Below are 121,896 nucleotides of genomic sequence, written 5' to 3'. Positions count from 1 at the left end.
TTATAAGACTAATGAATAAAAAGGAATTAAGGACAAATAAATGTAATACAAAGTGTATCAGCACACTGCAAATATGTACACAGTTCATTTGGTGTCAGAGAAAAATGTAATGTATTCTGTATGGTGACCTACATTTCCCAAGAAAAGCACTTCAAAACAAGTTTAATAAATTCTAAATGTAATATATTTCAAATTTATGCCTTGGAAGTATTCCTGGAGATACGGAAATCAGCTGCAGCTAAACATAGCAGTTCATTTGCCATAGCAGAACTCCTCAACACAGTGATGTTCATGATGCTGATTGAAATTGCTTGGCAAATTGATCATGCATGGGCTGTCAAGGCAAGAAACTGATTACAGGCACATCACATTAGATGGAGTGCTGCGATTCATTGCTCATTTGTGGAGCCCTTAACAAGTCACAGGAAAATATTGTGAATGGCGGTTTGAGAACCGTTACTTTCAAAGTAAATTTCCTTGACATGGAATAAATTATGTTACATGTGAAAATGTGCAATGGTTTTCGTAAGTAATGAGCATTTGACTCTCATTCAAAACTTAACACTGAGAGCCAGTCACATAGAAAAGTTTTGGACACAGAAGACCTGCTATTCATGCCATTATTTAAATTTTACTGGCACATTTGTGTTTGATATATCTGAAAGGGTAACACACTCTAAAAAAGGCCAATATAATATGTGAAGGCTTATCTTTTCTTTTAGTTATACTATGGACACACACACACACACACACACACTCTGACAGACTTAAAAACTTCAGCATGAGAAAGGAAAAGGAATGTAAAGGAGAAATGAATTAAGTTTCAAAAGTGTATTTACAATATAAAATGAGATACAGTGGCATTGAGAATCTGTTTTATAACTGTAAATTCATACAAATATGTAATACAAAAAATCATTATTGGACATATATTTGACAAATTTGGGTGTGTTTGAAGTTAAGTTGCAGGAACACTGAACCTTGAATTAGGTGAATTTTAACTGCAAATGGTATACACACATCAAAATTTGAACACAAACAGTTCAGTACTAAACTGCTGTTTTACCAGTTCACAATGCAGCCTCAGTCTTGCAAAATACAGAAACAATTTTTGGTAGAAGTGTGACATGCACCGGTCTCACTTCATAATCTTCATTGTCAATGGACAGCATCTGATCCTTACCCTGGAAGAAAAAAGGGGGTTAAAAGAAAAGTCATTGTCCAGGACAGCATGACAAGCTCAAAAATAATTATTTTGTAACTCAAATGGATAAGTGCAATGATCAAACTCCTTGAACTTTTTTTTGTTTTTAATATAGAAATGTTGACAATTTAAACAAGACAAAGTGTATACCTATTCAAAACAATAATCTCAAATATACTACTTCACACATCTCTTGAGCCAACTGTATACTCCAATGGTTTGGTCCACCAGTATTCATCTTCAGGAGGTGAAGTACCAAGTATTACCAATACACATACATTCTCTCTCTCTCTCTCTCTCTCTCTCTCTCTCTCTCTCTCTCATGCTTCCCTCCCCCCATGCTTGCAACATACCTGTCAACCTGTGGACCAAATGATTCAGCCTGCCTTTCCAACATTCCTCAACCTCCCAGAGGAAGGAAGTAACAGGAAAGTGGATAGCTCCCCTTACTCCTTATATGTCTCCCACCATTGCCTGAAACTTTAGCTTGTGAACTTTAGGACTAGCCAGCTGTTCTACATTGACATTGATACTCCCCAAATCCGTCTTATGGTGCTTGGCAGAGGGTACTCTGTACCACTACTAGTCACTGCATTCCTTTTCCACTCACAAACAGAACATGGGAAAAATGACTGTCTATACATCGCCACAAGAGCTCTAATTCTCGTATCTAGCTCATGGTCCTTACACACATTGTATTTTTGAGCCAACAGAATCATTCTGCAGTCAGCTTCAAATGATGATTCTCTAAATTTTCACAACAGTGTTTCTTGAAAAGAATGTCGCTCTCCCTCCAGGGATTTTGATTTCAATTCCCGAAGCATCTCCGTAACACTTGTGTGTTGTTCAAACCTACCAATTACAAATATAGCAGCCCGTCTGTGAATTGCTTCAAATCTTCCTGTAATCCCACCTGGTATGGACACCAAACACTCGAGCAGTACTCAAGAATAGGTCGCACTAGCATCCTACACCAGGTCTCCTTTACAGATGAACCACACTTTCCTAGAATTCGATGAACCACACTTTCCTAGAATTCTCCAAATAAACCAAAGTACCGTTCGCCTTTCCAACCACAATCCTCATGTGCTTAGCAACATTAGGCCCAGATATTTAAACGATGTGACTGTATCAAGCAGGATACTACTAATGCTGCATCTGAACATTACAGATTTGGCTGGCTGGCACACTCACCAGTATTTTCATTGACAACCTTGAACGTATGTTCTTCCAGACCTGGTGTGGAAGGCGGTATACACTGACGTGACAAAAGTAATATGATACTGATGTTCACAAATATAGATGGTAGTAGTATCGCATGCACCAAGTAGAAAAGGGCAGGGCATTGGCATAGCTCTCATTTGTACAAGCAATACTGCATGAAATAACTGCAGAAATCAATGTGGGATGTACGACAAATGTATCCATTAGGATAGTGCAGTGAAATTTGATGCTAATGGGCTATGGCAGTAGGTGACTGATGTGAGTGTCTAAGCTAATAGCACAACATTGCCTGCAGCACCTCTCCTGGACTCTTGATCACATTGGTTGGACTCTAAATGACTGAAAAACTGCAGCCTGGTTAGGTGCTTCCTGATTTCAGCTTATACGAGATGATGGTATGATTTGAGTGTTGCGCAGACCTCATGAAGCCATGGACCCAAGTTATCAACAAGGCACTGTGCAAGCTGGTGGTGGCTCCGTACTGATTTGGACTGTGTTTACATGGAATGGACAGGATCCTCCGATCTAACTGAACTGATGGTTATGTCCGGCTACTTGAAGACTATTTTCAGCCATTCACGGACTTCACATTCCCAAACAATGACAGAATTTTTATGGATGACAATGGACCGTGTCACCAGCCCACAATTGTTCAAAATTGATTTGAAGAACATTCTGGACAATTTGAGCAAATGACTTGTGGCACAAAATTCAGGACCGGCAACACTTCAGCAGTTATGGACAGCTATAAACATAGCATGGCTCAATATTTCTGCAAGGGACTTAAAATGGCTTGTTCAGTGTATGCCACATCGAGTTGCCGCACTAAACCGAGCAAAAGGTGGTCCAACATGATACTGGGAGGTACCTCATGACTTTTGACACCTCAATGTACTAAAAACAGTATTACACACTAAGATACATGATTCATCCCAGTGATGGAATAAACAGGAAACATTAATTATCTAGGTTGTATTATTACACAATCCGGCAGTACGTCTTTGGTCTCCCCTACCCTACTTCCTCACCTCCTGTAAAACAACCAATGCATACAGATGTAATTATGAATACATATTTCTACAACATATCACACTGCAAGAGATATTTTCATTTCTGCATTTCGCTGGTTAATATGGTTGCAATTATACCTTTCAAAACAACAAAGGATATTAATATTCTTAAACAAAACATCATCACTAAAATGGCAACAGGATGAAAATTGATACAGGCATAACAAACGCCACAAACCTTGGACCTTGCTGTGGGTGGTTGCTTACAGACTTGAAGATACGGGTAGCTGTCCATTTCATATGGTGGGTTAGAGCACTTGAAGAAAGAATTGGGTAGGTTAAAGTTAAGACATAGTGGGACTGCTGGAGTAGGTCTAATGAAAACCATGAAATAGGAATGAGGGTGAACTTTTATAAATAACATACTGAATGGATTACTATAGCCAGAGTTCATACAAAGCAACAATCCATCACAGTGGTTCAAATATATAAGGCTCATTGCTCTGCAAATGATGAAGAGACTGAAATAAATGACGAGATATAAGACATTTGTCAGTCAATTAAGGGATGTGTGAATTGGAAATCAGTAGTGACAAAGAGAAGAAAGGAGAGTGGGACAAAATGGACTGTGGGAAATGAATGAAATGGGAAGCTGTCTTTTGGAATTTTTACAGTGCATAATTTAACTATTGCAAGATGAAGACACTTGGAGACACCAGAAGGGTTCAGATAAATTACATAGTGGTAAAAGAGAGATTTATAAAACTGATTTTAAATTGGAAATCATTTCCAGGAGCAGATGTGTACTAAGATCATAATTTATTAGTTGCAGAATATATATGACGAGATTGCAAGAAGTTGGTTAACAATCTGAAGTAGCTGGATGTTCCACAGGAAGTGCTAAGTAATAGGCAGAAGAAATACAAAAGGAAATAAATGGGTAGCATTGAGAGATGAAGAGAAGTAGCTATAAGAACATAAAGAGCTCAGATGGCAAGCCACTACTAACCATTGAGGCTGAGAGGTGGGAGGGCTATGTAAAGAAAAGAAAGGGCAATATTATAGAAAGGAAAGAGGAAGAGGGTGAAGACATGTAAGTGACGTGGTAATGTCAAAAGAAGTTGGCAGAGCACTGATAGGGCTAAGTAGAAACAAGACACATGGAGTAGGTAACATTCCTGCAGGATCAGGAGGACTAACAATGACAAATTATTCCACTTTATATGCAGGCTGTATGAGACAAGAAAAATAACCCAAGCTCCGAGTAGTATGTAACAACAACAAAGAAGGCAGAAGATGACATGTGAGTATTAGCAAACCATCATTTTAATAAGTCAGGATTGCAGAGTACTAGTGCAGATAATCAACAGAAGAATGGAATGACTAAAGTGTAAAGTGGTGTACACATTAGAAGTCAGCTGCACTGTGCAGAGAGAGAGGCTGAGAGAGAGAGAGAGAGAGAGAGAGAGAGAGAGAGAGAGAGAGAGAGAGAGAGAGAGAGATATGAGAGGGGGGGGGGGGGGAGAGAATGTTTTGCAGCATTGCTAGTATGCACTCTGTCTGTCCCCTACACCTCATGCTGCTCCAACTGTTGACTACACTGGTGATTGGCAACAATGCTGGAATGAGCACCACACTGGACCACTGTTTCTGCTTCTGACTTCTCTTAGTAGAATTTATATGCTTGGAAAACTTTCTCTTTTACTTCTTATTCTAATAATTGTGTTTACTTTATGCCATTCCCAATTAATACTACAAAAGAATGACACTACTGGCCGGTGGAATATTGCACGATACAACGCTCCTTGCCACTGCGCACCATCCGACTTCATAAGAGCACACCGATATTGTGAAATATAATCTTTGGGAAGATCAGTTTGAATTCTGGAGACATGCAAAAACATGTAACTGTACAACTTATTTTAGAAGCTACACTGAAGGAACACAAATCGACATTTATTGTAGGTATAGAATTAGAAAAAGCACATGACAGCATTAAATGGAATACACTCTTCGATTACTGAACTTATCAGGGATAAAATACAGGGAATAAAAGATTATCTACAACTTTATGGAAACCAGGTTGCATTTGGAGGATGTGAAGGGAAGGCAGTAGTTGTTGAGAAGGAAGTGAATCAGAGTTATAGCCTATACTCAATGTTATTCAGTTTGTGCACAGAGGAGAAATCTGTGAAGAGAATTCAAGTTCAGGGTGAAAAAATAAAAACTTTGAAGTTTGTTGATGTCACCGTTATTCTGCCAGAAATGGCAAAGGACTTGGACAATAAGCTGAACATAATAGATTGTATCTTGTAGAGAGCTTACACAAGGAACATAAACAATAGTAAATCAAGAGTAAAGGAGTGTAGTTAAGTTAAATCTAGTGACACTGAGGGAATTAGATCAGGAAATGAGTTTTGCTATCTCGGCATCAAAATAAAAGCCGGTGGCTGAAGTAAAAAGGATATCAAGTGCTCTCTGAAAACACGTAAAAAATTGCAAAGGACACTGAAAGTATGTCTCATTCGTGTTTTTCATACTGATACTTTATTGCCAAAAACAAACACAATGGCATCATGAACAATACATCTAGCAAAATTTCTGACATAGTCGCCACTGACATTGAGAGATTTGTTGTAGCATACAGTCAGTTTGAAGAAACCAGTCTGGTAAAATTCGGTACATTGTGAGACAAGAAACTGTCGCACAGCCTGCTTCACCTCAGCATTGGTTTGGAAGTGACGTACTAAAAGCGTGGCTTTCAGTGCAGGGAACAGGTGAAAATATGATGAGCAAAGATCGGGGCTGTAGGCATGATGATCCAATCTGTCCTATCTAATGTGACAAATATGATCCTATGTGAGCCTTGCCGTGTTTGGTTTTGCAGTGTTGTCTGAGAGTAAAACAACTTCACTCACAAGCCCTGGTCTCTTTCATCAAATGGCAGACCTGAGTTTGTTGAGGGTGTTGCAGTAACAGGCCACACTGATGGTCCCTTGCTGGAAGAAATCAAGGAGAATCACATCTTTTGTGTCCAAGAACACTGTGGCCATAACCTTTCCTGCATAGGGTGACACTTTGAATATTTTCTTCACTGGTGAACTAAGATGCTTCCACATCACTGAGTTGGTCCCAGTTCAGGGCTAAAGTGGTGCATCCATGTCTCATCAACTGTGATGATTCTGAACAGGAACTCATTTCCCTCTCGCACATGCTGCATCAAGTGATCAAGGCTGGCTCCCATTTTTGCACTCTTGTGATCTGGGGTCAGGGTTCTTGGCACTCATCTTGCAGACACTTTCTGGTAACCCATCACATCATGGAGCATGTGACAGACCTGAGCATGGTTAATTCACAGTGTAGATGTCACATCTAACACCACCGTGTGCCTGTCCCTTAAAACAATATCCTGTACTTTAGCAATGTTGTTTTTACTTGTGAATGTGGAGGGATGTCCTCTTCGACCTTCATCCTCCCCACACTAACTACTTTCTCTGAATATGCAACCTAACGACCAACCATTTGCCGAGACATGACCTCTTCACCATACAGGGCCTGTAGGAGTTCATGGATGGTGGACATACTAGTTCCACATGCCGGTTCATACTGGATGACAGCAAGCACTTCTGCTGGTGACCACACTGTCAGTATAAGTCTGTCTGTTATTGTGTACTCAAATAACCTTGGGCATGCCGGTTTGCTGGTACTCTCTTTCTTCTTTGGCACTGTGTGCATATGTCATTCCTCCTCTGCTGATGCCCCTTCAGTCACTGAACCGGCAATGGGTGTGCATTCATATATTGTTTGTTTGTATCACCTAGTGTACCATCTTCTCTTTCAAAAACAATGACAAAACTTATTTTTGGAACATCCCACATATTCTTGAAAAAGACAGTTGTTATATATCTGGACAGTAGTATTATATGGAAGTGAAATGTGGATGATAAATGGTACAGACAAGAAGGGTATACAGGCTAAAAACTTGTCAAAGTGGGGATAGGAAACTTTATTGCATTAATTAACTAAAGACAGAGATACACTGATAGAGGACATTCTTAGGCATTAAAAATCAATTGTTTGGAAATGGAAGCAAGTAGGGAGGAAGATAGGCAATATATTACTGGGAAATGCTTAAATGTATTAAGCAGGTCCAAATGGATAAAGGTAACAGTAGTTATGCAGAGATGAAAAGCCTTGCACAGGATGGACTAGCACGGAAATATGCATCAAACCACATTTCAGAATGAAGACATAACATCGTGAAAACAACAAGGAAAAAATAAAACCTGGGGGCCACATACAGATAGCAACAAAGAGAAGCAGCTTGACAAAATAATTAAGCATGTTAACATGACATACCACAGAAGTAATCCATAAAAAAATCTACAATTAAATCTTAAAATAATTTTCTTGTCTAATCACATTTTGTGGTTGCTGTGAGGCACAAATTATAGATTATAAGAATAAGTTTTCGAAATCTGGCATACATAAAATAAAATTTATATATTGTAAGAGTATAGACCAGACATCCCACAGCTAAGAAGCCACATTTTGGGAACACAAGTCAGCTTTGCAGATCCAGTTGTCCATTTACTATTTCAAATATAGAAAGACTTCTCACAATTCTGAATTTTTTGAGTGTAGACGACTGTTGCTTCTAAATATTCCAAACACACAATCTTAGTCCAATCTGTCTGTTTTCCTCTGTGTGTGAGCCTAACACAACAGCTCCATTTTCATCATCAATATGTTCTAAAGGCTAGGCCTTTTTACTGCAGACATATCTCTCTCTCCTCTGTTGAGCAGTTATAGTCAGTGTACTGTTTGAATTTAAGTGAATTCATATTATTCTTCCACAACCTTCCTCTTCTTTCTTCTCTAAAACCGTTCCTTACAATGTGGTGGTCAAGAATTTGTTGTGACATATGATGTGGACAATGAATTTTGTTTTCTTATTCAAGCATAGGATTACAGATCATGAGCTTCAGAACTCCAGGTCTGGCAGGGGAAGACAGATTTGCAATATTTATCAGATTATCAGTTAACTCCATTTTATATCTATGAAACTTGAGTGTATATTGTTGCTCCTGCTGCCCAGTACTTCATGTTCATATCACCAACCTACTCATTTCACACTCAGCTCATGCTTAGATATTCCATCAACTTGTTTCATAGCTTACTGCTTCCTGGTGATTACAAGGACATTACACTACCTCTTTAGTTATCACCTTGACACTGCTCCTTTCCTTCACATTTTATATTTCTTTGTGAACTTTTTGTGATGTTCTCCTTTCTAGAGTAACTGTTATTTCTGAACTTCATTGGTAGTCTCATGTTTATGCCAAGTAGGCATATGGTTTAGTATTAATTATATTTGCATAACATCTGACTTCTCATTCATCACATGTAATATTTTGTCATGCTAATTATTTTTCTATCTGTGCTTTTGTACACTTGTTTTATGTACATTTTTAATATTATTATTAGCAATCTAAATATTTCAAGAAAGCATATAATTTGTCATATATGAAAATTTGTTTAATGAAAACAATTTTGTACTTTATTTTATAAAGATAAAGAGCTTCATATTACGCATTGACCTGATTCTCATGTTTCTTTACACAGTGTGTAAAAACACTATGTACACATAATCTTTTGTCTTTAGAAGAGATAAAAAGAAAAAAAAATGCCACAAGTGCATAGTTTCTCTGTTAGGGGAGTGGTGTTCAGAGATGATGTCCAAACTGCCACGTGATGAATATTGTTTTACAGTTAGAGATGTTGAAAATGTTGTCCATTAACATTAATGCACAATGAGCATCTGCATTTCAAATGGGCAACCAACTCTCGTGGAGTGTCTATCAGCGTCCCGTACAACAAACCTTCATTTCTCCCTCATAAAGAGTCAACATCTCTAAAGCAATATTCACCACACAGCAGTTTGAACACTGTCTTTCAGCTTCACAAGTGTCAAAATTGTTGAAACCTAGCAGAGAAATGGGGCACCTGTCACATTTCTGTCATATAAAAAAATTTCTAGCAATCTTCTGGAATTATATTTTTGTATATGTTCGTTTTTCTATAACCTGTGTATGCACAACTATATGTGATTATCTCTCCAAGTCTCCACAGTTGCAGTTTGTAAATGCAGAAGATTTGTTACATTCAGCATCCACTTCAACCCCATCTACCTGTGTCATATTTAACCTCTCTGCATGTTAGTCTACATTCATACAATTTTGGCACAGTCCTCACATTTACACTTTATTGTATTTAACTTAAGGGTTACTAGCTTTGTTCTGTCTTTGCTTGATCTGATGATGGTATTCCTGTGATTATGATGGCTGTTGAATTTTTGTTACTTGCTTATCACTCTTCTTACTGATATACTCAGCACTAAGTGAACACGTGCAGTACTGCAAATAATTTATTTGAATTATAAAATGTAAATCTCAATAAATATGAGAGTGGTTCAATAAGAAAAGCAAAAGAGAGTATGTAAATACCACATGTGAATTAATTTACTTGTCTAGGTAGAAGAAACAATCAAAGTTTCCAGACAATGCTGGGGATCACTGTGCAGCAGCAATTTGTAATACGTCTTCAAGATACAGGTCTTGATGACTATATGGTTGGCGACTGAAGTGTGGAATGTAATGTAATTACTGCATTTAAAGAAAATTTTATCTTTCACTGCCAACTAGTGGAAGTTTATGAAACATGTGGAATTTCATGAAAACAAGTGTGGTTTCCTTGCCAAGAATTTGATAGAGGTGAACAGAAGTGAGAGGTGAGCAAAGGTAAGGGCAGCCAAGCACTTCCACCTCAGATGACAACATGTACTGTACTGAAGGGTTAATTCAAGCTGATCAATGCACTCGTGTGAGGCATATGGTACATAAAGTCAGCGTCTGTATTGGAAGTTAAATGGATACTGTGCACAACACATTGGACCACCAGAAAACATGTCCTCACTGAGCTCCTCAGCAATTTTCAGTCGAGAATATAGCCAAGCAAGTGGGGTTGTCTCTCCAGCACTTACTGCAGCATCAGTTGGATGATGTTCCATTATTGCACCATATCATCACATGGAATGAAACAATGCTGCATCATGTGACACCTGGCATAAAGCAAATGTCAATGTCAAGGAGGCACCCAGTGTCTGCCCCAATAAGTTCAAAACAAGGGTATCCAAGTGGAAAGTCTTGGTCGTGGATTGTGTGCTGGTGATTTATTTCCTCACCTGTGGAGAGACCCATGAATGCTGCCAGTGAGTCTCATGGCTAGTATTTATTATTACACAGTTTTCTTGTTTGTGTTCCTGGTTGTGCAACTTGGGGGAACAGCTAGCTGTCATGGAATTTTTGTCTCTTTACCATTTTGATTCGGAACCTTTGCACCTGGCATAAAGCAAATGTCAATGTCAAGGAGGCACCCACTGTCTGCCCCAATAAGTTCTAAACAATGGTATCCATGTGAAAAGTCTTGGTCGTGGATTGTGTGCTGGTGATTTATTTCCTCACCTGTGGAGAGACCCATGAATGCTGCCAGTGAGTCTCATGGCTAATATTTATTATTACACAGTTTTCTTGTTTGTGTTCCTGGTTGTGCAACTTGGGGGAACAGCTAGCTGTCATGGAATTTTTGTCTCTTTACCATTTTGATTCGGAACCTTTGCTTCATTACAACAAAGGGGTGAGGATGACCTCAGATGGTTAAGTGATTTTATTGTTTTACACCAGATGATGGAACTTTAAGTGTTCAAAACCAGTTGTGTACACAATAAAGGAGTGTGGATTAAGCAGCCATCCTGTTGTTTCTTCATTTTTCAGAATGGATTTGTACAGTTGCTGTTGCCCCATAAGAACAACTCTTTGTTAATTTATTTTCCTTTTCTTTGGACCGTTAAAGAAATTCCTCGCTGGTTGTCATTTCAAAATTGATGCCAACACCCAAGAGGCTGTTGTTAAGTGACTCCTAGACCTGAACCTTGATTTCTATTGGCTTACTTTCATCAGCCTGGTTTACTAATCGAACAAGCACTTAGATAACCATTATGACTATGTGAAATTATACTAGTGCCTACATTATTTTTGGCATATCTTTGTTTTTATGAGTAAACCTTATCTTGCAGAGGACTTATTACCTTACTTTTTGACCCATCCACATAACCTGAAACAGAAGGTGTCACAGATTCTATGAAGAGCCCCTCTTAGAAATGAGAAGAAGTTCACACAACTGGTGTATGATTTAATGGTTTCCTAAAATCTGCACTAAGATGGATAAAATACTTATCACTGCATCATGATAGCACTCCCTTTTTAAGATAAAAATATGCTAAGTGACAAAAAGTTTCATAGTGATGGAGAAACACATGTATATCTTTCAACAAAAGAAAGTATTAGTTTCCTAAATAACACTCAGAACACATTTACATTCTAGAAGTTTTACTACCTATACATTTTGCTAAATTGTTTCAATACTTTATTTTAGGGAGGAAATACTTCAGATTAATTACTAGAAATGGCCTTGAGATAAGGGATTTCCTATTTAAAATCCTACCCACATCACCCAAAGTTGTGTTCTGCTGCACACCCAACCTACAGAGTATCTTTGTATATCCCTATTCCAATCGTGGTTGCAATCATGCACCTCATGGGCCATTCCCTTCGGTCAACCCAGGTGCAAGATCTACTCCTTACACCCACCCACCATCTCCTACCGCAGTGAATTCACAGTCATTTCCTACCCTATAAAAGGGCATATGTGAAAACACCCATGTTATTTATCAGCTATACTACAAATACTGTACAGCATCCCATGTGGACATGATGAGTAACCAACTTTCTACTCACATGACTGATCACTGCCAAATGGTGGCAAGCCACAAGCTTGACCACCCGGCTACCAAACATGCTGCGCGCTAGAACACTAATTACGTCAACAGCTGCTTTACTATCGAGCCATTTGTTACTCCCTTCCAACACTAGCTTCTATGAACTATGGGTGGGAATTGTCTTTCCAACATATTCTGAGCTCTTGCAGCCCCCCAGGCCTAAACCTCTGCTAATCCGTTTCCCCACTACCTCACCTTACCTTTTCCCATCTCTCTTCTATCCATAACACCACTTCCCCTTCTAGATTGTACATTGCCTTCTCCCACTACTCTTCCTCACTCCTGATGCATTCATATTCTCTCTCCTCTCCCCATTTCTCCCTCTTCATCTACACCTTCCTCTTCTCTCCCCCCTTTCCCCCATCTCTTCCTTTTCCTATACCCTCTAAACTCCTTTTATCTTACTGTGTGGCCGCCAAGTCATCAGTAGTAGTTCCTGCTTCACACTATCCGACTATCCTCACCCTGTGCATCTTTCAGTATCCACTCTCAAACTCCATCTGAGCAGGCAGCCATTATCGATAATGACAGTCAGTCTTGTCATGGCTACGGGCATGTGTGTTTGGCTGCAAATTTATCAATCAGGTACATCATTGGGACAAGGTTAGATGAAAACAATGATCTTGAATTCATGGAAAAAAAAGGCCTGGGTGTAACCAGGCAACCTAAAGAAAACCACCACTTCAGAAAACGTTAGAAGTTATCTAGATAGGAATCTGGCCACAAGGAGTAAGAGGAAGCAGATTTTGTTTTCAGACAACCTGACACTCAAAGGAGAAGAACTGCATTAATCATGCAAATATCCTCTTATGGAACATCAAAACCTTGAAAAATGCAATATCATTCATACCAACAGAGATACTAACTATGTATGACAATATAATCCTCATAGAAACTTGTGTGGTTTCTGTTGCCTGAGACTGCAGTCGTGTGTGAGTTGCTTTGTGTGTGTGTGTGTGTGTGTGTGTGTGTGTGTGTGTGTGTGTTTGTGTATTGTTGATGAAGATCTTTATGGCTGAAAGCTTTAATTGTGAGAGTATTTTTGTTGTGCCCATCTGCGACTCAGTATCTCTGCTATATGGTGAGTAGCAACTTTCCTTCTCTTAATACTGTTACATTCCATCCTGGATTTTCCATTGTTTGATCACAGAAACTATTTTAATACAAGAGTATACTATAAAAGAATACTATGGGATTCACTCTTTCACATGCCAAACCACAGGTAGAGCAGCATCTAGAGTTTCCATCTCCCTCAAACCATGTCTAAGAATAATAAGGGAAATAATAAGAAGTGAAAACACAGTTATTGCAAAACAAGTCACACCACAATGGTAAGCATATATGCTGAATCACAGATTATGGCAGAAGATGAAATTGAAAGACTAACAAAAGAACTAACATAAATGAAGGTCGAACCAAATGCTAAAAAGGGACTGATCCTGGAAATGTTGGGGGGGGGGGGGGGGGGGGGGGGACACATAGTGCCCAAAGGAACTAGCCACACAGATTTCATATTATTATGAGGCAAAGTCATAAATCCAATGAACCAGAAAATACTTTGTATATCAATGGCAACATCAATCGGAAAACATATACCAATTACAACAACTTTTGAATTCAGTCGGCCATAACCAACAACCAAGCCTGTGTCAAACAGTATGTCCAGGAAATTGACAGAGAGAAATTAAAAGAAAGCCTTGGAAAAATAGAAGAAGCAACATATTTAATACAGCGAGATCAGGCTACAGAAACAGTACAACTAAGTACAAAGACTCTGCAATGATTTCAAATGCAAATAAAAAATAGGAAATAACAAGTGTGGTTTGTCACGAAGGGTAATGAAGAACAAAAGATGATGCTGTCAGCACTACACCAAGCCAAAACCACAATGCAACAATATGACCTGTTACTATACACCAAACTGAGAAAGTTACACAATACACTAATAAAGAAGAAGGCAGACCACATAGAAGGAGATGCTAGATGGTGAGTAGAACTTGCTCAGAGACCTGCCCATAGCACTCAGGAAACCAAGATCACCAGCAATAAATGGAATCTCTGTGAAAACCATTTTGATGCCACCCTAAACCTTTGACCCAAGGAAACAGTCAGCAACTACAGTACTACGAAGATAATCATCTCAACATAACAAAACAAGAAATACGAGAAACAATAACAAAGGCAAAAAAAAAAAAAAAATTCTTCAAGACCAGATGGCATATACACAGAATACCAGTACCTCAAAGTATGCTAGCACGTGATCGTAGAATACTGGACACGCTTTTAAACAACTGCTTGAGCACAGAAAAAATACTATAGCAATGAAGAACATCGATGATGAAAGTACTTTTCAAAGGGAAAGGAGAAACCTGCAACTCTGACTCATACAGAGAGGCACAGGCATCGAAAACACATCTTTCAAAATTCTCATGAAAATATTAAGTTTCAGGTTTGCTGCTGAAGCAGATGCCCAAATATCCCAAAGCCTATGTGGTTTCAGAAAGGGAAGATGCAACCTACTTGTGGTGAACTGTTCAATTGAGCAAGCTCCAGACACACTCCAACATCTGGGGAAATAATATATTTTAGTCTTTACCAACTATAGCAAAGCCTTCAACACTATTAATAGAAAAACACTCATCCAAAATCTCAGCCTATAAACTGATGACACGCACCATTACTTTGCAAGGGAAAACGTAGGAGAATTGCCCCAATTTCATCCTCATATCACTGAAAAGATGAATGACATAAGTATTAGTGTCAGTGGTGACAAGAAACAGTTGAAATCATTAAAACTGAGCAAAGCTCCAGGATCTGATAGAACCCCTGCCAGATTCCTTAAAGAATTTGTGGCTGATTTAGCCCCCCTTCTCAGTATAATCTATCACAGATCCCTCGAACAAAAAAACATGCCCACTTGCTGGAGAAAGGCACAAATCACATCTGTCTACAGGAAGGTAGTAGAATTGATCCACAAAACTATCATCCAACATCCTTGACATTGTTTTGTTGTAGAATCTTAGAATATATTCTGAGCTCAAACATAATGACATATCTTGAACAGAATGACCTTCTCACTGCCAACCAGACTGGTTTTTGAAAACCTCGATCACATCAAACCCAACTCACACTTTTCACCCATGACATACTAAAGCTTTGGATCAAGGCAAACATGTAGATGCAGTGTTTCTTGATTTCCGAAAAGCATTTGACACAGTACCGCACCTACGCTTAGTGTTAAAAGTACGATTATATGGGGTATCAAGTGAAATTAGTGACTGGATTGAGGACTCTTTGTTAGAGAGGACACAGCATGTTATCTTGGGTGGATAGCCATAGTTAGATGTAGAAGTAACTTTGGGTGTGCTGCAGGGAAGTGTGTTGGGATGCTTGTTGTTCATGTTGTACATTAATGAACTTGCAGACAATATTAATAATAAAATCAGTTGTTTTGCAAATGATGCTGTTATCTATAATTAAATACTATATGAGAGAAGTTGCATAAACATTCAGTCAGATCTTGATAAGATTACAATGTGGTGCAGTGATTGGAAACTTGCTCTAAATGTTTAGAAATGCAAAATTGTGCACTTCACTAAATAAAAAACATAGTATCCTATGACTATAATATCAATGAGTCACTGTTGGAATTGGACAACTCATACAAATACCTGGGTGTAAGATTTTGTAGAGATATGAAATGGAATGATCACATAGATTCAGCTGTGAGTAAAGCAGGTGATACTCTCTAATTTATTGGCACAATATTGAGGAAGTGCAATCAGTCTACAAAGGAGATTACTTACAAATCACTTGTGATAGCGGGTCTAGAATATTGCTCAAGTGTGTGGGACCCATACCACACAGGACTAACATGGGATATTGAACATATACAGAGAAGGGCAGCACAAATGGCCACAGGTTTGTGTAATTCAGGGGAGAGTGTCACAGAGATGCTGAAGGAACTGAGAGGCACTCTTCACGACAGATGTAAACTACCAGAGAAAGTCTATTAACAAAGTTTCAAGAACAGGCTTTTAAATAATTGCTCTAGGGATTGCTCTATGGATATACTACAATCCCCTATGTATTGTTCACACAGGTATCATGAGGATAAGATTAGAATAATTACTGCACACATGAAGGCATTCAATAAATCATTCTTCCTGTGCTCCACCATATATGTAACAGGGAGAAATCCTAATAACTGATACAATGGGGCATACCTCACAGTGGTTTGTAGAGTATAGAGGTAGATGTAGATAACAAAACTACTTTGAGACAGAGAAAACCACATCCAAACATCTGATGTTATTCACCTATCCGAGAATTTAATGCAGACAATGATGTACTACAACGAGACCTGTCACTGTTCAACATCATCACAGCAGACATAATGAAGATCATTATGGATGGCCGAGCAACACTCATACTTTACGCAGAAAATACGGCAATAGGTTTAAAAGACAAAGAAACTACAAAGTACACTAAACAGGCCCACAATGGCCCTGTAAAATGACCTATGAATAAACCACACACAGGAAAGAAGAGATGGTAATCTTATACCAAAGAGTACAAAGGCCCTTCAAAATAAAACACTACAGAGGGAACCAAAACATAAATATCTTGGAGTTACCCTGCAAGATTTAGGTTTTCCGTGATTTCCCTAAATCACTTCAGGCAAATGCCGGGATGGTTCATTTGAAAGGGCACGGCCGATTTCCTTTCCCGTCCTTCCCTCACCCGAGCTTGTGCTCCGTCTCTAATGACCTTGTTGTCGACGGGACATTAAACACTAATCTCCTCCTCCTCCTCCTCCTCCTCCATCAACAGCAACAATAAAATTAATTTACAATATCCAACAGACTCAAAGACTTGCAATAAAAACAGCAATGACACTATTTAAAATGCCCTTAGCACCAGTACCAGCTTAAAGGGATCCAAGTAATCTAAGGGAAACTAAAAACCAGTGACCTCACAACATTAGAGACTGTCAAATCTTGCTATATGAAACGAATCCTGGGCATCAGGAAAACAGTGTCTTCAAGTCTGACCTACATCTTAAAGGAAAGAAACCATCTTCACAGAAGGCATCAGAACACAGATACACCTGCCAAACATCATGGCCTACAAAAGCACAAGCCAAATACTCATAGAAACACAGAACTTTTTTTGGAACAACTTCTACTCAACTGATGCCATAATAAAGGAGGAATGGAAACAGGCAAACTGCAAACTCCAATATGTAGTGACAGGATATGCAAAACATGGTTCTTCACCATAATTTATGTCAAAACAAGATAGTCCACCAGACAAATGAAGATTGCCAATGTGTGAGGTGTAATGAAAACTGCAAAAGATACCATGCCAAAAACTGTGGAAAAAGATGACTGTCAACAATAAAACTAAACTAGAATAATGTAACTTAGTTTTGTATTTGCACATCATCTGCATTTTCATTGTTGTTGTTGTTGTTGTTGTTGTTGTCTTCAGTCCTGAGACTGGTTGGATGCAGCTCTCCGTGCTACTCTATCCTGTGCAAGCTGCTTCATCTCCCAGTACTTACTGCAACCTACATCCTCCTGAATCTGCTTAGTGTATTCATCTCTTGGTCTCCCTCTACGATTTTTACCCTCCATGTTGCCCTCCAATGCTAAATTTGTGATCCCTCAATGCCTCAGAACATGTCCTACCAACCGGTCCTGTCTTCTTGTCAAGTTATGCCACAAACTCCTCTTCTCCCCAATCCTATTCAATACCTCCTCATTAGTTACGTGATCTACCCATCTAACCTTCAGCATTCTTCTGTAGCACCACATTTCGAAAGCTTCTATTCTTTTCTTGTCCAAACTATTTATCGTCCATGTTTCACTTCCATACATGGCTACACTCCATACAAATACTTTCAGAAACGACTTCCTGACACTTACATCAATACTCAATTTTAACAAATTTCTCTTCTTCAGAAACGCTTTCCTTGCCATTGCCAGTCTACATTTTATATCTTCTCTACTTCGACCATCATCAGTTATTTTGCTCACCAAATAGCAAAACTCCTTTACTACTGTTAGTGTCTCATTTCCTACACTAATTCCCTCAGCATCACCCGACTTAATTTGACCACATTCCATTATCCTCATTTTGCTTTGACAAGAAGAAGGGACTGGTTGGTAGGACATGTTCTGAGGCATCAAGGGATCACAAATTTAGCATTGGAGGGCAGTGTGGAGGGTAAAAATCGTAGAGGGCGACCAAGAGATGAATACTCTAAACAGATTCAGAAGGATGTAGGTTGCAGTAAGTACTGGGAGATGAAGAAGCTTGCACAGGATAGAGTAGCATGGAGAGCTGTATCAAACCAGTGTCAAGACTGAAGACCACAACAACAACAACAACAACAACAACAACAACATGTTTTACAATTCACTGTGAGATATACGTACATACATTAATGCTTGTTCCATAGATCATGAATACGACATTTCATAATGCTGTGGAACGTGTCACTTTAACATAAGTTTTCTTTCCACAAAATAATTAATGAATGAAGGAAATTCTTTTAATTTGCTTTTAAATGTTGGTTGGCCATCTGTCAGACTTTTATTGGTATTTGGTAAATGATCAAAATATTTGTGGCAGCATAATTCACCCCTTTCTGTACCAACGTAGGATTTAATCCAGTATAGTGAAGATAATCCTTTCTTCTAGTGTTGTAGCTATGCACTTTGCTGTTATTTTTGAATTGCGATGGGTTATTAATGACAAATTTCGTAAGTGAATATATGTATTGTGAAGGTACTGTGAATATTCAGAGTTCCTTAAATAAATGTCTGCAAGGTAATCCTGGGCGGGCTCTAGCTATTATTCTAATTACATGCTTTTGTGAAATGAATAATTTCTATCTTAATGATGAATTGCCCCAAAATATGATGCCATACGGAAAGCAGTGAATGAAAATAGGCATAGTAGGCTAATTTACTGATATGTTTATCATTAAAATTTGCAATAACACTAATAGCACAAGTAGCTGAACCTAACCGTTTTAGCAGATAATCGATGTGTTTCTTCCAATTCAATTTCTCTTCAATACACACACCCAGAAAGAAACTTTGAATATTCTGCCTTAGCAACAGACTTCTCTTCATAGTTTATATTTATCAATGATGTTACACCATTTACTGTACAGAGTTGTATAAACTGTGTTTTCTCACAATTTAGTGAGAGTCCATTTGCAGAGAACCACTTAATAATTTTCTGAAAGACATTATTTACACTTTCCTCAACTGATTCTTGCTTGATGGGTGTGGTTACTATAATTGTATCATCAGCAAAAAGAACTAGCTTTGCATCTTCATGAATATATAGGGTGTTTCAAAAGTGATGTTCAATATTCAGGGATATGACAGAAATGATCATTCGGAACAAAAAAGTCAAGTAAACATGGGATCTAAAACGCAAACCTTAAGAACTATCAGTAATTCTTGATCTTCGATACTGTGAAACAAATATCTCTTGCTGCAAGCTCTTTGCTTTCCATACTTTGGGAAGTGGTAGTATGGACCAAAACAAGAAAAACATGCCCAGTTAACATGTGCTCTAAAATGCATACCTTAAGAGCTATGAGCACTTGTTCATTTTCACTACTTTGAAATACAACTCTCTAAAGAACAAGTGCTCATAACTTTTGAGGTATGCATTTTAGAGCAGATGTTTACGTACACATTTTTTCTTGTTTTGGTCCATACTACCACTTCACAAAATATGGGATGCAAAGAGCATGCAGTAGAAGGGTTTGTTTCACAGTATCAAAGATCAAGAATTGCTCGTAGCTCTTATGGTATGCATTTTAGAGCCCATGTATACATGTCTTTTTTGTTCTTAACTATCATTCCTGTCATGGTCCTGAATATTGACCGTCACTTTTGAAACACTTTGTAGAGTGTCAAGTCATTAATACACAGAGTCCACCAGAGAAATGTATACACTCTTTGTCAGGCTCTATCAAGGTATTGATTTGAGTTATGAGTGTGTTGTAGTATGGTCTTTGGCTCAACAGATATTAGTACTTTTATCTCGCTACTGAGAAAACAATATGACTGGAGCATGCTTGACATTCGAGCAACAAAAATGTATTTTGAAGTGGTTTTTCAAGAAGTGCAACGTCAGTGGAGGTGGGAGTTTGAAACAGAACCGCCAACCCGCCTAACAATTAAATGCATCATTGACAAGTTTGAATTGTGTGGAACGATTTGTGATATTCACAAAGGAAGATCAGGAAGACAGTGCACAGCTGCAAGTCTAGGTTTGTCGGCTTTCGTGTTGGAAATGTTTGTTAATTCTCCACAGAAGTCTGCTATGCCATGTGTGTGTGAAGCGGAGGTTAGCAGTACAAGTGTACGAAGAATTCTGAAAGCTGCAAAGTGGAAAGTTTACATTCCATGATTATTGCATGCAATAATGAAGATGATCCTGATCGCTGAATGCAATTTCGCAAATGGTAACTGATAACAAACAATTTGTGACAAACATAGGGTGGAGTGGCGAGGCACAATTTAAAGTGAATGGAACTGTGAATTGGCATAATAGTGTGTACCGGGCACCAGAAAATCCGCTTGTTTATGTGGTTAAAGTGGTCAGACTATCATGGGTTCATGTGTAGCGTGGATTATCATCTAGAGGCTTAGTAGGACCCTTTTTCTTTGATGCTACTGTCACTGGAGAAGCGTACCTGGAAATGTTATGCACATCAATTTTGCCAGGCATATGTGTGCTTTATGGAGATGATAATGAGGTCATCTACCAACGGGATGGGGCGCCACCACACTACCACCTAGCCGTACATGCTTTCCTGGATGACAATTTTCCGGGGCAGTGGATTGAGTTCCCTCCGCAGTCGCCAGATCTAATACCTATGGACTTTTACTTGTGGGGAACTGTGAAAGATAACATCTATTGACTCAAGCCATGCATGCTGGAGGAACTTTGCCAGAAGATTAGAGCAACATGTGTAGTGATCTCCATTGTAACACTGACTGACATAGTTGCGGCGACCGTTCTTTGTTCTGTTATGTATATAGCCACTAACAGTGAATATTCTGAACATTTAAAGTAACCATGTGTTAAACTGAAGGTTGTACAACATGTGTGATTAATTATTAAATGTAAATTAAACACATAAGTAATACTTTTCATTCCTTAAAGTGTGTATACATTTTTTGTGGCAGACTCTAAGGGACCCAAGACTGGACCCAATGGGACACCATTTTTGATACCTCCCCAGTTAGAAGACTCCGCTGATTTTTGCAGACTATCTGTACTGTTAATTTCAACCTTCTGCATTCTTCCAGTTAAATATGAATTAAACCATTTGTGCACTGTCCCACTCATGCCGAAATACTTAAGCTTCTCTAGAAGAATTTAATGATTCACACAATCAAAAGCCTTGAGAGATCACAAAATATCCCAATGGGTGATGTTCAGTTATTCAATGCATTTAATATTTGATCAGTGAAAGTATATATAGTGTTTTCTGTTGAAAAGCCTTTCTGAAAAACAAACTGACATTTTGTTAGTACTTCATTTTTACAAATATGTGATGCCACTCTTGAATATATTACTTCTTCAAGAACTTTGGATAAAGCCATCAGAAGTGAGATTGGGCGGTAGTTGTTAGCATCAGACCTATCCCCTTTTTTATGCAATGGTTCAACAACAGCATATTTCAGTCTATCTAGAAAAATGCCCCGTTTCAGTGAGCTACGACATACGTGGCCGAGTATCCTACTTATTTGTTGGGAACAAGCTTTTAGTACTCTGTTGGAAATGACAGCAATTCCATGTGAGCTTTTACTTTTGAGTGAATCTATTATTTTCCTAATTTCAGCAGGAGAGATGGGCTGAACTTCAATTTTATCAAATTGGATGGGTATTGCCTCTTCCATATACTGCCTTAAATTTTCTAATGAATAGCTGGATTCTATATTCTCTACAACACTTCAAAATGATTATTAAAAATGTTTTCTGCTTCTAACTTCTTGTTAACAAACTGTTCATTGAATTTGATAAAAATAAAGTCTTCCTGTGTTCTCAGCTGCCCTGTTTCCCTTTTAACAATATTCCAAATTGTTTTAATTTTATTATCAGATGCGTTAATCTCAGACATAATGCACACACTTCTGTACTCTTTAGTAACTTTTCTGAATACAGTGCAGTAGTTTTTATAATGTTTCACTGTTTGGGGATCATTACTCCTCCAAGCAATAAGATACATTTCCCTTTTCTGTTTACACACTATTTTTATCCCTTTAGTAGGCCATGGCTTTTTACATGGTTTCTTACAATTACATTTCACTGTTTTCTTAGGGAAACTGATTTCAAATATACTCACAAAAGTATCATGAAATTGGTTAAATTTTAAATTAGCATAAGGTTCCCCGTACACCTTATCCAAGTCTAACTGTTGCAAGCTTCCCTAAAATTTTCAATTGTTAAATCGTTAATTGAACACACTACTTTGGAGGGCTGTTTTGCATTACTGTATGGAGCCATACCATATACTGTATCTAGCTGTGCATCATGATCAGACAGACCATCAGAAAGCTTTGTGTCAGCTGGGTGCTGCATTTCTTGAATGTTGACCAAAAGAAAATGCTAAAACCAAAACATCAATAATGTTTGAACCATTTGATAAAGAAGGCACTTGATTTTATGTCCCAATTCATTTCTCCAAATGAGATGTGGGACCATCATTTCACACATAAAAAAAGCTCAAAGCTGATTTCATCTGCCAAAAAGGCAGACTTTTTCCTGGGATTCTTTTTTCTTGGACTGCTTTTGGGTATTCAGCCAGTTTGTGGTGTCCAGATTGTGGCAGACTGACTTATTGTCATACTTCACATTGTAGGCAGGTCACCCACATCAAATGGTCCCTTCCCTACAGCATAGGTCTTCGTGGCAAACGAATCTGCTCCAGTCCGGAATCCCGGAACCATTACACCAACAACCTGTAAACAGCTTTTGCATCCCGCAACTACCCTCCTGACCTGGTACAGAAGCTGTGAAGCTTTCTATGTGGGAATGACCAGCAACAAACTGTCCATTCGCATGAATGGACACAGGCAGACAGTGTTTGTTGGTAATGAGGATCACCCTGTGGCTAAACATGCCTTGGTGCATGACCAGCACATCTTTGCACAATGTTACAATGTCCGGGTTATCTGGATACTTCCCACTAACACCAACCTGTCAGAACTCCGGAGATGGGAACTTGCCCTTCAGTATATCCTCTCTTCTCGTTATCCGCCAGGCCTCAACCTCTGCTAATTTCATGTTGCCGCCGCTCATACCTCACCTGTCTTTCAACAACATCTTTGCCTCTGTACTTCCGCCTCGACTGACATCTCTGCCCAAATTCTTTGCCTTTACAAATGTCTGCTTGTGTCTGTGTATGTGCGGATGGATATATATATGTGTGTGTGTGTGTGTGTGTGTGTGTGTGTGTGTGTGTGTGTGTGTGTGTGTGTGTGTGTGTGTGTGTGTGTGTGTGTATACCTGTCCTTTTTCCCCTCTAAGGTGTGTCTTTCTGCTCCTGGGATTGGAATGACTCCTTACCCTCTCCCTTGAAACCCGCATCCTTCCGTCTTTCCCTCTCCTTCCCTCTTTCCTGAAGAAACAACTGTTGGTTGCGAAAGCTTGAATTTTGTGTATATGTTTGTGTGTCTATCGACCTGCCAGCACTTTTGTTTGGTAAGTCACATCATCTTTGTTTTTATAGCGCTGGCAGGTCGACAGATACACAAACAAACACAAACATACATACAAAATTCAATCTTTCGCAATCAACGGTTGCTTCTTCAGGAAAGAGGGAAGTAATATGTAGCTCCAACAAAAGTTCGCAGGTGTCCACAAAAGGGAAACGGAATACATGTAGAGAATTATGTTCTTTTTGGTTTTTAGTTGATCAGATCAACAGCACATGGTCTGTTTCATAAATGATACTTAACAGGAAAATTATACTCTATTTGGCAAAAAATGTTGAAATCTGGTTACAAATACTGTGCTAAAAATAACATTTTTATACATGCTTGTTCACAATGTCAAAATAACATGTGAGGGAACACTAAAGGTAGGAAAAGGGAATAAGAATCAGTAGCAGAGAACTGAGACTAGTGAATGTTCAAGCCAAGAGAATGTTGTAATAGTGGCTATTTCTGAGGAATGGCTACCACGCAAGCGGTCCAGTGGAGGTGGTACTGAGAAGCCGTCTCCAGATGGCAGCTGTTGAAGTCACTATTCTGGTGTGCATTTTCAGCAACCAAGAGGTCATGTTCACAATTTGCCACATTTTGGCAGTAGCAGTAGGTGCTTAGTGGCTCTGGCAATGTAAAAGGCGGTGTAAATACTTCAGTACTGAAGTACACCACTCACCAGAGCAGGTGCATTGACACACAAAAGCAAAAAGCATTGCTAGCTTTCAGAGTTATTCTTCTACAAGCTAGAGTAATAACTCCAAAAGCTAGCAAGTTTTCTTTCTTTTGTGTACCTATGGGCAACTCAATGCTTCTTTTTTTCTGGTAAGTGGTCTCCTTTAATCCCTAAGTATTTACAGTCTACAAGAGCTTTCCTATGACACTAATGTTTGTGTAGTAATTCAATTCAAATTAAGTGGACTGATATGTAATGAAGTGATTCTCAACAGAATTGGTGATGGACGAGATATGTAGAAAATAAAAGATAGAAGATGGAACAGGTTGATATGACATATTTAACACGTCAGGGAAGACTTCAATGATCCTAAACACAGCTATAGAGTACGGAAATTGTAAGCAAAGACAGACACTGGAGTATATTCAATAAATAATTGTGTATGTGGGGGGTAAATGATACTCTGAGAGGAAGAGATTGGCACAGCAGAGCAAATTCTGGTATGTCACACCACATCAGTCAGAAAGCTGTTTGCCTGTCTACCCTGTTCCCAACCTCCCCTCCCCCTCCCCACAAACACAAAACTGAAGGTAATTCCTGTACAATGTGAAGATGATGTGGCTGCTTTCACAAGGGGTGCTACTTTTCATCACATAAAAATGGTGATGAGGACAAACACTCCTGTAACATTTGAATACAGTATCTGTGGTGTGCAGTTTGACGCAGACACAGAGATTGAATATCTAGGCATGATATTCCAAAGTGACATGAAATGGAATGAGCACTTGAGGTCGATTGTAGTGAAAGCAATTGGTTGGTTTTAGTTTACTGGGAAAATTCTTGGAAAGTGTAGCTCATCTATAAAGAAGACCACACACAGAACAATTTTGTGACCCATTCTTGAGTACTGCTTGAATGTTTGGGATACCCAACAGATTGTATTAATGAAAGAAATCGAAGCAATTGAGAGGTGTCCTGCTAGATTTACTTCCAGTAGATTCAATCAACATGCAAATAGCATGGAAATACTCCGTGAATTCAAATGGGAAACACTGGAGGAAAGAAGACATTCTTACTGAGAAAGTTTACAGAAGTGGTCATTATGACACACTGCAGAATGATTCTACTGCCATTAATGTACTTCTTGCATAAGAACTACAAAGACAAGATAAGAGAAATAAGAGCTTGTACATACAGAGAGTCATTTTTTCTGCACTTCATTTGCAAGTGCAACAGGAATGGGAATGACTAGCAGCGATACAGTGTACCCTCCACCATCTACCATATGGTGGCTCGCAGTGTATGTGTATAGATCTAAATAGGAAACACCTGCAACAAGACTTCAACAAGAAATGATGTGTGGGTATATAGCAGCTTCTGCATCTGGGTTATAGGCAGTACAGTTAATTGTGATATCCAAGACTGGTATCAAGACTAGTATTGGCAGCGAGTAGAATACTGTACATGTTGACTTAGTGACAGAACATTGCTTTGGCTCAGCAGGGTTTGTTTTTGTAAGGTATCCCTCATTTCAATGCATGACAAGAGGTAGTCAAAGCCCAGAAAAGCAATATTGTTGGTTTGATAAGAAGAGTAAATGGACTAATAGTTGATGTTGGTTAGTTGAGACAAGGATTTTTGGGCTTACAGAAGCACAGATGACTATGAACTACCTTTGAAGAATATAAATTGTGTAAAGGGTCTGGCATGGTTACCAGCCTACTTCCCATTACAGATACGCCACCCACATGTACCACGACAGGTACTTCTTGACGTTTACACGTGTGTGTGTGTGTGTGTGTGTGTGTGTGTGTGTGTGTGTGTGTGTGTGTGTTCTAATCATCAGAATTAAATGGATGATTTTATACTGTAAAAACTAATATACCAACAAAAATAATCAATTTTTAAAATATAACTGAACAGAAAAAAAATCTACTCACCAAGCAGTAGGAAGAGAAAGTACATTTAAAGTTATGGAAATGTACAAGCTTTTGCAAACCCCAACAATCAGTCTTTTCTTCTCATGTTGTCCTATAAGTCTCAGGATTCGGGTTGACTTTCTCATAACTTTCCCCATTTCCTTCATCTCTCTTCCTTTCCTTTCAACTCTTCTGCCAGAAGAAGAAGCCACTGGCTCCACAAACATGCACATTTCCATAACTTTAATATGTATTTTCTCCTGCCACCACTGGGTAAGTAGATTATTTTTACCTATCCATTTTTGTGCTGTAGAGCATGTAAAACACAATTTTCACATTAAAAATATAAAATAGATTAGTATGATATAATTGTGTGATATTATGTGTAATTTATAAATTTTATAACTTACTTCAGGCATGTCCACAACTTTCAGAGGATTAATATTAATTTCTCGTACGCTGAGCTCATTCTGAATTGTCCTGTCATTTCCTTGCTCTGAGCTCCAGCCTTCAGTTAAAAAGGAAAAGTATCCCACATTTGGAGGTCCTACAAAAAAGTGATACAGTTAAAAATTTAATGCATGTGGTATGTGGGAGAGAGGAACATGCACAGACAGACAGAGAGAGAGAGAGAGAGAGAGAGAGAGAGAGAGAGAGAGAGAGAGAGAGAGAGGTGCTAGTGATAAACACATAACATGTATAGAGCCATTTTGTGTCTTACCAACTTTAACTTTCATATGTGGCTCTCCTTCCTGCTCACAGTTGGGATAAACATTCGATGTTGTCACAGACAAATCAACTGTTGATATTTGGAGGTTGTGAGCATTTCCACATTCTTCATTAACAACTTGACTGTAGTCAATTTTCTTTTTAAATTCTGAAAACATAAACAAAGAATTCTTTTATATTCAAAATACATTGATAATTAGCATATCTATAATTTTCCAATAACTTCATTGAAATACTGACACAACTTTTCTTTGGCCAGTTCTAATTATTAGACTGCTAGAGATACATCGGTCTCTTTCTGCCTTCCTACCAGTATTTGCCATTTAATATTTGCAGATTCTGGGAAAATCCTAGAACTATCTTGTTAAACTAATCCTTGGAAGATTCCAGGAAATTTTATGTTGGTATTAATAGTAGGCAGTTCTGTGCCATTTTCACTTTCTCTTAAGTTTATTAGGCAAATCTTATTTTGCCTTTAAGCATTTTTTGTGTGAATCCTTAACATCCTGCCTACCATGGATGTAGATATATCAACCAAGGAGTCAGTCAACTGTATCAATTTTGCGTCTCTTCAATGTACGAGAACTGAAGAGGGCATGTTGCACTGCAGTTTGGATCTAGCAGCCTTATCGAGGTTCCATGTGTACCAGGAATGTTGACAACAACATCAAGTTGTCATTTTCATCTGTGAAACTGTGTTCTGTGGCAGCACCAAGCCCTGCTGTGTGTGATTGTCAGGAACTTAAGTCACTGCCCCCTCAAAGTGCACTTGCAGGTAATATCCTCAGTACCATTCCATAAACTTAAACTAAGACCAAATATAAAGATGTTTACATTTTATATATAACACAAGTGTCTCGAAAAATTTTTTTTTAGTAAATCAAGTATTATGTCCGAATTAGTTGGTTTACGACATAGCATGACTCTAACATTCAGTACATGGTTCAAATGGCTCTCAGCGCTATGGGACTTAACTGCTGTAATCAGCAGTCCCCTAGAACTTAGAACTACTTAAACCTAACTAACCTAAGGACATCACACACATCCATGCCCGAGGCAGGATTCAAACCTGCGACCGTAGCGGTCGTGCGGTTCCAGACTGTAGCGCCTAGAACCGCTCGGCCACTCCGGCCTGCTCAGTACATGGTTCTTATAATATTGTGCCCTGCCTGCAATGTAATAACATACTATTTTCTTTTTCTATCAAATTATTAAGATTTAATGATACAATTTAAGCACTACGTCAATGAACTGCGCTGTAAGTCAGTGAATGTGTACACCCAGAATATTGTGCGTGGTGTATCATTATTATCTGTGTTTTTTTCTATATAAGAATGCACGCCCATCTTTTTTCTCTTCTCTTCTTCTTCTTCTTCTTTAATCGTGTGATTTTCCTACAGCATCTTACACTATCAAGGTCCTATTTTCTTTCATTTTGTTCAAATGAACTAAATATGTACTCCTGTTAGGAATTTATTTACTCACTCCATTATTATCGACAAATACGAATACTGATAGGATATTATTATGAAAACTTTATTCTTTCGTTCCAGAGTTGAGCTAAGATTACTGTAATACTCTGCCACTGTTGTGGGTCACCACTTAAAATGATTAACTTTTTGACTTGCTCTGCATTATTCCGCAAATGCAGAGTATGTGTTTAATCACAGTTGAATGACTTTCCTATGGTTCTATAGACATGTTTACTCACCGCACTAAATGGCCATGTATATTACAGATTTTTCAAAAGCACTGCCACTCAGTTACCTGGGTATTGCATACACACTGACACATACAGCCACATTTCTATCTAAATATCCTAGTACTTGAATCCAGAATGAGATTTTCATTCTGCAGCGGAGTGTGCGCTGATATGAAACTTCCTGGCAGATTAAAACTGTGTGCTGGACCAAGACTCGAACTCGGGACCTTTGCCTTTTGCGGGCAAGTGCTCTACCAACTGAGCTACCCAAGCATGATTCATGCACCATCCTCACAGCTTTGCTTCTGCCAGTACCTCGTCTCCTACCTTCCAAACTTTACAAAAGCTCTCCTGCGAACCTTGCAGAACTTGCACTCCTGAAAGAAAGGATATTGCGGAGACATGGCTTAGCCACAGCCTGGGGATACATGGTGAGAACAGCCCAATCTAGATAGTCCCACAGATTCTCAACTGGGTTTAAATCTGGGGAGTTTGGTGGCCAGAAAAGTATGGTAAACTCATTCTGGTACACTTTAAGCTGTGTGACATGTTGCATTGTACTGTTGGTAGATGCCATCCTGCCAAGGTGGCCCCTAAGGACAAGCACATACTTATGTTGATCCAATGTGTCTTCTAGAATGACAAGCTAACCCAGGCAATGCCACGAAAACATTCCTTGGACCATAACACTCCCTCCTCTGGCCTAGACTCTTCTGATGATCCAACAGCCATCTGTCCGATGGAGCATGAAATGTGACGCATCTGAAAAGGCCACCTGTCACCACTCAGTGGACTCCCACTGCAGTACTGACAAGCAAATTCCAGCCTTCATCACTGATGAAAAGCAGTCAGCGTGGGTTCACAATCAGGTGCCTCCTGTAGAGGCTCATAATCAGCAACATTTGCTGAAGGGTCATTGAGGAGAGACACTGTTGGTAGTCCCTTGATTCATCTGGGCAAATCTTCATCTGGCAAATCTGGCAGTTTCATTTCTATTCACCCGTACACATCTCTGCAGGCACTGTTTGCCCCTGTCATATAAGGTTCATGATGCACCACAGTTGCTTCAGCACCAGTTTCGGATAGTGCATTATGACAACGGCTGCACTGTTTTCTGCAACCCCACACAGCACACTTTATATACCTTCCACTGCTACTGCTGCCATATGCCATCTGTGATTGGTTATTGCATGCTGACATCTAACATAGGTGGCATCACATTAATGTGACTGGTCTGTTTATCTTTTACAGGCGGTTAATGGTGTAATATGCACCATTTCAAACACCATAGCATGTTGTGTGATCTAAAAATATCAGATTATCTACTGGCAGATTTATTCACTTCTTGAGATAGCACAGCAAGAACTGAAGGAATTATGGATGAATATCTAAAAAGGAAGACTGAATTGCCGAGGTTAACTGGGCAACTCATAGGCAGCTAAAATCATGTCAGAAACTGCTGGAAAGGCCTAATGTTTTGTTTCAAAAGTGGGTTTAAGATCTCTCTATACTTTTCAGTGTGATACCTTGAGAGAAACCTGGAGGTTGGCAACTTCAAGTGCAAAATTCACGAAGTACTCTTTCATTTGCTATAATCAACTGTCCTTCAAACTCAGCAGCGTAACTATGTGGCTAGGTTTCTAGCATAAGACATTAGGACATGGTATCTAATATCAGGGTAACTTCATTTTGCTACCCTGGTAGCTGATTTCAGACTCATATTTATCTAAGTGGTTTGACAATGTAATGTCCCCACAGCAAACACCCTCTACCACGCACCAATTAATCATTGTCAATCAAACCTTCCACATTCATTCACTTTGGAAAAGTTATCTGATCTGATTTTCTCGTAATATATGTGGCGACAGCTCGTCTACACCAAAGTATTTTCTAATGCATTTATTCTTTGAAATAACAGTGATGCATATATGCTTTCTCCATGATTGTTAGAGTGGTAACTGTGACAGCTTCTGGAGTATCTGTGGAGGGATTGACGTGTTTCTGAGAGATACATATTCTGCTTTTCTTCTTGCTAAAGCAAGCCAATTAACATTTGTGCCGCTAGCGGTTTATTTTGAAGAGAAAGAGATTTTAAAAGGAAAATAATTAAGGCATGGAATTGCCGGAGATCTGGATATGTAATGGAGATGGATTTAATACACGATTTCCTCCTTAAATAAGGTTTGTTACTTTTTTGTTCTGGAGTGAATGAACGAATGAGTTTTTTCTGAATCATTTGTTGATTACATTGGCCCTGTAATTAGTGGGGAAGTTTCAGCTGTGTCGAAGAGAGCCTGCAATCACTGACTGTGTTAAATCATCCAATAAGGCTTTGTACACATCTGGAATTCGCAATCTTTCGTAAAAGGAACAAATTGTCCAAACCATTGATTCTCCCGACTGACTGCATTGTTTAACAGTAATAATAAATGTAAAGATCTCTTACAGCAAGCCAGCTGCTGATTACCAAGATGAAGGACTCCACCAAAGATTCTATTTGGCTGATTCTTTTTATCACTATATCACGTAATGAAATCTTATATTAAAAACTATACATAGATGAAGGAGAGAAGGAGAGAGAGTGAATGAAAATAGAGATAATACTAAGAATCCTCCATTAGTCTAATTTTTCGCCTGTCGTATCACGGATCAGGCAGGGCCTTACTTTACTGTAAAGACTTATGTGTGAAGGTGAAGGGATCTTAAAGACAACAGAGACACATCTATACAGACAAGACATTACACAGAGATAGTGGCTAGCTGTATTGATTATCTACTCTTAGATTAAATAGACGGCAACATGTTATTCGATCTTTAAAATGTTAAAATGGCCAATTCGTGACAGGACACGTTTTTGGATGTTGCTAAAATAATTTTGTTCTCTGTTTCATGTCAACTACGATGAGCTAACCTAACTGATGCTTGGAAAAGAGAGGAAAGACTCGCAGGTGATATAATTGGATCCATAAATAAAGCTGAAAGACAGCATGCTGGGCGCAAAGAAAAGGCCAGATCTATATTTTATTATTAAAGCTTGCTAGTACAGTTAAAGTATACACTTTTTTAATTAGTGTTATTTGATATTTGAACATTGATTATTTGTGTTTGTGTTAGATATAGGAAGTGTTTTGATTGACCTGTCCCAGTTGCATTTATCTGTATGTGTACATTAAGAAATTAGACACAGAAGTACTCTCGTGTGAAGGAAGTTACATTTAGTGACAGTAGAACATTTATATGGTTTTACCTAGGGCAATGTTTAGGATGAGTCAAGCAGAGCAAAGCAGCACGCATCAGCCTTCAGCTGTTAGCACTGATAATAACGAAGTAGTAATAAGTGTTGTAGGACCAATGGCTACAGATAGCGCAACAGAACACGGCTGCAGGTGTAACAGCGAGTACGCAGCAGGGATTAGGTTCATTGACAATTATCATGAGACAGATGCAGATGATAACTGAGAGCATGAATACTTTCAAAAGTGACATTAATGTGAAATTAGCCTCAGTTACTGAAGGGCAGGAAAATCTGAAAATCGATATTAAAGCACAATTAGTGACAGTCACCCAAACTCAAGAAGAGATGAAATTAGTCCAGACTGAGATTAAGCAGCAGTTACAAGGCAGTTTTTCAGAATTAGAGCAACGGATAGAGACGAAGACCAAGAAACTCAAAAGATCAACCCGAAGAGATGGAACGAAAATTAACTGCACAAATAGAATTGGTGAAAGCACAATGTGAGGAATCTATTCAGGGTGTACGTGTTGAAATGAAGGAGTATGTGGCTATTAAGATAGATACTGTACAGGAACAAATAGAAATGGTTCCACAATTATTACAAAAGCAAGACACCATGTTGTTGTTGTTGTTGTTGTCTTCAGTCCTGAGACTGGTTTGATGCAGCTCTCCACGCTACTCTATCCTGTGCAAGGTTCTTCATCTCCCAGTACCTACTGCAACCTGCATCCTTCTGAATCTGCTTAGTGTATTCATCTCTTGGTCACCTTCTACAATTTTTACCCTCCACGCTGCCTTCCAATACTAAATTGGTGATCCCTCGATGTCTCAGAACATGTCCTACCAACCGATCCCTTCTTCTAGTCAAGTTGTGCCACAAACTCCTCTTCTCCCCAATTCTATTCAATAACTCCTCATTAGTTATGTGATCAACCCATCTAATCTTCAGCATTCTTCTGTAGCACCACATTTTGATAGCTTCTATTCACTTCTTGTCTAAGCTATTTATCGTCCACGTTTCACTTCCATACATGGCTACACTCCATACAAATACTTTCAGAAACGACTTCCTGACACTTACATCAATACTCAATTTTAACAAATTTCTCTTCTTCAGAAACGCTTTCCTTGCCTTTGCCAGTCCACATTTTATATCCTCTCTACTTTGACCATCATCAGTTATTTTGCTCCCCAAATACCAAAACTCCTTTACTGCTTTAAGTGTCTCATTTCCTAATCTAATTCCCTCAGCATCACCCTACTTAATTCGTCTACATTCCATTATTCTCGTTTTGCTTTTGTTGATGTTCATCTTATATCCTCCTTTCAAGATGCTGTCCATTCTGTTCAACTGCTCTTCCAAGTCCTTTGCTGTCTCTCACAGAATTACAATGTCATCGGCGAAGCTCAAAGTTTTTATTTCTTCTCCATGGATTTTAATACCTACTCTGAACTTTTCTTTTGTTTCCTTTATTGCTTGCTCAATATACAGATTGAATAACATCAGGGATAGGCTACAACCCTGTCTCACTCCCTTCCCAACCCCTGCTTCCCTTTCGTACCCCTCGACTCTTACAAATGCCATCTGCTTTCTGTACAATTGTAAGTAGCCTTTCACTCCCTGTATTTTACCCCTGCCATCTTCAGAATTTGAAAGAGAGAGCTCCAATCAACATTGTCAAAAGCTTTCTGTAAGTCTACAAATGCTAGAAACGTAGGTTTGCCTTTCCTTAATCTTTCTTCTAAGATAAGTGGTAGGGTCAGAATTGCCTCACATGTTCCAACATTTCTATGGAATCCAAACTGATCTTCCCCGAGGTCGGCTTCTATCAGTTTTTCCATTCGTCTGTAAATAATTCACGTTAGTATTTTGCAGCTGTGACTTATTAAACTGATAGTTCGTTAATTTTCACATATGCCAACACCTGCTTTCTTGGGGATTGGGATTATTATATTCTTCTTGAAGTCTGAGGGTATTTCGCCTGTTTCATACATCTTGCTCACCAGATGGTAGAGTTTTGTCAGGACTGGCTCTCCCAACGCTGTCAGTAGTTCTAATGGAATGTTGTCTACTCCCGGGGCCTTGTTTTGACTTAGGTCTTTCAGTGATCTGTCAAACTCTTCACGCAGTATCATATCTCCCATTTCATCTTCATCTACATCCTCTTCCATTTCCATAATATTGTCATCAAGAACATTGCCCCTGTATAGACCCTCTATATACTCCTTCCTCCTTTCTCCTTTCCCTTGTTTGGTTAGAACTGGGTTTCCATCTGAGCTCTTGATATTCATGCAAATGGTTCTCTTTTCTCCTAAGGTCTCTTTAATTTTCCTGTAGGCAGTATCTATCTTACCCCTAGTGAGATAAGCCTCTACATCCTTACATTTGTCCTCTAGCTGTCCCTGTTCCCTGCTTAGCCATTTTGTACTTCCTGTTGATCTCATTTTTGAGACATTTGTATTCCTTTTTGCCTGCTTCACTTACTGCATTTTTGTATTTTCTCCTTTCATAAATTAAATTCAGTATCTCTTCTGTTACCCAAGGATTTCTACTAGCCCTGGTCTTTTTACCTACCTGATCCTCTGCTGCCTTCACTATTTCATTCCTGAAAGCTACCTATTCTTGTTCTACTGTATTTCTTTCCCCCATTCCTGTCCATTATTGCCTTTTGCTCTCCCTGAAACTCTGTACTACCTCTGTCTCTTTCAGTTTATCCAGGTCACATCTGTTTCAATTCCCACATTTTTGCAGTTTCTTCAGTTTTAATCTACAGTTCATAACCAATAGATTGTGATCAGAGTCCACATCTGCCCCTCGAAATGTATTACAATTTAAAACCTGGTTCCTAAATCTCTGTCTTACCATTATATAATCTATCTGATACCTTCTAGTATCTCCAGGATTCTTCCATGTATACAACCTTCTTTTATGATTCTTGAACTAAGTGTTAGCTATGATTAAGTTATGCTCTGTGCAAAATCCTACCAGACAGCTTCGTCTTTAATTTCTGTCACACAATCCATATTCACCCACTATGTTTCCTTCTCTCCCTTTTCCTATTGTCGAATTCCAGTCACCCATGACTATTAAATTTTCATCTCCCTTCACCCACAAATTTTCTAACCTACCTGCCCGATTAAGGGATCTGACATTCCATGCTCCGATCCGTAGAACGCCAGTTTTCTTTCTCCTGATAACGTTGTCCTCTTGAGTAGTCCGCACCCGGAGATCCGAATGGGGTATTATTTTACCTCCGGAATATTTTACCCAAAAGGACGCCATCATCACTTAATCATACAGTAAAGCTGCATGCCCTCGGGAAAAATTACGGCTGTAGTTTCCCCTTGCTTTCAGCCGTTCTCAGTACCAGAACAGCAAGGCCATTTTGATTAATGTTACAAGACCAGATCAGTCAATCATCCAGACTGTTGCCCCTGCAACTACTGAAAAGGCTGCTGCCCCTCTTCAGGAACCACACGTTTGTCTGGCCTCTCAACAGATACCCCTCCGTTGTGGTTGCACCTATGGAACGGCTATCTGTATCATTGAGGCACGCAAGCCTCCCCACCAACGGCAAGGTCCATGGTTCATTGGGGGGGAGGCAAGACACCATGGCATGTGCAATTGCGCAACTTCCTGAATTGGCGCGTACACAGACTAACCCAAAGGAAAGTGTTGAACATCTGACAGAGTGTCAAGACATTATAGACCACCAAATTAACATATTAATGGGTAAATTATCCAAAATCACATTAGGAAACAAAAGGCTAATGTATGAAAACGTTGGAAACAAACGATAGAAGAGCCGATGCGCGCTTCACAACAAAGCTCAGAACAAATGAATACAGGGCAGCAGCAGAAGTTGGCAACGACGATAGAGCCAGTTACTGCCCATTCGCACATAATTCCGACTTGTGCAAGTAATTCAAACATTAAATTGCCACAAGCTGGTTGTTCGTGGAAATTTTTATCTACTGGAGATTACGAAAGCCTTTGCCATGCCGAAGAAAAAATGATAAAGCATCGGCAATTCTAGATTTTTAGCCCTGACAAAAGGAGGGTCCATCCAATTGTTTTTATTCGAAGTTTCAGAGGAGTGCTACCCAGAAATTGGTCGGAATGGCAGAAGATCAGTTTTGTTATAGGATATATACAAGGTTCTGGGGCGATCTGGGCCTCGGACATGACTTCTGTTTGCCCGACATATGACGATTTTGAGAAGGTGTTTTTAGCAAAGTTCTGGTCAGAAGGGGTACAGGAATGCGTAAAGCAGGAGGTGTTCTACCCAGAGCCTTTCTCCTTTTCGAAAGGAAGTCTTAGAAGGTATTTTGAAAAATATATAAATAAAACGAGATACTGGACCAGACCTATGCCCTTGCCAGACATAATAAACGTACTTAAGGCAAGACTACCAACTACCATCCGGAATCAATTGATTTACGGCAACGACAAAGACTTGGAGTCATTCCTCACGACATTAGACCATATAGATATTATCGAAGAAAACAACCAGAAGGCCCGCAATAACAGATTTCAATATAGTTCAATAGAACCTCCGCCAAATGGTAGGCAAGGTGGAAGTATGGGTTATACCAATGGCGATCAATCGGCACTTAGAAGGAATGAACAGAGATTGTTAAATAATGGAGGAACCCCTCAAAATCTCAATAGAAATCCCAGCAATGGTCTTGCGAGGGGCTATTCAAGGAACAACAGGAAACGGAAAAGATACAACACCGTGTGGGGGGGGAACGAAAGAAATTTCAGACCCCCAAGCCTGGAATAACAACAATAATAGAAATTGGAATCAACCAGGAGGAATGAATTCAAATAGTCACCATCAGTGGGGACGGACATCTCCGAATCAACCGGTAATTACCGAAGTGACGGATGATGTCAACCAGCAGATAAATCAAAATCCAACAAACTCGTAAGGACCCACTCATGCCTCGGAGGAGCGGTTAACAATTGGTTGAGGGGCAACAGGATGTGTGTACCCATGCTAACGTATAATGATGAACGATTGCTGGCAGATGAACTGACCGAGGACTTAGAACCACAAGATGAGGATAAGGAACAGGTGGCAGTAGCCAAAGTGCAAGTCATTATGGAGACCGTACCTATAGTGGCGGTTTTAGACATAGCTGCAACCACAAATGTTATTTCGGAGGCACTATTCAACAGGATCAGAAATGTAGGATGAGTACCAGTTTCTCCAGTTCAAAATTGCAGAATAATAGGTGCCGTTGGGGCTCAATCAGCTAATGTAAAGGTGCAGTCACTACTTGGTGTGGAATTAGGAAATGTAGCAATATTAAGCACATTCCTTGTTGTGAAAAATTTGGTGGTAGATTGCATTATCGGAGTTGACAGCCTACGTCAATACAAATGCAGAATAGATTTCAAAACAGGAAAAATTGGTTGAATGTTAATACACAAGAAATTGAGTTGAAGTTGTTGAAGAAAAAAAAAAGCCTTATAAGAAAATATAATTGTGGGACCAGTGTGTAAGTAATCAGGACAGCCCAAAATTCTAAACAGCACGTAATTAATGAGTTCCAAGTCAAAGAAGATTTCGGTCAATTAGTGTTTGAAAAGTTAAATGAATCCGACTGCATTATCGAAGATCAGAAGAAGCAGCTCAATGAATTATTATTAACATATGAAAACGTTTTCGATGAAAGCCCAGGAGTTATTAAGGGATACATATGCCATCTCTATGTTAAGCTGCATGAAACACATTGTAGAACTTTCTATCCTATTCCCTGGAAGTTAAAGGCTCAAGTTCAAAGGGAAATAGATCGCGTGTTGAAATGGGGTTTGATCGAACCCTCTACAAGCCCATACTGCTCCCCATTGTTAGTCGTGCCAAAAGCAAATGGAACTGTTAGACTGGTGCTCGGCACCAGAGAAATAAATAAAATCATAATTCCAGTAAGAACACATCTGGAAAACATAGACGAACTTATACAATGGTTCCAGGATGTCAAATATTTGACGAGCATTGATTTGCGGAGCTCTTATTGGCAAGTCAAGCTGGATGAGTCATCAAGGAAGTATACGACTTTCATTTATTCCGGAAGAAGTTACCAATTCACCGTAGTTCCTTTCGGACTCAACATTAGTGCAGGAATCTTTATAGCAGCTCTAGATTATGCACTAGGCCCAGAACTCAGAAGCAGGATAACAGTGTTTGTTGATGATTTGCTTATTGCATCGAAATCTTGGGAGGAGCATACTACCTTACTGAACCGAGTGTTGGAGGTGTTCAAAACCACGGGAATAACTGCTAACCTACAGAAATCCCATTTTGCAGTAAACAGAATCAAGTTCCTGCGGCATATAATAGACACAAAGGGAATTTTACCAACCAAGGAGAAGCTGTAGATGACACAGATATGCTTTGTAAGAGACTTGCATCAAACGCGAGGGGAAACTGATTGATGTTCAACTTCAAAAAAGTATCGTAATTAGAGGTTAGGAGTTCTTGATTTATAGTTGAATGTTAAAAGAAATTAATATTCATTGAATTAGTAGTTATTTAATGGGTCTTGTTCACTTTGGAATTTTGTTTGAAAATCCATTTCCATATATGTGCATGTATGAATGCCGGATGAATCAGAGAATAAATGAAAGAAGTGAATCCACATTCCTCGCCACTAATAACTTTTACATTACAGCAATCACGCAGAGAAATATATGTATTTAGGATAAAATTTTTATGAGTATAGATAAATGATATGACTTTTCAAGGAAGTGATGGATTATGTCTTTGTATAAAATGAACCACACTTCCCATTATTCGATGATTTGAATCCAAAATCTACTGCAAGTTGCATGAAGAGTAAATCATTGACAGAAAATGTGTCAGAATTGTTGGACTTATAAGCACAAGTGGTGATTAAGGGATATGTGAAGTCCAAAAGAAAATTCAAACTAAAGTAAATATTATGACGTTTTCGGCAACAGCATTAGTCAATGGATAAATGGAAACCTTAAGTAAATGGCTAAATTTCTTGCAGTACATCGTAAGAAAAAGGTTGCATGAAGCCATAGGGATTTTGTTTTCAAAAAGAAGAATGTTGAACAGTGCATCCTAACCAGTTCTTTTACAGGAAGAGTTTCCCTTTCGGTCATTGCTAATTCTTTTGGAATGAAATGCATGTAAAATCTGGTATCCCTGTCCCTTCTACTCTTCCCATTGTGGGCCACATAGAAGACCGACTACAAATTTGGACGTCGTGGGACATGCAAGATACGGTGGAGTTTCAGCACCGCAAGATATTGTCCAGGGAACAAGATTGTAAAAAAAGAACTTGAGTTATTGATTGTAATTTTTTTTTAGCTAGAGGCACAAATTACTCTTCTACAAATCGTTATATAAATCTATCCCTAACTTTCCTTTAGAGATCAATTTCAAAATTATTTTTTCTCTTCTGTAGGCTTTCCTATTTTCTACAGGGTGTTTCAAAAATGACCGGTATATTTGAAACGGCAATAAAAACTAAACGAGCAGCGATAGAAATACACCGTTTGTTGCAATAAGCTTGGGACAACAGTACATTTGCAGGCGGACAAACTTTCGAAATTACAGTAGTTACAATTTTCAACAACAGATGGCGCTGCAAGTGATGTGAAAGATATAGAAGACAACGCAGTCTGTGGGTGCGCCATTCTGTACGTTGTCTTTCTGCTGTAAGCGTGTGCTGTTCACAACGTGCAAGTGTGCTGTGGACAACATGGTTTATTCCTTAGAACAGAGGATTTTTCTGGTGTTGGAATTCCACCGCCTAGAACACAGTGTTGTTGCAACAAGACGAAGTTTTCAACGGAGGTTTAATGTAACCAAAGGACCGAAAAGCGATACAATAAAGGATCTGTTTGAAAAATTTCAACGGACTGGGAACATGACGGATGAACGTGCTGGAAAGGTAGGGTGACAGCGAACGGCAACCACAGAGGGCAACGCGCAGCTAGTGCAGCAGGTGATCCAACAACGGCCTCAGGTTTCCGTTCGCCGTGTTGCAGCTGCGGTCCAAATGACGCCAATGTCCATGTATCGTCTCATGCGCCATAGTTTACACCTCTATCCATACAAAATTCAAACGCGGCAACCCCTCAGTGCCGCTACCATTGCTGCACGAGAGACATTCGCTAACGATATAGTGCACAGGATTGATGACGGCGATATGCATGTGGGCAGCATTTGGTTTACTGACGAAGCTTATTTTTACCTGGGTGGCTTCGTCAATAAACAGAACTTGCGCATATGGGGAACCGAAAAGCCCCATGTTGCAGTCCCATCGTCCCTGCATCCTCAAAAAGTACTAGTCTGGGCCGCCATTTCTTCCAAAGGAATCATTGGCCCATTTTTCAGATCCGAAACGATTACTACATCACGCTATCTGGACATTCTTTGTGAATTTGTGGCGGTACAAACTGCGAACACCTCGAGGTTTATGCAAGATGGTGACTTCTTTCTGTGGGGACACTTGAAAGACCAGGTGTACCACCAGAATCCAGAAACAATTGAACAGCTGAAGCAGTACATCTCATATGCATGTGAAGCCATTCCACCAGACACGTTGTCAAAGGTTTCGGGTAATTTCATTCAGAGACTACGCCATATTATTGCTACGCATGGTGGATATGTGGAAAATATCGTACTATAGAGTTTCCCAGACCGCACCGCCATCTGTTGTTGACAATTGTAACTACTGTAATTTCGAAAGTTTGTCTGCCTGAAAATGTACTGTTGTCCCAAGCATATTGCAACAAACGGTGTATTTCTATCGCTGCTCGTTTAGTTTGTATTGCCGTTTCAAATATACCAGTCATTTTTGAAACACCCTGTATGTACCATAGGCTGGGGGTCTAGGCTTAAGAGGTTTTCCAAGGTTCCCCTGCTTAGGAAAGTTCCCGAATGGGTAGACACTGATAATAGTTTCATGAAAGCTCATTTTCCTTGGTTGTGCACAGCAGAAATAACACCTTGATGCACGTAAAAGCAATACAGCCGCGGTATCTGTCTCTTCATTTCTTCTGTTTTCAATGTTTCTTTTTTTCGTCTGTCTTATACATTTTTTTTTTTTTTTTTCTGTTGGGGACTGACACTCATCACTTCCGGGTTACCCACACTAATAGATAGCTCGCGAAGTGTGTTCGGTAAATCAAAATTAGGGTCAAAAACTTCGCTCACTGCGAGGGGCATTGTAATGTCCCCACAGCAAACACCCTCTACCACGCACCAATTAACCATTTTCAATCAAACCACCCACATTCATTCATTTTGGAAAAGTTATCTGATCTGATTTTCTCGTAATATATGTGACAACAGCTCGTCGACGCCAAAGTATTTTCTAGTGCATTTATTCTTTGAAATAACAGAGATGCATATATGCATTCTCCATGGTTGAGTGGTAACTAGGACAGCTTCTGGAGTATCTGTGGAGGGATTGATGTGTTTCTGAGAGATACATATTCTGCATTTCTTCTCGCTAAAGTGAGCCAATTAACATTTGTGGCACTAGTGGTTTGTTTTGACGAGAAAGAGATTGTAAAAGGAAAATAATTAAGGCGTGGAATCATCGGAGCACTGGATATGTAATGGAGATGGATTTAATACACGATTTCCTCCATAAATAAGGTTTGTGACCTTTTTTGTTCTGGAGTGAATGAACCAACCAGTTTTTTTCTGAATCATTTGTTGATCACATTGGCCCTGTAATTAGTGGGGAAGTTTCAGCTGTGTCGAAGAGAGCAGGCAATCACTGAGTCTGTGTTAAATCATCCAAAAAGGCTTCATACACATCTGGAATTCGCAATCTTTCGTAAAAGGAACAAATTGTCCAAATGATTGATTCTCCCGACTTACTGCAGTGTTTAACAGTAATAATAAATGTAAAGATCTCTTACAGCAAGCCAGCCGCTGATTATCAAGACGAAGGACTCCATCAAAGATTCTATTTGGCTGATTCTTTTTATCACTGTATCACGTAATGAAATCTTATATTAAAAACTATACATAGATGAAGGAGAGAAAGAGAGTGAGTGAATGAAAATAGAGATAATACTAAGAATCCTCCATTAGCCTAATTTTTCGCCTGTCTTATCACGGATCAGCCAAGAACTGGGAGGGCCTTACTTTACTGTATAGACTTATGTGTGAAGGTGAAGGGATCTTAAAGACAACAGAGACACGTCTAACAGACAAGACATTACACAGAGATAGCGGCTAGCTGCATTGATAATCTATTCTTAGATTAAAGAGACGGCAACTTATTATCCAGACATTAAAATGTTAAAACAAGTTTGTAAAATTTAAGAACCCAATGATCCTGTTGTGCTAATACATGATGGACATCATATCACATTTGAGTGAAAGATAAAGCAAGAGAAAATCCTGTCCACATCATCTGTCAATCACCCCATTCCATGTACAAAATACAGCCTCTTGTGTGGAATTCATGAGGTCGTTTAAAACACATTACCCTCAAGGAACAGAAACCTGGTGGGCAAAAACACAAGTCAAGTAGCAACCTCATTTTTGATAATGAGGTTGTATGGAGTTACCTACTTGAGACCAGTAACAATGGAGAATGCTATAAACGGCCTCTGGAAAATGGGACTGTTACCACATAACAGGCATATACTTAGAGACAATGACTTTACAATAAACCATGAGTATGACATACAAGATGAAAACAACAGAGTAAATGTGAGTCCAATTGGCACCTGACAAGCTCCCAAAAATCAGCATGCTACATCAAGAACCACCTGATCTAGAAAAATCAGTGCACATTCTGAATTTGTTACGAAGCTAGCATAGTCTTCATACAGAGAATGTTTGAAAAATTTCAAAGAGATGAGAGTTGTAGCGGAATGAAAGGAGACAGAAGCAAAAGTTTTGCTCCTGGGAGAAAAAAAATTCTTCCAGTCATTCATATGTTGATGCAAAGTTAGTTGACAACAATGCTTTAGATGTACAATCTGAAGAAAAAGAAAAGACTGAATGCATATTTTGTAGTGGACATTTCTCTGAAGACTAACAGAGAAATGGGCAAAGTGCATGGAATACTATCCTTGGGCCCCAAAGAATGTTAACTTGAAAACAAGCTTTTATACACCCTAACTACACTTCTTTAGCACAGTAAACACAGAAAATCTTGGAGAGGCAGTAAGGAAGAGAATATTATTATTTTAGGTTTTACATGTTCTTTTATTGGTTGATATTGTTTTCTCTGACTGTCTCATATTACGACACAATTTCTATTTCCATTGTAAGTAACTTTCTCTGAGCTTTCTTTCTGTAATTTAGATGTAGTAAGTGTTAAGTAGCAGAACTCAATAAGTAAAATGTGAAGTAAAATGATTTAATGTAAGTTTCTAATTAACAAATGTACAGTTGTAGCAAATGTTGTAATATGAAGTGGAGTAATGTGAGACAAAGAAAGTTTCATGTAAGGAATGAGGATAGCGTGAAAGCTACCCAACCACTGGCATCAATTATCTGTCTCATTTGATGAGGCATGAAGGTGGTCATCCTCTGGAAATACATCTCATTAACTGCTAGACTCGACTCTCTATCTAACACTAGAAATGGGGCATGTGTCAGGCAGTGTAAGTTAATGTGATGCTTTACTTTGGTTCAAAACTTTTCAATGAGATTTAAGTTCGCCACTCAAACAGGCCAATCAATCAAGTCGATGACAGCCTGTTGCAAAAACCATTGATAAAGATTTGACATGTGTAAATCAGTGAATGGTCCTCCTGGAACTGGATCACATCATTGGGACAGTGCACAGAAACCACCATACTGAACAAGTGCCAGGACAGTGTCTCTCATGGCCTGTGTATGCTGAGACATCCTGTCAGTAAATAACTGTCATACACCCATCAATGGTACTGTATGTTCTCATGTTCAGCATACCTCGTGTTACATTTGCAACACATTAGCATATAATGCAATGTAAAAATACCATATGGTACCAAGGGGACGCAAACCTTAATTACTTGCATGGAAATCTTGATCCCCAAATTTTGCCATGCAGCTACCATGTAACTGTAAAACTCTGCTCTTAATTGCATATTTGAGGCACAGACATCTTGGTGTTTCAAACAGATAAAAATGGTAGAGTGTACATATAAAACAATATGTGTAAATTATATGCGATCAGAGAAAATTAGAAAGGTCTATAAGTAAAATAATTACATTAAGAAGGGAACAAATAAACTGCTGAAAGTGCACTACATGTGGGGCTGTGGCCATTGCCAGTGTGTGTTGCATTCCTTTTGGTGCGAGCTGTACACAACCGAAGATAACCGAGCTTATCAAGACAGGCAAACAGTTTCACTTTGCTGACTGTACTTGTACACTAACCTGTTCCTGATACAGCTGTCTGTCTTGGAAGAAATGACTGCCACCAACGCCTCGGCTGTGATGCAGTGGCTCTATTCCTGACAACATTTGGATTGAAACATTTTGAACAGCCACCACATGGATAGATGTAGTCTAGCTCTGCATCACACTGCCAAGATATCCCACTTTTTTCACTTTTAAGACCAGTGAAAACATATGTAACATAGGACCGTAAGCTTCCCCAGTACCAGTATTTATCCCTCTTAGCATGTGCATCTCGGTAGGCTCCCCACTGTATACTACCCAGCCCATAGACTGGCTTTACTGGTTTGTTTTCATCTTCCTGTACATAAAGAATGACAAAATAATAACTGCACAGAAGACAATTAAATATTAATGATCTACCAACAAAATCATGACAAAATTCAGCAACAATACTCAGAACACTAATGCAACTTCTCTTTGACAAATGTTAGGAATGGAGGTCTTGGACTGATCTATGTGAACTCACAGGTATCCAAGCACATTATAATAATTCTCACTGTTTTAAATTATGAGTTAGTTAACTTACCCCTAAGACTTCAATTTTCATTACATCTACAGGTTTCCTTGCCTCTCGAATTACAGCCATTGTTGCCTCAGCAATATGTTTCACAACATTGGTATCAGAATCATAAAACAGTGACTTGGCAAGTGTGTTGGTCTGGCCAAGTGGTATTACCCCAACAGGATAATTAACTGCATTTCCATTGCGGAGCATACCAGTGACAACCTAATAAATCATATGCATAATTATGTGTACTATACATTAGTTGCTGGTACAAATGAAAGTGCATTAACTACAATGTCAGTTACTACTAACATTAAACTATAATAATATTAAGGCAAGGAATGTGTGTCACCTAATACAGTCTAAGTATTTCTTTCAAGTTTAAAATATTTCACCAAATACCACGTGTTTCTTCCTAAGAATTTTCTGCTCCCTTTGTGTAATACCAGTGATTGCCAGTTACAGTATGCTATGTGTGAAGTAAATAGTCATGGTAGGACTAAAATAAGGGCTCATAAATCAAATATTAAAACAATAATAACTATTCACTTTATAATGTCAGGTAAAACCAGTATGACACTGTAATCAGTTTTTATGACTGTGTAACAAATTCACAGCTTTTAGAGCTTAAGAGCAAAAGGAAAATTATAGGACGGAAACAATATCAGAAAAGTGCCCACTGACTTATTCAGTTGTTAAAGCCAAATAAACAGATTGGAGTTATGTGGAAAATGAAATGAGCACTGGCTTACCATTAGAAAAGCAGTGGAGGAACAGGGAAGTCACTCAGAACCTTTATGCTACAACCCTGTACGCAATACCTGTATATGCACCATAGCACCTGGACACTGGTGCACTACACTTCAAATTCAAATCATCTGCCAATAGCATCTGCGATGGCCGCCACCAGAGACCGTCTGTGGTGAAGCACAAGACTTGTCCATACGGCACAGCAGTTGCCGTCTACTGGAGCCCTCCTTTATATAAGGACACAGCCGCAGGCACTGGCTATCAACATGTTCTAATCGTTTCAGCTTCTATGTGCATTGTTCATTTGTATATGGATGAATACACTTTGGTTAATTAGGCCTGTTATTTATATCTTGCACTATGACACAATTGGTGGAGTGTGGCATACACTTCCTTGAGCTTAGTCTATTGGCTATAAGTCCATGGTGGCAGTGCTCTCTCCTTGACGAGCAGCAGCACGCTCTTACACTTGCTATCACAAACTTATGGGCCACAATTGTGGCTTCCAAGCCGTCGCTGTAGCTGCCGCCTTTTCCCCCTTATGGTATTCCAGGAACCTGCATTGTTTTCATTTGATAAAATGAGTAAGTTGTCAAATTATGGCCATAAATGCACATGTCATTGTGCCACACATAAAAGTTCTTTCGTCATCAGAAACAGCATCGCCAGTCCTGCCAAGCTTGGGCGGTCAGACTCGATAGATTCAGTCACAAATGCAGTTTGTTACCAGTGCTCGTCTTGATTCCTATGCTGATTCTATGGTCAATGACTCAATCATTAGATTGACTTCCAATAAGGAACATGCATTGGAGTGTGAAAATCCATCTCTGGATGAAGTGTTAAATACTGCTGAACCTTTCAAAGTATTTTGTGCTGCAGGTGATCAGATTGAGGCTTGGTGCCACATTGCCACAGCGGCTCCTGTCCCTGGTCAGGGGCCATCAATCAGTCATTGGGGGAGGGACAACATGTAAGCTGTACGAATGTGGCCTCCACGCCCTGCCGAACAACCACCACCGTAGCAAAGATGGTGCTCTTCCCTCCTATCTTGCCCATACAGTTTCATGCAACATGACAGGGCCACATGCCCTAAGTGCTGGGCAACATGCCACAACTATAGCAAAAAGGACACATATCATCTGTGTGTTGTTCCCAACCCCCCCTCCAAGTGGACATGTGGACAAGTGCATGCATATGTGGATTTGGGAGCTGCAGCAAGCTCCAGTTACTTGACATTGGGCGAGTTACAACAAGCAGTATATTCCAATTTTGGGGTAATTTACAGCTCTTACTGTGCATCAATCTGTGGTTCGTTCCTTGCCTTTCTTGGTAGTGGGTGACGCTTGCACTGACAAGTTGTTCAGTCAGTCTGCTTTCAATGCTCTTGGTTTTTTTTTCATTTCACATAAGGTGCACCTCATTTCAGACCAGGTCCCTTACCAGTAGTTAGATGTTCTGAGTTCTCACTTCTTTTTTAGAATGTGCCACTAATTTTGTGACCCACATTACCCTGAAACCTATGGCACAGCCACACTATTTCCATGTGCACCTTACTCTATGACTTTGCAGGATAAAGTGCAACAAGAATTGGATACCTGCTGTCATTGGGCCAACTATGTTGAGTGAGTGGGCTATCCCCCTCATGACTGTTAAAAAGCTGAATTTGCCCTGTCAGGATGAGTTACTGGCTAAGGTCACTGGGGGCCAGTTTTTCCACAAAACTGGTTTATCTGAAGACTATTTACAGGTTATGAAGGATGAGGATTCTAAATGGCTCCTTGTGATTAACACGCTCTTTATGTTGTACTAATATCAGCACCTTCCATTTGGTGTGGATAGTGCCCCAGCAATGTTTCAGTGCTTTTTGGAACAACTGACAATGTCCCTTTCAGATTGCCTCAACTATCTTGACACTATCGTCATTATGATTGCATCCACGGAAGAGCATTTACATAATTTATTCACCTTGTTCATGTTCTTAAATATTGTAGGGTTCAAATACAACTTGGCCAATTTACATATTCTTCAGCCACCCACTGTGTATTTGGAGTTTGAAGTTTCTCAGCATGGGGTTAAGCCTTTATGTCATCATTTAGCTGCCACCACAGCTCTGCCTCACCCTACAAGCCTCAAAGAACTCCATGCATTCTTAGGTAAATCTAAATACCCTCACAAATTCATTTCAGGTGTGGTCACATTGGCTCATCCCTTCCACGAGTTGCTCCACAAGAACATTCCTTTTTAGTGGACACTGGCCTGCAAGCATGCCTTCAAGCTTTTGAAATCTAAATTACATTCTGCTCCTTGTCTGGCTACTTTCCATCCTGGCCACCACCTGGTTTTGGCTACAGATGCCTCTCATTCTTGTCTCAGGGCCATTCTCACACACTGATATGAGAGTGGCTCCAAACACTCTATAGCTTAAACATCAAATATGCTCAACTCTATTTAAAAGCGCTACTCCTAAGTTGAAAAGGAAGCACTTGTTATCATCTATGACATCAAAAACTTTCATGTGTTCTTTTATTGGTATAAGTTCCACCACATTGCTGACTACAAGCCCTTGGTTTTGTTGTTTAATCATACTGCTATGTTGCTTGACAAAGCTTGTAATTGCCTGCCGCACTGGGCCTTCTTTCTGTCTTGCCACAACCTTGAAATACATTTCTGGCCTACCGCGCAACATGTGAACATCGATGTGCTGTCCCAGCTTATGATGGGGTTGGACCCTACTTTTGACCAGGATGAACTCCTTTGTTTCCATTTAGATGTTGAGACGCAATGTACACATGAAGGATTTCCTGCTGCAGGCTCTCAGATCGCAGCTGCTGTCACTGCCGACTCATTTTTGCATCAACTTGTTCACCTCATTCAGTATGGTTGGCCAGACAGACCTCTGGAATTGGTTTCTGATCCTCTGCATAACTATTTTTCCCAATGTCACCCCGTCACCACCTTTCGGTATTTAATGGTGATATTCTTTTAGCTACCAACAGGCTGTCACCAATGTTTGTGATCTCAGCTACCCTATGGTGTGATGTGCATTAGCTTCTACATCAGGGATACTGGGGGAGGAGGTGCGGGGGTGGGGTGAGGTGAGCGGGAAATCCTCCCTTACAAAGTCATTGGCCCATTAGCACATGTTTTGGCCCAGCGCATCTTGTTGCAGCCTGCTTCAAAGCATTACCCAAAAGGTGGCATGACAGGCGAAGCTCTCTTCATCACCTGCACCATGGGAATGCGTTCATGTTGATTTTGTAGGGCCCTTCCTTAATTCATACTGGCTGCTGGTTGTTGATGCTTTCTCTAAATTTCCATACATTGTCTGCTGTCCTTCAATGTCAGCTGGGTTACAATGCAGGCCCTCTCCAATTTTTATATCCCCTCAAACCCAGAACCTCCCACAGAAGGACCCCAAAAGTGCCCCACTTGTGACAGGATACTTTCCGGGACTGGATCAGACTCTGAATGAGGCTCTCCAGCAGGGATACGACTTCCTCAAATCCTGCCCTGAAATGAGATCCATCCTTTATGAAATCCTCCCCACTCCACCAAGAGTGTCTTTCCGCTGTCCACCTAACCTTCGTAACCTCTTGATTCATCCCTATGAAATCCCCAAACCACCTTCCTTACCCTCTGGCTCCTACCCTTGTAACCGGCCCCGGTGTAAAACCTGTCCCATGCACCCTCCCACCACCACCTACTCCAGTTCTGTAACCTGGAAGGTGAACACGATCAAAGGCAGAGCCACGTGTGAAAGCACCTACGTGATTTACCAACTGACCTGCCTACGCTGTGAAGCTTTCTATGTGGGAATGACCAGCAACAAACTGTCCATTCGCATGAATGGACACAGGCAGACAGTGTTTGTTGGTAATGAGGATCACCCTGTGGCTAAACATGCCTCGGTGCAAAGCCAGCACATCTTGGCACAGTGTCACACCGTCCGAGTTATCTGTATACTTCCCACTAACACCAACCTATCAGAACTCCGGAGATGGGAACTTGCCCTTCAGTATATCCTCTCTTCCCGTTAGCCACCAGGCCTCAACCTCCGCTAATTTCAAGTTGCCGCCACTCATATCTCACCTGTCATTCAACAACATCTTTGTCTCTGTACTTCCGCCTCGACTGACATCTCTGCCCAAACTCTTTGCCTTTTCATATGTCTGCTTGTGTCTGTATATGTGCGGATGGGTGTGTGTGGGTGTGTGTGTGTGAGTGTGTGTGTGTGTGTGTGTGTGTGTGTGTGTGTGTGTGTGTGTGTGCGCGCGTGCACGAGCGCGGGTGTATACCTGTCCTCTTTTCTTCCTAAGGTAAGTCTTTCCGCTCCCGGGATTGGAATGACTCCTTACCCTCTCCCTTAAAACCCAAATCCTTTCGTCTTACCCTTTCCCTCCCTCTTTCCTGATGAAGCAACCGTGGGTTGCAGAAGCTTGAATTTTGTGTGTGTGTGTGTGTGTGTGTGTGTGTGTGTGTGTGTGTGTGTGTGTGTGTTACATCATCTTTGTTTTCAGATATATTTTTACCACAAGGAATGCTTCCCTCTATTATATATTCCTGGAAATTGAAATAAGAACACCGTGAATTCATTGTCCCAGGAAGGGGAAACTTTATTGACACATTCCTGGGGTCAGATACATCACATGATCACACTGACAGAGCCACAGGCACATAGACACAGGCAACAGAGTATGCACAATATCGGCACTAGTACAGTATATATCCACCTTTCGCAGCAATGCAGGCTGCTATTCTCCCATGGAGACGATCGTAGAGATGCTGGATGTAGTTATGTGGAACGGCTTGCCATGCCATTTCCACCTGGCGCCTCAGTTGGACCAGTGTTCGTGCTGGACGTGCAGACCGCGTGAGACGACACTTCATCCAGTCCCAAACATGCTCAATGGGGGACGGATCCGGAGATCTTGCTGGCCAGGATAGTTGCCTTACACCTCCTAGAGCACGTTGGGTGGCACGGGATACATGCGGACGTGCATTGTCCTGTTGGAACAGCAAGTTCCCTTGCCGGTCTAGGAATGGTAGAACGATGGGTTCGATGACGGTTTGGATGTACCGTGCACTATTCAGTGTCCCATCGACGATCACCAGAGGTGTACGGCCAGTGTAGGAGATCGCTCCCCACACCATGATGCCGGGTATTGGCCCTGTGTGCCTCGGTCGTATGCAGTCCTGTTTGTGGCGCTCACCTGCACGGCGCCAAACACGCATACGACCATCATTGGCACCAAGGCAGAAGTGACTCTCATCGCTGAAGACGACACGTCTCCATTCGTCCCTCCATTCACGCCTGTCGCAACACCACTGGAGGCGGGCTGCACGATGTTGAGACGAGAGCGGAAGACGGCCTAACGGTGTGCGGGACCGTAGCCCAGCTTCATGGAGACGGTTGCAAATGGTCCTCGCCGATACCCCAGGAGCAACAGTGTCCCTAATTTGCTGGGAAGTGGCGGTGCGGTCCCCTAAGGCACTGCGTAGGATCCTACGGTCTTGGCGTGCATCCGTGCGTCGCTGCGGTCCGGTCCCAGGTCGACGGGCACGTGCACCTTCTGCCAACCACTGGCGACAACATCGATGTACTGTGGAGACCTCACGCCCCACGTGTTGAGCAATTCGGCGGTACGTCCACCCGTCCTCCCGCATGCCCACTATACGCCCTCGCTCAAAGTCCGTCAACTGCACATACGGTTCACGTCCACGCTGTCGCGGCATGCTACCAGTGTTAAAGACTGCGATGGAGCTCCGTATGCCACAGGAAACTGGCTGACACTGACGGCGGCGGTGCACAAATGCTGCGCAGCCAGCACCATTCGACGGCCAACACCGCGGTTCCTGGTGTGTCCGCTGTGCCGTGCGTGTGATCATTGCTTGTACAGCCCTCTCGCAGTGTCCGGAGCAAGTATGGTGGGTCTGACACACCGGTGTCAATGTGTTCTTTTTTCCATTTCCAGGAGCATATATATATATATATATATATGTATATATATGTATATATATAAAAAATAGACGGTTACAGGACTGGAGTAGGTGTTGGTGGGAGGGTGCATGGGACAGGTTTTACACCGGAGGCGGTTACAAGGGTAGGAGCCAGAGGGTAGGGAAGGTGGTTTGGGGATTTCATAGGGATGAATCAAGAGGTTACGAAGGTTAGGTGGATGGCGGAAAGACACTCTTGGTGGAGTGGGGAGGATTTCATGAAGGATGGATCTCATTTCAGGGCAGGATTTGAGGAAGTCGTATCCCTGCTGGAGAGCCACATTCAGAGACTGATCCAGTCCCAGAAAGTATCCTGTCACAAGTGGGGCACTTTAGGGGTTCCTCTGTGGCAGGTTCTGGGTTTGAGGAGATGCGGAAGTGGCTCTGGTTATTTGCTTCTGTACCAGGTCGGGAGGGTAGTTGCAGGATGCGAAAGCTGCTTTCAGGTTGTTGGTGCAATGGTTCAGGGATTCAGGACTGGAGCAATTTGTTTGCCACGAAGACCTAGGCTGTAGGGAAGGGACCGTTTGATATGGAATGGGTGGCAGCTGTCATAATGGAGGTACTGTTGCTTGTTGGTGGGTTTGATGTGGACGGATGTGTAAAGCTGGCCATTGGACAGATGGAGGTCAACATCAAAGAAAGTGGCATGGGGGCATCCTGGTACCCATGGTTGTTCCCTTTAATTGTTGGTATGTCTGGCCTTCAAAAGTGAAGAAGTTGAGAGTCAGGATGAAGCTGGTTAAGGTAATGAGGAAAGAGGTTTTAGGTAGGGTGGCAGGTGATCAGCGTGAAAAGAAATGCTCCATTGCAGCGAGGCCCTGGACGTGCGGAATATTTGTGTATAAGGAAGTGGCATCAATGGTTACAAGGATGGTTTCCAGCTTGTGGGCACTTCAACGGTGAGATCATCAGTGGCACCCATCATAGCATTCACCATGTGACTGTTCCTCTTTTTCTACCCCCAGACTAGTGGTAAGGCAGAATGTCTCATCATCACATTCACATTTCAAATGAAAAAGTATATCACGAACTTCTCCACAGATGATGTCTTGGCACACTTCTTGAGTTCCTACAACTTTACACTGATGGGGGAACAGAGACTTTCTAAAGATGCTCCAAAGTTGCGAGCCACTTTCCTGCATCTGCTTGTGCTGCCCCAACACCTGTGAGTGTGGCCTTTGTCACAGTTTGCTCTTGGCTCCTCAGAGTGGATTCTGTACACTGGCCACAACTTCTGCAGCCGCCTTCTCTGTACAGTGTGCACCAGTGAGGGGCTGGTGGCACCCCACCATGATCAACTGCGACCTTGCGCAACAGTGAGGGCCACAGATTCACTGCTGCCTGCCTCTCCTTTGGGGCACAGCATGCTGCTGGTCCTTCCCATTACACATTGTTTCCACCAGTGCTTCCACCAACAGCTGTGTTGACACTGTATGGTCTCTTTCACTACTGGTATCCCCCACCCAAGCAGCTGGGACTTCACAGTCAGTGCTGTTCCACCATGTTAAGGTTCTGGAAATCAAGATGATACCAGAACCCTTTCCACCAGTCCTCTTTTATGGTACTATGCAGGAGGCAGTGGCGGCCACCATGTGTGTCCACCAATGCCTCACCTCCACCCCTCCTCACCCGTTCTGGCCCAAAATCTCCTCCAACTGCTGCAGTCATTGCCTGCAGTGCACACTGCAGAGGCCATGGATGCTTCATAAGTTGCCTCAACACCTGCGTCGGAGAAGCATCCTCTCCCCAATGGAAGAGGGGTGAAATGACCCTGTACACAGTACATGTATATGTACCATGGCACCAGACCACTGATGCATACACTTCAAATTGGCTGCCTGCCAATGGCACCTGTGTGGGCCGTCCACAAAAGGGTACCTGTGGTGGGTCGCAGGACTTGTGCACATGGCATGGCAGCTGCTGTGCTGTCTACCGGACCCCTTCTCATATAAAGACAGTGCAGCAGGCACTCACTGACAAATGTGTACTTACTGTTTACTTGTAACAGCTTGTTGTTCTTTTGTATATGGATTAATAAACCTTGGTTAATTGTGGCTGCACTGTTATTCGTGCCCCAAATTAAGACTCCTTAGACCTCAGAAGAGGAAGGAAGATTAGGATTTAATATCCTGTCAATGATGAGGTCATAAGGGCCAGAGCAGGATGAAAGGAATGGTGAAAGAAGTCAGGTGTGCCTTATCAGGAACCATCCCAGCATTCACCATATGATATTTAGGGAAATCATGGAAAACCTAAATATGGATGGCCAGACACAGACTTGAACTGCTGTCCTCCAGGTTATGAGCCCATTGTGTTTACCACAGCACCCTCTCACTCAGTCATAGATAAAATATTGCACTATGGATGAATAATGAGGATAAAAGTAACAACAGAAAATAATAGCTCATATTTAAATTATGAGGTAACAAATAATTTGATCCAGAATGAGATTTTCACTCTGCAGCGGAGTGTGCGCTGATATGAAACTTCCTGGCAGATTAAAACTGTGTGCCCGACCAAGACTCGAACTCGGGACCTTTGCCTTTCGCGGGCAAGTGCTCTACCAACTGAGCTACCGAAGCACGACTCAGGATCGGTACTCACAGCTTTACTTCTGCCAGTATCCGTCTCCTACCTTCCAAACTTTACAGAAGCTCTTCTGCGAAACATGCAGAACTAGCACTCCTGAAAGAAAGGATACTGTGGAGACATGGCTTAGCCACAGCCTGGGGGGTGTTTCCAGAATGAGATTTTCACTCTGCAGTGGAGTGTGCGCTGATATGAAACTTCCTGGCACAGTTTTAATCTGCATGGAACAGAATGGTGGAATGGTGTGGTAGCTGAAATAGGGGTAGACACAGGTGGAGGGCAGGGATTTCAGAAGACTGTGCCAGGAAATCTGCAGGAATGGGTTATGCTGGAAGGAGAGTCGGCAGCTGTGTACTTCAGGGGGTGGTGTTGAGGGTGGGGCATGACACGGATGGCACCCACCATTAAAATCATTCACATTGAGCTGAGCAGCATGTTCCACATTGGGCAGTTGATCTTTGGGACAAGCCTACACGCAGTCAATCACCCACATGGATAGTTGGGTTGTGAACTGAAATGTATTTAGTTGCAGCAACAACATGAAGGTTTTCACACGTGTCCCTGTCTCTGATGGGGTGGGAAATGATGATGGCAGGAACAGATTAGGGTGTGGTCATTACATGTATGTGACAGGCCTTTCAACTGGTTTGGTTTGGTTTGTGGGGGTTTAAAGGGACCAGACTGCTAAGGTCATCGGTCCCTTTTTCCAAATACAAAAAACACCCACAGAGAATAAAAACGATCAACAGACGACACAGAACAAGAAAAACGTAGACAAAGACCAGACAAGATGAACTAAAATCACACAGAGTGTGACGGTGGTTGTTAGCCAACCATACAAACAAAAAGGGAAAAGCCAACCACCGAGCGAGGGGGGGAGGGAGGGGGGGGGGGGGGAAGAAAAAAAAGGAAAGAAAAAAAAGAAAGAAAGAAGAAGAAGAAGAAGAAGAAGAAGAAGAAGAAGAAGAAGAAGAAGCAGACAAATCGTAGGCCATAGGCCAGAATCAACACAAAAACTCACACACTTACATTAAGCGATAAAATCCCCCTGCCCGAATAAAACGCAGCACTATGTCCGCTATGGAAGAGTCGTCAGATAAAAGCGCAGAGAGCGTATCGGGCAGTGCAAAAGTCTGCCTGAGCACAGTTAAAAGGGCGCACTCCAACAGAATATGGGCCACCGTCAAGGACGCCCCACAACGACAAAGAGGGGGATCCTCACGACACAGTAAATAACTGTGCGTGAGTCGGGTGTGGCCAGTGCAGAGCCGACAAAGGACAACTGATTCCCTGCAGTTGGCTCACATGGATGACCGCCACACAGTAGTCGTCTCCTTGATACGGCCGAGTTTGTTTGGCATGGGCAGGTTGTGCCAAGCAGTGTCCCATAAATCGAAAACTTTGCGGCGTAATAGTGCCCACAAATCAGTCGCTGGGAGGCCAATCTCCAGAGATGATGCACTAGTGGCCTCTTTCGCCAGGCGGTCAACAGTTTCATTTCCGGGTATCCCAACATGGCCCGGGGTCCAAACAAAGACCACAGATCTGCCGCAACAGGCAACAGTATGCAGGGACTCCTGGATAGCCATCATCAAATGAGAATGAGGGAAACACTGGTCGAGATCTCGTAAACCGCTCAGGGAATCACTACAGATAATGAAGGACTCACCTGAGCAGGAGTGGATATACTCTAGAGCACGAAAGATGGCGACCAGCTCAGCAGTGTAAACACTGCAGTCAGCCGGCAACGAACATTGTTCAGAATGGTCCCCTAGAGTTAGTGCATAACAGACACAACCAGCAACCATCGAACCGTCGGTATAGACAATGCCAGAGTCCTGATACATGGCCAGGATGGAATAAAAGCGGCGTCTGAAGGCCTCCGGAGGGACTGAGTCCTTCGGGCCCTGTGCCAAGTCGAGCCAAAGGCAAGGGCGAGTCACACACCATGGGGGTGTACGCAGAGGGGCCCGGAAAGCAGGTGGTACAGGGAAACACCCAAGCCCGTAGAGAAGCTGTTTGACGCGTACTGCGATCGGACAACCCGACCGGGGCCGACGTTCTGGCAGACGGCTGACTGTCTGCGGGAACAGGATACGATAATTTGGATGCCGGGGCGAGCTAAAAACATGGGCAGCATAAGCAGCCAGTAATTATTGACGTCGTAACCGCAGTGGAGGTACACCTGCCTCCACAAGTATGCTGTCCACAGGGCTGATCCGGAAGGCACCAGTGGCAAGGCATATCCCGCTGTGGAGGATTGGGTCCAGCAGCCGCAACGCAGATGGGGATGCTGAGCCATAAGCCAGACTCCCATAGTCCAGACGGGACTGGATTAACGCCTGGTAAAGCCGTAGGAGAGTAGATCAGTCGGCGCCCCACCTGGTGTGACTCAGGCATCGCAGAGCATTTAGATGCCGCCAACACGCCTGTTTAAGCTGCCGAATATGAGGCAGCCAAGTCAACTGGGCATCAAAAACCACCCCGAAAAACCTATATAACTCCACCACTGTAAGAAGCTCGCCGTCAAGATAAAGCTGCGGCTCTGGGTGAACAGTGCGTTGCCGGCAGAAATGCGTAACGCAGGTCTTGGCTGCCGAAAACTGAAAACCATGCGCTACAGCCCAAGACTGCGCCTTGCGGATTGCACCCTGTAGCTGACGTTCAGCAGCTGCAATGCCAATAGAGCTGTAGTAAAGGCAGAAGTCGTCAGCATACAGGGAAGCGGAGACAGAATTTCCCACGGCCGCAGCGAGCCCATTAATGGCTATTAAAAACAGACAGACACTTAGAACAGAACCCTGTGGCACACCGTTCTCCTGGACTTGGGAGGAACTATATGAGGCCACGACGTGCACGCGGAAGGTACGATACGACAGGAAATTGCGGATATAGATTGGCAGAGGGCCCCGAAGGCCCCATCCATGAAGCGTAGAAAGGATGTGATGACGTCATGTCGTATCATACGCCTTCCGCATGTCGAAAAAGACAGCGACCAGATGCTGACGGCAGGCAAAGGCAGTACGGATGGCCGACTCCAGGCTCACCAGATTGTTGGCGGCGGAGCGGCCTTTACGGAACCCACCCTGAGACAGAGCCAGAAGGCCCCGAGACTCCAGTACCCAATTCAAGCGCCGGCTCACCATCCATTCAAGCAACTTGCAAAGAACGTTGGTGAGGCTAATGGGACGGTAGCTGTCCACCTCCAAAGGGTTCTTCCCCGGTTCCAGAATGGGGACAACAAGACTTTCCCGCCATTGCGACGGAAACTCACCCTCGACCCAAATGCGGTTGTAAAGGTTGAGAAGGCGTCGCTGGCAGTCCACTGAAAGGTGTTTCAGCATCTGAGAGTGGATGCTATCTGGGCCAGGAGTGGTATCAGGACAAGCGGAGAGGGCACTGCGGAATTCCTACTCTCTGAATGGAACACTGTACAATTCAAGATGGTGGATGCAAAAAGAAAGACTCTGACGTTCTATCCGCTCTTTAATGGAGCGGAAGCCCAAGGGGTAGTTGGCAGAAGCGGAATTCATAGCAAACTGCTCAGCGGTTTGCAAATGACATCAGAGTCAGTACAAACTGCTCCATTCAGTGAGAGCGCAGGGACACTGACAGGGGTCCGATAGCCTTAGAGGCGGCGAATCTTGGCCCAGACCTGCGATGGAGTGACATGGAGGCCAATGGTGGACACATATCGCTCCCAGCACTCCTGCTTGTGTTGGCGGATAATGTGGCGGGCTCGCGCACGCAGCCGTTTGAAGGCGATAAGGTGTTCGATTGAGGGATGTCACTTGTAATGCTGGAGCGCCCGTCGGCGAGCTTTAATCGCTTCAGCGATCTCAGGCGACCACCAAGGCACAGTCCGCCGCCGAGGGGACCCAGAAGAACAGGGAATGGCAGATTCGCCAGCAGTAACGATGCCGGTGGTGACCGATTGAACCACTGCATCAATGTCATCGTTGGAGAGAGGCTCAATAGCGGCAGTGGAGGAGAACAAGTCCCAGTCAGCCTTATTCAGAGCCCATCTGCTAGGGCACCCAAAAGACTGACACTGTGGCAGTGACTGAAAGATCGGAAAGTGATCACTACCACAAAGGTTGTCATGCACTCTCCATTGGACAGACGGTAAGAGGCTAGGGCTACAGATCAAAAGGTCAATGGCAGAGTATGTGCCATGCGCCACACTGAAGTGTGTGAAGGCACCATCATTTAATATCAAGAGATCGAGCTGCGCCAATAAATGCTCAACGATGGCACCTCGACCTGTTGCCACCGACCCACCCCACAGATGGTTATGGGCATTAAAGACGCCCAGTAACAAGAAAGGTGGCGGCAATTGGGCTATCAGAGCAGCCAGGACATGCAGCGCGACATCACCATCCGGTGGAAGGTAAAGACTGCAGACGGTAACAGCCTGTGGCGTCCACACCCCAACAGCGACAGCCTCTAAAGGTGTTTGGAGAGGTACAGACTCGCTGTGAAGAGAGTTCAGGACATATATGCAGACGCCACCAGACACCCTTTCATAAGCTGCCCGGTTCTTATAATAACCCTGGTAGCCACGGAGGGCGGGGGTTTGCATTGCCGGAAACCAAGTTTCCTGCAGAGCAATGCAGAGGAAAGGGTGAAGGCTGATAAGTTGGTGGAGCTCAGCTAGATGGTGGAAGAAACCGCTGCAGTTCCACTGGAGGATGTTGTTGTCCATGGCTGAGAAAGGCGTGACGGGACTGGGAAAGGAGATTACGCCGCTGGGTCACCTGCTGCCTCCGATTTAGCACCTGTGATAGTGCTTTTCATGGCGTCTAATGGACCGGCGAGATCGAGGTCCTCAGCGGACGCCATAATCTCCACCGCATCCTCAGACGCAGAGCTGGAAGGTTGCGGTGGGATGGCTGCCACCGCAAGTTCCTTGGGCTGAGAGCTCTTCTTGGGTTTCTCACGCCATTCCTTGGGTCGCACCGGCTGGGAGAGCTCCACCGATTCAGTCTCCGGGACAGAGGAGGATCGTGAAGCCCCTCGACCAGCTGATTGCGGGCACTTACGCCACTGTTGGTCGTCAGCCTTCTCGCTGGCGGAAACCTGGGAAGGGAGGGACCCAAGGGACCCCTTGCGAGTGTGAGAAGCTGAAGAAGTTGGACACTTCTCCGGCTTAGAAGTGGGGACAGACGTCCCGACAGGTGGGATGGTGTTGCTCCTGAGGTAGGTGGCGCAGGAGCAACCCGGTGGGTAGAGCCCCCCACTAGCGAGGGGGCAGGAGGAGTTGTACTACTCGTCGATCCGGCCACAATTGGAGAAACAGATGGGGCTAGCACAGGTGTTGTAGCAGCAGCGTAGGAAGATGTCATTCTCACTGGATGGAGTCGGTCGTATTTCCTTTTGGCCTCAGTATAGGTTAGTCGGTCCAGGGTCTTGTATTCCATGATTTTATGCTCTTTCTGGAAAATTCGGCAGTCTGGCGAGCAAGGTGAATGGTGCTCCCCGCAGTTGACACAGATGGGAGGCAGGGCACATGGAGTATTGGGATGTGATGGGGGCCCGCAATCTCGACATGTGAGGCTGGAAGTGCAGCGAGAAGACATATGGCCAAACTTCCAGCACTTAAAGCACCGCATCGGGGGCGCGATATAGGGCTTAACGTTACATCGGTAGACCATCACCTTGACCTTTTCCGGTAATGTATCCCCTTCGAAGGCCAAGATGAAGGCACCGGTAGCAATCTGATTTTCCTTAGGACCCCGATGAATGCGCCAGACGAAATGTACACCTCGGCGCTCTAAATTGGCGCGCAGCTCTTCATCAGACTACAAAAGAAGATGCCTATGGTAAATAACTCCCTGGACCATATTTAAACTCTTATGGGGTGTGATCGTAACGGCAACATCCCCCAACTTGTCACAAGCGAGTAACCGTCGTGACTGAGCAGAGGATGCTGTTTGTATTTGGACTGACCCAGAGTGCATTTTTGACAAGCCCTCTACTTCCCCAAACTTGTCCTCTAAATGCTCGGCGAAGAACTGAGGCTTTGTGTTTGTGGAGAGAAAAGACTCCCCATCAGCCCTCGTACAAACTAAGAAGCGGGGCGAATAACTGCTACTGCTATCCTGAGACTTACGTTCCTCCCACGGCGTGGCCAGGGAGGGGAACGTTTTCGGATCGTACTTCTGAGTGTTAAACTGAGCCCGAGAACGCTTAGAGACTGCTGGCGGCTGGCCACCAGCGAGAGACGATGTACCACGCTTCATTGCGGGTCATTCCCCCTGATGCCACCTACTCCGACCAAGGGCCCTCCCCGCGGGCGCCACCCAGCCACAGCAAGAGCCACCTGGCAGGATGGCCGTTGCCGGGAGTCGCCTTTCAACTGGATCTTCCTTAGGGACTTAAGCCACGCTCGCAGGTGGGATGGAAGATGCAACCCTGGGACAAGGGATATTACATCTCCTGTTATTCCACATTGGATTGTCCACTGATATGAATATGCAAATATGAAATATAAAAGAGAAATAAACAGAGGCTTGCTATGTGAGACAGAAAAGAAGTTTAAACTTGCCATCTAGGAGCAATCCCAGAAGGAAATATACACCATATCCTGATCTTCCAGAACTTAAGAACAATTTCTTTGTCACGTGGAAAAGCAATCAAGTCACAGGAGGGCAAAGCAAAAAATGCAGACAAAAGTAACTGGTTACAAACAATTGTCAAGTCCTGAGTTCTAACAGTGAGCAGGAAGAATACAAAATATCAAAGGTAAGGAGTAAAAATCACAATGATACAACAAGACGTCTTTGGGAAAAAACACCATGTGTAAAACACAGGGGTGTGGAAGTGAATAAATACACACAACAACATATGAAATGAAAACATGAAACAGGAAGAATAATAATGACCCAACAGAGGAAATGAATAAAAATATGGGGTGGGATGGGGGAAGAGGTCACTGTCATCCTTCACCTCTCAGTTTATTAGTCATACACATGTTCAGAGGTTACTCCAGAGTCATGTTCTCATTAAACCCACCAACAAATAATGGCCTCTTTATATGTACACATGCCATTCATTCCATGTAACATGTTTCTTTTTGTACAGTCATGAGCTTCACGGTCACACATACGTTCCTGATGTACAGTCACAAAGTATATGACTGATCTCATGCAGGCTTTCACTTCCTAAAAGAATTCACATGGACTTATGTGACAAGTCTCCTAATCCATCCTGCCACATGCTAACACTAGTACAAAAGTAATAAAGCTTAACTCATATATAATTGATGAATTTTGCTTTATAGGTTTTAGGTCACTGTCCTAAGCATATTTCTCTGCCTTACATTTTGTCTCAGAGCTGCAGATGTCATCGGAAGCTGTAATGAGTAAGAAAGCAATTTCGAACATAAAGCAGCTCAGTAAGCTGCACTGTTTATACATATCCGGGGCATGGTTGGTTTATGATGTCATCAGACTGCTGTCTAAGACTCTGCACTTGTGCCAATGTCTGCTGTGCACTTGTAGTAAGGGACAGTTGATATTGTTAACTTTATTTAGCTCCAGGACCCACAATTTGTCCAATTTTGATCCTTTTTTTCTGTTAAAGTTATTTTTGTGCTTTTAAATTGCAAAGGCCTCTCTGTACATTCTAACATAGTAATCATTAGATCTTAAAAAACCACAGTATCAAAGAAACAAATTTGGTGGTTTACTGGTCCTGGAGCAAAGTCTATGGCCAATTTATCCATCTTTCCCAGATGACAATTGTTCGTGTTCCTTAAGTGGGGTATAACACAGCAGATCATGCTCTGGGGATCAGAGAGCCATCAAATTTGTTTCTTCGATACTACGGTTTTATCAAGATCCAAACACTACTATAGTAGTCGCCAAGACTTAGTGAAGGAGTGTCTGTGAAGATGTTCAGCACAATCCTGGATGAAACGTCAGGAACAGAAGAGTTTCTTGAACATTGACGTCACATCCTGTAAGGTTTATTAGCAGCTACTACTATGGTAGGACATACTGAGAGACCATTGAAACTCAAAAGCACAGAAAAGAAAAGGATTTAAATGACACAAGTTGTGTCTCTTAGTGATAAACAAGGCAAACAGCACAAACGCTTCTCCACTGCAATCTCCACAACACAATTCAGCATAAATCTGTAATCTTATGCAACAAACTGAAGATATCACGGACTGACCATTACTTGGATATATATATATATATATATATATATATATATATATATATATATATATATATATATATATATATATATATATATATATATATATATAAGGCTTCTGCACTTGTTTAAGTTGAGTATTGCTTTCTGAGTCTTTATACCCTCTGATAATGTCTCTACCACTGAAAACAAAATGTTATTCAAATAAATATGTCTTGGACCACAGCCTAAAGTGCATAAAGTGAAAATCAGAAAGCACACAAACATGAGCTATGAAAGCCTGCACTGCATGATAATGCTCCACAAATGAAGTCAACTGATGAGCTTTTATGTCTACAAAGTGAAGTCATTGCTCCTTTGTTGGTGTGCAATAATTAGACAGAAGTCTATATGCCATATATAGTCAGCTGATTTTTGTCAGAATGGCCACTTTCAAGTTATGTAGAGATGAGCATCACGTTATAACTTCCTTATGCAATATACTCATATTATTCTGACAACTCACAGAGAGCATTTTCATGACCCACATACTATCTACGCACACATGAACAGTTTTAGTAAGCAGGGCATACACTGGTGTGCAAAACTTAAGTACGAAAGTAACTTTCAGATGATGTGACACTACCAAATAACATAGCTCCATGGAACTTGAACCTCACATAGAAAGAATTGCTACCATATAGTTAAGAGGAAAATTCAAAGAAATACAATGAAACAGAAATGACACTTTTATTCAAAGGCAACGATACACTGAAGTCACCGCAAATCGTGATGCTTCCCTGGTCCCTCGTATGGTGACATTTTGGAACACACAATTGCTGAACATGATCATTTTGGTGGTCCAGGTGTTATGGTGTGGGAAGGCATAACATTGCATGGACATACTGAACTACAAATCTTTTAACATGGTACACTCATTGGTCAGTGTTGTTGTGACACTGTAATGCTTACCCATGTGCATCATTTCAGAAGTCCACATGGCCCTGACTTCATTTTCATGGATGACATTGTGTGACCCCACTGAACAACACAGGTGGAGCAGCTCTTGGACCAGAAGGATATTCGGTGAATGGACTGGCCTGCCCATTGCACTGCTTAAATCCCACTGAGCCTGTGAGGTACACATTGGGGAGACATATTGCAGCATGTCCACATGCACCACAGCCTATCCAGCAGCTGTCAACCACACTGGTGTATGAATGGAACACCCTACAACAAGAACTTCTTTCCAAACCTTGTGCTCAGCATGGGAGCACATTGCAAAGCATGCATTGCCCTCCACAGTGATCACACACTCTATTAAGAACTATGTCCCATCTTTTGTAATGCCCTGGGAATCATCATTAATTGCAGTGACTTCAGTGTGGTTATTGCTTTGAACAAAAGTGTCATTTATGTTTGTGTCATCGTGTATTTCTTTCAGTTATCTTCTGTACTATGCCACAGCAGTTCTTTCTATGTATGATTCTACTTCCATCGAGTTATGTTACTTGGTAGTTACATATCATGAGGGAAATGTTACTTTCATTCTTAAGTGTTGCACATATGAATTGACCTACTGGCAAGATTTTAGTAGTAATGAGACAAGCAATTTTAAAGATACGATTCTGTTGTTTCACCTGAGGTGAAAAGTCTACTTATAATTTTATTCTGAGATGGTCGCTATCAAACTTCCGACAATCATGTAAGAAATAAAAATGAATAAATGGAAGCCAACCTCTCCCATCTGTATTAGCTCTTATTTAATAGTGCCTGCGCACCATACACTTTACATTTGTAGTTAAGAGGTTGCTTGTCATGTCGGTATGTTTTTTTTATAAGCTAGAATTTCCATTCCTGCAATATTCCAACAAGGTGTAAGAAGAAAACAAACTTAACACTAATATAACACAACATGTAATTGATCAACAATGCACTAGATCTGTACACTGGCTTCACTATTCTGTCCATTTGGGACCCTACTCCCAACAACCCTACTTTTCATACTCAAAAAGGGAAACTGGGCTTCAGTACAAATTCGGTTCTCACCACCTACTATAGCTCTACTTATCCTTCACATTTTCTCAGTTGTCCTTAAAAGCCTTTCCCTCTTATTTCTTGGCTTAATGTGTACTTGAAAAAATTAATACTCCCACTTCCCCTTTATAATTATTTAGTTCACCACTCCTACAATTGTCTCTTTGACTTTCATTTGCAATTGCACATTATAAACTTTCAATTGCTCCTAAGTGGTTGTTGTCTCATTTACTCTGGGATTTGGAGTAACCTCCCTTCCCACTTATCTACACCTTTTTCTCTTCCCATTTCCAAATTCATCTCAATGAGAGAACTGGAAGCTTAAAAATCTACAATTTCTCTGTTCATATGTCTGTCAGACCTCCTGTGATGGCTATGTCAATAACTGGTAATAGGGTATTCATTTTCTGTCTTGGATACTGTCATAAGATAAATGAAAAATCTTGAAGTACCAGTATGTTTATTTGATATTCAGAACATAGAACTGTCATCTATGACAATGTGTCATGATGTCAAAACCATACTCATAACAAGAAGTCATATATTAACGGAATATGAACAATTAACTTAGGAGACATTTCCAATCAAAATTTTGCATACAACAAAAGTGGTAAGTGCACTAGCCACCAGAAAGATCGCGGGAGGCACACATCGGCACGGCGCGTCACGGACAGTAGTTGCCGCAAGTAGAGTCCTGTCCACCAGAGAGCACGCGAGAATTCAGACGTGCACTCTGCAGGCGGAACAACAACAACAACTCAGGCAGCACGGACCATGCCCAGTCAGTTAACATCGGGCATGCCTAGGACACAGTCCCAGTCTACGCTAAGTGAAATGCGACGTGAAACGTGAACAGTGTTACTACACAATTGGCAATGAGTAGGGTCGTTCTTTCGCGTGTGGCATCGTGGTTCCGGTTTCCCAGCTTATCCACGGCATGGAGGATTTAGTGAGGGTTTTGGTTGAGCAGCAGACGGAGCTCATGGCCACCATGAAACAAGTGCTTGCGGCGTTGCTCTCCACGCAGTCTGCTCAAGCGCCGTTCCCTCTTCCCTTTCCCTCGTATGACGAGACGGTGGAGGATTGGGACGCGTATGAACATCGCCTTTGGCAGAATTTCCAGGGGTTTCATGTTGCCGATGCAGAGGTATGTCGTGCTCTCTTCTTATCTTGGATATCTACCTCGCTGTATCAAGTTTTGCGACAGCTAGCGCCGTTGCAGGAACCCTCGTCCTTGTCTTTTGACGCACTGTGTTCATTACTGTCATCATATTATCACCCCCGCACGCATGTTGTGGCGGCTAGGGTCGAGTTCTATCAATGCAAGAAACAGCCCCATCAGTCTTACCGGGCTTGGGCCGCTACCCTGCACGGTCTTAGTTGCAAGTGTCATTTTGTCATGGAGCAGTTGCGAGAGTCGTATGCCCACGTTATGGTACGCGACGTCATTGTTCATTCGGCCCCTGATAGGGAGGTCCGGCAACGGGCCCTGCAGTTAGAAGACCCTTCCCTCGAGGAAGTCCTGCTCATTGCTCAATTGTATGAAGTCTCTCACACCGCAGGTCAACAGTTGGAAGCATGGTGCGTCGTTGCGGCGGTTCAGGGCGGCGAATCCGCGTCTACTGCGTCCGGGGTGGACGACGTGTGGGCGCACAATCCGGCCGCTCCCGCACGGCGCGTAAACACAATGCTGGCCGCCGGCCCCTGTTGCCGTCCTGTGCGTCGTGCTATATACATCATGATCGGTCAGAGTGCCCCCCCGCGTTGGGCCGTTTGTCGCAAATGTAATAAAAAGGGTCATATTGCTAAAGTTTGCCACTCAGCCTCAAAAGAATTGCAGGAAGCAGGTACAGAGGACATTCAGGAAGTTTCTTCGGGCCAGGCTCCCGATGCATCGGCACGCAAACTCTTTATGGACGTGTCGGTTCGGTCGCGCCGGTTACAACTGCAAGTAGATACGGGGGCGGCAGTTTCGTTGTTGAATGCACAAACTTATTACGACCTTGGATCGCCCTCGTTGGCGCCAGTTTACCGGCGTCTACGCGGTTATGGTAAACAGTTCATTCCCCTACTGGGTCAATTCACTACTGACGTGACTTACAAATCAGTCACTCGGCCTATTACTTTTATTGTTGTCAGTGATGCGAGCTCTGCTAACCTTTTTGGCCTGGATGCCTTTCAAGCTTTCGGTTTTTCTATTGCTGACACCATACAGTTGGTCTCCGACGACGTTCCCTATCAATCATTGGAATCTTTGATATCGGACTTTCCAGATACCTTTGAGGAGGGCCTAGGGCATGTTTCAGACTTTGAAGCTCACTTAACATTATAGGGTGTCGGCTCGCCCGCATTTTCTACATGCGAGGGAGATCCCCTTGACTCTCCGCCCTCAGGTCAAGGAAGAGATACACCGGCTGACAACCCTAGGGGTCGTTCTTCCCATTTCTTCTAATGAGTGGGCTTCGCCCCTCGTTATTGTCAGGAAGCCCTCGGGAAAATTATGTCTTTGTGGCGATTTCAAGGCCACCATTAATTCCCAATTAGTGGTGGACACTTATCCTTTGCCTCGTGCTGATGAATTGTTCTCCGCCGTGGCGGGAGGCCAATATTTTTCGAAAATCGATCTTTCGGAGGCTTATCATCAGATACCACTTGGTGAGGACTCCAAACGGCTGTCAGACGTCAACACACCGTTTGGCCTTTACCAATACCAGCAGTTGGCCTTTGGAATATCCAGTACCCCGGCGATATTCCAGCGTTATCTTGAGCATGTCACGTCGACAATCCTTAATTGTATTAATTACCTGGATGACATAATTGTCACAGGCCGCAGCACAAAAGGAACACTTGCACAACCTTCACACCCTCTTTCTCAAATTCAGGTCTGTGGGCTTCCTTTGCAACCTGCGTAAGTCAAACTTCTTCCAACTGTCCATTGAGTATGTGGGCTACACCATCTCTCGGCACGGCATCCAGCCACTAGGAAGTTTGGTCCAAGCCAGCCAGCCAGCTTCGCTGAAAGAGTTACAAGCTTTTTTAGGCAAGATAGCCTATTACCACCAGTTCATTCCCAAGGCTTCCACCTTCGCCCGCCCCCTGTACTGCCTTCTGCGCAAGGGTGTTCCTTTTAATTGGACGCCTGCATGCGAGCGAGCCTTCACCTCATTGAAGGGTCTCCTCACGTCAGCGCCTTGTTTGGCTACTTTTGACCCCCATAAGCCGCTGGTCCTGGCTACAGATGCTTCGCAGTATGGGGTGGGGACGGTCCTGGCCTATTGCAGATGGTTCTGAGCAACCACTGGCGTTTACGTCTAAAACTCTTAGTCCCACACAGGCCCATTACTCCCAGGTGGAAAAAGAGGCTTTGGCCATTGTCTAAGCTGTTACCAAGTTTCACACTTTCTTGTATGGCACACAGTTTCAGTTAATCACTGACCATAAGCCGTTAATATCGTTATTTGGCCCCACCTCTGAGATTCTGGATAGGGTGGCCCACAGACTACAGCGCTGGGCCTTGTTCCTCTCTAAGTACCATTATGACATTCAATTTCGCCCTACCGGACAGCATGCCAACACCGACGCTCTTTCCCATCTTCTGGTGAGCCCGGATCCTCAGTTCGATCGAGAGGAGATTATGTGTTTTCATTTGGATGTGGCACACCGCCAAGCGGTTGATGACTTCCTGATCACTAGTTCTCAAGTCGCCAGGGAAATGACAGCTGACCCGGTTCTCCAGCAAGTAGTTCGCCTCAGTCAGCAGGGGTGGTCATCCCGCCCTCCAGGCCGGACCTCGGACCCTCTTGGTAATTATTTTATTCTATGAGACCACCTCTCAGTCTTGGAAGGAGTTGTTCTGGCTACCAACGATACAGCCCCTCGCGTGGTTGTTCCTGCAAGTTTACGAAGGGAGGTCCTCACGTTATTACATGAGGGGCACTGGGGTGTTCCCGTACTAAAACCTTGGCTCGCAGACATGTGTACTGTCCTGGTACTGACAGAGAAATTGAGCACCTGGTGGCCGCCTGTTCCCAGTGTGCGAGCCAACAGGCATCTCCCAGGACACCGTTCTCTTCATGGCTGCCGGAAACCCAAGCATCGATTTTGCGGGCCCGTTTCTCAAAGGATTTTGGCTCATTGACATTGATGCTTATTCCCGATTCCCATATGTGGTTCGCTGCTCCTCAACCACTTCAGAAGTTGCAATCCAGGCACTAGCAAAAACCTTTTCTGTGGAAGGTCTGCCAATCAGCCTGGTCTCAGACAATGGACTGCAGTTTATTTCGCAGACCTTCCAGGATTTTTGTAGGCGCTTCGGTATTCGGCACATTTGCTCTCCCCCCTTTCATCCGCCTCTCCCCGCTGTGACTCCACCGCACTGTGATGGTTCTCAGCCTTGGCAGCCGCCAGTAGCTCCAGCACCAGCATTGCCATCGTTAGAGATGCCCCAGCGAGAGCCGGCCCCCCTCGCAGGCCCAGTTTCTCAGGAGGCTGGTTCACCTGTGGTCATCCCTTCCCAATTGTCCCTGCCACTGGGTCTTGCCCCTCCCGAGGTGGAACAGGATCCAGAGTTTGACAGCTTGTCGCCCGTTCTGTCCAGGGCTCCGGTGGTGGGACGACGGGGGCCTCTTTGTGTGGGTCACTTCCAGCCGTATTCGAAGGTTCTGGATTGAGGGTTGGCGGATCCCCTCGACTCCAGCCATCCAATAGATGTGGAGGTCATCGCTCCTGCCCGACGCTCCACCTTCCGACACAGTGGAGGAGGAGTGCAGTAATCACCAAAAGATAGCGGGAGGCGCACATCGGCATGGCGCGCCAGGGACGGTAGTTGCCGCAAGTAGAGTCCCGTCCACCAGAGGGCACGCGAGAATTCAGACGCGACCTCTACAGGTGGAACAACAACAACAACTCAAGCTGCATGGGCCGTGCCCAGTCAGTTAACATCGGGCATACCTAGGACACAGTCCCAGTCTACGCTAAGTAAAGTGCAACATGAAACGTGAACAGTGTTACTACAGTAAGTGTGTTCCCCTGTTACAGAGATACATGTGTACAACTGTGTACTTTGCTGTTAGTTGAGCACATGACACAATCTTATTGTATTATGTAATAACTTGCAATCCAAAAATTTGTCATCACAGTGTTATAAAACATTTTAGGTGCTACCAGAAATACTTTTTATTGTGACATTATTTTAAAAAACTGTCATCCTATGGATTGGAGTGTGGAATGTTAGAACCCTTAATCAGATAGGTAGATTAGAAAATTTAAAAAGGGAAATAATAGGTTGAAGTTAGATATGCAGGAACAGGACTTATAGTCAGGTGAATTCAGAGTTATAAATATAAGATCAAATATGGGTAAGCTACTGTGAACAGCATACTGAACATATCATTGTAGCCAAGATAGACACAAAACCCACACCCACCACAGCAGTACAAGTTTACATGCCAACAAGCTCCGCAGATGATAAAGAGATTGAAGACATGTATGATTAGATAAAAGAAATTATTTGGGTAGTTAAGGGAGACAAAAACTTAATTGTGATGACGGACTGGAATTCGATAGTTGGAAAAGGATGAGAAGGAAAAACAGCAGTTGAATATGGACTGGGGGAAAGGAATTTAAGAGGAAGCCACCTGGAAGAATTTTGCATAGAGCATAATTTAATCATCGCTAACACTTGGCTTAGGTATCAGGAAAGAAGGCTGTAAACATAGAAGAGACTTGGAGATAGCAGAAGGTTTCAGACTGATTATATATTGGTAAGACAGAGATTTTGGAACCAGATTTTAAATTGCAAGGCATTTCCAGGGGCAGATGTGGACTCTGACCACACTGTATTGGTTATGAACTGTAGATTAAAACTACAGAAATTGCAAAAATATACGAAATTAAGATGGGACCTGGATAATTTCAATGAACCGAGAGGTTGTTGAGAGATTCAGAAGGAGCATTAGGGAACAATTGACTAGAACAGGGGAAGGGAAAAAAAGGAAGATGAATGGTTAGCTTTGAGAGATGAAATAGTGAAGGCAGCTGAGGATCAAATAGATAAAATGACAAGGCCTAGTTGAAATCCTTGAGTGACACAGGAGACACTGAAATTAATTGATGAAAGGAGAACATATAAACATGCAGCAAATGAAGAAGACAAAAGGGAATACAAAGTCTAAAAATGAGATTGACAGAAAGTGCAAAATGGCTAAAGAGGAACAGCTAGAGGACAAATGTAAGTATTTACAAGCACATATAATCAGGAAAGACAGAGGCCTCTGGAGAAAACAGAAGAAGTAGTATGAATATCAAGAGCTCAGATCAAGAAACCAGCCCTTAGCAAAGAAGGAAAAGCTGAAAGGTAGAAGAAGTACATAGAGGGTCTGTACAACGGAGATAAACTTGGAGGCAATGTTATAGAAATGGAAGAGGACGTGGATGAAGATGAGATGGGAAATGTGGTACTTCGAGAAGAGTTTGACAGAGCACTCAAAGATCTACATTGAAACAAGGGGCCAGGGGTAGACGACATTCCATCACACCTACTGATAGCCTTGGGAGAGCTAACTATGACAAAACTCTACCATTTGGTGTGCAAGATGTATGAGACAGGCGAAATACGCACAGACTTCAAGAATTTGCAAAATACTAACAACAATTCTTTACAGAAGAATGGAAAAACAGGCAGAACCCATCCTTGGGGGAAGATCAGATTGGATTCTGCAGTAAAATAGGAACATGTGAGGCAATACTGACACAACTTATCTTACAAGACAGATTATGGAAAGGAAAATCTATGTTTATAGCTTTTGTAGCCTTGGAGAAAGCTCTTGACAAGGCTGACTGGAATACTCTGTGAAATTCTGAAAGTAGGAGGAGTAAAATACAGGGAGCGAGAGGCTATTTATAACTTTTACAGAACTCAGACGGCAGTTATGTGTCGAGGGGCTTGAAAAAGAAGCAATGACTGAGAAGGGAGTGCGACATGGTGTAGTCTATCCCTGATGTTATTCAATCTGACATTCAGCAAGCGCTAAGGGAAACCAAAGAAAAAATTATATTTAAAGTTCAGGGATAAGAAATAAAAACTTTGAGGTTTGCCAATGACATTGTAATTCTGGCAGATACAGCAAAGGACTTGGAAGAGCAGCTGAACAGAATGGATAGTGCTTTGAAAGATGGGCATAAGATGAACATCAACAAAAGCAGACAAAGATAATGGAATGTAGTGGAATTAAATCAGATGATGCTGAGGGAATTAGCTTAGGAAATGAGACATTTAAAACATAACATCTACATATACATAGGTAATCTGCAAGCCACTATATGGTGTGCGACAGGAGGTACCCTCAACCACTACTAGTCATTTCCTTTCCTGTTCCACTCGCAAACAGAATGAGGGAAAAACAAAAGTCTATATGCCTTCATATGAGACCAAATTTCTTGTATCTTATCTTCATGGTCCTTATGCACAATGTATTGGTGGGAGGATTGGTGGCAGTAGAATCATTCAGCAGTTAGCTTCAAATGCTCCTTCTCTAAATTTTTTCAGTAGTGTTTCTCAAAAAGAATGTCGCTTTCCCTCCAGGGATTCCCATTTAAGTTCCTGAAGCATCCTGTAACACTTACGTGTGGTTCAAACCTACCGGTAACAAATCTAGCTGCCCGCCTCTGAATTGCTTCAATGTCTTCCTTCAATCTGGCTTGATACATATCCCATACACTCAACCAGTTCTCAAGAATAGATCGCACCAGCATCCTATATGTGGTCTCCTTTAGAGGTGAACCATTCTTTCCTAAAATTCTCCCAATAAACCAAAGTCAGGCATTCACCTTTCCTACCACAGTTCTCACATGGTTGTTTCATTTCAAATCACTTTGCAACATTATGCCCAGATATTTAAATGACTTGACACTGTCAAGCAGGACAATAGTAATACTCTCTCTGAATGTTACAGGTTTGTTCCTCCAACTCATCCACATTATCTTACATTTTTCCACATTTAGAGCTAGCTGCCATTCATCACACCAACTAGGAAGTTTGTCTCAATCACCTTGCACCTTCCTACAGTCACTCAACTTTGACACCTTATTGTACACCACAGCGTCATCAGCAAACAACTGCAGATTGCTGCCCACCCTGTCTTCCAAATCATTTATGTATATAGAGAACAACAGTGGTCCTATCACACTTCCTTGGGGCACTCCTGACAATACCTTTGTCTCTGATGAACATTTACCATCAAGGACAACATACTGGGTTCTATAACTTAAGAAGTCTTCAAGCCTCTCACATATCTGTTAACTTATTCCAAATGCTTATAACTTCATTAACAGCCTGCAATGGGGCACTGTGTTAAAAGCCTTCCAGAAATCTAGAAATATGGGATCTGCCTGTTGCCCTTCATCCATAGTTCATAGTATACTATGTGAGAAAAGGGCAAGCTGAGTTTCACATGAGTGATGCTTTTGTTAACCTTGACGATTCGTGAACATAAGCTTCTCAATCTCAAGAATATTATTATTTATTTACATTTGAACTGAGAACATGTTCAAGAATTCTTCAGCAGACTGAAGTTAGGGAGACTGGTCTGTAATTTTGTGGGTCAATTCTTTTATCCATCTTGTATACCAGAATCAACTAAACTTTTTTCAACTCACTTGCTGGGTGAGAGATTCATGACAAATGCAGACTACGTAAGGGACCAACCCATGGAGTACTCTTTGTAAAACCACATCGGGATTCCATCTGAACCAGGTGATTAATTTGCTTTCAAATGTTTCTGTTGTATCTTTATGCCAGGGATACCTACTACTACGTCGTCCAAATGGGAGTCTGTCTAGTGGTCAGATGACAGTATGTTTGTATGATTGTCCCGTGTGCACAATTTCTTGAACGTGCACATATTTCAATTAACCTTTGTTTGTTGTCATTTGTGCGTTCTCTTTTGCATGAAGAGGGCAACAGCCTGTTTCCTCAGCATCTTACAAATGTTGTTATAAAACCTTGCTGGGTTCATCCTTCGTCTAGTTACTAGCCACATAACTCTCCAGACCACAATTTACAATCTGCTTAAACTTTGCCCATAATTCTTCTATGTCCACCTTACTGGAACAAAGTGATGTCAGTTCACTTTCTAAGTGATATACTAACAATTGCTTATCTGCTCTGTCTAGCAGAAACACACTTTTAGCCTTCTTGAGTGATTTATTAACATTACATTTGCAACTATAGTTGCTATAATTACATCATGACTGCTAATCCCCTTTCCTATACTGACACTGCCAATAAGGTCCGGCCTATTTGTAGCTACAAGGTCTAAGATATTTCCAATGCATGTCTGCTGCTTAGCTAGTGTAGGTTTAGTCATCCCCTAAGAAGCACTGCATGATCTGGGTATTTAAAAATTATTGATCATACGACTTTCTTCGCATGACTCTAGAATTATCACAGTGGAATCAGGTGGCCAGTAAAAACATCTAAAAATTAACTTGGTTTCACCAGCACCTGTTATATGTGACCCGATAACTTCACTGTCACACTCAATTTCGATCTCAACAAAAACAATATTTTTGTCAAGTGGAATGACCCGTCCTCTCCTATGGCTTCTAATCTGTCTTTCTCATATACTTTCCATTGCTTGGTAAATATCTCAGAGCTTTCCACTTCGGGTTTTTGCCATCTCTTGATCCAAGGGTAATCTGCATGTGAGAACTTATCTGGAGAGCAGTAAATTCAGGAACTTTATTACAAATATTTTGACAGTTTACTTTACAACGAATGCCGACTGACTTCCCTTGCTGTGCATCAACCAGTGAGTGGTCATCAGAGCTACCATCTAGCCTAAAAACCCTCATGTGCACTCCACAAGTGCTCTGTTACCCAAGTAGCTGCTTGCTTCATGTTGTGCACCCCTGAACTATCAAGGGGATTACTAAAATCTCTACATGACAATGCAGGCCTAGAAATCCACAGCCACAACTGTCACAAGTTCACGAAGCCTCAAGTGATGCATACACGTTACCACCTGCCACTCACTCTGCCGTGAGGGCGGATCCACCGCTTTAGCTAACAGGATGAGTTTTGTTTTTTGGACAGCAGAATAACTTATGATGGCCAAAGTAGAGAGGATAGAATGTAGATTGGCAATGGCAAGAAAAATGTTTCTGAAGAAGAGAAATTTGTTAACATCAAGTAACAATTTAAGTTTCAGGAAGTCTTTCCTGAAAGTGTTTGAATTGAGTGTAGCCATGTATGGAAGTGAAACATGGATGATAAACAATTTAGACATAAAGAGAATAGAAGCTTTTGAAATGTGGTGCTGCAGAAGAGTGCTAAAGATTAGATGGGCAGATCACATAACTAATCAGGAGGCACTCAACAGAATTGGGGAGAAAAGAAATTTGAGGCACAAACTGACAAGAAGAAGGGATCAGTTGATAGGACACATTCTGAGACATAAGGGATCATGAACTTAGTATTGTAGGGAAGTGTGAGGGGTAAAAATCATAGAGGGAGACCAAGAGATGAATACATTAAGCAAATTCAGGAGCATGTAAATTACAGTTGTTATTTTGAGATGAAGATGCTTAGCGTGGAGAGCTGCATCAAACCAGTCTTCAGACTGAAGACCACCACAACAACAAAGACAAAAGTTATTTAACAGCCCGAATACAGTGAATGTATGTAACTTCATGTTAAGCACTGCTGCAGTTAGGAATGTAAACGTAATACCTGGTACGTGGAAAATATCTTCCTACACTATATACGTAAAAAAAAAGGAACTGACATATTTGGGTTTAGAGTTTGTTTCCTTCTTTACCTCAGAGAGAGTCCCATCTCCACCAGCAACAACAACTGCATCAGTTCTGGCATCAATTTTCTCTATGATATTACAAGCATGGCCGACAGATTCTGTCTGCATAACATCAACAAATACTCCTGCAAGATTAAGTAATGGAGCACAGTATTTTTCAAAATTTTTCTTTGCTTTCCTGAAATTAAATACAGAAAAGAGAATTATACCAATGAACACTATTGCAATGAATAGTATAATTATTGAAAACTGAAGAAGGAACACCAATAAATGTGCAATGAACACATTTTCATGAACATTAATAAACTGAAATATAAATGCATAATTCCTTGTGCTATGTATTTCTAGATGTCTGTTTACATTTTTATTGGATTTCCAAGATACTGATGGAACACAACGAACACCTCACATGTCGCTTAGTGAAAGAGATGTCAACTACATCACTTTGTTGCCATTATAGATTTATTTGTGTGGATAAGTAGACAATGGTACAGCACAAGGATGAAAGTATATACAGACATAACTTTCTGTTTCCATCAGTTATTGTACTTCTGACTTTAGCTTCTTCGGCATATTATGAGCCAACAATTCACTACATAATACAATTCAAAGGACATTGATTGAAGAAACTCACAAAACAATAGATTTTGCACAGTAGAATCATACAAATGCTAAACTCCAGCAAAAGGTTCCAGATTTTAAAATCAGAACATCATTAGCCACACTTTTCATTCGTCTTGGAAATTCTCTGAAAGTGTAACTTGTAGAATAGTACAAACATACATACATCAATGAGCCAAAACATTTCAACTACCTACCTATTGTCATGTTTGTGTACCTGTAGAATGCATCACAGTAGTGATTCTGCTGACATGGATTTGACAGATCCTTGGTAGGTATGTGAAACTAGATGTCTTTTTTTTTTTTTAATTTATTTTATTTACACATCTAGTTCTGTAGGACCAAATTGAGGAGCAAATCTCTAAGACAATGGAATGTGTCAGTACATGAAATTACAACATAAAAGTAATAACAGATAACAAATAAAAATAAATGTATATGAATCTGCAAAAAGTCAGTCCATAAGTTTACGTAAACGCATCCGATCCAAATGCAGGTTTGATTTCTGCTGAGTATTAACCGAGTGAAAGCTGCTTATTCTTGGGAATAAGCTAATACTGTTAACAAGAAATGACAGTAAGGAACATATATATATCGAGAGGCCAATGTCAAAATACCCAGACTCGTGAACAGGGGTCGACAAGAGGTTTGTGAACTTACACCACTTATTGCCCGAACCGCCCATTTATGAGCCAAAAAATCCTTTTAGAAAATGGGAAGAGTTACCCCAAAATATAATACCATATGACATGTGCGAATGAAAGTAAGCAAAGTAGAATGATCACTCACTTCAGATACCAGTAGAATAGTAAAAATGGCAGTATTAAGTTTTTGAACGAGATCCTGAATGTGGGCTTTCCATAACAGGTTACTATCTATCCGAACACCTAGAAATTTGAACTGTTCAGTTTCACTAATCATATGCCCATTCTGTGAAATTAAAACATCAGATTTTATTGAGTTGTGTGTTAGAAACTGTAAAAACTGAGTCTTACCGTGATTTAGTGCTAGTTTATTTTCTACAAGCCATGAACTTAGGCCATGTACTGCACTATTTGAAACTGAGCCAATTTTGCACACAACATCCTTTACTACCAAACTAGTGTCATCAACAAACAGACATATTTTAGAGTTACCTGTAATACTAGAGGGCAGATCATTTATGGAAATAAGGAACAGGAGTGGCCCCAATACTAATCCCTGTGGCATCCCCCACTCGACAGTACCCCACTCAGACCCCACATCACAGCCTTTATCAACACAGTGAATTGTGACCTTTTGCTGCCTGTTGGTAAAAGAAGAGGTGAACCAGTTGTGAGCTACTTCCCGTATTCCGTAATGGTCCAACTTCTGGAGCAATATTTTGTTATTAACACAATCAAATGCCTTAGTTAATTCAAAAAATATGCCAAGCGAGCGAAACCTTTTGTTTAACCCATCCAGTACTTCACAGAGAAAAGAAATTATAACATTTTCAGTTGTTAAATGACTTCTAAAGCCAAACTGTACATTTGATAGCAAATCGTGGGATATAAAATGATCAATTATCCTTAGATACACAGCCTTTTAAATAACTTTTGCAAACACTGATAACATAGATAGGTCTAAAATTATCTACATTATCCCTTTCTCTCTCTCTATAAAGCAGCTTTACTACTGAGTACTTTAATCATTTAGGAAACTGACCATTCCTAAAGGAAAAATTACAAATAGGGTTAAATACAGGGTTAACATGTGCAGCAAAGTACTTTAATATTCTGCTAGACACTCCATCATAACCATGATAGTCCTTTGTCTTCAGGGATTTAATTATTGACACAATCTCCCTCTTGTCTGTATCGCAGAGGAGTATTTCAGACATCAATTTCGGAAAGGTAATTGCCAAGAAAGTTATATGATTTCCGGTAGAAACTAAGTTTTTATTTAATTCACCAGCAATTCTAGACACAAATAATGTGATAACCATAAATTACGGGCTAGTGGTTTGCAGATGTGACACCTGATAGTGTTGCAGATGTGATCCACAGTGGTCAGATCAAGCGAATTTTTTGGTGAGGACATTAATATGAGTTCACTATTATGCTCTCAAATCACTGTGGCATGATTCTGGTATAGTGACAAGGAAGTTATCATATTGGAAGATGCCATGATTGGCAGGAAAGACACCAGGCATTAAGGGAGACAGGTAGTTTCAAAAAATGTTTACATAGCTGTTATAGTGTCTGTGCTTTACTGTAAGTCCCATGAAAGGGAGACAGGTAGTTTCAAAAAATGTTTACGGTGCTATTATCATGTCTGTGTTTTATCGTAGGTCCCATGAAAGACCAGTTGAATATTCCCCATGGCATAATACTCCCCCCCCCCCCCCCCCCCACACACACACACTAGCCTGCACCCATGGTACAGAGCATGGATGGTGGCATATCTTGACATGACCATCAACTTGGTGTAATAAGGAAACTGATTCATTCAACCAGGTGACATGCTTCCTTTGATCCTTGGTCAAATCTTGATGATCCCATGTCAATCGCAATTGTAATAGATGACGATTTTGGTTCCACACGGCAGTATGTAGGGGCTGTACACAGGAGCCTCATGTTTAACCATGTTCACTGAATGGCATGTTCTGAGACACTTATGCTTGTGTACTCTGTTGTGAGATCAGCCATAGACCATCATCTATCATGTTTTACAGAGCAGGCAAGCCTCCGAACTACATATTCCATGATGAGGTATGGTCATCTGACACTTTGTCGCCTATGTGTGGTTTCACCATCCTTCAACCAACGTCTATAGATGCTCACAACTGTTGCATGCAAGTGCCAACAAGCTTTGCCATTTCTGTGATCCTTGTTCTGTGGTGCTATGTCATAACAGTCTGCCATTTGTCAGTCACTCATATCGGTGGATTTCCCCATCTTCATCCTGTATCGTAGCTACAATGATTCCCCATTCATCTTTGTTCCAGTTTTTACTTTTCTTGCAGTGTCACATGCCCACAGCACCACCAGGCAGTATTCGCTCTTGCAGTGAGCAGTGGTCATAATATTTTGGCTCATCAGTGTACATGTACAAAGGTTACATAAATGTTATCCATTGGAAATTCATTTATCTCTCTTATTTTCATCGAATGATTGCTGTAGTTTCTATTGAATCACCGTCATCCATCTGACAACTTCTGCTGGATATAGGCCTTGCCTTTTTTAAGCATTGAGGTTTTAGATACAAGGACTGATGTTGCCTCCTCACATTTTTAAGGCTATCTACCAGTTTTCCACTAAATGACCATCTCCCTTCGAGTCCAGAAAAGACGTTTCTTAGTCTACCTACCATCAATTCACATGGTTACATGCCTTGCCCACTTCCATTTCATTTTCATGAAAAGCTCAATTTCATTTTATAATGACATTTGTCATCTGGTCCATTATTTTATAATGACATTTGTCATCTGGTCCATTTGCTTACCTTCCAGTCTCTTCTAAGAATTATCAGTCATTTCTCCACTGATCAATGAGCAAGAGGGCTGCTTGTCTGTTTGGGAAACTTTGAGAGCTGTGGAAAGATAGACTTCCTGTGCCTATCTGAGCATCATACAACCACCAGATTCGATACGTTAAATATAAAATATTACACTTCAGCATTTTACTCATATAAAACTAATTTGTGAAAAAGAGAGAGTTGTTACACATATTAAGGCAGAGCTAAAGTTCAAAAACACTGAAAAATGTAGATATTGCAGTGATCAATATATTGAAGTGTGTGGTTGTGAATTAATTAATACTTAAAAAGTTTACTCTTAACAGTATATCTACATAGTTCCCCACTGGGAAATTTTGAACTGTTTATGAGGCTGGTCATGGACAGTATGTAATAAAGTCTTCATTGCTGCTATAGTAATTTAATTATGTGTTTATTGCAATGGATCAATTTTGAATAGTATGCCATATTCAGACCATCTGTGAAAGTTACGTAAAATGTTATGTAACCTTTCACAGATGATCTGAAGACAGCATTCTAACTCAAATGGACCCATCACAATTAATGCATCATTAAACTACTATAGTAGCAATCTGGACTTTATTACATAATGTTTCAAAGAGATATCTTCTACATTGTGGACTCATTGGATTGTAAAAGGAATGGACAGTGTCTTCAAAGGAAGATATAAGATGTACAGCATCAAAAGCAAAACAAGGGTCACTTAATGTAGTTGAATTAAATCAAGTGATGCAGAGGGAATTAAATTAGGAAACAAGACACTAAAAGTAGTATGGTAGATGAGCTTTGCTATTTAGTCTGTAAAATAAATGATGGTTGTCAAAGTAGAGATGATATAAAATGTTCACTGGCAATGGTAAGAAAAACATTTCTGAAGAAGAGAACTTTGTTAACATTGCATACAGTTTTAAGTGTGACAGAGTCTTTTCTGAGGGTATTTGTATGGAGTGTAGACCTGTATAGAAGTGAAACGTAGACCAAAACAGTTCAGACAAGAAGTGAAAAGAGGCTTTTGAAAAATGCTGAAGACTAGATGGGTACTTCATATATCGAATGAGGAGGTACTGAATAGAACTGAGCTTCAAAGAAATTTGTGGCATAATTTGACTAAAGGAAGAGATCGTTTGACAGGACATTTTTAGACAGCAACAGATCACCAATTTAGAAATCAAGGGAAACATAAGGGTTTAAACTGTAGAGGAAAACCAAGAGATGAGCACAATAAGCAGGTTCAAAAAGATGTAGGTTGCAGTAGCTATACAGAAATAAAGAGGCTTGCACAAAATAGAATAGTGTGGAGAACTACAACAAACAATTCATCAAACTAAGGATGACAACCACCACGATGACTGATATAAAATGTCTGACAGACAGCAAAGTTAAATTTTAAAACAAACTGAAAAAGTTTGTCCTTGACAATTCCTGTTCCATAGAAGAAATTCTATTCTTGTAATCTGTTACAGATGGCGGGGAAGAATTTCTAATACTTTTGTAAATGGTCAGCATGTAGCCATATTTCCAAATGAATGTGAATGTAAAATGACTCATTCCACATTGTTGTGATTAATCGTATGAATGATCTGTTTATAGATTCCTCAACTGATTCTTCTCGGCACACATTTTTGTGAAACTCTCCTTTGATTTTATATATAAAACAACAACAACTTGGATCATTCATGCTTTCCTTCTTTGTATATGTTCAATATGCTTTGTTCGTCCTTTTTTGTGTGGTTCCCATACACTTTAGAAATATGCTACAATAAACCACATGTGTATTTTGCAAGCAGTGCCCACTGTAGAATTACTGCATTTTCCTTGTCTCCTACCAATTAGCCAAAATCTGCCACCTACTTTATCTACAAATAAGCCTATGTGATCACTCTGTCTGGTATCCCCAAAAATTGCTATACTCATGAATTTGTATGAGAGAACAGATTTAATAGTGACTCACTGATACTATAATCACACAATACTACTTTTCTGCATTTTTTGTAAGGGAGCACTTTTACATTTCTACATCTACATGACTACTCTGCAATTCACATTTAAGTGCTTGGCAGAGGGTTCATCGAACCATAATCATACTATCTCTCTACTATTCCACTCCCGAACAGCGAGCGGGAAAAATGAACACCTAAACCTTTCTGTTCGAGCTCTGATTTCTCTTATTTTATTTTGATGATCATTCCTACCTATGTAGGTTGGGCTCAACAAAATATTTTCGCATTCGGAAGAGAAAGTTGGTGACTGAAATTTCGTAAAAAGCTCTCGCCGCGACGAAAAACGTCTATGCTGTAATGACTTCCATCCCAACTCGTGTATCATATCTGCCACACTCTCTCCCCTATAACGCGATAATACAAAACGAGCTGCCCTTCTTTGCACCCTCTCGATGTCATCCGTCAATCCCACCTGGTAAGGATCCCACACCGCGCAGCAATATTCTAACAGAGGACGAACGAGTGTAGTGTAAGCTGTCTCTTTAGTGGACTTGTTGCATCTTCTAAGTGTCCTGCCAATGAAACGCAACCTTTGGCTCGCCTTCCCGACAATATTATCTATGTGGTCCTTCCAACTGAAGTTGTTCGTAATTTTAACACCCAGGTACTTAGTTGAATTGACAGCCTTGAGAATTGTACTATTTATCGAGTAATCGAATTCCAACGGATTTCTTTTGGAACTCATGTGGATCATCTCACACTTTTCGTTATTTAGTGTCAACTGCCACCTGACACACCATACAGCAATCTTTTCTAAATCGCTTTGCAGCTGATACTGGTCTTCGGATGACCTTACTAGACGGTAAATTACAGCATCATCTGCGAACAACCTAAGAGAACTGCTCAGATTGTCACCCAGGTCATTTATATAGATCAGGAACAGTAGAGGTCCCAGGACGCTTCCCTGGGGAACACCTGATATCACTTCAATTTTACTTGATGATTTGCCGTCTATTACTACGACCTGCGACCTTCCTGACAGGAAATCACGAATCCAGTCGCACAACTGAGACGATACCCCATAGCTCCGCAGCTTGATTAGAAGTCGCTTGTGAGGAACGGTGTCAAAAGCTTTCCGGAAATCTAGAAATACGGAATCAACTTGAGATCCCCTGTCGATAGCGGCCATTACTTCGTGGGAATAAAGAGCTAGCTGCGTTGCACAAGAGCGATGTTTTCTGAAGCCATGCTGATTACGTGTCAATAGATCGTTCCCTTCAAGGTGATTCATGATGTTTGAATACAGTATATGCTCCAAAACCCTACTGCAAACCGACGTCAATGATATAGGTCTGTAGTTAAATGGATTACTCCTACTACCCTTCTTGAACACTGGTGCGACCTGCGCAATTTTCCAATCTGTAGGTACAGATCTATCGGTGAGCGAGCGGTTGTATATGAGTGCTAAGTAGGGAGCTATAGTATCAGCGTAATCTGAAAGGAACCTAATCGGTATACAATCTGGACCTGAAGACTTGCCCGTATCAAGCGATTTGAGTTGCTTCACAACCCCTAAGGTATCTACTTCTAAGAAACTCATGCTAGCAGATGTTCGTGTTTCAAATTCTGGAATATTCCATTCGTCTTCCCTGGTGAAGGAATTTCGGAAAACTGTGTTCAATAACTCCGCTTTAGCGGCACAGTCGTCGATAACAGTACCATCGGCACTGCGCAGCGAAGGTATTGACTGCGTCTTGCCGCTTGTGTACTTTACATACGACCAGAATTTCTTCGGATTTTCTATCAAATTTCGAGACAATGTTTCGTTCCAACATTTGGACCAGTTTGAAATATTATAAAAACTGACTGGATATTTGTCCACTTACATTTAAAAAGCACTCCAATATGGATAACTGGATCATATACAAGAAATCTAAGGAAAGTTTTATTGACCGACATGGTGAAGTTCTTATCAAAATGGATTCACATTTGGGAGGTCGACAGGTCAAACCTTCACATGACCATTCAGATTAAGGTTTAGCTAAATTGCATTAAGGTCAATGCTTGGACAATTCCTTTCACTGGAGACTGCTGATTTCCTTCCCACAATCCAAACCTTTCCTGTGTCTTTAATGACCCTACAGTCATATAAGAATTAAGCTGGGTAAGTAGGCTTGGCTCTACCTTTGTAAAGGAGCATTATAAAACAGAGTCCAGCATTTCTGCTCTTGCTTTCTCACCCTCAATTTCACATCCTGTCTTATAAATGTATGTCTGGACACAAAATTTGGTGACACTGCCAGCCATTACATATGATGGCAATTTCTTTTGGTTTTGTGAGAGGTCTTTCACCAATGGCCTTGCCGCAGTGGTAACATTGTTTCCTGTCAGATTCCCGAGTTAAGAGCTGTTGGGCTTGGCACTTGGAAGGGTGGCAATCTGGTCTGCCAAGTGCTGATGACAAATGGGGCGCACTCAGCCCTTGTGAAGCAAACTGAGGAGCTAATTGCCTGACAAGCACTGGCTCCGGTCACGAAAACTGACAATGGCCGGGAGAGGTGCGCGACCGCAAGCCTCTTTATGTCTGCATCCAGTGACACCTATAGACTGAGGATGACACAGCATATGGTCAGTACCATAGGGTCTTTTGAGACTTGTTCCGATGGAGTTTTTTTAGTTTAGAGAGGTCTTTCAGCGCAATTGTGGGATAGTAGTCACTGAAGCCTTCACACATTACCCTTCTCAAAGTCAAATTAGCCAAATGTCACTTAGCATCTCTCTCCCTCTGTAGCCTCATGCTTTGTTTTACACCTACTGTGCCATAGTCACTGTTTCTTTATGTAGTCTATGTAACATGGAGGCTTCCTTCCATTACAAACTGTTCCAGGCCTAACAAACAATATGATACATGTGAATGTATGCTCTCCCGGAGTATACAGCTGGCGAAGAGTTCTCGGGCTTCCAGCCGGGTGGCGGTGTCTTCAAACTGCGACGTTTTGAGGAGTGACATACTCATCATCTTCTGGCGAAGTTATCTCTGCCAGAAGATGACAAGCATGTCACTCTTCGAAACATCGGAATTTGAAGACACCGCCACCTGGCTGGAAGCCCGAACACTCTTCGCCAATATGACACATTCCTACGCAGATTAATTGTGAATGTTCTGGAGGCTAAGTTGCCACACAAGTGCACACAAAAGATAAAATATTTGGTCTGATTCTTGGTGTGGCATGCAGCTTTCATTTATTATTAAGTTTCATTGCTGCAGAAATTCCGTGCAAGAAAAGAATTTTTGGAAGGAATATCGCACTTGCAATAGTCGCCTCATACAAATTTAAAGGTTTTCCTTCAAAATTATAACAGTTACCTCTTTATCGTGCTTCCAGTGTGAGTACTACTGGTACCTATTATTTTCTTATTTGTGACCAACACATCAGCCTTACAAGTAAAATGGGAAATGGGTTTGGACTCAAGAAGTGAAATCAGAATCAGAGTTTTAATGTCACATGACATACATATATAAATAATTGATTGTACAGGGGACTCATCAATATAGATAATTTACCAGAGGTACACACAACAATACATTTGTTTCAATACTCTACAAAGAAATCATCATTTAAAAATGCCATGAGTGAATAACAACATTTTGCACTAGGGTGGGATGTAATTTTATCTTCAGTAAACCTAGTTTCATACTGTGAAAGTTTTACATTTTTAATTTATACAAATTTTCATAGCCATGTAATGAGTAATCTGAGAGTAGAGCTTTGGTCTATGAAGTGGCAACTTGAATTTGTCTTTGTTACTTGTGTCATACATATGTTCAAAATGGTTTTGTATAAATATTTCTCAATTGGCAAGGATAAAGGCAAATGATTCATAAGATAAGTACATCAAATAGTTAAAATATTAAGACTCCTGAATAAATGTCTGCATGACTCTCTAGGCTTAATATTACACATTTTTCTAATAGCAGTTTTTCAGAGTAACAATATTCTATTCGCACTACTTGCATTCCCCAGAAGATTATTCCCTATCTTACAATGGCTTCAAAATAGCTGTGGTAAACAACTTCCTTAGTGTCAATATCACTTGCATAGGGCAATACTGTCATTGCGGATGCTAGACTGTTAAGCTTGTTTGCCAAGTAACTTATATGCAAAGACCAGGATGAATTTTTCCCTAAAAATATCCCCAGGAATTAGACAGATTCTACTTCCTCAAGTTACTGATTTTTATGGATAATTTGGAAGTCACTTGATTCAGACTGTTTAGTTTTAAATGAGTGATGTGTTTTTTCCGCATATAAATGTTCTAAACAATTCAGTGTGTCAATGATTCTCTGGGGAATTTTTCCCAGTGGTCTCATTCCAATGAGTCCAATGAGTACAGACGTGTCATCCGCAAATATAACCGAGAGCGATGTTATATTTAGCGGTGTATTTTGGAAATTAGTGGTAAAGTTTCTATGGGACCAAATTGCTGAGATCAGTCCCTAAGGTTACACACAATTTAATCTAACTTATGCTAAGTACAAAACACACACCCAAGCCCATGCGAGGACTCAAACCTCTGACGGGCGGAGCAGCGTGAACCGTGACAAGCCTCCTCAGACCACGTGGCTACCCTCTGCGGCTTAGTGGTATATCACTTACATAAAATAAAAACAGGGTTGGGCCTAAGATGGAATCTTGTGGGATGCCATGTGAAATAATTTTCCAGTATGAGATACAATTTTCAATTCCTGGTGTTACAACTGCCCTTTGAATTCCATCTGTTAAATATAATTTTAACTATCCCGAAGCATTAACATTTATTCTGTATCTTTCTAATTTGTTTGGCAAGACTGTAGTACACATCTAACAGCAAATTATTACAAATTAATTATTGTGAAACATCTGTAGGAATGTAATATTCAAAGGAAAAGGTAGTTTTGGAAACCGAAGCGTAATTTTAAAGACAAAGTATCTGAGTTTGTTTGTTAGATTCATGTTCCATGGATCATCTGAATGATACATCTTAATGATGTGGAACGAGTCATTTTATATTCACATCACAAATTAATATGTAAATAAGGCTACATGCTGAAAAAAATTTAAGCTTCTGTTGCTTTCTCTCTTTTATTTCTGAAGTTTTACAATGAGATAATCTGTACACAAAGAGCCTGTCAGCAACATTTCCCACAGCATGATCATGTTTGTATCAATGCATGAAGAGGGAGTATTTCATTCTGATGTCTCCATCATCATCATCATCCTAACATCAGATATACAGGGTGTCCTCTGATGAATGGTCAATATGCAGGCATATGACTGGAACAATCATATATATAGTAAACAAGGGCTCTAAAAAGCAAACCTTATGAGCTACGTGCACATGTTGAGAGCAAGAGATGCATTTCACTGTAGAAGAAGCACTCACGGCTCTTAAGAGATACATTTCAGAACACGTGTTTTTTTGCTTCAAATGATTGTTCCTGTCACATTCCTGAATATTGACCATTCCTTCTAGAACATCCTGCTTGTACAAGCTATCTACCTTGCAGAAACTTGAATTACTACTAAGGTAGGATTAAAGTGCCTCGAGGAAGCAGCAGTTTATTATTATACAGGATGTCCCATTTATATTGACCACCCTAAATAACCATTTGTCCAGATGTAAATTACAAAGTGTTTCAAGCAAATGTTCTTTAGCCATCAGGGGGACATCAATCAGCATGATTGTTTTTTTTTTTTTCGAAGATATGAAAAACAATATGACTTTTTAAATGACACCTTCTATTTTTTTATTCGGCAATTCATTTCCTCTCCTAAAGACCTATTCAAAAATGTATCACACTGTACCACTCACTCAAGCACAACATTATCAATTACATAACACAGCACTGACTTTGAACCTGGAACCACAAACTCGTCCACTTGCTGGAGTTGTCAGAAAACAAATGGAACCCAAGTAAAAACATAACACAAAACTGACTTTGACTCTTCTGTGCCATTGCCTACGAGTAGAACATTCAAAGGTGCTCAAAGTGGTGACCCTGGGCACCAATATACTGGTGCACTCGTTAAATGAAAGAATTATTTATTGCTTCCAGTGTTGCCTGCTGAAGAGAATTAAAAGCAAGGACGATACGTTCCCACTTGTACTCTGGAGTTGTTGGAATATCACGATAGACAACATCTTTAATACATCCCCAAAGAAAAAAGTCCAGAGGATTTACATTAGGAGACCTAGCAGGCCAAGTAATTGTTCCTCATCAACCAATCCATCTGGCAGGATATCTTCAGTTCAGAACACGACGTGCACGCAAGGCATTACATGATGGACACCAATTGTGTTGATACCACATAAGCATCCTGGTTCTCAGTGGGACTTCATCTAGAAGAGAAGGAAGAATTTATCTGAAGAAGTTGGCATATGCTGTGCCATTTAGACCACCATTGACGAAACAAGGGCCAATAATTGTAGTACCAAGCTTCTGACACTAGACATTAACTCTCCATTGATGCTGATGTTCCACCGGTCTAATCCTGAAGCATTGCAACAAGACGAGAAAACATCCATCGGGAAGGTTGGTTCTTGTCAGGATAACGCTCTGTACAGTTCCACTACCTTCAACAACAACAATAAAAGAAGTATTATGTCAATGCAGTTTGTAGGAAGCACAGCCCTTACTGTATGCCTGCTCTACACAACAGTAAATGACTAAACTATTGTACTAAATGTACTTGTACATAAGAAAACAGTATTGTAATTACTGTTCTGCTAACTTACATTCCCCATAGATGAGTAGCATTTCTACCTTCTGTTCGTTGGTGTGCATTCTACTCACACAACTCTTCAACTGACGATAGTTGATGGAATGACGGGTATGCATTCTACAGCACGTGGATGTGTTCCATTACCCCAAGTACCTGCACCAAATGCTGGGAGTGTCAACAACAAAGTTGTGCTATGTAATTAATAACATTGAGTTTCAGTGAATGGTACACTGTGATACATTTTTGAATAAGTCTTTAGAAGAGGAAATGAATTACCAAATAAAAAAATACAAGGTGACATTTTAAAAAGTCAAGCTGTTTTTCATATATTTGTAGACAACAAAGCTACAATACAGGCAATCATGCTGATTGATGTCCCCGTGATGCTAAAGAACATTTGCTTGAAACATTTTATAATTTGCATCTGGACAAACAGTTCTTTAGGGTAGTCAAAATAAATGGGACCCCTGTATACACATCGGATGTTATAAAAATGTAGCTCCATACCTATTTCGCTGTAGGCATTCCGCAATTTTCTCCTAAATATGCGAAAAAATTATGCAGGAAAGGTTTTGCAGGCCTATGTTATGAGAACCAAGAACAGCTGTATGCAAAACAACTAGACTTATCAACTGAGTAGATGGCAAGCGTTCTTACCTTTTGTTAGCTACTGGATTCAGTATCACTACTATTTTCTTAGGATTATATTCGTTTGGAATTGGTAGTGCCCCATATTCTAACGCTTTCAAACAGTAGTCTCTCATCAACTGATTGGTCCTGTTGAATCAAAATTAAAATGAACGTTATCGAAGTTTAGCAAAGGGAAAAATAGAACAACTACGACAGCAGTGACATAAAAAAGTATTGAAGGAAAATTTTAAGTTAACAGGAAATGCAACTGTCAAATTTTCAACTGCACGGACAGCATACATCACACAACTAGTAAACGAAAATGAATTTGAGACTTTTTTTGACAAAGAGGTATATGAAAATAAAAGACCAACAATTAAATCACACCGGTACACTCACTACATTAGCCTATTTTTTGGTCATAGTTTTAATGTAGCCATAACATGACAGCACCGCGAGGAAATTCCATGAGTACATAATGTAAATGTGATTACAACGCAAACTTACTCGTATTTATCCTTGGCATAAGACACTCCATATGATAAAGCAACTGTTCCAAATACACTTTTCTTCCAATTATTTCTTATAACTCTAAAGAACTTCACAATTCTAGACATGTTTACAGTAGCAGACGACACATCTCACATGTGCTCTGGACCAATACAACGAAGATACCTACAGTCAACATCAATTGTTTACATTTATCTTTGGAACGTACCATTGAGTATAATCATACATTAAATTCTGTATCTTTGGTTAGCAACGGCATAAATGGGACTGCTATAGTTAATTTCCCATTTTTTGAGAAAACAGCAGGAGAAAGTTATTAGGACACATCCACGTCGAGTGTGTTAAATAAATAGAAAAGGACCAAAACTCTGCATAATCAGAACAAGTAGTGGTAAAATAAATATGGACAGTGGCCCATTTGGGGAGGGAAAGGCCTCCCCTAAACATGAGTATGGATATCGAGCAAACGACAAGCTCCGTAGCAAAAGCACATTGGGGCTGAAGGAAGAAGTAAAAGGGAAGAGACGAGCAATCACCACTCAACACCAGCAACAAATGACAAAGGAGGTAACGAATTCGAAACCACTCAACATATGCACATCTGACGCTTTTTGATACAAATGAAGGATCAATTCCCCTTCCCCGTAGAGGGATTTTGAGGACTGCACTGGATGGTAACTCATTTAGAATATAACTTACGCAACAAAAGAATAATATTCCAAGGAAAAACCGTTCGCAAACAAATACAGAGCTAACATATGACAAAAGATTGATACTATAACGCTGCAGCAGTCGCATTTTTTGTATTTGTTGAGGGACTTAATGGTAATGTAGGTAAATACCAGACCATGACCCTGGGGAAGATACTATCTACCTCAGATTCTGGGTACAAGCAGAACATCTCAGATCTCAAGAATGTGTGGAAAAAAGAATTCATATAGATTTACCAGGAAGGGAGGCTGCAAACTGTAGTGACCTTTCCAATGAATGCAAACAGAGCTGGCCCACTTAGACAGCTCCCAACTGGTGTCATGGGTGATGCTTTGAATTTCGCTGCCAACGAGAAGCACAGCCCAATCAGCAAGCTCCGTGCTGCCGCCAATGAGATGGACTTCTGCATTGTGACAAACAGCGGCCACAAGTAGCAACGAGTTTCATGTATGGCGTTGATATGTGACAGTTCTAGTACGGAGTTCCAGCGTTGCTGCTTGAAGCTACAGTTAGTAGTGGAGATCTGCCTGTGAGACTTAGTATAGAAGCGGATTGAAGTGATTGACAGTGTGCCATCCAGGATGGACATAGTTTTGCTGACACTGTATTCTGTAACACAAACCACTTCTTAGTTGTATCTGTCTGCAAGCACATCCAATGAGCTGCCATACAACGTTAGGTTAGTATAGCAGGGAAAAAATGTATATTTGTGTGTCACAGTTCTTCCATCCACGTCGGAGCACCGAAACCTAATACGACATGTCTTTCTAGCCAGATGACCCATACACATCGCAAACAAGATTGTGGAGAACACCCTGCTACATCATAAATGGATGGTAGCATACATACTAAACCACAGAAGATATCTGCAGGGAGGTTTTAGAAACGTAGATTCCGAATTAACAGATTTGGAGCTGAAAGACGTTCACCCATGTATTCAGAATGATCAAGAGAATAAATAACGACGAACCACATACCCAGGCAAACATGTGTGGCCACATTCACATCACAGTTCCTACCAGAAATATGACAACATATGGCATGAAGTGTAATGTTAGACTGTACAAACCCTTAGCGAGGCAGTGTTTTAGATGCCTTTATTGCCATCTTAGTAACCAATGTCAGTCACACACTCGATGCAGTCAAAGTGGAGGGAACTATGAGACAGCTCAGTGCACAAGTAAAATAATATGCTGCTTCTACTGTAAAGGGAACCATGCATTGAGAGATAAGTCTTGCCCAATATAGCTCAAACAACAAGAGATTAAGAAAGCATAGGCTAGATACAGTGAATCCCTTAAGGAAGGTGAAAAATAGATAAACCAAAGACCCCATGCTACTGTGGCAGGGAATCTTGGTAGGAGTAAATTGGAGAGGGAGAAATAGTTCATCCATCTCCCCATAGAAAGCATTCAACACAGATTCACGACAATTGTTCACCACAGTAGGCCAAAACAAATAAAGACTTTGCCAACTCCAAGTCCTCTTTTTGCAAATATAAATTTATTAATATCTCTGTTAAAGATAATCCACAAGCACCACGATCACATGCCGCTGCACCACAATAGGCAATTGTATCAGGAGTGTAGGGCAAGAATATGGCGATAATCGAACAGCTGGTGCCTAGAATAACAAATCTAATAACACAGCTTACCCCGTTAAACAACGATAGTTTGTATCAAGCTAATATATACAAAACGGTTGCTTCAATAGTATCAACAACAAAAATATGGATCAGAACAGAAACAGGCCATACTTACACTTCACTCATATAAACAGAGTGATGATAATTAAAGTCCTCCAGTGGAATGCCAGAACTGTATATTCTAACAGAGAGTCATACATGCACAAATTTATACTAATGACTACTCATCAATGTCATAAGTGAAACCTGGACTAAACCAAGTGTGTCTGTTAGATGTCTAGGATATCAAATACTTAATAAGATCAGATCGAAGGGACAGGAAAGATGAAGTAGTCATATTGGTTAGTACAAAATTCAACTATAAACCACTTACCATGCCACTACACAACCTCTTAGCAGTATAAGTAAGTACTAACATATGGCAATTCTCCATTCATTACATCTGCATATCGTCCCTCAACCTGTAGGAATTTCAAACAACTGTACACAGTGTTGTAAATGCATACCAAAACCCTTCCCAATCTGTGGGAAATTCAATGCCGACCACACAGCATGGGGCCATCATATGAATGATAAGGCAGGGGGGTACATAAAGTCTTGGATTGATGATTGCAATAAATGATGAATTTATAACATTAAACCAAGGACCATGGATGAGAGCAATTGCAGTGGATATAACATTAGATTCTCCCTGTATGAACTAGTCACAGCATGGTCGGCTGTGTGGGATAGCATGGGATCCTTTCAGTTCCCTATGACTATGAATATACAATGCTAGACAAATAGCTAACCACATGTTGCAAACAAATTGGATTGGGAGATGAACAAAGCAGATTGATATAAATATTGACACATTCTTGAATTAGAGGTAAAATCAACAGAGAAAACATCCACACCAGCCTTTACACAACTAGAGAACAGCATATATCATACAGCAAATGAATCAATCCCAAAACGACCTTTATCAACAAAAGCTAGATGATTGGGTAATCAGTTGTGGAATGAAGGCTGCAATGAAGCAATAAAGATAGAATGGCGCATTATGCGAACATGTTAAACAATCCAAGGTGAACAACTTTTTGTTTTATAAACAAATGGCAGCTAGAAGCAAGAAAATATTGAAATCTATGAAAAAGTTGGATAAAATATTGAAATAGTTTGAGCAAGCATACTAAATCATTAGAGATATGGCAAAAGTTCAACAGATTTAGTATTATCGCCCCTGCAGTCAATAATATACGATCATATGAGTGGATGGAAAAATTCTGTAACCTTACTGCTCCACCATGAGTTATTAAGTTATTCAGGAGACAGAGGGACATTCCTACAACTCAGCATATGCTAACCGCACAGGTCAGTACTGGCAAGGTTGACATTAGTCATCAAAGAGAGCCTAAACACTGCCCCAGTTATGGATCAGATCACATATTCTATGACACAAAACATGCCTGACAGTGCTGTAGAATTACTTGTTCAAATCTATAACGGAATTTGGATGCATCAAGAATCAGTCCCAGAATGGAAGAGACAGATCATAGTCCCCATGTATGAAAAGCGCGAAAGATCCATTACTAGTCACTCCTTACAGACCAATTGCAATGTAATCATGTATTGCTAAAGCAGTGGACAGGATGTACATGTAACTTATGCAAATATTTTATTCTGTGACTCTTGTTACAATTTTATGTTGGCAAGACCCTCTACCTGTGGCCATTTACTAGGGAGCATTCATTCTGAAGTATGCTAAATGTAATCTGGCTGCTATCTAAAGCCATTGCTTGGGATAATTCTTGTTTGGTTGATTTTATATATGACAAGAGCCACTCAGCTTCAGCTAATCTAATGTACCATCATGTGATGTAATAAGGCCCATTCCTTCTGAACAATCTATTTTTAGAACTATGAAAACCTAGATCAAGGGCTAGTAAAAATTTGTTTTGCAACTGTTTGGCTGATTTTTTCACCATCTTCTTTAATAAAAAGTCGATTCAAATGGTGGGTAGAATCTTCGTCTTTACTAGCTGGGTCGCAATTCGGGTTCCATATAGGTAGAAGATACATAGAAAACATTGCAATATTAGTTTCCAGTTAGCTCGTTTTGGTGAGAGCAAATATACAGTAGTCCAATTTTCAGGTATTGCAAAAGCATATCATAATATTCAGACAAATACACTATTAAGATAAGTTACTATGAGCTCAACCTCAGTTTTTAGATGGTATGTCATCATTAATCAGTGGACGAACTATATATATTAGAAAGCATACCGGATTCAAGGGCACATGCATGGTCAACAATGGCATACCACAAGGGTTGGTACTCAGCCCACTAATGTATGCAACATGTACCTATGATATGGAGATGGCAGTAACTCAATCAGTTAAAATTATATAGTTTGCAGATGACATACGTGTGTAATTCCCATTTTTCATTACAAGCGGCGATGACCAATCTTACATCATAGGTAAAGAATCTGAGTTGGTGGCTTTATGGAAATGGCCTGACGATGACACCAGAGAAATCTTCAGTAGTCATATTCACTAGGAATATTTATGTACCAAGATATTGTTAACACATGTAGATGTTAAAGTAATTCAACTTGAAGCACTTATTTGGTTCTGAGAAATGACACTGGGCAGCAAGCTTACTTAGATGTCATATATTAATACCTTAATCGAATCCAGTGCGCAAATGTTTAACTTTATTCGATCACTTACTACAATAAGATAGGGAGGGCATCCTTCAGTGCTGTTTCTCCAACATTGCTCACTCATTAGATCCAGATTGGGTTATGGATGTATATACTGCAAATACTTGACTTGCAAAATGTTAGAGAAGCTGGATCGATTGCAGTACCACTGTATACACAAATGCTTAGAGTAATTAAATCTACATCAACAAATACACTCCTAGTGGAAGCGCTAGAGATACCCCTCCATATAAAGAGTAAGGTGCTCATGGAATGATACATATGCTCGCTGCATCGAATTCATCAGATTATATGACTGTACTGTTGTTCTCCAGGAAACTGGGACAGAAAGCCTTTTGACTTCTTTTTGCTATGTAACAATTTTGCAAATGAGTGCAAAGATATTGCCACAGGTATGCAGTGCCCTGTTTACCAATATGACTATTTCATCATCATGCATTGCATCTCATTCCAAATGATAGAGGAAAAGTCTGTTTTCTTGGAGACAATTACAGTATTGCAAAGATAAAACAAGACAATGGGTAATCCACATATACAAAGATAGATCAAAGATGGCAGGAGAGGACAACACAGGTTGTGCTATATTTGGTCGACAATTGCAGATAGCCCAAAAATATAAATTTCCAGCAACCACTTCTACCTATCTGGCCGAAGCAATCGCAGTATTAAAGGCAATACAATGATGTATGGATAAGAAATTCCGACCCCATACAAAAGTATCACTTTCGAAAAATATACTTCAAGCAATATCAAACATGAAAGTTTCAAAAACTACTAATGAGTACCTGCTCCAAGTTCATTATTAGTATTACGGATGTCTCAGACGGCAAAAACAGATTGCCTTTATGTGGATGGAAGCTCATTGTGGAATCCAAGGCAATGAAAAAGCAGATAATTGGCTAAGCAACCTATGAGCAAGGGGAAGCCATAGACATAAAGCTTCCCTATACAGAATATAGACAAATCCGATTACCCTCCATTCAGAGGCTGTTGCATGCAGCGACCATTGTTTTGATTAGTAAATAAAAGATTTCAGCTATCAGTGGTCCATTGGAATATTTATTGGCAGATCTAGATTTCGGCTAGCAACTGGCCATTCTCAATGCACTATCCTTTTCGTCAATGGATGGAAAGCCTGTTGGTACATGAACTGTGTACAAAGCTAGACCAGCAGGCTTTATATGCATTGACGAAAAAAGGAAAGTGCATTGAGAATGGCTAGTTGATAGCCGAAATCTAGATCTGCCAATAAATATTCCAAAGGACGACTGATAACTGAAATCTATTATTTACACATATAAACAAATTATTCTGAAAAGGGCATTCGAATCCTGGGAGAACGAATGGACGCAAAGCTCACAACGCAAAGGAGGCAACTATGCAGAAATACAACCACAAATTCTGAAACGATGTTCTTTTGAGTATGTTTATGGACACTGACAAGCAACACCCACACTAAGGAGAATAAGGCTCAACTATGGGACATTTCCTATGCATTTATACTGACTTCATATAAACCAACTGCAGCCTGTGATTGTGATGACACTACTCTGGGAAATATGAACCGTATATTATTTTAATCCAGAAAATATAATGAGGTGAGGAACAAGTTTTTAACATTTGTTATTAGGAATACAATTCTTCAGCCAGTTTCAATCAATTCCTTGTTATCTGAACCCAACATTAAAGCTTACAAGAAGATGATCGAATTTAAATGTAATGGACAGATAAAGTTTAATAGTAAAATATAAGGAACAGGAAAAGCGAAGCTACACTAAAAGAAGCGGATACTGAGTGAACATGGATATTATTATTACACAGCAGTGACTAAATGGTGTGTAACTGAAGAAGAAAAGCCATTATAAACATCTATGGAGTGAGTATTTGGATGCACAGAAATGGACTAGTGTATTTGACTGTTTTATGGAAATCGTCTTAAATTGTTAATTATGTCATTTTATGCTCGTAACACGCTTTCCTTCCTCTTGATTTTCAGTGTTCTTGTATAAAAATGGAAGCAAAATTCAAATAATTTGAAAGTCCGCTAAAACGCTCCATTTGAGTCATGTGATGCCTGTGATGTTACTGGCTAGCTTGTTGCTTCTACTGTCATAAAGCTCAATCACAGTGATGTCTTGTTTTGGATTTTATGTTTCTGAAAATGGGTTACAAATGTAGTAGTACACTGTACAACTACATCTGTAAAAACTCCTGAAAAATATTTTTTGAGTGTTCGAAAGAATGAGAAGGTGCGTAAAATGTGGCTGCACTGTACTGGAAAAATGCCACCTCACCGACACACAAGGTCCCTAACTTAATTAAAAATGCCTAGTGCCCTGAAGCTAACATTAATTTATCTCTGAGTAATGCTATCCAGCTATTATAATGAAGGATATCGTCATTAAACGAAATTAAACTTTTAGTGAAAATTGCAGGTTTATCCAACTTCATGTACATTGTTTAGTAGCTCAGTTCTTCCGTCTGCCTCCGGCAGTGCTGCGACTAGGATGTCTGTTTATGTCCCTGCTGCAGAAGTTCAGGTGTGCGGTTGTTTACCTATCCGGCGTACTCGCTGGTTTTGAAGAAATCGATATATATTGAAGAGCCAAAGAAACTAATATCATTTAGGGCCCCCTCCAATCATGCAGAAGTGCCGCGACACGACGTGGCATGGTCTCCACTGATGTCTGAAGTAGTTCTGGAGATGATAAACACCATTAATCCTCCAGGACTATCCTTAAATCAGCAAGAGCAAGACAGAGTGGAGATCTCTTCTGAACAATACGGTGCAAAACATCCCAGATATGCTCAATAATGTTCATTGCTGGGGAGTTTGGTGGCCAGTGGAAGCGTTTAAACTCAGAAGAGTGTTCCAGAAGCCACTCTGTAGCAATTTTGGACACATAGGGTGTCGAATTGTCCTGCAGGAATTGCCGAAGTCCGTCGGAAAGAACAATGGACATGAATGGATGCAGGTGATCAGACAGGATGCTTACATACTTGTTACCTGTCAGAGTCGTGTCTACATGTATCAGGAGTCCCGTATGACTCCAACTGCACATGCCCCACACCATTACAGAGCCTCCACCAGCTTGAATAGTCCCCTGCTCAGATGCAGGGTCCATGTATTCCTGAGGTTGCCTCTGTACCCATACAAGTCCATTCGCTTGATACAATCTGAAAAGAGACTCGTCCAGTGAGGCGACATGTTTTCAGTCAGTCAACGTCAGTGTTGATAGGCCCAGAAGAGGCTTAAAGCTTAGTATTGTGCATTCAGCAGGGGTATAGGGGAGGGCTTTCGGCTCCGAAAGCCCATAGCAATGATGTTTCGTTGAATGGTTCACACGCTGTCACTTGTTTATGGCCCAGATCTGGAGCAATTTGAGTAAGGGTTGCACTTGTCATGTTGAACGATTCTCTTCAGTCGTCGTTCGTCCCATTGTTGCAGAATAGTTTTCTGGTCATAGAAATGTCGGAAATGTTATGTTTTACCAGATTCCTGATATTCACACTGCACTCATGACAAGGTCGTACTGGATAGTCTTCACTTCATCGCTACCTCGGAGATGCTGCGTCCCATCGCTCATTCGCCGACTGTAACACCATGTTCAAACTCACTTAGATCTTGATAACCTGTCATTGTATAGCAGTAACCGATCTAATAACTGTGCCAGACACTTGTTGTCTTATATAGGTGCTGCCGGCCGCAGCGCGGTATCCTACCTGTTTACATATCTCTGTATTTGAATATGCATGCCTGTACTAGTTTCTTTTGCTCTTCATTGTAAAATGGCACAAGCATACTGAAAGTCGACACTCAAGATTTGTTTTTAGAATGAACAAGCATGACCAAAAGCCTATGAAATTGAAAGGTTCCTACGAGAATGAGTTAACGTTGATTACAACGAACTTATTTGAATACAACTCTCCATAGTGAGCAACGACGTGTACTTCAAACTGATTTAATGATGAAGTACATGACAAAGTCATTCGAGTTACTAAACATGGTCTCAAATTTCGTCCCTCCGTCGGACATGTTGGTGAGGTAACTATTGGTCACGCATGACTGGGATTACAAAGCATATGAATCTTTGAATTTTCCATCTGACTTGGTGATAGATGCTCTATGTCCACATGGAAGTGTGCTCAGCTACTTGGAGGGAAAAAGTCAAACTTCACGACCTACCAGTTCTCAGTGGGGTGTGACAGATCAGAATGGAACTGACACAACATGTAGCCTCATACGTGCTCATCGGTGGATGTAGAGTAATAGTCATCTACGATGGACAGCTGTGAAGAGAGATGGTGTAATCTTGTTGCTTAATTTGTTCTGAAAGCTGTGCTGATAGACAATAAAAGCGGTTTAAACGCTGTGAGCTGTCTGGAGAAGTTAACCTTGCATTACTGAGCAACTGTTTCACCAGTCTAGCTTACCAAATTCCCAACCAGACAAACATTAATTATAATCTTATAATAGTCATACGACAACCGATGATATACACTCCTGGAAATTGAAATAAGAACACCGTGAATTCATTGTCCCAGGAAGGGGAAACTTTATTGACACATTCCTGGGGTCAGATACATCACATGATCACACTGACAGAACCACAGGCACATAGACACAGGCAACAGAGCATGCACAATGTCGGCACTAGTACAGTGTATATCCACCTTTCGCAGCAATGCAGGCTCCTATTCTCCCATGGAGACGATCCTAGAGATGCTGGATGTAGTCCTGTGGAACGGCTTGCCATGCCATTTTCACCTGGCACCTCAGTTGGACCAGCGTTCGTGCTGGACGTGCAGACCGCGTGAGTCGACGCTTCATCCAGTCCCAAACATGCTCAATGGGGGACAGATCCGGAGATCTTGTTGGCCAGGGTAGTTGACTTACACCTTCTAGAGCACGTTGGGTGGCACGGGATACATGTGGACGTGCATTGTCCTGTTGAAACAGCAAGTTCCCTTGCCGGTCTAGGAATGGTAGAACGATGGGTTCGATGACGGTTTGGATGTACCGTGCACTATTCAGTGTCCCCTCGACGATCACCAGAGGTGTACGGCCAGTGTAGGAGATCGCTCCCCGCACCATGATGCCGGGTGTTGGCCCTGTGTGCCTTGGTCGTATGCAGTCCTGATTGTGGCGCTCACCTGCACGGCGCCAAACACGCATAAGACCATCATTGGCACCAAGGCAGAAGCGACTCTCATCGCTGAAGACGACACGTCTCCATTCGTCCCTCCATTCACGCCTGTCGCGACACCACTGGAGGCGGGCTGCACGATGTTGGGGCGTGATCGGCAGACGGCCTAACGGTGTGCGAGACCGTAGCCCAGCTTCATGGAGACGGTTGCGAATGGTCCTCGCCGATACCCCAGGAGCAACAGTGTCCCTAATTTGCTGGGAAGTGGCGGTGCGGTTCCCTACGGCACTGCGTAGGATCCTACGGTCTTGGTGTGCATCCGTGCATCGCTGCGGTCCGGTCCCAGGTCGACGGGCACGTGCACCTTCCGCCAACCACTGGCGACAACATCGATGTACTGTGGAGACCTCACGCCCCACGTGTTGAGCAATTCGGCGGTACGTCCACCCGGCCTCCCGCATGCCCACTATACGCCCTTGCTCAAAGTCCGTCAACTGCACATACGGTTCACGTCCACGCTGTCGCGGCATGCTACCAGTGTTAAAGACTGCGATGGAGCTCCGTATGCCACGGCAAACTGGCTGACACTGACGGCAGCGGTGCACAAATGCTTCACAGCTAGCGCCATTCGACGGCCAACACCGCGGTTCCTGGTGTGTCTGCTGTGCCGTGCGTGTGATCATTGCTTGTACAGCCCTCTCGCAGTGTCCGGAGCAAGTATGGTGGGTCTGACACACCGGTGTCAATGTGTTCTTTTTTCCATTTCCAGGAGTGTATATATAAAAAGGAGAATTTAAATAAAAAGAAATAAATCAGTTTATATTTGGAAATTTATTTTAACATTGATCATTGAAATTTCAGCATATTAAACGTGATTCATAACTAAACTGGTGCCTTATTAAGGATTGTGATAATGTGAGTTTGTAATCTTACGGAACACAACAAATATGGAGCCAAGATTGGGAGCCTGCTACAACACTGCATTCATGAAATAACACGCGAAGAAAACGTTGAAACATATGCAAGAGGAAATTAACCACAACCAACCGATTCAATTTTCACCCAAAGAAGTTACATTCGTAGCGCAATCCTGTCCGTCATGTAATTACCACACACTGGTATACTAAATTCGTACTTACACTCTGTGTAATCTTCCCAAAAAGAATAGCTGAGGGCTACTTTGATGCTTACACCACATGCTTCACGTGGTCAACTTGGTTTATACAAAGAGTCTAACTCCACAATAATTTTGATAATTAAAATAAATTACATCGAATCGCAATTTACAAAAGAAAAACCTCGAACTTGTTACTATCGTCTTACTATTAACCTGATGGGTCAAACAATTGTATAAGCACGTTGTACTGGCCTCACAAAGTACACCCCACGTCGGTTGAAACATATTGTCAAGACGAGTCGTTATAATCTCATGCACATTCGCCTTTAAGATTGATGATCATAGTTAGAGTTACTGATCAATACGTGGTTCCACTTTACTCAAAAAGTAGTGACAAAGCAACTACCGGAATAAATTCTGAACTTCACAATCGAATTACACTGTGTTGCAATTTAAGATAACAGTAGATATTTTAGAGCTAAACCTGAAATTAAGGTGATTAAATTTTCAGTTAGGCTGAACTTAAGAAATCCATTGTCCTACGGACTTAGCAGACACGCGCTTAGCCAGAGATCTTACCACATCAGATGCTCGCCGTGGACAGACTGCCTGGGCCTCTACCAATCGTGCTTAGCAGATACAAACGGAAGTGACCAGAGGGGCAGCTTCCTATACCAACATGACAAGGGATGGACAGGACCATACTAAGAATAGAAGCCTCTCTGCTTTTAGAAAGCGTAGCTACCTGTTCCGACGTTGGACCTAATGTTCTCTAGCAGACAGGCTTGTCTGCTACCATCAAGCATGCAACTAGAAATACATTTGCTCATTCATCCTCTCACACAGAAGGGAAGGGGGATGACAGTATCTTATCATATACAGTATATAAAAGAAAGCGGATGTAGGTGCTGTATGAGACTGTGTGACATGAATTACATATAAACTGTGTTTTAAAGTGTAGTAGTGTGACAGATCGTTTTTGTTTATGTGTAAAAGTAACACGTTCCACTGCTCAGTCTCCTCCCAGATAGTCAGAAACACCACAGTAAATTTAGAAGAGAAATTTATGCCGTAAATGACAACATATTTCAGAAATTAACATGAAAGGAATCCAACAGAGATCTTTTAATGGACAATCAGCACAGGAACTGGGTCAGTGAATCGGTTACTGGTTCACAGACTGGCGAAGAAACCGCAATGGTGGGTGCGGCATCCACAGGATGTTGACCATATGGAAGACGCAGACGGTCGCACCGACACCACATCGCCGAGCAGCATCACACTAGTTAACATAGGCATTCAAGTCCACTTTACAAACTGAGAAACAGTGGCAAGCGTATCGAACAGCCTCTATTAACATTCATATAATTAGAATGCCAATCAAATTGCAACTATTACGAGACATGCTGTGTGCATCCGACATCGACATCGTCCTTCTATAGGAAGTATGTGTCGAGAGCTTTCCCAGTCTCTATGAGTACGATACATACATTATACCCACTACAGACAGCGGCATAGTAAATGGCTCTGAGCACTATGGGACTTAACATTTATGGTCATCAGTCAGAAGGCATAGTGACCGAGGTCGTGGTGTACCTGCTATCAGTGCGAAAACTGGCGCTCACAGTGCTAAGAGTATGACTCATCAATGTCTATGAACGTAGGAGTCCAACAGAAGGTACAGTCGATCTCGGTTTATGCAGAAGAGATTGCGCCACTATTTTTAGGCCTTTGTGAACATGTCTGATTTGGAGGCGACTTCAGCTGTATGCTCGCACTAAAAGCTAGGAGCTGCGGCAACTGATACAGGAATTGCATGTAATCAATATATGGGAGACGATACATGGCGACAGACTTGACTATACATATGACACAAGTCACTCTGCAAGTCACCTCAATCGAATTTACGTAGCACATCATCTCGAATCTGCAATCCTCGATGTTTAATTTTCTGTAGCAATGTGTGTGTGTGTGTGTGTGTGTGTGTGTGTGTGTGTGTGTGTGTGTGTGTGTGTGTGTGTGTGCATGCACAATATTTGAAAACCAATTATGTAGGCCTATCCCACAGTCTTGAACGATTTTTAGTTGAATAAATAAATAAACTTAATATGTAACAAAGAAAAGCGAGCTGAATAGATTTGGTGATTCGTGAGAGCAAGCACTGTATGTATTAAGGATTATAAATGCGAAATAGCTCCCAAGTGTGATATGGAAGCCGTTAAACTAAAAACTAGTTATTTGAAAAGCCTAAATCAATGAATACCATAAAATTCTAAAATCTTGCAAGAGTGACTTATCTACAGACGACATTTACATGCTGTCTGTTTGCAAGTTTTCCATAACAGATAGCATTTTCGTCTTCGAGTGTTAGTTCTTTTATAAATGAGTTTGTAGCCCCTGATTCATCTCTTCACGATATCTGTTTTCAGGTCCATCATTTTCGTCTTCCTTATATTTAACTCTTGTCACAGCTTTAATGCCATAACATAATACCCACCCGTTTGATTTCAGTTGACTCCATTCTCAAAGCTGAGCAAATACATAGAATTTGTGCCATCCTGTGTCAACAATAACTCACAATGCCTCTACAGAAAGCCACAAGCTGTGGCATCACATTAGTTCCATGTGTGAATCCAGCTTTAGGGACAGGTCTGCCCGAAATGTGAAGAATCAATAGCATTTCACGGCAGCAGGAGCCAAAATATTTCTTTGTTTTGTGCGAATTTGTGTGCAGTACGATGGAGACCTTTTTATCTTTGGTATTCTGTGGGCTCTAAGGCAGACATAACAAAATCTAACTGTTTACTTGTGAAACATTATGGGAACGATTTGTCAGCAAATGATACATCAAATTGCAGTCATCCCATAACATCTGCCTTCAAAGCCAATTCGTCCATAGACATGTCAGAAAATGCATATAAAACTTCGCGAACAGGTTGTGAGAGCTGCCTCAAGCAAAATAATGTCATGGGCTGATCTGAAACGAGTTTCAGAACCGCCAAAGCATGGAGCGAGTGTAGTAGCAGAGAAGGGAATTCCTCGATACCAAAAATACTATGCACAATCTCTTTCAGACGAGATTCCGGGGGGAGGGGGGGGGGTGCAAGAAATCGCTGCAAGACAGTCTTCTTAAACATGGTTAAAGATTGGCGAGGCATAACAGTCAAAACAGGCTCGATTACGTTAAAGTCCAGCAGCAAAATGAAGGCTGCGAATTAGTCTGCATCTGAAGGAATGTTGTGCAATTGAGAAATGGCGACCATATTTTCAAACCATAATTGAGGTGTCATAGGCCAAAGAGGTTGTTGCTTTACAGACCCCATCTCAATAAGGTGTTGCCAGGAGAGGCACGAGGCGATTCAGGCACAATAAGCGACTGTAGAGAAGAGCCTATTGCGGGTGGCCCTTGCTGATTCCTCTTGACAGGGCCAGGTGTCATCGTAATTACATTGGATCATACTTAAGGCTTGGAAGAGGAATTTTACCCCATAATCACTTCGGGGTCACCACTGTAGGGTAAAAGCCACATGTAACAAGCATTTTGATACCCCTTTTTTATTTAACACTGCTCAAGCTAATTACAAAGAAGAGGAGTGCATGTACATCTTGCATCACAACTGGTTGCAGGGGCAGCCACAACCAAAATAATTTCTCAGACTGATCTCAAAGCAGTTCCGGACCCGCCAAAAAATGGAGCGAGCTATGGTTGCTGAGAAGGGAACCAAACAATGATAGTCAGTTCAAAGATATGACATACATACAATGTACACTCTTTACTTCGACCTACCTCGATCGTTGATCACTGCACTAATTGTACACGTCACAACGGTACAAATCACCGTCAGACACCATAATATCATTGTCCATTTTCTATTTTGCACAGAGTTCATTACTACTCGCTGTGTGATCCGATCTTTCTTATGACTGCTGAACATGTTAACGATTCGACTGCAGCAAAATACGAGTATTTGTGACAAGCAAAAATATACATATCATTGCTCATCTTTCCACTCTCGGCAATTTCAGCTGTGCACTCAGATTCCTATCTAACTGCACGCTCGGAAATCGCAACGTACTCAGAGTAACAAACAAAAGTATTTCTGACAAGCTAGACTAAAAATGTGATTGTTTATTGTTTCACTGAGAGCAATATAAATTATCATCTTATATTCCTGCTTATCCAAAGCCTCGAAAATTGTGGCACACTCAGAATAAACAGCAAAATATTCCTAACAAGCTACAATATATCATTGCTGAGGTGTTTCATCTTTCGATATTTATTCAAATCAAAGTCACAAAATCGAGGAAACTCATTCCTGAGGGAGTCACTCTCTTAGATGTGCACAATATCAAATAATGCAGCACATATTTCCATTACATTTATAAGAAAAAAAGCGGAATATGTTACAAACGAAAAAAAGGAAAACAAATTTTTGCATGTAGCAGAACATGAACCTGCTTTCTTCAACACCAAAACTACATGTCTCTAACCATGCATTTCTTCACAAAAATATTTTACTGTATTAGAACACAATGAATTATAGTGCAATATAAAAAATAAGTAAATGAAGCAGGCAAAAAGGAATACAGGTGTCTCAAAAATGAGATCAACAGGAAGTGCAAAATGGCTAAGCAGGGGTGGCTAGAGGACAAATGGAAAGATGTAGAGGCGTATATCACTAGGGGCAATATAGATACTGCCTATAGGAAAAAAGACCTTTGGAGAAAAGAGAACCACTTGCATGAATATCAAGTGCTCAGATGAAAATCCAGTTCTAAGCAAAGAAGGGAAAGCAGAAAGGTGGAAGGAGTATATAGAGGGACTATGCAAGGGCAATGTTCCTGAGCACAATATTATAGAAATGAAAGAGAATGTAGATGAAGATGAAATAGGAGATATGATACTGCATGAAAAGTTTGACAGAGCACTGAAAGACCTAAGTCGAAACAAGGCTCCAGGAGTAGACAACATTCCATTAGAATTACTGACAACTTTGGGAGAGCCAGGCCTAATAAAACTCTACCATCTGGTGAGCGAGATGTGTGAGACAGGAGAAACACCCTCAGACTTCAGAAAGAATATAATAATTCCAATCCCAAACAAGGCAGGTGTTGACAGATGTGAAAATTACCGAACTATCAGTTTAATAAGCCATGGCTGTAAAATATTAACACGAATTCTTTACAGACAAATGGAAAATTTGGTAGAAGCCGACCTCAGGGAAGATCAGTTTGGATTCCATAGAAATGTTGGAACACTTGAGGCAATACTGACCCTACGACTTATCTTAGAAAATAGATTAAAGAAAGGCAACCCTACTTATCTAGCATTTGTAGACTTAGAGAAAGCTTTTGACAATGTTGACTGACTCTCTTTCAAATTCTGAAGGTGACAGGGGTGAAATACAGGGAGTGAAACGCTATTTACAATTTGTACAGAAACCAGATGGCAGTTATAAGAGTCAAGGGGCATGAAAGGGAAAGGGCTGTAGCCTATCCCCAATGTTATTCAATCTGTATATTAAACAAGCAGTAAAGGAAACAAAAGAAAAATTCGGAGTATGTATTAAAATCCAGGGAGAAGAAATAAAAACTTTGAGGTTCGCTGATGACTTTGCAATTCTGTCAGAGACAGAAAAGGACCTGGAACAGCAGCTGAACGGAATGGACAGTGTGTTGAAAGGAGGACATAAGATGAACTTTAACAAAAGCAAAACGAGGATAATGGAATGTAGTCGAATTAAATCGGGTAATGATGAGGGAATTACATTGAGAAATGAGACACTTAAAGTAGTAAAGGAGTTTTGCTATTTGGGGAGCAAAATAACTGATGATGGTCGAAGTAGAGAGGATATAAAATGTAGACTGGCAATGGCAAGGAAAGCGTTTCTGAAGAAGAGAAATTTGTTAACATCGAGTATAGATTTAAGTGTCAGGAAGTCGTTTCTGAAAGTAATTGTATGGAGTGTAGCCATGTATGGGAGTGAAACGTGGACGAGAAATAGTTTAGACAAGAAGAGAATAGAAGCTTTCGAAATGTGGTGCCACAGAAGAATGTTGAAGATTAGATGGGTAGATCACATAACTAATCAGGAGGTATTGAACAGAATTGGAGAGGAGTTTGTGGCACAACTTGACTAGAAGAAGGGATCGAGTTGTAGTACATGTTCTGAGGCATCAAGGGATGACAAATTTAGTATTGGAGGGCAGCGTGGAGGGTAAAAATCATAGAGAGAGACCAAGAGTTGAATACTCTAAGCTGATTCAGAAGGATGTAGGTTGCAGTAGATACTGGGAGATGAAGAAGCTTGCACAGGGTAGAGTAGCGTGGGGAGCTGCATCAAGCCAGTCTCTGGACTGAAGACCACAACAACAACAAGAACAACAACATAAACATTAATAAAAACTGAATCACTGTCAAACCTTTCCCGAAATTGTTACATTAATGAAAGAGTCAATGTTCTAAAATAAATTAAACAATGAAGTAAGGGGCAATATATGTCAAAAATCATATCCATAGCTTGAGAGTATTTTAGCTACTTCTTGCAGAACATATTCACTTTTCATTTTGATGCATTGCTTGAATTACTTATAAATGTAAATGAAGGAACAGAGTTTAAAAGATGCTACACAAGGCCTCACATAATATTCCTTTTTTATGTTTGCTGTTGTTATCCTATTCCCACTCCTTCAAAAACAGTTTTAAGTATGTTTCCATACTTCTTTTTGTGGTCTGAGTACTTGACAACTGAATGTAATTCGTACTTCATATATGTTCAGAATATAATTATACTGTCATCCACAGATCATTAATGACATAGTTCACATACTGCCCATTAACCAATGAATGGCATTTTCTTTAATATGGAAAAGTATCGAGGCTGTGGCATGCAGAACATTGCTGGTACAAAATGGTCTTCTGAAAATCTTTTAAGAAAAGCTAGCTGATTTCTGAGCCATTTCCAGCTTTGTTTATTACCAACACATGTAAGTCTATGTACTACTGTTTTCACAATATTACATTTATTACAGGTTTCTTTAGCTAATCCTAATTTCATTCAGCCTTTCATTTGTGCTAACTATATTATTTACAGTTTTATACTAAGCTATGCATATTTCAGATGAAAGTCTGCCAATATTGATATTTTTCCACACACCAACTAATTATATATTGGAATATTTCCTTTCTATTTTATTTCTCCTTTCATATTTCTTTCTGTGAAGTACAATGACCCTGGTCGAAGTAGTGATCCAATTGTTGAGGTAACTTATTTCCACAAAGTATGTCCTTACATGCAGGAACCATCAGTTTATTGTTAGCACATCTACCGGTGCTCAGAGACTTCTTGACCTGAGAATTTCGAATGATTTAGATACAATGCTGTCTCAGTTTGCTTTTACTGTAGCAGTGATTCCTTTTATAAAAAGTGCAGAGGCCTCGTTTTTTATGTCAGCTGATCCCAAACCTCCGTTTCTCGGTTCTAGAGTGGCTGTTCTTGTGTCTACTATGAATACTTCTCCTTTCCACTGGTAGTTGGTGACAATTGACATAACCTTCCTGGATATTATTTTGGGTAACATAAACAGTTGCACCATGTAGTAAGCATTGAGAGAATGCAGTTGTCGATTAATTTTATTGTCTGCGCTTGGTTTATATTATGGTGTAGATATTCTCTTGTAACTCCTGCCCTGACATATTTCTCCAATTAATAGCTATTAACTTCGTGCACAAGAGGTCAGAGTTATTCCAAGTGCTTTACATTGACTTACTGCCTTTGCCCATTCTGTGTTAATATGGTGGAAGCCCTATATACACTCCTGGAAATTGAAATAAGAACACCGTGAATTCATTGTCCCAGGAAGGGGAAACTTTATTGACACATTCCTGGGGTAAGATACATCACATGATCACACTGACAGAACCACAGGCACATAGACACAGGCAACAGAGCATGCACAATGTCTGCACTAGTACAGTGTATATCCACCTTTCACAGCAAAGCAGGCTGCTATTCGCCCATGGAGACGATCGTAGAGATGCTGGATGTAGTCCTGTGGAACGGCTTGCCATGCCATTTCCACCTGGCGCCTCAGTTGGACCAGCGTTCGTGCTGGACGTGCAGACCGCGTGAGAAGACGCTTCACCCACTCATAAACATGCTCAATGGGGGACAGATCCGGAGATCTTGCTGGCCAGGGTAGTTGACTTACACCTTCTAGAGCACGTTGGGTGGCACGGGATACATACGGACGTGCATTTTCCTGTTGGAACAGCAAGTTCCCTTGCCGGTCTAGGAATGGTAGAACGATGGGTTCGATGACGGTTTGGATGTACCGTGCACTATTCAGTGTCCCCTCGACGATCACCAGAGGGGTACGGCCGGTGTAGGAGATGGCTCCCCACACCATGATGCCGGGTGTTGGCCCTGTGTGCCTCGGTCGTATGCAGTCCTGATTGTGGCGCTCACCTGCACTGCGCCAAACACACATACGACCATCATTGGCACCAAGGCAGAAGTGACTCTCATCGCTGAAGACGACACGTATCCATTCGTCCTTACATTCACGCCTGTCGCGACACCACTGGAGGCGGGCTGCACGATGTTGGGGTGTGATCGGAAGACGGCCTAACGGTGTGCAGGACCTTAGCCCAGCTTCATGGAGACGGTTGCGAATGGTCCTCGCCGATACCCCGGTCCCCTACGGCACTGCGTACGATTCTAGGGTCTTGGCGTGCATCCCTGCGTCGCTGCGGTCCGGTCCCAGGTCGACGGGCACGTGCACCTTCCGCCGACCACTGGCGACAACATCGATGTACTGTGGAGACCTCACGCCCCACGTGTTGAGCAATTTGGCGGTACGTCCACCCGGCCTCCCGCATGCCCACTATACGCCCTCGCTCAAAGTCTGTCAACTGCACATACGGTTCATGTCCACGCTGTCGCGGCGTGATACCACTGTTAAAGACTGCGATTGAGCCCCGTATGCCACGGCAAACTGGCTGACACTGACGGCGGCGGTGCACAAATGCTGCGCAGCTAGCTCCATTCGACGGCCAACACCGCGGTTCCTGGTGTGTCCGCTGTGCTCTGCGTGTGATCATTGCTTGTACAGCCCTCTCACAGTGTCCGGAGCAAGTATGGTGGGTCTGACACACCGGTGTCAATGTGTTCTTTTTTCCATTTCCAGGAGTGTATTTAGAAGTTTGAATTTATTTTCGATGGTGTTTGCTTCTGATACAAGAATGTATTTTTTGATAATTATTTCTAATTTGTAACTGTAATTATAATTTCGCTGCATCATTGACATGCAGTCTTATGGCTGTCTGATACCCTGTTGATTTTATTCCTGACAGTCTGGCATAAGAATTATGAAGGAATGGATCTAAGTAAAAGGCACACAAGAGCATAGAGGGAGGGCTTCCTTGGAGAATTCCACATCTTAACTGTACTTACTGATCTATTAGCACTGATTCCTTTCACAATATTCTTAATAACATTCAGAACTTGTCCATGAAAAGCCATTTTCCTCATAGTTTGAGTAATAAACCTATGATCCACACAGCCAAAGTCTTCATGAAAATAAATAAACATGAGTGCACATTTTACATTAGTTACAGAGGTTGCAGTAATTATATATCTATATGCTACTAGCTCTGAAATATGGTTCTGCCAGGTGTACATGACTGATGTTACCTTACAATCTTTTTTAGCCATATGCGAAAGTCTGCTGTTTATGATTCTTGAGATTATTTTAGAGACAGAATTAATAAGGGAAAAGGGAGAGAATTGCTTAAATTTTTTGAGCCTAACACTATTCTACTCTTTTTAAATTCATTTGGTATTTCGACATGAAAGGTTTCCAGGTATCGTATAACATTATACATTATGACATGATGGCATTCCCAGAAACCTTTTATGTCGACTGATTCTGGCTGTGGAAGTCTACACAATTACATTTGGTATTTGTTTTCCCTGATTAGCTTCATTCGCCATCTGTATAAAATTTTCACTAAGTATGTTCTAGTAGCATTTATAAAATTCAACAGGCAAGCCATTTGGTCCTGGAGACTTTTTAAAGGTGAGGCACAGACGGTCTTGTGTATTTTCTCATCACTGAATTTATTAAGAAGATCTTCAGTTACCTCTTCTGAAAGCTGTGGGACCATGGTGCCAAGTTAATCTTCAAGAGATGTTCTCATATCTTATCTGCAGAATAGAGATTTTCATAATAGAAAACTCCTGAAATGTGACGACCATGCCATTCTCAGTTCTGAGTTCATCAATGAAGGTTCACTGTCTGTTCTTGGTGTACCTCAAGAGATGATACAGAGAAGAAGTTTTATCATCCATTACAGTTCTGGCAGTTTAATTTGAGTCCTTCCATCCTCTTTCCTTAATGATTAGCGATTTGGCCTTAATTTTTAAAAATATATTGTAAGCATATGTTGGAAGTATTCACCTAATCGCGCGACCGCTACGGTCGTAGGTTCGAATCCTGTCCTTAGGTTAGTTAGGTTTAAGTAGTTCTAAGTTCTAGGGGACTGATGACCATTTTTTTATTCATCTAATCGTACAATTTCCTCAATGGTGCATAATAAAATTCTATGTTATTTTTTACATCTCTAGACAGTTTCTGGCTGTATTGGATAATAACTTCCCTCAGTTTTGCTTTTGCCTTGTTGCAACACCAATCTGTCACTGTTGCATGCCTATCAGTTGAGCACAAGTACAATGCCCACACTTCTTTCAGATTGTCCTATAAGTCATTTTCCTACGATAATGGTACTTTTAAGATGCACTGATTCCTGAACCATCAAGTCAGTTATTTCACCTTTAATCAAATATCTTTCCAGACCCTGAAAAATGTAGATTCTGTCAGTTCTACTACGGGACTGTAGAGATAACTTGACATATACTGAGTACTTGGTTTCAATGTGTCCTTAAGTTTTAAGTCAGTGAACAGGTGTTTTAATTCATTAGAGACATTAATAGCTAGTGTCTGATCTTTGCTGTTTAAAATACAGCTAAAATAACTTTCAATTAAAAGGTTTTCAGATTTTTTCATAATAAACAAATAATTTCTTCTTTACAAAAATCTTGCACTGTCGTTTTATTCGAGATTCCTGAAGGAGCATAGAGATGAATGAAAGTGAAGTCAAAAGCTTTTATGCTTATTGCTCCACTGGATTATTAACTCTCATTTTCAGATATAGGTATCCATTCTCTGACCAAAATGGCAGTCCCAACATTTGTTTTAAGTGAAACATTCAGTATTTCAACACATCTTGCGATCTTATAATCAGACATCAAAACTTCTTGCAACAAGGCTCACATAAATATTATTTTAGGGCGGCAACTTTTGGTTCTGACTTTATCCAGTTAATATTTACTGTTGTAATCTTACAGGAACTTTATAGGCTTGCATCATTTTAGTTTCGTTTTAAATGAGAAAAATTTGAAAATAAAAAAAGAAAATGGATGAACAACTTTTGCAACAACAAAGAAGTAAATGAAAACATGAATAGTTAAATGGAACACATAATAAATCACAAATTGTGCTGTCATTGAAGTTTGCAACAAGATTTCCTCAAATAAACGTTACTTCATTTTTAAATTACTCTAGGTGTCTCTTTTCGATATTGATTTGATCAGGGGTTTCACGTCACTAATATGTTTTGAATTTCTCTCATGAGATCCTTCCTTCACTATTGACTAATGTAAATTTTTATGCCTCATGTCGCCCTCAGTTTTGTTTCCCTTGAATACAAGAGATAATTGGATTAGGTTACTATTTGATCTTGTGACAATTTACGTCTTCAGTCACCATGTTTTCCTTCGAATATCCTTCTTTAGCTTTGATTCTGTAATCTTTGCAACAATCCCATGTTTGACAGTTTTCCTTAGCTCTTTATTTTCTATTTCAGTTAGCATCTGGGGCTGGTTTCCGTATTTCAATCACAACCCAAGACTGTTTCCGCTCCATCGTTTCTGGTTCTTTTGAGCTCGACATTCTTGTCACAGCTTCGTACACTATTATGTCATTGTCCATTTGTATCAGCATCAGTTAGTGGCTGGGTTGCCTCTGCTGATATAATAAGTTCCACACGTGTGCTGTCTGTTTCCTCTGATTCGTCCACATTACACTGCTTCTGTTTATATGTGGAATGCTACCTGTGGGAGGAGTCATCAGCTGAACAGTCTTTGGTTCTTTCTAATGGCCTCTTTTTATTTTGCATGTCGCATTCTCAGAAGGTGAACCTTGAACTGTCGCTGTCTCAAAAGGAGGAAAATCTTTGATTTGTTAGGCACATTAGAAGTATCTGCTTTTTCGCTAATAACCGAAAGAGGTTTTTCATTATGCAGCAAACATAACTGAGTGTGAGTTTTTGGCTCTGAGTTAAATTATTTTTCGGTACAAAAACACAAGGAGGACCGTCTTATCAGATGTGGCCTGATTCACTGCAAATGTGACACCTTGAGACCTGCCTCTAGGTGCTTCAGTCCGGAACCACGCGACTGCTACAGTCGCAGTTTCGAATCCTACCTTGGGCACGGATGTGTGTGATGTCCTTAGGTTAGTTATGTTTAAGTAGTTCTAAGTCTAGGGTACTGATGACCTCAGATGTTAAGTCCCAAAGTGCTTTTAGCCATTTGAACCATTTTGGACCTGCCACAAAAACATGAGAGTTTTGTGACTATCCACAGAATTGTGAGACTGGATACTTGCATTTATTTCCATTTCCACTGAGAAGATAACACTGAAATACTGCAGTTTATACAATCTTGAGCATTTTTCATTAACTATAGATTTTACCCTATCCATATCTGGAAAGATCATCTTTGATTAACTGTTCATTGATTTTGATCAGGGTACTCAACACACTCACAGTTTTGTATATGAAATCAGCTTTTCTCATAGAAACATTACTTTTTGATACGTGTCTGTGCACAGATTGAGCTACAATACTCCACTTTCCCAGCAGCTTGTCAACCGTCACCAGATTAAGAAATTTAAGGAAGACACAGTAATTGTCAGTATCTGATTGCATGATACGTACAGAATCGGAATGGGTTCCAGTTACCTCTGTTATGGCCCGTCCACACGCAACGATCTGTCTGCGCACATGTGATGTGCGCAGACAGATCGTTACGTGTAAACAGAAGATTTGCAACAACCTGAGGTGTGTGCAAACCTGGAAGTTGGAGTTGCAGGTTTGAGAGAAACCTCTCAAATCTGAGGGTTCAAACCACATCTGCTCAGACAAGTTGGCGCGTGTGGAAAGGAGATCGCCGCAAACCTGGCGCGAAACAGTTGTTTTTTCAGTCTAGTGTTTGTATTTGTGCCCACAGGGCATTAAAATGGCCGATACTCGTAAGTGTTCTCTAAGTTTGTAAGTGAATTCTTGAAATATACAGAAACCACCCATGTTTGTGGAAGATTAAAAGTATAGAATATAGTGACCGAGACAAAAAGACAGCAGCATACAATGCTTTATTGAAAAATTGCGGGCAGTTGACGCTTCGGCAAGCAGAGAAACGGCAATAAAAAAATAATTTCGTTGCGAACTGGCGAAATTATTTGCGGATGGATGTCGAAACTTATAATTATGTCTTAAAGCTTGTAACCCCTCATATTATGAGAAAAAATACTTGCATGAGAAGAGCAATTTCTCCTCATGAATGGCTTTCGGTAACATTAAAATTCCTAGCAACACGAAGGAGCTACAAGGATTTGGAATTTTCATCTGCAATATCGAAACAAGCATTGAGTGAAATAATACCCAACAGATGTGAAGCTATTTACGGTTTCCTGGAGGATGAGTTCATGAAGGCAAGTCAAGTAAATTAAGTCTGTCAGCGAATTGTTTACCGAAAATAGTTATCCAAAGTTCAGAAATCTAGGTGGTCTGGTGTAGGAGTAGATCAAATATACCAGCCAACGTTATGGTATTTTGATCTGCTTGGCTTTCTTAGTGATCAAGAAACGCCAAGACCAAGCAGGAGTACAATTTAAGATGAAATTGGAGTGTCAATGTGGAAATGGAACACGAGGAAATGTAAAACAAAACTGGTTCGCCCTGCAAATCTCGCAGTAAATTTACGTGAGAAAACTGCTTTCGCTTTAGCAGCCACTGCCTACACCATTTTGACCGCTTACTCTGTTTCCTGCGGTTGGTCTGAATGTTTTTTACAACACAAGTTGCGAACACAGATCACAACAGAACTTCCTCCATTTCTATATTTCAAAATAACTGAATTAAATTTTGAAGTTTACAGGGAGCGTAGTCGCTTGTCACTGATATTTCATTTCTACACCGACAGATGGCGGGCGAGTAGTAGATTGGGGTTTGTGTCATGTGAACACACCACATTTGCAGCGATCTTTTGCATGTACAGACATCTGCGCCGATGTCTGCGCAGACAGATCGTTGCGTGTGGACTGGGCTTTAGCCAGTCATGAATTTCAGGAGCGATAGGTTGAACGTCAGTCAATGCAATTTAACGTTGAAATGTTAATAATGTATCTATATTTTAAATTATTTTTGTGAACGATCTGAATTATTAGCGTTGTTGGTTGCTAAGCAAAGATACTGTGAGATGACAACATTCACATAGGTCTTGGGCTCAGAATTATTTATTATAGGATCTCTGCTTATGTGTCGTTAAATGACTTTTAATTGTAAAAAGCGAACTAAGAACGAAGTTTTTGATAAGTCTTCGTTGCGCCACTGCTTGTGACATAGTGTTGTGACTCAAACGTTATAGTACAGAAAGTATCTGAGTAGATGAAGTCCGATACGGAGTTTCTGCAGCAGCATGCGAACGACGTCTCGTAACACGACTTGAATGTCACGAAATGCTGTTAGTTATTCTTGTTTCAGGCCGAGCTGTCCCTAACGATAAGTATCTCCAACATCAAAATGAAACCATGTTAAGGAACGCAAATAAAATCTTAATAAGAATTACAGTGGACAGTTTCAAAGGAAGCGTATAAACATATTTCACAGTTGATGGCACTTTAGCTTCCCTCTCACTAGCTGTACATATGAACACCTGTTACGAATTTTCTGTTCAAAACAGAGGCCAATTCACACTGGCAGCCACATCATGTCCAAACATTCCACAATGCATTTCAAATTAAGGCGTTCATACAGGCCGTCAAAGGGCGTCATGTCACGTTGGTTTCTTGGGGGGAAAGTATTGGGGGTGGTGAAGTCTGCTAACCCTCGGAAGTTAACCTATTTTCGCCTGGCACACTCATGTTTTGGTAGTGGATTTTGTGCTTCCTTCCCTTCTTAATCTTTCTTTCATTTTCATGCATTGTTTTCGCAGCAAACTGCAAATATTCACTGTCGACTTCGAAATTTTTTCCATCGATGATGATCATGATATTTGGTTTGTTTGGCGCTGAACTGCGCGGTTATCAGCACACGTACAAATTCCAATCCTTTGCTCAATCCGATCTCGCCACTTTTAAGAATGATGATGAAATGATGAGGACAATATAAACACCCAGTCATCTCGAGGCAGGTGAAAATCCCTGATCCCGCCGGGAATCGAACCCGGGAACCCGTTCTCGGGAAGCGAGAACACGACACCGAGACCACGAGCTGCGGACTTTTTCCATAGAGTGTTCTTCCAAAAGTGGGGTCAGATCTATGAAAACGAAAAATCGTTTAGGTTTTACAATAACAGGACAGGCCTGACAACACCCTTTATATAAATAAGAACGTAAGATGATGAAATTATTTTCCTTAATTAATAGTTTAAGTAAAGAAGTCAGCTCTGATGAAGGGAAAAATACAGTTGTTCATGATGTTACACAAGAAAAAATATATAATGGATAACGTAAACATACTCTGTTTATTCCCCCATAAAAACTGTTTGCTGTGTTTGTAATACAGATTTTGCCAACAAATAAATTTCCATGTTTTGAAATGTTGTTTCACTTCTCTCCACTTTGCAACACAAAACTGTTCAAGAATATACGTTATGAAATTTGTTTTGACCATTAATAAACTCTATTTTTGTTATTCCACAATTCCAATACTCTACTTTGACTTTTTGTGCCTTGGATGGTAACTCATAATGCTCCTTTCGGCATTAGGTATTGGGCTAAGCGGATTCAAATCGCATGACATTATGGAAGGTGTGAATATACACTTCTCGGCTGGCCAGCCAGTTTCCACTTTGGCCAGTGTTGGTCTTCAGCTGTAACATAACCATTAGATAAATTTTGGTTTTACGAGGTCTACTATCAGAAGTGAAGAACGACTGCAGTGAGTCATTCGTTACACGGTCTATTGAAATCATGCTTGCTCACAAAATGTAACGACATTTATAATCAAATCATAGTATTTAGTACAAAAAACATGAGAATAATTTTCTTACAAGTTAAAAGAAATGAAAGAACAAAGGTAAAAACTTCCACGAAACAAACTATGATTTCTTCTTACAAAGTTACTTACTCTGTGGTAAGGGCAAGAAGTCTCATCCTACAGCAGAAAATCTTATTCTACCAGCTGCTCTGGACATGGTACACACTGTGAGGTAAGAAAATTGCCAGGCAACTGGCAAGACAAGTGGTAGTAGTAGTAGTAGTAGTGGTGGTAGTGGTTTTATTCATCTGAAGATACCTTTCGAAAAGATATTGGACATGTCTTGGTATTACAATTTAATCGGTAGTTTGAAGTAGAAGGGAACAAGCGACAAAACATAGATTTTTGTTTTCATCAAACATGTGTCAGCATATAGATGCACACTGTAATCTGTAAAAAGAGAACAAATACTACTGGTGTCAGCTTAGTCGGACTTTGAAATATTTTTTAGTCTGGAGAGGGGAACATGCGCCAGTTTAGAGTTCATCCACACTCAGTGCTGTGCTTGTTCTAAAAGTCGGTGCATATCTGCTGTTTGTTTGCTGAAAACCTTGTGTTTCCAGTGTATTGGAATACTGCTTTGTGTTTAATATGAGGTGTCTGAGAATAGAGATACTTCACTAAAGGTAAATAAATTACAGTTATTCATAAAGAATTATTCTGGATGGTTTAAAAGCATGTTAGATAGGCAAAAATGACAACAGTCAAATCCCTGGAAATGTACTCATTTTCGATTTTCATATACAGGCGGTTAGAATACTTCTTACCTGAAGGTTATTTTACAATATATGAGTTCACTGATGGTGTGGTGAAGAACACATCTGTGCTGCAAGAGAAAAAGTGTGTTCCACATTCCCCTGGAAATGGCATACAGTGGAAAAATTCTGTCGCAAGACAAGAAGATCAAGGATGTATGTACAAGATAGTTACATACATTCCACATGAGTACAGATCATTTTATGAGGAAGTGTTGATGGGACCAACAACAGCTACTGCAGACGACTATAAGATAGGACAGTAAAGATTTTCAGGGTTAATTTAATAGATAATGCTTTCAAACCCTGTGATTAGTATAGACATACACTGCATATGCTCTGTTATGAAGTTGTGTGAAAATACAACTGTTTCTGATGTTGCAATAGGAATTTTTAGTGCCTTATTCATGATTAATTCGAACAAGGGAACAAATCCTCAGGTTGTAATATTGTGATGTGTCCTTCAGATCAATCCATTTCATCTTTCTAAGGTACTAATATTAGAGGTTAATGTAAAGAATCTCATATAAATGTTTTGTTGAGATAAAATTAAAAATAAGAACAGGAGGAAGTTTTTTGTATTTGCCCACAAAATTTCGATTCAATGCTTCAGTCTGCATACATACACCTTAACTGGGTACAGTTTGATGCATAGCATTTGATGGCCTAAACTTAATACAACGCAGTCTCAATAGCTTCGCTGTCTCTTGGTAGCCTGTGATACTGCCCCTATGACGAAACGTAATTTTGCAGATACTTGTTGATTGTCCTGTCACTCAGTAGATAGCGACTATTAAATCAGAACGTAGTCTTGCAGGAACTTGGATTAGATTAGATTAGATTAGTTTTCGTTCCATAGATCCGTGTTGAGGAGATCATCGTGGATGTGGAACATGTCACCTTTTTTTATTTTTTATTTTCTATTTTTTTAAAGCTGAAATAACAATACTAATAGTATAAGTATATACAACACATCATTTGTTTCTATTAAAAAATGCGTCAATGGAGTAGAAGAAGTTGGCCACTAGTAAGTCTTTCAGGCTCATTTTAAACTGATCTCTATTTGTAACTAAATTTTTTTATGTTTGCTGGCAAATTATTGAAGATGAGTGTTCCTGAGTAGTGGACCTCTTTTTGAACTAAAGTAAGTGCTTTTAAGTCCTTGTGCAGATCATTTTTGTTCCTGGTATTGTATGTATGAACTGAGCTGTTTGTTGGAAAAAGAGATATATTATTTAGGACAAATTTCATTAAGGAGTAAATATACTGAGAGGCAGTAGTTAGTATACCCAGTTCTTTGAAGAGGTTTCTACAAGACGTTCGTGAGTTTACTCCACACTGAACAAGCTGCAAACACTGAACTGACATGTCTAAAAGCTGGTTTAGAACTTTTAGTGTCGGCTGTGCATCGTTTCTGTGCCTGTCAGCAGATGGACTTCCATCTCGGCTAGTACCTGGCGAAATAAATGTACTCCATGGTTGACGGTATTTCCTTTGGCGGCTGGTTTAGAAAAATAGTTTTAACTCCTGGCAAGTAAATTGTGTGCCGTTGTTAGTGACAACAGATTTCGGCAGTCGTTCGACAGAGAACACCTTCCACAAAGACTGGATGGTCTGCTTTGAAGATACCAACGACATCTGCATCACTAATGGGAATTGGGAAAAGTTGTCAGTTACTAACCTCACACTGAATAGTCAGTGCCAGCTTTTATCGAAAGGCAGAATGAGGAGCAATGTTAATGAAAGAAATTATTTGCGTACTGACTATAGTTAGATATTCTTCTTTCCTCTGTGAACAAACATTTCCCATTACATGCATATAACAGAAAACTTACATGTCCTTTTATTCTGTTATTCACACAACCACAGTAACAGTTCACAATATAACCAGTTTCAACCATACAGTGATCAGTTTCAGTACTCTAACTGCACAGGCTACATATAGTGACACCATTTACACTTCGAGCATATCATTTATAGTCCATGACCATCAGCGAGTGCTGGTGTCTGTTGTGAGTGACATCGTCGATTTCCCAGCTTTTGGGAAGTGGAGATTGTTTTCGTGCCTGGAGATAAGTGTTTTTTTTTTTAAATTTGTCTGAAGGTTTGTGATCTAGCATGTCATGGCTGTTCTCAAAGACGAGTGTTTCTCGTAGTAATCTACATCTACATCTACATTTATACTCCGCAAGCAACCCAACGGTGTGTGGTGGAGGGCACTTTACGTGCCACTGTCATTACCTCTCTTTCCTGTTCCAGTCTCGTATGGTTCGCGGGAAGAACGACTGTCTGAAAGCCTCCGTGCGCTCTCTAATCTCTCTAATTTTACATTTGTGTACATTACATACATTAATACTGGCGCTTCCTAATAATCATCGGGAAAAAAACTTCTGGAAGTGTCAGCAGACAGCGGAACTTTACAGTAGTACTACGAGCATTAACAGGAAATGGCCAATGTAAGTGTCTGCATGCTGCTCTGGAGGTTGATTAGCTCAAAGGCCCCCTGGTTAACAATAATATGGTGGGGCGACCAGGAGCAGGTGAATTCGATCAGTTGGTCAGCAGCCCTGGTGGGGTGCTGGAGTCGAATTTTTGAGTCGTCTGACGTAGAGATGGTGTGGCGGCCTATGTTTAGGAAGTCGATAGTGAGGGATCGATATAGCTACTGTCTATGTGAAAATGTTAGAAAGTGTTTGGAAGTGCGTAATCTTGAGCAGTGTCGCTGTTTATCGAGCGTGCAAGGACTGCTGAAGAACGTGGACGAGCTGGCTAGTTGGAGACGTTGTATAATGAATGAAGCGGACTTGGCGGGGGTTGAAAGATAGTAAATTCCATTTTGCTGCAATGGAAATTTGAAGTATGGAGTTCTTGTGGCATCTTTAGCTTCTCTGGCTGCAGACTGCGATCCTGTTTTGTTTAGAGAGAACATGGTAGAAACCGGTTGGTGAAGGTGAAATTACTTACTGTGGTCCTCGTTGTCCAGTCCAATGGTCTCGGGTTTGGGAGTTTTGTGAATGTAGTCAGGCACGCGCAGGACACTGATTAGTGACGTAGAGAAATCCTGTGTCTTGTGTCTAAGCAAGGCAGGAGGCCTTTGGTTAGCTTGATTATGTATAGAGCAGTACAGAAATATTACTGAGATCTCCCAATAAACGTTTTGGAGGAAGTCTACTAACCAATACACCCTGTGATTTGTCTCACTCACTGTATGACGCTAAAAGTGCGTGATATCTGGCCATGGCTGCAACTGGGGCATCACCAGACGTTACAGAAGCTTTCTACACGGGACGAGAAGGAAAGTTTCACATTGTTTGACAAATATGTATACATTTGTTCTTCTTGTGAAGTGTCATGTTTTATGTTCCTATTTAGAAAATAATTATTATTAATAATATCGATTACTTATGAAAACTTTTGCATTAGAGTGTGGCACTGGCAGTTAACAAGAAATATAAGTGTCAGATGAGGCAATAGTAGCAACATCATTAGAATACGCTACAAACGCTTTGTTTCCACAAAATATATCTGTTTTGATCTGTAGCTAGATTGATTTCAGTTGTCTTCAGTCGTACATGGGACTCAATTATAAGTTTTCCGTCAGACATACAAAAATTAATAAAAAAAGAAAACCAAAAATATGCCCTTTGAATTGGTAACAACGTGGGATGGACAAAAATATGGAAACACCCTGAGAAACCATGCTTGAACGTAATCGCAGATGCTAGGAAAGCCTGCCGATGGCACTATTGTGTTTGACTATGAACCGCTCCTGTGCAATGTCCTCGATATATTGCAAGTGTCAGTTATGATAATAAGTGTTCTGTGTAATTGTGAGAGGATTATGCTGGAGGTAACTGACTTCGAATGTGCGTAAATTGGGTGCTTCTGT

At 41.0% G+C, this 121,896-nt stretch overlaps 1 protein-coding gene across 1 annotated transcript; it reads right to left on the bottom strand.

Annotated features, from left to right (window-relative positions):
• Positions 1–816: 816 nt before the first annotated feature.
• LOC126278517 (acylglycerol kinase, mitochondrial) lies at positions 817–89,731 on the bottom strand. Its single transcript, XM_049978682.1, has 8 exons — positions 89,541–89,731; positions 89,061–89,180; positions 75,587–75,758; positions 45,273–45,473; positions 44,723–45,044; positions 27,398–27,553; positions 27,087–27,223; positions 817–1,184 (listed from the first exon to the last, which is right to left on the bottom strand). The coding sequence occupies exons 1-8, from the start codon at positions 89,648–89,650 to the stop codon at positions 1,071–1,073; spliced, it is 1,332 nt and encodes a 443-aa protein (XP_049834639.1). The 5' UTR covers positions 89,651–89,731; the 3' UTR covers positions 817–1,070.
• Positions 89,732–121,896: the final 32,165 nt, after the last annotated feature.

Source organism: Schistocerca gregaria, chromosome 6, assembly GCF_023897955.1.
Source record: "Schistocerca gregaria isolate iqSchGreg1 chromosome 6, iqSchGreg1.2, whole genome shotgun sequence".
Taxonomy (NCBI): domain Eukaryota; kingdom Metazoa; phylum Arthropoda; class Insecta; order Orthoptera; family Acrididae; genus Schistocerca; species Schistocerca gregaria.
This window is presented reverse-complemented; position numbering and strand designations above follow the sequence as displayed.

What these genes read in the sequence shown, in the direction of transcription:
- LOC126278517 (XM_049978682.1), bottom strand. Translation starts at nt 89,650, where the DNA reads ATGTCTAGAATTGTGAAGTTCTTTAGAGTTATAAGAAATAATTGGAAG. An exon ending in AATCCAGTAGCTAACAAAAG is followed by an intron (nt 75,759 to 89,060) that starts GTAAGAACGCTT and finishes ATTTAATTTCAG; the next exon opens with GAAAGCAAAGAAAAATTTTG. An exon ending in ACATATGAAAGTTAAAGTTG is followed by an intron (nt 27,224 to 27,397) that starts GTAAGACACAAA and finishes ACTTTTTTGTAG; the next exon opens with GACCTCCAAATGTGGGATAC.